This window comes from Phaethon aethereus (genome assembly GCF_964289735.1).
Source record: "Phaethon aethereus genome assembly, chromosome: 17".
Taxonomy (NCBI): domain Eukaryota; kingdom Metazoa; phylum Chordata; class Aves; order Phaethontiformes; family Phaethontidae; genus Phaethon; species Phaethon aethereus.
In genome coordinates this window covers 3,622,709-3,738,271 of record NC_138593.1, presented here as the reverse complement: position 1 = coordinate 3,738,271, position 115,563 = coordinate 3,622,709, and the positions used below count along the sequence as shown (strand labels likewise).

Sequence of the window (115,563 nt, the reverse complement as noted above, 5' to 3'; positions counted from 1 at the left end):
AAACTGTATACTAAAACCCCACGGTGTGCCTACGGTCATATTACACAGAATTGTATTTTTTGTTTTCAAGTTTCAAAACACAACCTTAAAGACTGACCAGCTAGTTTGCATTCATTGAAGTTATTTTAAACAAAGGGGGGCCTTTTTATTCATGAATGAAGAGATATCCAACTGAGAAAGAAATATGACAAAGACAGTACAATCAAAGGAATATGAATACACATAAGTGCACTTACAGAGGAATTAGTATCTTAAAAAAAAGTGGGTTCTAATCCATCTGGAAAATGTTGGCTCATTTATTTTCAAATTGATGCTGTTTCAGTCCAAAAATTGCTAGCAAAAGCTAGAAAGATGTTGAAGTCCCTGAACAACATAGTGCTAAGGTTCTGATCCTACACAGCAGAAACGGTCATTCTTACCTTTACACCAACATACAAAAAGAATCAGAGCTTTCTTGTCTTTGAAAATATTTTGGAGGTGTGAAACTTTGCAGTGGCCAGAATACCTTCTACTTCACAAGGTCTGTCTCTTAACAGGCTGTAACTTCTGGAATTAAGAATTAGTATTTAAAACAGCACAGGTTACATGGTAATACAGTGATTTGTTACTTAAAGGGCTGTGTAGAAAACATATGATTTAAATATTTACCCCTTAAGAAACTAGTAGCACTGCATACAGTTCTCGTGTCATATCCAACAAAGTGCCATCAATTTCTCACATATATTCCATTTAATGGAATTACTGGAGGAGGTAACGATGTATTTACATAATGTTGTTACACAGCTAACTTTAATTTTTTCTTCTTTGCTTTCATGACAGGTGGCAACGATATTTTGAAAGCAGTCCTGAAACAACATAAAAAAGGAACTGTCAGATACACTGAACATATTTCCACACCCACCCCTGAAACAAGAAGAAACACTTACTCGCATGTGCTACAAATAGGACTGAAGTTGCAGAATACTGCAAAATAAAAGAATTGGCTTTTACTAAAACAGTTCATTTGAACGTAAGAACTTAAACTTTTAAAAATCTATAAGCTTACTTGACAAGCACACAGAGCACACGTAACCAATTTCAATAAGATTTCGATGACAGAAGCATGCAGCTCTGTAGTCAACATGAATAGGAGGTGGAAGGACAAGCTGTGATCTTTGCTCTTGATCAGGGAGAAATACCCACTGCATGAATACAGAAAAAGTATTTTGCAAATTGGAACGGTACTGCTGTATTACTTTACCAATGAAATCAATAAGATTTCGCATATGAGACAGGAAAAACACTAAAGTGTTTTTTAAATGACTTACCAACAAATACTGCAGAAGGGACGGCATGTGGGGCACTTTCAAATATATGCCACCCGTAATATCACAAGCCTGAAGAGCGGAGAGCATGATCAGATTGTTATGTTTTATGAAATTAACAGGATATTTAAAATATACACATACTGCACAAGGCCTGCATGTTGGAACCGTCAGATCCACTGAACATATTTCCACACCCACTCTTGAAACAAAGGAAAGAAGAGAGCTTAAGAACATGTCAAACTATCTAGCAGCAAGTATCTATGAATTAATATAAACAGCAAGTAAGAATGGGAAGTCTGTACCTGTTGTAGAAGACCTGAATCAGAGTCCAAGACACAGGCATCAATCAAAATACTCTGCAAGAAAAGAGGTGGAAAACATAAAGAAGAAATTCAGCTGGACCAGTGCAGCCTCATCAGCATTACTGTCATGACTCATTTCCACTATAAATACACTCCACGTATAAATGCACGTGCTTTTACAGATGCAGGACCACCACGGCCATAGGGAAGCTCTTGATCAGAACATAATCATAGGAGAAATGAACTATTTTGTTATCTTTGCACATTAATAAAAGATAATATATATGAAAAAAATTGCCAGCTTCACCTGTTTCTGTGCTGCAAAGATCACATTCATGAAATTCATATATTGCAATGCACTGTCTTCTGCTGCTTTTATGACCTAAATAAAACAAGTCAAACTTGTTAGCCTACATAATATCACCAGATTTCAAGACTAAAAGAAAACTGACAGCAAAAGGTCTTACCAAAATCCTCGATTTCATTTCTTGATTGGCTAAGTATTAAAAAGAAAAAGAAATACATGAGCACATTGTTTCTATCACCTGTAGTTCGCCCTTTTAATTGTGTAGCATCTAACATCTCAGTTATTTAATATCCGAGATGTTAGATCTAACATCTCAGTTAAAATACATCTATGAAACTCTTTTAGTGTCCCTGTGTATCTGTGGACTAATTCAAACTTGTTATGAAAGTAGACACATTTCATGTATTGTCCAAAAGCAATTAGATGTTGATCAGGAAAGAAATGTTCAAAGCTGTTCATTATCAACTCACTGGCTGAAACACATATCTCAAGTTATATAGTATTTCTCACTGATTAAAGTAATCTGAAATACATAGCTAATCCTAGTCCAATCTGCTCCTTGCAAAACTATTTGCACAAATAGCACTTTTCATGATTATAGACATGACAAGAGTAAGACCCAAACTGAATAAGAAATTCAACTATAACCACAGCTCAGCAGGTGGTCCCTTTGCAAGAGGATTTGTGCATTTTGTGACTTTCAAAAAATTCCTCTCAACCTCCAGTTGTTCTAAAAATGAATAAAACTGTAACTGGAATCTCTTATCTGCATACAACAGAAAAATCAGAATAAGACTAGTGATCAAGTCCATTACTCCTAATCATCACCCAGACCTAGTTTAAACTGGGAAACATCAAATCATCAGGATAAACCTGCACCTATTATTGACAATTTTGGAAATGAGGGTGTGTCAAAACATATGCATATTTGTTTGTATGCATTTATAGCTGCTACTCTGATTCAAATATTTATGTAAGTATTCAAAACAGGAGAAGGGACATTACCTTTTACTTCTTTGCTCATCTTGTTGATATCTACATTAGCTGACATTAAGGAATCTACATTCTGTTATTGGAAATAACTCCAGTATCCATACCACGTATTCACCGTCTTAGCCAACACACATTTTAATAAGCATGACCCACAGTTACTAGGCAAACATTTCAGTTTTGAGTATTAGAACAGGAGTAGTAAAACTTAATTAATTACTATGAGAAACAGTCTTAAAAATACATAAAGGCATTTAAGATCCTGTGATCAAAAGGATACAACAAAGTGCTTTAGCAAGTGATCCTGCTAACAGAGTTTCTGTTTGCTGGCCCCTCATGTCAGCTGCAATACAAGAAAAATTGCAAAAGTTACTTTTATATACAACACCAGTTGCTGAACCTCACCATACCAAAAATTCCAAGTTTTATCTTTGGCAAATAGTATTAATGCAGAGACCTGAAGCGTCAAGCATAATAAATTCATCTACTTTAAGCATATTAACAGTCACATGCTCAAAATAAAGGAAATGCCTACAACTCCTGGAGCGTCCAAGTGGTTTGCAATTCTGCATATTAAGCCTAGAATTTTCTTTTCCTTACTTTTTGTCATGAGGTCTTTAATCTCTTCTGCAATTGCATCATTTATTGCTGTTAACAATTCATATTTTCCATCCTTGCTGCCAGAGCAATTAGATTCCACAGAACTACCACCATCTCCAAAGAGATCTGCAAAAGCCCAACGCTTCCCAGGGTACAAGAAACGGCTGAAACAGAGGAAAAACAAAGTATTAATATTTTGCCTTTAAAAATGCAATAAACTAACCAGCAGAGTATTGATGTCTACTGAAGTACAATTTCAAACAGTTTTAATATTTTAGATGTGAAAGAAACTATATAAGGCAGGCAATCATCAAACTCAAAACGGAGTAAAACCCACATTCATCTCCCTCCTTTCAAGACATCTCTTAAAGGGAACTGGCAAATAGATACCAGGCCTGCACTCAGGGGTAGATCCTGAGACTCACAAATATCTGGGGGAAAAACATCCACTAAACAGCAAACTTCTGCCACTTGCATTGTCCTGCTACATACCTACCATCCTTTCCATATATTTTTAAGTAAAAGTCTGTTTAAACCTCCTTTCTGTCTTATAAGCCTTTTTGTTGCTTTGTGTAAGGCACTAAGCTTATTTCTTTCCTACACTGTTTTAGTTAATTGCTTCTTTTAAGACAATGATATATTACGCATTTTAAATCAAGTTTCAATTATATACTTCAATCCAACAAGAAAATCAGAAGACAGACACCTTAAACCTTTACACTGTTAAGAAGCAACTCTACCTTTCTTGCGTGTGACTCGCTATTACAGCGAGTCTGTTGGTGCGATTCATAAATAAGTGCGAATTTCCCAGTACCATCACCGCATCAATGCATTTTGATAGGGTGAACTGCCGAAAAAAAGAAGAAATTAGATACAGCACAACAGCATTTAGTTAAGTAGTTTAAAAGAAGTCTCTCAAGCAACTGCAGTTAAAACATCTTGAAGACACAGAAGGATCCTCCCTTCTTAATAGGAAGCATTTAGAAAAAAAGCTTTGACAAATACGCAACACCAGGTACCTATTTTTAAAAGACCGTTCAAACATCCATTACATCCGTTTTAGCAGACAACGTTAGCACAGTTCAGAAATCAAACACTAACCCCATTTGTTGGCTACTTACTAACATTTAAAAAAAAAAAATTCCCTCAGAAATCACCCTCAGCAGTATCAACACCCAGAAGACGCACCTCAGCTTCTCCCAGGACCTTCTTTCCCCACCAGATCGGGTTGGTGTCAATGACGATGACCAGCAGGCTCAGCTCATCATCTGAAAAAGTGACAACACAGCAGCGTCACTCCAAGCTCCGTGCGAACGCCGAGCAGCAGCGACCGAAGGCCCCCAAGCAGGAGGGCTCGCCTGGCGTCGCTGGGCGCTCAGGGAAACCGGGCCGGGCCCGCGGCGGGAACACGGGGCGGCGTCCCGGGCCCGGCGGAGCTGCCGTTAGGAGGCGGGGGGATAAAGCCGTGCCCGGAGCCCGGGCCCGCCCGAGGACTGAGGCACCCGCCGGCTGCTCCTCGAGACCCCGCCGCCTCACCCGCACTCATAGCTCCGACTGCAGCTGCCCGTGGCTGCTGGCGCCTGGAGATGACGCTAAAGGACGGAGCTACGTCATCCAGACGAGTCGCGTCGCTCCGACGGCTCCACGCCCAAGCGAGGCGGGCGGTGTGGCGGCCGGGCGGGGAGCGGAGTGGAGCGGCCGCAGCCATGAGCACGGACGGTAACGGTCGCGGGGGGCGGGCGGCGGGCGGCCGGCGGCAGCCGAGCCGGGCTGGGCCTGATCCGCGCCGTTCCCTTGCAGACTTGATCGAGACCTTCAGGGCGCAGCTGAGGGACGACCCCGACGTCGCCTCGGCCGTGGCCGCCATCCGCGCGCTGCTGGGCTTCCTCAAGCGGGACCGAGGTGGGCCCGGGGCCCCCCCTCAGCCCCAGGCGGGACGGGGTCTCCCCTCTGCCGCGGGTCTCCCCACGGCGAGGCCGTGTGGGTGAGGCCCTGACCATGCACCTCTGCCTCTCCCCAGGGGAAACCATCCAGGGCCTGAGGAGCAGCCTGCTGGCCGCCATCGACACTCTGTCTCGGGTGGACTCTTCGGTGGCCGTCTCCTCCGGTGGGGAACTCTTCCTGCGCTTCATCAGCCTCACCTCTCTAGAGTACTCGGTAAGGATGGCAGCCCCCAGGTCAGCCGTGGTGCCTGCTGGGGAACCCTCCAGCCTCACAGCAAACATCGCTGTGTTTTCCAGGACTACTCCAAATGCAAAGAAATCATGATCGAGCGTGGGGAGATCTTCCTCAGGAAAGTCTCTCTCTCGAGGAACAAAATCGCCAAACTGTGTCATCCTTTCATCAGAGATGGCGCGGTAAGTAGGCCGAGGCAGGGTCACTATTGTTCTGTTGCCCTGCTGCTTGCAGTAATGGAAAAACAGAAGGGGGAGGGAGTGACTTTTATTAACATTCACAACAGCATTGTCTGATGATGGCTTCTGCAAGTACACGAGCATGACATCACCCATCGCTCTGTTAGGACCCATCTCTGCCACCTGGTTCAGTTTCTATGCAATCCAAATTTAACTTATGATGTACTTCTAAGAGGTGCTGAGGAGTCGCAGCCTCAAGTTTGCATTTAAAGTACTAGATCATCACCCCTTGGCCACATCGGGGCTGGCCACATAAAGCCCAGCTCACAGAGTGGTTTGCTGTCCTACAACATGTAGAATACAAGCAGCGTACATTATTATTTAACATTGATAGACAAAAGCTATGACACAATTAACAGGGTAAAGGTTGCCCAAAGCTCAGCAAAAAGTAACATCTGATTATTTCTTTCTGACAGCGAATATTGACACATGCCTACTCAAGGGTGGTCCTCAGAGTGTTAGAAGCAGCTGTTGAGTCAAAGAAGCGATTCAGTGTTTATGTTACCGAATCACAGCCAGATCAAGCAGGGTAAGTACTCATTAATTTGTGTTTTATCTTGGTTAACAGGGTAAGTTACAGCTAGTGTAAAATCTGTCATGCTTTAAGAAAAGCTGCTAGGCTTGTTTAGAGCCTTTTAAATGGTAACCATCACTAATAACATAATATTATTCTGAACAAGTAAAAAAAAATTGGCAAGTAATCTCCCATATTAAATACTCTAATTACAGTGTTATTTAGGTTTTCCTCAAAGGTTTACAAACTTTCAGTCAGTGCCAGGCAACCTACGGGGGAGACAGCCGATTTCTAGTTGTCTGTTTCAAAAGTAGGCTAAAATAATCAGTATTATCTTAAGCATAGCAAAGTAAACCATTTAGCTAACAATGTTGTTTGAAGATGTCAAATAAAGTATATTATTGAGAGCAAGAGAGCAAGCTTTCCCTCTTCAGACCATACACTGTTGTATAAGTGAAGTATCCTGCATACTGGGTAATACATGTTGCTAACAAGTCTTTCACTAATCAAGGATGTTCAGCCAGGTGAAGTTCCAGCTTTACTGAAATAACATCCAGCAATGTTCCCCATTCTTTATTACTCGTTTCTTACACCCTGTTGATGGAAAAGTTGAGACCTTTTAGGTAATCTGTCATCGTAATAATAGTTCACTGACTCATCTTTCTGTAGCTGTAATTCCTGACTGACTTGACTTTTGTTAGGTTTGTTGTAATCTGTTTCCATTTCTATACAATAACTTACTTTCTGCTAGAGGGTACATCATAAACCAAAACTACAGGCAAGGGAACATGGGCAGTCATGGTTTTCAGTCTTTCAGACAGTATCTTTCTAGCATTGTCTTTAAAGAAAAGAGTTTTAAGTTTTTCAAACATGGGGGTTTTTATAGGCAAAAAATGGCAAAAGCGTTGAGGAAACTGAACATTCCCGTGACTGTGATTCTGGATGCTGCTGTTGGGTAAGTCTGATCCTTAAATCTTAATATTTTTTCATCACAATTTTATTTTGACAGTGTTATATGTCAGTTTCCTAGAAGCTTGTTCTAACTACAGATGTTATTACTTAGTTTGTCATAGTCATCAAACACGCTAAACAAGTTAAGTTACACCTTTAGGTGCACGACTAGGAGAACGTGCCTGCTACAAAACAAGTGTTTGATGTTTGTATGTTACAATGAAAAAGTGAGTCAGGCCTAAGTGTAGAACTTGGGGATATCTGTAAAAAAAAAAAAAAAACAAAACTGAATTGCTATGCAAAAAAGGCTACTTTTTTCCTAATTTGTGTATTTGTTATCATTTTGGGGTTTCTTAAGCTATTTGCTAAATTACCACTGCTTAAGTCCAAAACATGAGAAAAGAAAGAACTATAATAAATCTGAATGTCAACTCTTGCATAAGTGCAAAACTCCCAAGAGACTGCCTCCAAGAGAATACATACTCTGCTTACCAAGGCACCTCTAATCTAGGGAAGATAGTGGCTTGAACTGGACAAGCCTACAAGTTCTGTTTAACACATTAAATCTATTCAAATCACCTAGGTGATGGTTTTCTTTTTAGATCTGTATTTTCAATTAACAGAATGCACTGGAGGGATGTAAAGAATGGGGGATTGCATGATGAGCATCCTGTGTATTTGGCCAAGGTTATCACGGTGCAGTTACACTTCATTTGTGTAGTCAGTACCTGATCACAGGTGCCCCTGTTACTGTAACTGAGTATCATTCCTAGTCAGATTTCAACTTCTTCCAGCATTTACACAATTGCCAAGGTCAGGTATGGCTAAGCACATATGGTCACTGAATATTTCTGCCCAGGAAGCAGATGAAAGCTCGCTCCAGGGATGTGTAACAGCACATGACTTACATAGGTAGTTGAAGCTAGTTCAGAAAAGTGAAAGACTGTTTGAATTAACTAATTTCTGTTATATTCAGTGAGTCATTTGTCATATTACCCAGTAAGACTTGGATTTTTTTCCCCCTTTGAACAGCTACATTATGGAGAAAGTGGACCTGGTGTTAGTTGGTGCTGAAGGTGTAGTTGAAAGCGGAGGCATTATTAACAAGGTAATAGGTAGTGAGTTTATTACATCATTCTGTAAACTCTAGACTTTTAAAGTTTGGTTTCTGTGAAGAATTCAAGGCTTTATGAAAAATTTTTCTATTTGGACGTTATCCAATAAATGTCTATTTATTGTTGGAAACTGGGCCATATTATGTCATGCTAGCACTGTGTCTGCATGTTGTTTTCCATCTGTCTCTACAGATTGGCACGAATCAAATTGCTGTGTGTGCCAAAGCTCAGAATAAACCATTTTATGTGGTAGCAGAAAGTTTCAAGTTTGTAAGACTTTTCCCTCTAAATCAACAGGATGTCCCAGATCGGTTTAAGGTAAGAGAAATTCAAATTACTTCTTAGCCAGCTAAGAGGCGCACATACGTGTCTATGAATAATTTTCATCTAAGCATGTCTCAGTTTACCTTTGCTTTGCTGTAGCTTACTTTATGTAATATGGAGTTGCTCCATGTTAGTCACATGTCAAACAGCCATAATTTGTTGTAATACTAACATTTAGTTCCTAAAGCGGTTCCTTTGAAGCACAGGAGCAGCTGAGGCAAGAAACAGTTAAATCAGTACAATCTGTAGTTCTGAAGTATATTTATACATAAGATAAAACAACTGAGACCAAGGTGGCACCAGCCTATGCCTCATTTTAAAGCAACCGATTTCCTTCAGTTTTACCACAAACATCTGCTCAAAAGTATAGTACTGCTCTTGCCCAAAAGAGTTTTTAACTTGCAGTTGTATAACTAATGGTCTCTGTTTCCTTCTAGTACAAAGCAGACACTCTGAAAACAAGTCAGAATCTAACAGAGGAGCATCCCTGGATTGACTACACATCACCATCACTAATTACATTACTGTTTACAGACCTTGGTGTGTTAACTCCATCAGCTGTCAGTGATGAACTTATTAAACTCTATCTGTAACAGAGGACTTGAGATACAGGATGTATCATCTTCTTCAATGACTATCACAGTTGAAAGAACTTGGAAGATGATACAAGTTACATGGACATGGTAAGGAGACAACATTGTAAGGGTTAACGTAATTATCAGCCTTTTTAAAGCAAAACATTACATGTGGATGGACCACTATTAAAAAAATCCAAAAGTTACTACAGCTTCTAAAGACCGAAAATAAATTATTTTAAAGATGGGTGGAGTATTTTGATACTGTAAAATAAAATACCTTATGGTGTATTCAAACTCACTCAGGGGTATGCTGTTACTTACTGATATGTGGTACGTATCTGAAAAAAACAAAATGAAAAAATGCACAAGGCTGCTAATGGAAATCTGCAGCTTCTGCCATACCTTATGAGCAGTGCTTTTAGCTTTGTTCTTAACTGCGGGCTTGTTTGTATGTCTTTATGGATGCCAGGTCTCTTTATGAAGGGGTTAGATCAATTCTGTTCTCTGCATCATTATTTTGTTATAAAAATACAGTTTTATTGAAATAGGCAGTATTTTAATGTAAAAGTGTGGTTAGAATAACAGTCAACCTTCAGACTCTAAGTCAGCAACAGCTTCTGCTTTGAGTCTACTCTGGCTGCCTGTTAGTCTCTTCTCAAACTCTTCTTCACTAATTTTTCCTTTTTTTAATCTTTTCAAGAGTCTTGTGTCATTCAGCAACTCTTCCATATCCTCATCTTCAATATCAGAGCCCTGTTGACAGTTGGAAAAATAACAAAATAAACATCGCCAAAAGGCTTTCATTCTATACAGCTGACCACAAGAGAAGTTTACAACTTGGATTTTGCCAGGATTTTCCAAGCAGGAAATAATACTCCATTTCTACCTAGGAAATTAACTCTCCAATACTTTTTGAGAATTGGAAAAAGCAAAGGAGGGGGGTGCGGGTCAAGTACTATCCATCATCATGCCATCCTGCTGCACCTCTGAGAAATCACAATCTATGCTGGCAGCATTGGAGTACTGAGAAGTTGTTTTAGTGTTTGGCTTAAAGAATCTTCTTTAAGACCTTGACAGGCAAAGCTTAAAAAATTACAAAGTTAAACTTACAGTCATTAATTCCATCAGACTAAAATCCCATAGCACTCTGCCATTTGAAGGTATGTACCTAAGCTACAGTAATCACATGCAGTTAATAGAACAGGCAGTTTACCTCTTCATGCTTCCTTTTAGCTGTTACTTTCTTTTTCTTCTCCCTCTTGGCTTTCTGCTTTGACCAGGCTTTGTTCTTTATGAATTTCTTTTTCCCTCCATTTTCCTGTCTTTCTTTTCTTTGTTGTTCTAATTGCTTTTGTCTCTGTTTTTCTCTGTTTTTATCCTTAAATGAAATGGAGTCCGTATTAACAGTGACTGGAGTAAAGTCTGGAAAACATTTTCCTCTTAGTTCAGGCATCTTTGGCATTTTTAACAATGCAAAACCTTTGGCAAGGCTAGCAAAATCCAGATCTGTTAAAATAAAGATTATAAAGTCAGCTTCCTGCTGGATAAAAAGAAAATTTCACTTTGCAAGTCACAGAAAACAATATCTTACTGTATTGTTTGTATTCTATACTTAATACTAGTAACAATACTAAGTGACTTTTATTTATGCTTATCTCAGGTTTGGTCAAACTTGATAATTAAACATTTTCTCTTGAGAAACATGTTGCTTAAAAAAATAGGAGTTTTGTCAGAATCTGATGCTGCAGAAAGTAACTCTGAGATCAGGAAACAGTAGTTGAAGCTTGTGGACAATAATGCTAGTTTTTTTGCCAAACCAAATACTGTCTTCTGAAAAGAATGGTAAAAGATACCAGATTCCTGCTGCGAATTACCTTTTATTCGGAAGATCAGATTACATTCATGCTTGGCATAAGCCTGGACATAAGACACAAATGCTTTCATCCCTTTCTCAAACACTGCCCTGTCAGCTAGGGCCATAGACTTCAGTTTTGGAAGAAGATCTAACACATTTGTCTGTGGTTTCATTTCCTGCATGGGACACTGAAAACCAGAAAAGAAACAGAAAACCAAAAGGAAAGGTTCAGCTCAACAATTTAAAATGCACTATGAAACTTCAAACACACACTTCTTCCCCAGTTTATCTTGAGTGAGCTTTGAGCCACTTTCCTGCTACTACTTGGTCATTTCAACACACTAGTTCACCATTCAGCCCCACACACTGTTGTCCTAGCCCAGAAGAGTTTGCACACTGCAGCTCAGGAGAGGCGACATCTTCATCATAGCTTGAGAAGGCATGAATTCTCATTAGCAGGCCTCTAGAGAACTTACACAAGTAATCCCACAAATGCAGGATCAGGCATAGGAAATTATCAGAGTTCAAAATAGCACAGAGGGTATAGCATATAAACTGGTCGTGGCAGGGTTGGGGGTAGGAATGTAAGCTAGCACTGCCTTTCAGTCTACATACCCTCAGAAATTAAAAGCCTTCCCTTACTTGATGCATCACATGTTCCTATTACAAAGTCAGTAGATAACACTGGGAGCAATCATGTTCTAACAGGTAGTTGCACTTGGTGATTAATTTTTTTTTTTGAAAGACAAGGTCTTGTCTTTTTCTTAATTGTGCATCGCTGCTAAAACATTAGCTACACATAAGACCTTAAAGTTCTACAAATTCTGATTTCAAAACTCCTACCAGTAAGCTTGTCCCCTTGCCCTTTCTTGCTTTGGAGTGGAATAAGAGTCTACTAACCTTTTGGTTGATTGAGAGAAAGGTAATGTAAGATTCTTCCATGGGAAGCAAAAATACAAGTGCACTGCCTACATTGCCGATCCGTGCTGTTCGACCACACCGATGCACAAAGGCACTGAAACAACACAACATAGAGCTAGCTTAGCAGGAGATGCTCAGTCTGACTTTAAAGTGTTAGACAGCAAAAGGGCAAATCTTGTGGAATGGAAAATGAAATACTATATACTTTTGAACTAAACCAACAGGAATCAGTAAATGAAATACAAGAGACATGTAGCAGTCCCTTCAATGTACCAATGTACCCTGAAAAGCTCTCCCCACTCTCATCTCTGTTCTCATTCACCCAGGCATCTCACCTCTTGTTATTTCTTTGATAGTCTCATACTAAGCCTTACACCAGAGTGCCTCTAAATATGTGGCAAACACGCATTTGACTTTCGCACATACAACACAAAGTCATTTCAATTCACAGCAGTTACAACAAAAAATGCAGTGTTTCAGCCTCCCTTGTTCATGCATTATTTCGTTTGTTCACTCAGACCAACTTCCAGGCAGGGATTACATGTGTTTTCCACAGTTGCGTGTTCCCAAATTGTATCTGAACAGTACAATAACATGACCACAAGTAGAGTAAAGGTTCTTAAGATCTGAAGCTGTACCTCGCACTGCTAGGTGGGTCATACTGTAAAACCCAGTGTACTTCTGGAATGTCTATGCCACGAGCCATCACATCAGTGCAAACTAAAATGCCACTAGGAAGAGAAAAAGCGTATTTTCATTAAACTGTAAATTGAGAAGAGCCAGTCTCCCCCGAGCTGTGTATTCTGCATCTACATTGGAGAACGAGGAACAAAACATTTTAAAACATTTGTTTTTTGAAGAGAGACCAAATATTGTAAGGTAGTTGCAGTTTTCACCAACTAAAATTCTACACAACATTATGCAAAGTAATGTCGTTTATATTACAGCAAACATATCACTAAGAAAAAAAATCAATTCCCTATTACAAATTCTATTTTTAAATCACCACTGCATTCACCACAGCAGAACGTAATACTATAAATGTTTTAATAAATGACGTAAGAGAATGACAGTTTTCGAATGCTATTTTAAACAGTTGTTCTTCCAGTTTGTTGGGAATTATTTTTCCTATAATATAAAATGCTAAAACTCTGGTTCCATGCAATACAAAATTACAGCTAGTGGGGCAAAAGTCTCTTACTAACATCCTGCAAAGCTGACAGAACTTTCCTGCAGGTAAATAACAGCATCATGTTGCCATATTCTTCTTCATATACTAACAAAATAGTATCCTGGATTTCCTATCTGGTTACCAATCAGGAGAAGGTTATTTTTGCTACCAGTTCCCTATTGACATGTTTATACAGCAAGGCTAATGTGTGGCTGTAGCATGTGACAGGACAGTGTGTCCAGTTAAAATAGCAGCACAGACAGCAGCAGTAATGATGGGCTTCATAGTGCGTGTGTTCGTCCAGCAAGCACTGCAAACATTAAAGGGTCCTGGGCTGCAGGATGTCCTAAATCCATGTCTCTGCACCTTCCCTGCTGCCACATGGATTATCTAAATTAGGCTGGACATGCTCCAGCCACATTTTCACTTTGTTTGTGATATAGTTTGAGTGCTTAAGCATAGTTTGTGTTGTTACAAATGCATTAATTTCTCTCTCATTTGATACAATAGCATGCTTAGGAGTCAGCGCTTCCGATTTGTATCGTGTGCTACCCTGGCTTTGTAAGCAGCTAGTAGCATGCTTCTCCTCAGCACACCACCACTCTTCTGCACTTAAGCAGCCAAATAAGATTGTCAGACAACACTACATATCCCCTACTATTTCTACTTAGCCTATTCATATGTTCTTACCCTGGGAGCTTCCGAAACTCAGTAAAAATCTTGTTACGCTTGTGTTTCATTTTCCCATGAATGCTCATTATTTTCACTTGTTTAATTAAGGATTCCAAAGCCTTCCCATAGTATTCCACGCAGGCACACGTGCTGTTGTGATAGACAGACATAAAAGCAAAAGATTATGCTGCATTTTTCATCTAGTTTAGAGAGTCAAACTAGAGTGGCCTGAGACCTTTCAAAAATATACACTGTTCCCTATTTTTATTTAAAATATGTACATAATTCTTACTTAATATATAATTAATATATAATCGCCTATAACGCCCTACTTTATTAAACAAAACAAACTTTATATGCATTTTTAAAGTTCAACACAATCCTGATATGAAGCAATGATCAATCACTTTTTAGGCACCATACTCTACAAGACAGCTATTAAAGTGAATCACTTTTAGAATAGTTGTGTGCTTGTCAACACGGGTCACAGTTTTGGAATTTAAGTAATAAAACACCGAACTGTTTTCACAATGAAACACAAACAGAATTACCTGAAAAAGACTAGATGTTTTTCCTGTTTGTGCTGACGAAGAAAATGCACCAACTGATTGAATTTTTCATCTGCTTTGCAGATCTATGTAAAGCAAAACAAAAAAAAAAAAAAAAAGGAAGAAAATGGACTTGATACTAAGTGACCTGCTCGTTTCCTCCATTCACTGGGCACTGCCAAATGCCTATGGACATAATTTCTTAATACTGATCATTTGCACCACAGTTCATCATGTGGAATATTACTCTTATGTATCTTGTTTCAAGTAAAAACAAATATTTAAGCTCCCAGTCTTCCCATCCCAGCCACAATCTCTCTCCTGAAGTGGTATCTCAAGTATCCCTCAGCCACTTCTCTGAAATTGCCAAAGTCTGTTCCTATACCCATTCACTAAAAGCAGGTCAAGGAGCCACAGCACTGCAGCTAGTTTGGGATTACAACAATTCCTGGGCAGCCAAACAAAACTCACAGAGCAGGAAACAGGGTTGCTAATTTAGATGTTTCTCCTTAGCTTGGTTACTGATGTTTGGAGAACCTGCAAGAGCTTTATGTCTTTGAGACTTCTGGTTCCCCTATTAATGTGACCCTAACTGGCCCAGATTTACAAGCTTACTGATGGCACCAGGGAAAAAGGATATGGAACAAGAAACTATCGCAAAGCACAGAGGTTCACACCATATAATAGTTCTCCAGGCGTGTTGGAGTTTTCTGTGTGTTGTTTGCTGCCACTCCCTTCTCTTTCACTGAGATGCGGACGGGATTCCTGAGACCTGCTCTCACCAGATTCTCCACCTCTTGAGTTTGAGTTGCTGAGAACAGACCTGTCCGTCTCTGCTTGGGCAAAAAGTCCAGAATGGTGTTTAAACTGCAAGTAAGCACACGTAAAACATAACTGTCCCAAGACTTCCCTCAGAAAGAAGCTTAATCATTGAAAGTAAGAGTTTGTAAACAAAGTAGCTTTTATTACAGAGTGCCAAGTATATAGCATCTTCTGTTGAGCTAATTATCTTAACTTTAAGAGAAAAGGGACATCAATGTTTATTTTTTGAAGTGTTTTAAGCCATTCTAGTGCATAAATGATATTTAATCAAGCATTAATACAACATGTGCTAATATACATTTAAAAACAGAAGTTGTAAACTCTGTATTCGTCAAGGATCCAGCTTTCCTGATTCTCTTCCCCTCTTAGCAACTGCTAATTTGCTTAGCAAATTCTACAGGGCAAAGAGAGGTAAAAGAACAAAACAGAACAAATCTAACTTTAGAGGTCATTGTAGGCCACGCTCATGCATATCAATCCTATACAAACTCATTTAAAACTTCACAAGCATTACTAGAAGTTATTACTTAAATACCTTGCTTCAAAGCCCATATCTAGAAGTCTGTCTGCTTCATCTAATACCAACACATCAAGAGACTTCACACAACTTGCTAGATCCAGCCCATCTGCTTTTCTTCTGAATAGATCCTCCAAGCGGCCTGGTGTAGCTACAATGATGTTTCCACTGTTTGTGAACAAGACACATGGCAATTTTGTTAACTGCAAAGCAAGGACTTCGGGGGAGCTGCTAACGTAATCATCACAGCACAAACCTGCGCTCAAGTTGACTACATTCATCAATAAAACAATTTCATTTTGTCACTTCTAACTGTATCCATACTTCAGTGCCTTTCAGACACTATGTTGATGGGAGAAAAAACTTATAAAGTTTAGAATATGATCAGCAACTATGGATAGCAACTATCGGCTAGAAGAAATACTTGGTAGCTCCATGCAAAAGCCAGTGGCAAATATGATGGCTTCCGAACTTCATCATTGGTATCAGCACCAAACAGTTCCAGCAAATTATTCACCAGCACGGTCTCAATCTCACTACAGCCTACTGCTAGTACAACATTTACAAGAAAGAAGAAACTGAAATATTCAGTGAAGACAGTTTTCAGCTCACCATGCTGTAACTGTTCTTCAAACAGCATGTAATTGTACCATTTCACATCATCCTTTCTTATCGTGTCATTATGGCGTATCTCACTCAAGGAAAAGTATCCACAATCTCCTCAGCATATACCCTAACATACACTCATGCAGTACCATCAAATTTTAGCATCAGCAAGACCAAAGCCCAAATTTGAAAATCCTAAGGACAAGGAGAAAACCACAGCTGTAAGGAATTAATAAAAATTATTGACAAACAGCTCACCCGTGTTCTTTAAACTTTTCAACATCTTCCATGGGATTCCTACCACCAATTAAAAGAATCTGACTAAAAGAATAAAACAGAAAGATTTAGGTCATTTTAAAGTTTTACTAGTTTACGAATGACAGAAGTCCAAAGCAAAAGGAACCATGGTAATGACAAGCCTGAAGTTCACTCACCTAAACTTGGGGAAGTGTTTTGTGAAATGCGATAGCACTTCGTCAATTTGAATAGCTAATTCTCTTGTTGGTGTGATAATTACAGCTCCAACCTGCACATGAAAAACAAAAGGAATTTATGGAAAATAACAGACTAGAAGAAAGATTTGGCAAAATTCTCCCTTACAAGCTAAACAAATATGAGCCATGTTTATGATCCTAGCTTTAGATAAAACATTTCCCTAGAAATACATTAAAGTATAAAAAATAACACAAAATATCTGTGAAAGAGGTATTATACCAATTTGCAAACTACCTCTGTTCAAAGAGCAGTACTTAATAATGATATATAATAGCAAATAACAGCACAAGTTCTCTGCACACTAAAATGTATTCAAAGTCAATAGATGCTAAAAAGCGTTCAAAGACTTTTGTTTGCAATATTGTATTTGACATTTTAAGACATTTTTCTAACAGCTCAGAAACCTGTTTTGGTCACGTCAAATAAGAAGCTGTACCTAAGTGCAAAGAAAGCACCCTGATATTTATTTTCAGGTTTTAAACCATTTGTTGCTACTGCTATAAAGAGCTGAGCACACAGTCACTTCATGTGTACGCAACTTTCCTTACTGGTACTTTTCCTGAAGCCCTCACCTCTTGTTGGCACATCATAAAAATATACTCAAGAACTGAGTAATTTAATCTTACCTGCATTTTCTTTAATTTTTCTTCCCGTCTGAGGAGAATTTCCAGGATGGGAATTACAAATGCTAAGGTTTTGCCACTGCCTGTTACCTGTGAGAAGGGAAAGAGAGTCAGCCCTCCCTCAGCTCCAGAGACAAACCAAGAAAACCTCGAGCAAGAAAAAGAACTCACTGCTTCTGCAGCAACATCTTTGTTGTTCATGAACAGTGGAATGGTCGCAGACTAAAAAAAGAGAAACATCACACGAACACTTGAATTAGCGATGGTGGAAGTAAATCTCACAGAGGCTAAATCCCCAACAAGAGACATCAAACCTCTCTGTCCACACTACCCAAGCTGCGCCAGTGCCGGGAAGGACATGGGCAGCGACTTCCCTCGCTGCTACAGAACCCAGTGACTGTTCTGACCTGCGGCCTCGGGACTGTGACCAAGCCCACTGACACCGACCGCACAGCTCGTCCCTAGACCAGCACGGGCCGGCCCAGGCGCTGCCGACAGCGCCCGCACCCTTCTTCCTCAGGCCCTGCCTCCGCGCCGCTGCCCGGTAGTCCCATCCCCGGGACTACCGCGGGCCTGGGGCTGGCGGGGAGCGCCCCCTCACCTGCACCGGGGTCATACGGGCGAAGCCGAGCTCCCGCAGCGCCTGCAGCACACCCGGACTCAGCGCCACAGGCAGCGACTCCCAGCTGCCCTCAGTCACCGCCTCCATCTTTGACGCGCGCCTCAGCCGTGTGCACCGCCCGGCCACGCCCCCTCCCCGCCCCGGCGTGAGGGCTCAGCAGGCCCGCGCGGAAACAGGCACCGCAGCATTTTGGTTCCGCCGCCGGCACCGCCGGCCGCTACCCCCGCCCTCCTCCGGCCAGACCCTGCGGGTTTTTGCCTCCTCTGTGAGGAAACTCGGCAGTAAACAGCATCCCTTGGCTATAGCAAAAAAATCGTATTTTTATGGCAAGAGGCCTATCATAGTAAGTACTTCTGCACGTCATACAGAAGCACTGTGACACCCAACTTGCCCAGCGCTGAGTAGCAAAGCTGTAGGTTTAGAATTACCTGCAATTTCTTCTACCTGCCCACAAAGTCGGATGGCGTTTGGATGAATTCCTGATATCCTAAGAAATACTTTATAAAAAAAGCTTCATGTTAAACTGTACTTCCTCAAAGTATCAAAGAAAAAAAAACAGGTTACTTTTTTTAAAGAATTTGTTTATTTATCGAACCTGGGTCATATTTAGATTCACAAGCAATTTTTAAATGTACATCTTAGAATTCAATTTTAAGTGTTTTACACAAAAATATTGGCACACAACAGTTGCAATAAGGTGTAACAGCCACCTTTCTGAAGAACTGCTGCAAGTGTTTGCCCAAGGTTGAAAAAACTTTACCTGGAACATGAAAACCTGTAACAAATTTTAAATTAATTGTACAAAACTGTTGTGTGTTACTTGTAGAGGCTCCACCCTGGAAAAGACCCCTCCCCACCCCCAAAAATGATTACAACTAATATACATCAGTCACAACATAATCCTGGCTCAGCACCCACATCAGACACTTCTTTAATTTTTAAACCAATCATCAGATACCGAGGAAAGTAACTTTATACAAAAACAAATCTACATGTGCCTGAAAAAGAAAACACACCAGTATTTAGCATTATGCTAATTATGATCAGAAAATGGCAGAGACCGCCACTTAACTTAAATACAAGGGCTGCATAGCATCGCAATAAACCCCCAGAATCATTAACCCTTTGGCATCAGGAATCCAGATTTCCTGAACACTAATGCATTCTGCAGTAGTGCCAACAGTCTGAGCTTTGGACCCGCAAAAACCAAAGGGTTAACTATTGTTTGCCAAGACACCGCACACAATTGGCTTCCATATAAAACCTGTGAAGACTAAAAACCATACAATGAACATTTGGTAACAAGAGGAGAAAATGTATTTTCATATCGACAATTTAATTTAAAAGAACTTTGGGAATAACTTGACGTAATTAGGATAATTACTGGAGAGTTTCTTTTAAATAGCAACTAGGTAGGAATACTAGATTGGAAGTGGTCAGCTGTCTTCTATTCATTATCAGAATAAAATTCCAATCGCTTCTCCTTGGCAGTTTATGTAAATGAAGAAGGGATTATTTCAATTTTGTGACGCCTACTGCAGGGTTAAAGATGTCAAGAATGCAAAGAGTCATGTTAGGGCCTTGTACCGTTTCCCTAGGTAGAACTGCAAGTATGAAAACAGGGAAAAAAGTTAGAAAAGACACCAACATTGCTTGTTACTACAGTTGATTTACAGCATTTGCAGCTTGCCTGGACCTCGCTCAGCATACAGACTAAGCAGATTTAGGTGAAAAAAATTATGCCAATTAAGTGACAAGATTTCAGCACAGCTTTTGCTACAGAAGATATATAAAAACAATTCATTTTTACCTAGGAAGGAACATAAGCAAATAAGTTTTACAGTTCAGTAAAGAGGGTTCAGAAACTAAATGACTTTTTTTGTGACCAGGATGTTTGGTAGACAGTGAACTGAAATCCGGGACAGAAAAGTACTCTTAAACAACCCTTCGGACTTCAAAAAACCTCTTCAGATAGTAGATTTGTCCCAGTGTCATGGCAACTAATACAAGAGCTTCAAAGAATGACCAAAGAACCACTCTGCTGTTTGTGTTGTCATTAACTGTTGGGAAAAAAAAAACAGAAGTAAGTAACAAAGCATTTAAAACAAACTTAAAACATATTTTGTCATTGGACCTGGAGTACTGCACATAAACCACTGATATCTGCATCATGTCATTACAAGTGTCCCAGAAGGACTCTGCAGTCTTAGAGGCAAGATCTGAGAGCTGACGGGGTATATTTTTCTGAACAGCTTGAACTCTGCTACGCAAGCAGATGTTTTAACCTCAACTTTGAACATACACTACAGCATCTTTCTCTATTCTGCCGACCATCAAAGAGGCCAAAAAGAAGCTTCTAACTGCCAAATAGAAGCCGCTTGCTTTTTCAAGTAACAGTTCCATATTAAAGTCTCAAAGACAAGTGGGGAATTTCTAATCTCTAAAGATTCATCATCCTGGGTTCTAAACAGTCAGCATTTTCTTAAATCAGACCATTACTAACAAAAGTCTTAAAACTGGAGATATCCATAGGTTCAAAAAATTGAGGGACCAGTATTTTAATACAACGTTGTATTTTCACATTAAAAATATTTGCCCTTTATTCTCACTGGGCTTCCCCCAATGCACCACTTAGCGTACTCAGTCATATTTTAAAGCTGTATTTCATAAAGTGAGGATATGACTGGAGCGCTAGCCATATTCTCTACTTGCAAATAACAGTAGTTCTGCTCTATTTCAGCAAAATATTTTAGAAAGACTTTGGTGCAATTATTAAGCCACACCCACTTTAAAGACGATTGCAAGCATCAACCACATTGATGATTATTGTATGGGCAGGTCCTTCAGAACTGTTACAAAAAAAATATAAATTTAGAACTTGGAATAGCTTTCATAGACTTGTATTTTAAATCATGTTTTGTAAGTTCATTTGAGAGGGGAGAGGCATTTAAGTCAAAGATACATACTTGCTCTATGTATTCTTTCACGAACTTCCATGTACTCCTGTTCATGCTTTACGGCTGTCATGGCCACTGCTAACTCGTTAATCATCTCTTCTAGCTTGTTCTGATGAGCTGCGGAATAATTTCAGAAGCATCAGAAAGTCTGTTATTGGCTCAAAAACCATTTTGTTAAAATTTATGAACAGTTATACTTAATTTCCTGTTGCAGAAGTTGTTCTGAAAATGCAGTCTGTACAGCTGAGAACTTCCTGTCCTTACAGCAAAGTTTAGGAAACGTGGCACTGTGAAAACTAACACATCTCTATGCCATTTAATAAGTGGGAAAACATCTTTCTCCACATCTGACTAGAAGGCAGAAGAAACGCAATTTGGAGTCAGTACAGACCTCTTATTTCCAATACGGGCATTCTTTTCCAAAAAAATAGAACGTAAGAACACACGAGATCAACATCACACACTAGTATCTATTTTGCCAATATACTCCAATATATTCCAAGCAAATTATCATAACATTACAGCTTTTCCTAGTTGTTAAGCTTGCAAAAATAGAACAACTGAGAATTTAGCTTAAGATCATGATGCTGGCAAAACGAGATCACTTTCTGAAGCAACATATCACATCTTGTGATCTTCTGGTTTAGCTGAAGCACAGCATTCAGCAGAAACAATGCCAAAGGGGCCTGGCAGAGGGCAGGAACTGGCTTCAGGTTCTGGTATGTTGTGAAAGCAGAAGAGGAAAATACAAAACCAACGATAACAGAAAACTAGCTTGAGATAGTTCAGCAAATGGAAGGTTCAGAGATCCAAGATTTAGGGATTTGATTGTCAATCACAGGATCTTTTAAATACATTCATGCTCAAAGAACTGTCCACTTACAAATTTATAAATTATGCAAGTTATTTTCAAAGTTTTCTAGCACCAAGTTCAAGATATCATTCCACAGACAGGCCCTGAGCAATCAGCTCTCTTAAAAATAAAACCCAACACATTTTCTATTGAGGGGACATATTTGACTTTGAAGGTACCTTATTACGTTTTTACTTATAAATTAAGTGTTTCAGATCATAATCTGAAAATAAAGCTATTCAAAATACACACCTTATGGGGAACAGTCAAAAAGAGGACCAGAGAATAACAGTCATACAAGTTACAATTAAAATCTTACATAGTTGTGTAAACCACACTCACTTTGCTAATATCGCAAATCCCTTATTTACACGGGCAACTGGTCATTGCAATAAGTGTAGTGTATCAGTAAGAGAAGAAATTACAGTTGCAGGGATTGTTTAAACCCACTCCAAAAAAATACACTCAAGGAAAAGTGTTTGCCTTAAAAATTTAAAGCTGCACTAATATTCTTTACAACCAATATATTCAGACTCAATAAAAGACTTAACTGAGTCTTTAAAAAAAAATTCAGGTTAGGAATTTGTTACTTTTCAAGCAGTATCAAGCACTCAATGCCACACAGTTATTTACTTAAATAGAAAACAAAAACGTATTGCCTTTCTAGCTACAGTTAATGATTTCTAAATAAAACTTTGTAACTTGTTACTCAATACGTTCATTTATTTCTTTTACAGCAAATGACAAATTTGAAAGTTTTTCCCCCATGTAACATTACTGGCAATTAATAACCGAAAAGAAGCTTATTGCTTCCAAAAGCCCTTTATAATTCAACACCCACTTCAGCAACAAAAAGCAAACACCGTCTAAAATATCCAGTGTTCTTGGATGTTCAGTGTTTTACTTTAAATTCACCTAAACCTCCTGATTAAGTCTTCTGCTAGCCATAAATAACTACCTGAAGACAAACTGTCACAGACAGTTCATGGACCTGATCCCAAGAGCTGCTAAGTATATAGACCTCTTGATGAAAGCTTGCAGGTGCCCAGCATTGCTCAGAATCAGACCTTTTATGTAGTTTATTAAAAAGACATTCTCATGCTACAAACAAACGTTACAGAGAAAAAGCAAACGTTAGCTGTTAGTGAATAAACATATGCAAGAGACAAGATGCTAATGAGCTTTCAAAAAGCAGTCCACATACCATCCCAGGTATCTCCACCACCTAAAGAAAAGTGTAAGAGATGATCACAAGTACAGGACAAAAGGCTGCAGATAAAACAGTAATTTACACCCCTAAGAGAAAATTTTTATATTAGCACATTTATCAAAGAGCTCAACTAATGCGTGTAGCCGTCTACACACTGCTGAACAAAAAAGAAATCAGAGAATGAAACTGATGAAAAGACTAAAGGATGAAGACATTAGTTTCTGTAGATAGCCAAGTGATTCTCGGGTCATTTTGCATTAAATCATGTAATGGGGTCTAAAAACATCCATATCCATTTTAGCTGTGCAAGAGAACAGCTAACTAGACAGCCTGAAGAAACAGGAATTCTGAGAATCCTCATCAAGTTCAGAAGTCATGCACATAGGGACAAGCTCCAGAGCTGGAGCTAATTTATTTCCAAGAGTCCTCCTCACCTTCTGTCTCCATGTCTTGCCCCTTTGGAGCTTCCCCGATATCAATAGTGAACATCACTATCTTGGGAGTCATGGTGGACATTCTGTTGCTAAAGCAAAACTTGTAAGTTCCATCCATGTGGGCAGCAAAAGTGTATTTTCCACTGGATTCTCGATCACCTTTATAAATTCCTTTATTATCGGGCCCTGTAATCTGGATGGGGAAAACAAAGTATCATACATTTTATTTAAAATACAGCACTTCTAAATACACCATTCCAGCACTGCATGCATATTCTGAACTTATCCAATCAGAATTACCAACACCATCTGTAACCTGACTGGTTCAGTGTTCTTTATACTTTCCCTCCCGCAACTCAAAAGAAGCGATACGTTTTTCTGCACAGAAATCTTTTTCAAAAAAACAAACCTATTGGTAAAGAAAAGCCTCTCTTGCTGGCCAGTATTACTGGCCTTCCATAGTCAAGATAAGAAGCATTCAAGAACAAGTAAACCATATGCTATCTACAGCCCTGGCTGTTAGCCAAATTAACAACGGCAGGGGAAACCTTATCTCTGACATTTGAAGGAAAACAAAAAAGAAAAAAAAGACATTCTCCCATATGTCAATAGTACTTCAGACACACAGTTGTGCGTTGTCGAAGTTACCATTTCAAATGGACTAAGAGCCTGAGTACTGAGCGCTCAGGGTCACTGTGATCTTAAGGCTTCCATCCTGCCAAGCCACCAAATTCTACTGCTGAACTTCCATCAGGGACATCTGACTGGGCTTTCACAGCTTCCCAACTCTGTCCTGTATTAGAGCGATGTGTAGTTCTAAGCAATTACATTCACTCTGAGCACAACTCTCTCATGTTTAAGTTATCCCAAACAAACAATTATCTGCTCTTCACCAAGACAAAAAGAATTCTTCTTTATTATTCTCCTACTGATCTGATGTTTTATTGAAGAAAAGGACTTACCTACAACTTTCAGGATGGCAATCAACCTCATTAAAGCCAACAGTTTTTGATTCAAGGGGACACACACTGCTCCGCGAATAAGCAACACGTTTTTATAAAAAGTAATTCTGTTCATTCCTCCTGCCAAACGCTTTATTATGACAAGACCGTCTCGAGCAGATTTAACGAAGAAAATCTCAAGACAACAGCTCTGAAAGCAGGAAGACGGCCTTCTGCAGCAACGGCAGAAATGACGAGCAACTTTAGGAAACGTAATCCCCAAGAGAGGCACCTCGTCCTCTCCGAGATCGCCCACGCCGCCACGCCAGGCCCGATCCAGCCGGGCAGGGAGCCCTTCTGCCCGCCGGCAAGCCCGCCGCACGGAGCCCCCGCAACGAGATGGGACAGTCCCAAACTTCAAGGACGGTTTAAACCACCTTCAAGTCGGTGTTTGCCGCCACGCCTCCACAAGGCACCGCCGCCCGCCCGAGCGCTGCCCCGAGCCTGCGCGGCCTCCCCACCCCAGCTGGCGGCGCGGGACGAGCGCGCAGGGCCCAGACCCGGGGCAGCCCTCTCCTCAGCACGGCACCCTCGGCCCAAGGTCAGCCCACCGCGGCGCCGTCCCCCCTCACCTCCACGTCGATGTCCAGGAAGCCCCCCTCCGCCACCTCGAAGATGAGCCCCATCTTCGTGCCGGACGGCACCCGCTCCAGGAAGCACTCCTCAGCGTGCGCGTCGATGCTGACGAAGTAGGCGGCAGCCGGGGCCGCCAGCGCGGCCAGCAGCGCCAGCACCGCCCGCACCGGCGACATGGCGGAGCCCAGCGGGAGGGGGCACCGAGCGGCGGGCCAGCAGGAAAAGGAGAGGGGGACTTCCGGCTTGCACCACGCCCCTTCCGGGGCACGGGGCCGCCGCTCATAGGCCGACACGGCCCCACTGCCACGTACGGCGTGTGCTACGGTGGCCATTAAGAGACAATTCGGAAAGGGCCCGCCTAAACTTTGCGGTAGGGACCGCGCGGTACAGGAGGCGGGGCCCGTACTCGGGAAAAACCAATGAGCATGGAGCAGGGGCAGAGCCGCGGCGAGGAGACAATCAGGACGAGGCGGGGAGAGCTGTCCTGTCAGAAAGAGCGGCGCGCGGAATGGCGTTGCTCGGCAACCGGGAGCGCGACGGCGGGAGCGCGGGAGGCTGGCGGCTCCTGAGGAGGCTTGGGCGGCCATCACCGCGGTGGTGCTGCTGCCGCCGCCGTCCGGGAAGCCCAAACTTGCTACAACAAGGTAGAGAGTTGGGGAGCCACTAACGATCAAGAAAGTAATGGGGAAGTCCAGCTTGTGGGCTACTCATTGCGCTCAAGAAAACACAGTCAAGATGTACAGCAGGCTTCTGCATCACCTAAGACTGTGCATAAAAAGGCATTCCTTGCACGGCCATGCTTAAAAGCTAACTTCCAATTAAAACTTCAGTCAGCAATACAGAAGGTCATGCTTGAGCTTAAGGAAGTCTGTTTTCATGAGTAGCTGTTTTAATTATCTGCAGAAATTTAAAGACGAAAGCACAATCTGGATTTCATAGCGAAAATATTTATGCATTTGGCTTTGCCAAGTAAGCGCTAGTTATTGTACTCCTGGTAATACTCAGACATTGCATTTGTCTTCAGTTGTGTGATAAATGTAATCCAAATACTTGATTTACGTAAGTAAATCCTGCTCCTCTCACTCAAGCTGCCAGCTTTGAGCTAGCAGAGCTGGCTGCGCTGGTGCAGGCTCAGGGTGAGGGCATGTGTGGAAGGGGAAGCTTTCGGCAAGCGAAGCGTGAGCTTGAGGAGTTGCAGGTCACGTACGTGACTGGATAAGAGACCTCTCCTGCCAAGTCACTTAAAACTTCCATTGTCTTCAATGAGTTTCGATCAAGCCAACCTTGAATCTACTGCTTTCCACAGCATAAACTGCTGTGCTGGTTTTTCATCTATCTCAAAGTAGTTTTAGTCTTGCCACTAACACGTTCTCTAATTACTTTTTTCCTCTACATGCATTTGTACATTACAGTGGGAACTTATTTAATACTAAACCCTCATGGCATGAACTCTTTTCTCATCTCTAACTTGGACAAAATGATGATTTGTACTGCAGAGTGTTCCCCAAATGTTCTGCTCATACTGCAATCCCTTTTCATACTTTCATAAGCAGTCTTTACCAGGGAAGGATGACTACGCCATTATTCATCTTCATGCTCCCTCTGGAACTTTGTGCAATATCCTGTGGTGTTCAATTTTGGCAATACATTTCACAAATGACACGTAGATATATTTTCACAGGATATCATCGATTATTGTTATAAGTTAGGGCATTCAATGTCAAACTCAGACGTCTGGAGACTGTTTTGTTATCCTTTCGGCCACCGAGGTCAATGAAGATGAGTGCCTACTGGCAGCACAGGAGGAAAATCGGAATTTTGTAACTTGTGACAGAATGAGATACTGACAGTTTGCGTTAAAAAAGTTTGTCTGAGCATCACAGTGTTGCGTTTCACGTCATTTGTACCTCCTGTTCACTTGCATTGGTGTTTTGCCTCTGCCAAAAATAGAGAATTAATGCTGTACTTACAACACGCAGCACCTATCAGTCATTCCAACCTTGGCTTTTGCAACTCCAGCTTTATTTCTCCTGACCAGTTCCAGTGTTTGACATTATTCATAGCATCTTGTCCAAAATATAATGTGTTATTCCTACATTGCATACAGCAAGTGGCAGGGCTGGGACCTAAAATTATTTCAGGGCACATTTAATTTAACTGTAAAGACTCATCCGGAGCACCCCTTACTAAACACTCTGAGGATAAGCACATTTAAAAGTGCACAGACACACCTGAAGGCAAAAATACTGAAAAACTTAACCAAAAAAATACATTTTCGTTTAAATTTCTCTGTAGGTGGATTCGTGCCAGCAAACTACCTGTACGTATAAAATCTCCATTGACACTCTAAACGTGTCCAGGCATAAAGACTCTCTGACTCTGCTCTTGCAGAGCAAGGCCCTAAAAGCCCTAAGAACACACGAGCTGCTGTGTGTGCGACCCTTGCCCTCCTGCAGAACGACTTGTTCACCCCGTTACGTTTGCCTGCAGCCGTCCATGAGCCTTCGTCCTCTTTTGGAGCAGGGGGCCATCTTTCCTCCTTCCGTCCCGGTGCCGTACAAATCAGCTTTGGACTCAGGTGCTGCGCTCGCTCTTGGGCACCATGGTGCTACCGACACACCGCTGCGGCCCTGCCACTGCTGCGAACCCACTTCGGTGCTGGCTTCCGTCAACGTGGGGTCCAGAATCCTCAACACGCGTGGGCGTGACTTCAGACCCCTCAAAGATGCGGTTATCATCCCCGGATGGGGCCTTGGGCAGAAGAGGTCGATACTCCCGACAATCCCGCTGCTGAAGCGACTCAACGCAAGCAGCAAGCGAAGAGCACCCGCCTTTGGTGAGGCTCCTCTCGCCCCGCGCAGGGAGAGCCGCCATCCGCACCCCGCCTCCTCCCGGCGGGATCCGCCCCGGGAACCGGCGAGCCCGCGGCCCCGCCGTACCGCCCGCAGCCCGGCGAGGCGCGGCGACCGCGCGCATGCGCGGGGCCTCCCCCGGCCCGCCCGGCGCCTGCCATTGGCCCCGAGCGGCGGGGCGAGAGCGGGGAAGCCGCGCCCGCCCTCCTGCCGCCGCTCCCCTCACGCCGCCCGGCCAAGTTTAAACACACCTCTCCCCCCGCCGGAGTTCGCGAGAGTTGCGGCCCGTGTGAGGGGGACGCCGGGTGAGCAGGGGTCGGCTGCCGGAGGGCGCGCCCCGCCAGGAGAGCGCTCCGCCGCCGCCTATGAGGGCGCCGCGGGGCCGGGCGAGCCATGGACGGCGGCGGGGCGCCGCCCGCCCTGGAGAAGAACGCGGCGGAGCTGACGGTCATGGACGTCTACGATATCGCCTCGGCCGTGGGGCAGGAGTTTGAGCGGGTGATTGACCAGCACGGCTGCGAGGCCATCGCCCGCCTCATGCCCAAGGTGGTGCGGGTGCTGGAGATCCTGGAGGTGCTGGTGAGCCGCAACCACATCAACCCCGAGATGGAGGAGCTGCGCCTGGAGCTCGACCGCCTGCGCCTGGAGAGGATGGACCGCATCGAGAAGGAGCGGAAGCACCAGAAGGTACGAGCAGGGGCCGGGGGCACGCGGCGGGGCAGGGCTGCCCCCGCCGGCCTGGGACAGAGCCGGGACCCGGCGTCTCCGTCGCCGCCGCCCCCCTCGGCGGCAGCTGGGTAAAACAAAGAGGGAGGCTGGGGTGCGGGCCGGGGCGCCGCGGAGCCGGTGGGGAGCGGGCGGGGCGGGCGTGTGGGGCGGCCGGGGACGGCGCACAGGCTCTGCGTGGATGTTGCCTCAGCGTCGCTGAGGGTTTGGGTGTGTTGTTGGCTTTTTTCCCTTCCCTCCTGGAAGTTTCCTCCCTCCTTCCCTTTCTCCACCCCCTCCCCAGTCACTACATTTCCTTCCTCTTGTGTCTCCCCGATTAGGACTCCTGCGCCATCCCCCCTCCCGATGAGAGGATAGTGCTGCTTCCTGCTAGGCCAGGAAAGGTCACTGACAATAATACACTTTTCTCTCCAGAGCTGTGAATGATTTAGCAGTCTGGTCTTCCTGGCACAGTCATCGGGTAGGCAAGTCATAGGAGAGAGATATGGAGGATCAAGTGATTTCAGGGCAGTGTTAGAGCTGAAGAGTAGGGAAGAGCGCTCTCCCAGATTCCTGCTCCGTCCTCTGATGGTAAGATGTTGTCCCTTGGCTTCATCTGGGGCGGTCATAGTGTCCCTGACCCCACTCCCATAAAAGCGCAAGGTAGAGATCATTTCCCATTTCCTGTTACTCATGTGGTGGGACAGCATGAGCTGCTCTGCTTACCGCAGTGGAAGCGGCAGATCTACTCTTTAAACCATCCAGATAACTGATTTAAAGAAATGTTTTTTCTAATAAGTGTCTCTGCTAAATCATGATGATTGCAGCCTCATGCCATTCCTACTTGCACACACAGATTCAGGATAAAGAGGAGACAGGGAATTTCTGGAAGAGAGATCTCAAACGTTAAAAGTTGGCTTTAATTCAACTAAATTCACGTTTTATCTTTTAAAAAGAGTCAGGTAGGGGACTTTTGCTTAGCATGTGAAAAATCCAGGATTTTTCCGGTCACAAGCGGTGTTCCCCAGGGCTCGGTTCTGGGGCCAGTCTTATTCAATATCTTTATTGACTATCTGGATGAGGGAATTGAGTGCTCCCTCAGTAAGTTTGCAGATGACACCAAGTTGAGTGGGAGTGTTGATCTGCTGGAGGGTAGGAGGGCTCTGCAGAGGGATCTGGACAGGCTGGATCGATGGGCAGAGGCCAACTGTATGAGGTTTAATAAGGCCAAGTGCAGGGTCCTGCACTTTGACCACAACAACCCCATGCAATGCTACAGGCTTGGGGAGGAGTGGCTGGAGAGCAGCCCGGTGGAAAGGGACCTGGGGGTGCTGGTTGACAGCCGGCTGAATATGAGCCGGCAGTGTGCCCAGGTGGCCAAGAAGGCCAACAGCGTCCTGGCCTGTATCAGGAATAGTGTGGCCAGCAGGAGTAGGGAAGTGATTGTGCCCCTGTACTCGGCACTGGTGAGGCTGCACCTTGAATCCTGTGTTCAGTTTTGGGCCCCTCACTACAAGAAGGATGTTGAGGTGCTGGAGCGTGTCCAGAGAAGGGCAACGAAGCTGGTGAGGGGGCTGGAGCACAAGTCTTATGAGGAGCGGCTGAGGGAACTGGGATTGTTTAGTCTGGAGAAGAGGAGGCTGAGGGGAGACCTCATCGCTCTCTACAACTACCTGAAAGGGGGTTGTGGCGATGAGGGTGTTGGTCTCTTCTCCCAAGTAACTAGTGATAGGACGAGAGGAAATGGCCTCAAGTTGCGCCAGGGGAGGTTTAGATTGGATATTAGGAAAAATTTCTTCACCGAGAGGGTGGTCAGGCATTGGAACAGGCTGCCCAGGGAGGTGGTGGAGTCGCCATCTCTGGAAGTGTTCAAAAAACGTGTGGATGTGGCGCTTCAAGACATGGTTTAGGGAACATGGTGGCACTGGATTAATGGTTGGACTTGATGATCTTGAAGGTCCTTTCCAACCTAGTGATTCTGTGATTCTGTGATAATTCCTGCAACATTTTGCAGCAGAAGTCTCAGGGCAGTATCTCTGAAAAGGATGGTAGAAGATCTTTAATGTATAAAACCCTGGTAAGTCTCCAGGAGTATGAAGTTAGATGGTCTAGAGAATAGATATAAGTACACGGACCAAACCTGTGCCTTTGTTCTTCTAACAGGTCTAACTTGGAGGCAAGTGGGTGGTCTGTTGTGCTGGTCCCATTCTGTGTCTGGGCCCTCTGCTAGAATCAAATTAGCTCTTCCTGAGCCCTAGCTGCCAGAAGGTTTTTTGAGGGCATGTCACCGCTGGGAAGAACTGCAATAAATCACATCTCCCCCTGGATTGCACAGAGACCACTGTATTGCCAGTCAACAGTAATTCTTTATCTCAGATATTTACAAAATGCTGTGTGGTGGATACTGACCTGGGCCCGGTAGCAACACCAGTATCATTGTACAAGTTGATGTTCTGTGTAGATGCTGCTGAAGTTCATATATGTGTTAAAAAGTTTCCTGAACATGTCGACTGCATAACACTGTACTTGCCAGATGTCAGGTCATCCCCTGCCAGTTAACTACTCTGCCAGCTTCTTGAATAGTCAGGAAATGGCTCACGGAGCGTTCAGACAATCCAGACAAAACTGTGGTGGAAATGTATTTTAACAGGGAAAATAAAATACATGAGAGAGACCTTTTTTTTAAATCGAGTTTATTCCTACTACATCAAGTCCCTATAGAACAGTAGTGTCGCATCCATCTGCGTTCCAGTGTGAGGGTTTGAAGACTAACTCTTTCACAGGACGGGTACTGCTAAGCAGAAAAAGCCAGAGACTGAGAAATAGTTGTGACCCAAAAGCCTCCACAAAACAATCCAGACAAGCTTTTAGTGGTCTTTGCAAGCATCAGTTTATGAGATTTTAGCACTTAAAATCTTTAGATGTTAATCTGTTTTGCCTATAAACCTGGCTTAGCGCTGCCTGGAGTTTCTTGAGCTGGCTGGCACCTACTGGCCCATAGATCTGCCTCCTCTGTCTGATATTTCTACTAATGAGTCTTCAGAAGTTAATTTCTGCTCCAATTCATTGGGCTTTTCAAAAGCAATAAATAAGAAAGTTTGCCTAGGCAAACCTTAATATAGTTGTGTGTTTACAGTGCAGCCACACCTAAATGATAACAGTTCAGATAGTTTGAGTTTTTGTGTGTTCTATTTTGTTTTTATCAGTATGCTTCTAACTGATGAATGTGCTGGTTTATTATCTAAACTAGGTCAGCGCATTATTTTAGCTAGAGTTGTAACATGCAGCATCACAGTAAATAGTCTAGGTATTTGGCAGTATAAAGTTTCTTTACAGATTTGGGTTTTTTTCTCAGGGTAAAGGGTTTCAAGTAAAATAGAGGTGATTGATGAAATTTTCTTTACTACTTAATTATTAAGTCTGCATAGCTTACAACACCTGTATGTTACTTATAATCTGTTTGTCATGTAGCATCTTCTGCAAAACTTTTAGCAAGAGTTACAAAATGACAGCAATGCAGTAATAAATGCTGGAATGAAATGGCATTTGGACCCAAAAGTCAACAGAAACATGATTTCCCATTATCAGAGCATACATTCAAAGCAGAAAGCTATCCTTTAATCTCTCAGCAGAGCTTATTTTAGCTTAGAGCTGTGCTTGGCGGGGTTGTTGTCTGAATGTGTTTTGTTGTTAGGTAGGAAAGGGCCATGCTGGATGAATGTAAAAGTCAGCAAGTGACTCAGCCTGGCTCCGGTGATTTGCATGCAGCTTTTTTTGTTTGAAGCACATACATGAAAATAGAGCAGAGAATGTCCCCCACTGCAGAAGTATGATTTATGGCAAAGGCTTTTGGAACAAATAAAGCTCTAAATACAACTCTTTTTCCTTGAGGACTTTATATTTTTTGTCCTAATTTGACCTTTACAGGGATTGGTGACAGCTGCTCTTGACACACAGTGTCCTGACAAATGAGAGCCGTTGTGTTGACTCGTCTCACTGCTGCTAACATAGATACCACTCAAGACATTCCATATAGAACAATTTACATAAGAAGCAGCATGGTTTTGTCTTGTGTTTACCATGTGGACTAGGAGCTCTGGGTTTGCGGCACTGTATCATGCCCTCACTATTTTACACTTGTGTTTCATAACAGAAATTTAGACTAGAGATGCTACTCTTTCAAAAATGAGCATGCCTAATCCTGGCTCCTCTGGCCCACACAGTGTGATGTTTCTGGGGCATTTATAACAGCCTTTGCAGCTGCTTCCTAGGATGCAGGAGGTAATTGTTGCTCATGTTTGGTTATCTTGCCTAACACAGCAGTTCCCTTAATCTGGTCCTCACAGCAAAATGGGGCATAAGGAGCCATCCTTTGGGTAACTTGCACATCAAAAATGTGTGGATCAGGAATTATCTCCTCGTGTATTTACATTCAGCATATAGCAAAAGGAGACTTTCATAGTTGGTTTCTTGATGCTGACATTAGAAAAGTAGATGTCTTCTAAGAAAGTCAAGGTAGTCTCATTTAATTGTTTTTTAGAAGAATTACAGTAGGATTGTTACTAGTTTGATCTGTAAATAGTCCAGTCAAAGACTTTTAACATGTTTAAAAATATAAATGTGTTGTCCCGGTCTACCCTTTAGGAATTAGAACTTGTGGAGGATGTCTGGAGAGGGGAAGCACAGGACCTTCTTACCCAAATTGCACAGCTGCAAGAGGAGAATAAACAACTGATGACAAACTTGTCTCACAAAGACATTAATTTCACTGAAGAGGAATTTCAGAAGCATGAAGGCAAGTTTGATACTTCAAATTCAGTACATGCTTTTATTATAAAAAGCAATACTTTATCAAAATACTTTGTCTGGATATTTTGGCTTTTTCCTATCGACTAATGCAGGTCTGGGGTTTGGTCTCTCTTTACCTGATTGGAAAATCTCTGCATACATGGTGACACCGAAGACATAAGAGGTGTGGGTAGGAGGGAAAGAAAAACCTGAACAGCTTTTTGTTTGTCAGAGAAGCACCTCTGACAGTAAAGTCTAGCTTCCTTTTTTTTTTTTTTTTGGTCTATCACTTTTTTCTTCTTTTTAGCTCGCATTTTGCAAAAAACATTCTTAAGCCCTCATGTTTTCTAGTACAAGCAGAATAATCCATTCAGCAATGTTTATTTCACACCATTATGCACAAAAGTGAAACAGTTGATCTGTTCGGGATAGCTGTTTGTAAAGCAGCAAATCAAGGCTTCTTTGTCTGAATATATCAGTCTACCATATGGAGATATTCTAGGAGAGCATCACAATATTCTCCTAGAATAGGAGAGACTGATTTTACTTGGTTTACCTGCCTTTAGGGTTCCCTCACTTGTTTGGGACTTGTAGCCAATTTAGAGTAAGTGAAGAGATTTATAATCCAGGGAGTGGGTGAATCCTAAAGAGTTGAAACAACCAACTTGTGGGCAACTTCTTTCTTGAGGCAGAATGAAGTTCAAGACGTAAGATTCCGACTTGCAGGTACAGGTAGATTTCACTGCAGCAACTGAAAAAATTGCCATCCTCAGCTCTCACCCACAGTTCAGCAAATAGCTCTTTCCCAAGGGCAGGGGCAGATGAACAGATGTCTATTTGCTCCACAGTTCCTAGCACATCATTTGAGGCCACTGGCTACTATGTCCATTTCCTGATACTTTGCTGGGGTTTAAGCTGGGCAGTTTAAAAAAGTGACTGTGCAGCTTTGGGGATGAGGCAGCCTTGAGCTGGGAGATGGGGTGGACAGCTGAGAATGGTAATAGCATCACTCCAGCAGCAAAACATGCCTGTGATGGTGAGTCAGTCTGGAAGTGGGTGGCTTCCTGAACTATTTGTATGTGGACAGGACTCTGGTCCACGGCTTCAAGCCACAGCTCCACTTTCACAGTAGGTTCTGATTGTCCATAAAGCCATGGCTCCCTCAGAAGGCTAGCTAGCATCCTGTGTGTAGTGTGTGAAGTCACTGGCCGATCTGAAAACCAGACCACACAGCTGAGCCATTGCAGCTCTCCAGTAAAGTATTAGGAACAAGGAGCTATCCTTTTCCAGACCTGGAGGTTGGATTAAGTGGAGGTTTGCTGTAGGTGGAAGAAACTGTCCAACACTGCCAAAGTTGGACTTGCTTTCTCCTAGAGGCTGAGTACTGCTCACTTGCCCTGCGGACAAGTATAATAAAATCTTCAAAAAGTAAAAATTGTTAAACCTCTCAAGATCATCACTTTTATAAAACAAATGCAATGCTTTCAGTTTAGGAGTTAATTAATGGCAAAGAAGTAGCTCAACATCAGCCTCACAAACTCCATGCAAAATTTCAGAATGGCAGTGATGAGTCACGGACCATGAAGACTATGACATTTCATTATAAAGAACCAGCTTCCCCTTTGTTTTCTTCCCTGCCCGCCCCCCCCCAGTGGATATCTAGCTCACTGCAGCTCATGCGCTTGTATTTAAATATAGCCATACTCTTCACATTCAGCTAGCCAAGCAAATGCCAGACATGCTTTTCATGTTATTTTTACTGTGGGTACCCAAGTATAATAACACAAACAAAACGCATAAAACCATTCCAGAGATCAGATTCTGGGATCACTGATATTTGGCTGAAATCATCAGTTTAAGTCAAATCACGTTAATTTATAGGAACCCCAGCTTATTATTGGGACCTATTATATCAAACACAACTGTTTCCCTTTTAGGAAATTTTGTCATTAATGAATGGGGATAGGTTTGTCTTAAATGACTTGTTTGGATAGTGTCAAAAAGCAGTCATACTACTTTTTTTCAATCTCCATCATTTATCTGAGGCATGTAGAGTCTACAGAAGCAGGTTTTTAAGCTAAATACTTTGTTAGCTGGACTAACTTTGAGTAGACTCCAGTCTTCGTATCTCAGCATGATTTAGTATTGTGATCATGTCTCCCCTTAGCGGCTAACCCGTGGGATTAACAGCTTGCCGCTTGCTCACCAGACAGAGTTATTTTTAGCACAGGCAACAGAGGCCAGTGATTGGGATGTGCAAGACTGAGGTTCAGTCCTTTGCCAATTAATGGTCACGTCAGAGTTTACAGGGCCTCACTTCAGTGTAATGAGGGTGTTTATGAGAGAAGCAGAGGCAATCCTATCTAAACAGGAGTGTTCTACACAGAGGGCATCTGCTGAGAGTCTGAGCAGAGCCGGGTTCATGTGAAAGGACATGTGGCAGAACACAAAACACACAGAGTTAGAGGTGAGCCTGCAACATCCTTTAATGCTGCTCCTCCCAGGTTCAAACTGAGCATTACTTGATGGTGCTGACTGATTGGAATATCCTAGTAAAATGCCACAAGCAAGCTTGACCCAACATGTGTCAAACAGGACAAGCAGGCTGCTGTTTCACAGCAACGAGGGGAGCTGCTGTCTCACACTGGCTGTGGTAATATAGACAAGCAGCAGGATGTCAACAGTTGTGTGAACCTCTTGTGCTAGGCTCCTGAGGAGCCTACAATTCCCTTTCAAAATTGGAGGCAAACTTCTATTCTGAATATGTAGGTAGTGGCATAGTGCCACAGGCCTTGACTGGCACTTTGTCCTGTTGTAGATGTTGTATAAACACAACAGTAAACATGTCCCTAAACATAAACCTAAAGAATGTTGCTTTTTTTCTTTCTTGTCCTTTTTTTTTTTCCCCAGCTGCTTTCCTTTCTCTTGCTCAAACAATGCTATGATCACAGCAATCCACAGGAAGCTGCTCGTAGGATGTGCCTAGGGAAGCCAGCTGGGTGTGTAATTTGAAATCTTGCAGTTATTAGAGTTTGAATCATTTGGAGATAGTTACTTTTAGGGCACTTAGTGATCTTCTTGTCTTCCCCAGTGCCTGCCTGAGGAAGTGGAAGAAGATGTGGCTGTTTCACAAACACTACCCACCTTTCCTTTCCCCTCCTCTTGAAATAAAAATGATAATGTAGTGATCTGTGCGCACAATTGAAGACTTTTATGTTCACTAAATGTTACGGAGAAAAATGAGCACAGTGGGAGGAAAAGCAGTCAGCACTGAAATGGTACTTAATGCTTTAAATATCTAGAGATCTCAAAGCATCTCAGAAGTACTAATGAATATAGCTACACTCACTATTCCTAGCTCCTACTGGGGTGAAACCACAGGCTAAAGTTTCACTTTAGAAAACGAAAGTTTCACTTTAAAAAGGAAGTGGCTTTCCAGCCACTCCAGAGGAGTGAGCGAATTATCACCACTCGCAGTTCATAAATGGAAGAAGCTGACGACCCACGTAACTAAGCACTTTGCCAAAGATACTAGAACGAGACAGCAGTAGACCCTGGATTTGAGCTTCTGCTTGGACTGGACTTCGGCCAGAGCAGCCACACACTGTCCTGATCACAGGCTTTCATCTTCAAGCTATCCTATGGGATGTTGTGCAATGTGATTTTATGTGGTAGTTTAGGACCATCAAACTGCATGTCTCTGTGCAGTTATCAGCAAAAGTTAGTGTGGTAGATTTATCATCTCATCAAGTTAAATCATCTGGTCTGTGTTTGCTCTGAAAAGTGCGTGACTGTAGTGCCAGTTCCTGATTATCTCCACAATGGCAAATAATGGAAGAATGCTTCCAGTTTTGTGATTTATGACATTTCCTAATGATTCAGAAAATGAATCCTAATGAAATTATCAGATTTCAGGTTAATCTAATCCTTTATTTATTTTCGAACAGGATCAATGTTGGATTCTTGGCAATGTTCCAAACATCTTTCACAAGTGAAATGCCATGTAGCATTTTTCTCTGAAGTACAGTTATTCTAAATAGAAATTATCACACAATAGGATGGAGAAAGGGTTGCAAAACATGAGGAGAAAATATGTAGCCATAATTCAGGCTAAATTTCCGTTCTAGATTTAGGGTGGGGGTACCCTCTGAAGGTTCTGCTTCATCTCCCTTTCACACAACACAAAACTGGGTTTTAACATAAAATCATTCTAGTCCAGTGCATCTCATCTGGTTTGGATTTAGATGCAATCCACAATAGTGATGTGTTGTTTAGACCTTGCTGAGGATCCAGACCGTCTTTTTTACAATTTTCATGAGGCATTGGCCAGCTGATTCTACAGATTAGCACAGATAACCAAGCTCCCTGGGGCACAGTGCATACTGAGACAGCAAGATGTAGCAGTGTCAGCCCACTGTTATAAATGTTTCTGAGGACTGTCAGTTCCTTTTTTTAAGGAGTTCCTGTGCAGTGGCTTTATGGAGTGGATTGTGTCATCTATTTTCTCTCTTACCCTTCAAGTAACCTTGAAAGCATCTTCCAACAGCTTCTCTGTAATTCTACCAGCAGGCAACTTCCAGAGTCTTTACCTAAATATTTCTCATTGTTATTGTTCTCAGTCTCAGCAGATCCTGATTGTCCTTAATTTGTTTTCTGTGTTCTTTTTTAACCAGGAATGTCAGAGAGGGAGCGGCAAGTCATGAAGAAGCTGAAAGAAGTGGTAGACAAACAGAGGGATGAAATCAGAGCAAAGGATCGGGAACTTGGACTTAAAAATGAGGATGTAGAGGCTGTAAGTGGTTCTTAGTCTTCCTATTTCTCTTCTTTCTCACCCATACTTCCATAGCCTGGTTTCAAGTTTTAAGTTAATGTAGCATTTGCAAGCAATGCCAGATTGTTAGTTCAGTAACTGAAGCGTCTGGCATAACTGTGGAGTGTCCAAAATGATTAGGCGGTCTTCAGTGCAGACACACACCCCCTTTGCTGCATTCAGGACCAGACACACCTGGAACATGACTGGAAACCAGCATAACGAGAGAGGAAGATGGGGGAAGGACAGGTTATTTCGTTTGTTTCCTTAAAGACCTGATACCTCTCCCCTTCTGTGGGAACAGGACACATAAGTTTCTCTGGTTCTTGAATCTCTCTCTCCTTTGGCAGTGCACCCCCATGCCTCGCCCCCCTCGAGAGACCCCTGCTGAGGGTGGGTGGGCTACTGTATATTTTACATATCCTCTCTGCGGAGTTTGTCATCGGGGACTCCACACACGCACTCTCACACCAGGGATGCAATGGGCATTACCTCTTTGCACAGGAAGGGGGTAGGAGGAAGGGGCCTGAGCCCAGCCCAGCTCATGTACTTTTGCCAGCAGTGAACAGAATGTCACTGAGAGGAGGGGTGGCCCGGGGGACCACAGCAGAAGAGATTTGGGTTTAGTCTTAGATGAATCAGAGACTCCACTGTGACTTTGGGAGTCACATGATATCTTGGTCCTTTCTGTGTCAGGAGGAATGACCTCCTTACCCACATTTTGCTTCCCATCCTCACGCTGCATCACCTCAGGCCATGGAACTTTTCTGGTGCCAGTGAGGGCCAGACCTAGGTGATCTCTGCTCTATCCAAGTCCCTCTGGAAGGTGCTGTGGCCTTTCAAATTGGTGCTGCCCACGCAATGCCCAGCAGGTCACATCCTGTCTTTTAAGAGAGCCCAAGAGCTCAAAGCAAAGTACTTATATTATAAATTTAATACTAAGGATTCCTCTGTCTTGTCTTTCTTCTACTCTGGGGTAAGATTTGATTTAGGATCCCATAAGCCACCCTATCTTTGAACTTAGCTTCTTTTGAAACATAATATCAGAAGTGATGGATTTGCATTTACCTGGAGAATTCCCGTGTGCTAAGGGGAAAACACCTCTTTACTCTAGAAACCAATTGAATTTTGGTGACTGCAACTGTAGTAGATAATTAGATATTAAAAAAAACCTAATCTGTATGTGAGGAGGGGGGAGAATTTTCCAGATTAAATTCAACAGGAACCCACTACTTTTCCTTTAACATGATGTTTGGCACTTGGGCATTATGGCTGATGGCTGAATGGATGCTGACCTATTGCATCAATATTTTACAGCTTCAGCAGCAACAGAACAGGCTAATGAAAATTAACCATGACCTGCGGCACCGGATCACTGTTGTTGAGGCTCAGGGGAAGGCGCTGATTGAGCAGAAGGTGGAGTTAGAAGCGTATCTGCAAACCAAGGAGCAGGAGATGGGCAACCTGCGAGCAGAGCTGGGGAAACTGAGAGAAAAGCTGCAGGGTGAGGACAGCCAAAATGGGGAGGAAGTAAAGGTAAGAGGCACTTTAAATCGCTTTTTAAGCAGCCTTTTAAAAAGCTTTGGACCAAGTACCTGTTTTCTGGATAAAAGTGATTGATACACATCAGAGGCAATGGTGGTACTTGAGGACAGCATCTTGTGTTCAGGTTTGACATAGAGAGAGCAACGTCACTCATTGCACTGTGACTGGAAAGGCTCCGTTAGGGTGGATGATGACCCAGTGGAACAGAACCTTCCTTCCTAAAGGAGGAAACCTTCTGTCTCACAGAAGGCAGAGTGGCAGCACAAGTTAGCAGTGGGATGTCTGCGTTAGAGAACAGCTCTCCCCTTAGACTTGGCTACCCATCACCTGTCCTAGGAAGTGTAACCTTTGGGTCATGCACTGGGCTGCAGAATTTGCCAGATATCAGAACAAATCATTGCCTCAAAAAAGTGTGTTCTATTAAAAACATCATGAAGCAATCCAAAACCTCTGGAGTATCAGCTGCTAGTTTGTACTGGAGGAAGGTAGTGTTTTGGTAGTGCTGTATTAGTATGTTTGGCTTCATTTTGTTTGTCCACATCAACCCCTTCCCTCAAAGGAAAACAAACTGATCCCTTAAACAGTCTGGGGTTTCCAAAAGGTAAACAGCTGGCGAGTAGCTTAAGCATTGCAGAGTATGCAAATATGCAAGCCCTAATAGGTCCCAAAGGTGCAATGCACTGGGATAGTGGTGGCACATGAACCATAGTAGAAAAGAAATTGTGTCAGAAGTGGTCCCAGAGGCAATGCAGAACTCTGCACACTTGGTCCTCGCGGTGCTTATGGCACTTTTGATCTGTCAGGACTAAGCTGGTCTATTGCTACCAAATCAACATATCATATTCAAAGGCACCTTTTAGAGGAACCAACTTTGGCCTTATTTCTGCTTTTGCTTCCTATTATAATTTGTGCAGTGAAGTGTTACTAGCACAAATGCTCATGAGAAGCAAATGTTACTGCTTGCATACTCAAGTACTTGCAAAGTGGCAATCTGCAAATTGAGTTGTTGCCAAGATCAGAGCGGAAGGAATGCAAACTTGAGGGGAGCTTCCTGAGAAAAAGATGCATCTCTGGTCTGTTGCATCCCTTAGTCCTCTTTAGGGTTCCTATTATTTTTCTTTGTGCATGTGACACTACTTCTGTCTTACTAAAGCAAATGTGCTGTATTTCCCTTTCCTAATGCTGCTCTTAGAAGAGCACAAAATAGGATAACAGCTGTCACGATATGAAAGAACTTAGAAGAGCACTGTCATGTAGAGCTCTTTGGCTGGATGCGCTGGTAAGAGCTCCAGTACCAAGAGGCATTGTAAATGCCTGATAGACTGCAGCAGAGAGCGAAACAGCCAATTCACTTGTTGTAGGCAGGAATATACATCAAGAAGCAGAAGCAAAGGCTTATGGGGTACCCTGGTCCTCCTGGAATGTTACAGCCAGTGTTGTGTTACCACGTCACTGCTGAATTGAGCAAACACTGTATTAATAATGAAGAGGATGATTTCATAGCTGTTAATTCAGCCAGGGCACCCAGCTTTGTAAATGGGGCTGTGGAGCCTAGGCGTGGAGCCAGCAGGAGTGAAAGTGTCTTCAGTCTCTGGAGAGAAAGGATGCATTCTTTACCTCTCTCTAACTCATCAGTTCCGTGGCAATGGTGCCTCTTCTAATTAGAGCCATTCTCCGCTCTCTCTGCCAGGATGATAGTTAGACAGGAATTGCAGTGGCACGCAGAAAGCTAGAATAGCTGCATGCTCTGGAATGGACGTTGCTTGTTGGCTTCAAGTATATTCACATTAGCTACCAGCTGCTCAGTCTTTGCTGATTTGAGCAAAACTTAGCAAAAATAGCTTATTTGGGCAAAGGTGTGGAGCAAATATACCAGCAAAAGAAGAGGCATCGTCTCAGACCCTAGTCCAGAGGGTTGAAGAAGAGGAAAAGTATTTGGGTAATTTCTTTTGAACTCCTTGTTAGGTTGCATCAATCTTTATTGTAGTCTGTGTAAAGAAATGCATTTGGCTGAATGGAGTGAATCAAACAAACGGACAAGTGGGCACTGCTCTGCTGCTTTGTCTTTGCAGGACAAGGACTGCAATTCCTGCTGTAGAAATTGATAATGCACCAACCTTAGCCCAGACAAGTTTAACCTAAAATCATGCATCAATAGATAGAAAAACTGTTTCACAAACACAAGCACAAAAGAGGGAGAGATCAGACTTACAAAAAATGGACATGGTTTAAGAATGTCAGTGCTTAGCTCCTCAAATGTCCAGCTTGTATCCCAGAGAGGCATCACTGCAACACAGGAGCTCTGAGACTCTGGTCTTGGCATCCTACTAAGAGGGCGGGTGGCTGACCTGGCTGCTGGCATCTCTGATTTCATCTCCTGGCCTCTAGTCAGTCCTTGCAAAAAGCATCCCATTTCAAATGTACTTTGCTGGACAGAGTGCCCTGTATTTATTTGTATTGTTGGAAATCCTGCAGACCTCTAAAGGCTTGTAGCTGCTTTTCAGCATCTTGATTCTGAGTATGCTTCCCAGAAGCTTGTGACTTCTTATTTACTGGTCCTCAGCTCTGTGCAGCCACTGAAGTGGCTACAACAGTAGAAGACCTAAATGGTGGTCGTCTGTGTTTATACAGATGACATCTTCACAAGGAGTTGGGGCCAAATAGTTCTGTACAAGTGCTAGAGTCTACCTGCGTGACAGGAAGCAGCCCCACAGGCCTGGGAACCCAACCATGTGCCTAGACTGCAAGTTCTGCCTTGTTGGGAGCCACCGAAACTGGGGGTGGAAGATAATATTCCTCCAAGCTTCCAGTGGACTCTTCTCAGAAGAAAAGAAGAGACAAGGGTACACGTGTATAAATGCCTCATGTAGCATCCATCTGCAATTTTCTTCCACTTTGTAGCAGATCCTGATGCTAACACCAATCCTGCTTTTTTAATAAAGGCATTAAGGGGATATAAACTTAAATCTCCACTTGACTTGTTTACATTTAAAGGAGCCATCTCTTTGTGGGAGGAGCTGGAAGGAACTATCATGACCTTTGCTATGCAGTTTTTTCAGTGTTTATATAAAAGGCTGATGTTTGATTTGTTAAAAATATGAATTCCTTAAACTGACTTATTTATCAGAAATTGAACTACACATTTTCAGTGGACTTTCTGGCAGTGTGGATTCCACAGGAATTTTCTCCACAAAAAAACTTATCACCTATAAGGTGGCTCAGGTTGGACCCTGTGTTCAGGCCTGCTAGAAACAATTGGTGTGTGTTTGTTTTCCCAATTATGTAACTCTATGACAGATTCCTGTAAGCACAGGGCTTTGGTTGTAGGTCAAGCTTCTCCTGAACACCAGGTGAAGAGAGGTAAAATAGAGCTCAGATCATCTTTCAGAGGGCTGCCATGGTCTCACCAGTTCTGTGTGTGTCATCGTTCAGGAAAGAACAAAGTGATCAGGTCACTGAGCTGTTCTTGCTGACATGAAAAACAAATTCCTTCTACATTTTTTTCCTCTTAAAATTGTTGTGTTTCTCTTAAAAGAGGATTTACTAGTGCTGAAAGGAAGAAGTTGGGAACTAGACTGATAAATACTTCAAACTCCTCAGACTTGCACTCACATGGTGAATTTAAAGCCCACGTTTCACTTCCTAGGCAGAACCAAACAATGATGACTGCCTCTCAGAGTCAGAAAAGATGGCAATGGACTTAAAAGATCCAAATCGTCCAAGATTCACCTTGCAGGAGCTCCGGGATGTCCTTCATGAGAGGAATGAATTGAAATCTAAAGTATTTCTACTTCAAGAGGAGCTTTTATATTACAAAAGGTAGGTTAGATATCCTCTCCTGTTGCATGCTATACACAGAGGAGCCATTGGGCAGGTCTAAAAATAATAAATGTGCTCTTAAATAGTGTCCAACAAGCTTATACTTCTGCAAACGCTTAAAGTAGAGTTTGCAAGCATACAGCTTTAGTTTGAATTTGGTTCCTCAAAACTGGGAAAAACTATGTCCTTCCCTAACTCCCAGGTTCCCCCTGAATCTTAGAAAGATTACAAACATTTAAGAGTTTTGAACTTCAAAAATAAGGATGAGTGGGTCTTCTAGACCTTTTCTAGAACTTTTATTCAATGCATTCCTCCCTCTCCTTGTCACAATGGGAAGAAAATATTGAAAGGAGACCCAGTTCTAGGTCCTGTTCCTTGGTTGACAGAAGAATCTCCCATTGATTTCAGTGAGCTTTGAACAGATCTTTTTGCATTCCTTTATCAACAGTACTACCTTAGCTTGAATTTTAGAACTTAAAGTGCTTCCATGGCTTGGGAGAAGAATGTTAATTATCTTTTTTTCTTTCAAGTGAGGAAACAGAAGAAGAAACTAGATCCCCTCAACCTACACCCATAATTCAGTCAAAACCTTCAACTCAGCCCGAATCTGGAATCAAACGACTGTAAGTAGCATATTTTCTAAGGATACTGGATATAGTCTGCAAATACTAAATGTTTCTTATGGGTAGGACAATTTTAAAGAATTTAAAAGTAAAGATAACCGCATCCCCAATGTATATGGGAGAGACACTGGAGGAGCACTTTACAGGTATCATGAAACAGCAGTTGGCTTTGGCCAAAACTTTTGCCTAGATCTGGGACAACTTTCAGTCTCAGATTATTTCCTGTGGTACGTTTTGCTCCCTACATGCAGACAGCAGTAGGGACTCCAACAGTACTCCATGTGCTTGTGTTTATGGGCCAGACTGGTGTGCCCAAGAAGCCCCCTCCAGTTCTAATGTTTCCTTCTGAAGTACGCTATTCAGGCTAACCCTAAAAGAGCCCGTGATGCAATGTTCTATTATAGCTGGTATGAGCTGATGAGCTCTTAAACACAGACACCTGATCTTTCTAGAGGATTTTCCTGTCTGGGCCACGTAGTCATACTCCAAAGGGAGATGCTACTAACTGTGGTCTTATCCAGAGCACCGCTCAGCCTGTCCTGTGTGCCCAAAACTGAAGTCAGTGCCAGATCTTGGTGTGCAAGGATTGTAGGAACAATGCTTCTGTTCAAGTGCAAGTCCTAGTTCCTTAACACACAGATCCTAAGGTGGTGGAGTGTCAGAAACCACTGGCCTCGAGGTCATGATCAGAAGATGCGTGAAGAGTGTTGTTCACAAGCAAAACCAGCTGCAGAGCTGTAGCAGTCGGCAGCGGAGAGCAAGGTGCCCGTTTCCCCCTTGACCTAAGCTTTTAGACCCTGACTTGCACTATGGGTACAGCACAAAAACCTTTTGGTTGCTAAACAAATTTGCTGCTGGAGAGGATGCTAGCTTTCTTGGCTGTAAAGAACCCCACCTTCTCCGGGTGAAGTATTTAATGTTGCTGTTTGAAAGCTAAGCTTACTGTCAGAGGTATGCGTTTACTAGTGTATCACTTAATTATAAAATCACAGTGTTAGCCAATCCATTTGTCTGTTGAAACTCCCTCCTTGTACATTTATTAATTCCAAATTAAGTCTTGCAATCTTACATCAAGTCTTTCGATTTTTGTGACACTGGAAGCTTAGCTTTTTTAACTGCATAAATTACTTTGGAACAGTCATTTGTATCCACATAAAAAGCTCTTCCATCCTGTCCCCATGTCCATAACCTTCAGTCCTTGTTTAATAATAGCAGCAGCCCTGTAAGTTCCATTGGAATATATGGACTGACCCAAAACACCATAAAGTCAGGAGAGCACTTCTGATTATTTTCAATAGACTCCAGCTTCTGTCTGTGCTGCTTTGTTTGCTGAGAGAACCCTCCTTCTCACATGACTAGGAAATACAATTTGAAAACTTAAGTTTTCATTCTGCAACTGGAATGATAATAATGATACTTTGTCTCACAAGACCTCAACTGTAAAGCTTCTCTTTTCTTTCAGATTTATTTTAGTACTTTTTAAAGCTTATCCCATTGCAGGGGGTGGCTGGTTTGGGTTGATTGCAGTTTCCATGCTCAATTTATGAAGCAAAGGCAGCATAAAAATGTAAACAGACATTGTAAGAGAGCACATGCTGACGAGCTACTAGTTTTGACTCTGCCTTCTGCATACATGCGGAAGCAACACAGGGAGCCATGGCAGGAGGCACATAAGTGTTTTCAACCAGTTATCTCAGTGCTTTCTTCCTCTCAGTTAATTTCTTAGTGAAAACCTGCTAAGCTTCAGACCATTCAGTCAATGCACATTTTCAGACACCTGTCTAACCTTTCTGTTTCTCAGATTCTATGTTAAATTCATATAACTAAAACCGCACGCAGTAAAGCATAACATCATGTTGTTTAGGCCCCTTTCAGCAAAGGCGAGAGTCCTCTTCTGCCAGACAGTGGAAGCATGTATTGGACCTGCTGTTAAGATGAAATGACTTTCTTTAGCTGCCATGCTCTGTCCCTAGGTTTCTTTCTGCTCTCTGTTCATTTAGCCATCACATTAAATAAGGGCAGATAAAACTGTCTACTTAAGTAACCTGAAGGATGGTAATAGTTTTCAGGTTTGTCTTATTCTTGCAGCCTGTCTGGATAGGATTTGTCTAGGGTGGGTTTCTTTTCTTTCCCCCCTCCTCTCTGTGTGTGTTGTCAACAGTGTACTTGTAGATGGGCTTTAAAAAGACAGGAAATTTCACTGCTGGGAGAAACAAAGAACCCAAGTGTAGCATCTCTTCTGCCCTGTTATAACACCCCTCCTGCCCCACCTGCAGTCCCTGCCTGCTGCGAGCTGTCTCCGGAGCTCCCTTCTCCCTCTCCCGGGCAGGGTGCTGTCAGCACCTTGCTGTATGGCTCTCTGGGTAACACACTGACACATAAACTCTCCGTACCTCAGGGTGTGATGAAAACTTGTAATGCTGGTACCTGCAGGCAGAGCGCCTTTACAAAGGAAAGCAGGGTTGCTTTTCCCGTCGTTTCAGACTTTTCCCCCTGATTAAACAAACAGCTGAAGTACAAAAATAGGAGATGCTGTTGCTGTCCTCTCAAGAGAAGTCTTGTGCTTGCCTGTGCATGCCCTTTCTTTTCTTGACCATGCCGTATCTCAGGGAATGAGACATACGTATATGTAGCCTGTGTCATCTAAGATGTGCTCAGGTGATTCTGTGCTGCATCCCCATAAAGAAAGGAAAACAGAAGTTACAGAAATCAACATTTTTTCACTCCCAGGGTTCGCACATTTCAGGCAAAGTCTGAGTTCTGATCGCAGACTGATTTCTACATTTGTCCCTACCACATCACATGTCAGAGTTTTGATGAAATAATGTAACCAGGAGGCTTTACTGAGGAGGAAAAGTACAAGGATTAAAAATGCTCCCTCTGTTTTGAGCAGAAAACGCCCTTTTGTTTTCTCTTTAAGGATATGTGCTTGTTTGTCACTGATGTAATGCCTGAAACAACCATAAGTTTTCTTCCTATTCTTGCAGTCTACAAAAGCTGATGTGTCTGTCTCATTTCTGCAGCTCACGGACCGTGCCACAATGCGTAAAAACAGAAGTCCTAGCTACTGCTAATGATACAACGTTTGCTTGTTTGTTTTCATTTTTAATCTAAGAATAGCAGTTAGAGTGGCTGTGTTGGGGAGAGCTGCATTTGGTCACAAGTGAAATGTCTCTCGTGATTTCAACTTAATCTTTAATTAACATTAGTCCACAGTTCAAAAAACTGTTTGGCACAAGGGAGAACCTCTGAGGAGAATCCTTAGAAAAACAGAGGGTGTTCCAGGTATGGATGAAGGTGTGTTAGCAGGTTTGCGTGGGGCTGGCTGGGCAGAGAGCACATAGCCAGTGTGCTCTCAACCTCTAAGTTGCATGAATTGTATAATGCGTAGTGAAAGTGCTGAACTTTTACAAAAAACAGTCTTGCTTCTAGCCAGCGAGAAAGCATTTCTGCTAGAGTAGCTGCAAGGTTTCAATAAGTATTTAGCTGCCTGCAGTTGGCATCTTTCTGCATGTGAAGCAATGCAGGTTCTTTTGGAACAGATACACAGGCCCTTTAACCAAGTAGCTTGCATAGGAGGTTATTTGAAGATTTCACCTGCAATACTGGTTTTTAACTTGAAACTATCAACTGTAGCATTTGTAAAATACTTTAACTGTAATGCTGGTCCTGTCTAACCCTGTTTTCTGTGCAAATATCCAGTAGTCACAGCAGAGTCCTGTTTTGTATTTCTTAACATACACCTTCATCCTTCATTTCATTATGTATGTCCTGTTTGTCTCTTGGGAAGAAAAATGTGCACTCTGCTCTGCATTGCTAGAGGTGGTAATACCTTGATGAAATCCAACCCAGATTGCAGCCTGCCTCACAACAGAAAAGTGGTATCTTTCAGAAATTCAAAAGCAATTTAAACTGTTACAATGACTGCTTTTTCTAAATTAAGAGTATTTCACTGAGGAGAGCTGTCTTGGGTGATGCAGATCCACCTCTCCCTGTAACATGTCCTGTGTTGGTAATTCAGAGTAACCCTGTGTATCATGTTTGCCTCTTTTCTTTTTAATGGAATGCTTTTTCTTTCCCTTGCTCCAGTCTTATCTCTTCTGTGTCTGTACTTTCCTGACCAGGATCTTTACAGCCATAATGCCCATGGTAGCAGCTGGATTGATTCCAGACGATCCCACATTGCAGCCAATAAGAAGACTTGTGTCCCTTGTAGGAATTTTGTTTTTTAAATGTTTGGTACTGTGGTTTCCTTTTGCATGACCCTGTGTTAACATGCACTGCTGGTTGCATTCTCATCGGCTGCCTGTGGGATCACAGAAGAACAAAGTGCCAATCAGAATGACCAGTCAGTACACGACTCATCGTAGTCCTCCATGCTCATCCTCAAGTACTGACATTTTATCATCTTCTGCCTTAATGTCACCATGCTAAACCAGTCGTTACTCCTTAGCAAATTGTTGCAATATGCAATTTTAACCAGCATCTGTTAATTTGGCTTACTAAGCGTGCCTATTCACAGTTCACACCAATGCTTTTTAAGAAACCCGTGTCATTTTAATGACTTGTTACAAAGCAGTTAGTTAGATTTACAGAATGTAATGGCTGATATCTACATTAGTTTCCAGTGTTAATTATAGGTTGTTGCTTCCATGTCTTTCTATCTACGCACTGTATATTTTGTCTTTAATTATGTATTTTACAATAGAGTATATGCTCTCCATAATCAATTCTATCATCCTATTCTTGGCTGTCCCTGGCTGCCGTACTGACAATTGTTACTGCAAAGTCTCTTTGCATTAGAACTGCTGCTTTAGCAATCTTTATATTTACAACAGCCACACAGTATTTAAATTCCCTTCCTCTCCACACAGACATGCTTTTTCCAAACATCCTCCATGACAGTCTTCTAGGCATAATAATAGTTTTCATTGTTATAGAAGGAATTTAAAAAGCCTAACCCTTCTGCTTCGTGTAGAGAATTTACGAACATATTTTTCTCTTACTTAATTTCATGATAAAGTGAAAAATTACTGAACTTTGACATTTGAAACTTACTGCATAAATACAGCAGTCCTTTGTGTGGACTTCAAGATATTAAGCCTGACCATGCAGAACCAAACATGCTCAGCAGAAAGCCTCAGTGACTAGACACTTCTTTGATCAGCTGGAATTGGATCTGGCCCTGAAAAGACATAGCATATGTGTGTGAATTTATGAGCTCCTGTGATGAAGGTGGTAGAAAAGTATGAAGCTAATTAAGTGCAAAAGACTCCTTTTGCTATTAAGGCTGCACATTTGAAGCCAGGAAATGCAAAAGTTCAGGTCCTGCTAGCAACGTTAGTTATCTGGCATCGCACTTGTGTAGCTTTTCATATCACTTTCTAGTCAAATAATTATTCTTAATATTCTTGATATTCTTAATTATCATCATGCTTACCTGCACGTATGATAGGATATTTTTTCAGGAAAGCTGCCTTAAACCTCATCTGACACTCAAATACAGCCTCCTATGTGACTAGAGACATCGAAGGCAGAACTCCCTGGTCTGCACAAGGCGGCTTGGACGGTTGGGATCATGGTACTGAGGGGAGACTTAAGGGAGTGTGGGTGGAGGAAGAATGCTGAGAACGGTGGGGCATGGACACAGGGTCAGGTTTATGCCCTGACAAAATATTCCATCACCTGTCAATGTTGAGTTTGTATTTGCATGGTCTCTGACTGTAAAAGCATCTAGCAGTTCCTGTCCTGGATCAGAACTGCATTATGCTCGGTACTGTGCAAGCAAAACAGTATTTCTCTCCCAAAGTGCACCATTGAAACCAAAAGGTTATGCAGCCAATTCCAACCTTTGGTAGCTGGAACCACAACTTTTGCATTTCTCAGCAGACCTAAACACTGCACTAACACCTCTTGTACTGAACTCATGACGAACATTGAATTTGCCTAATCCAGTAACTTCATCCTATACAAGTAAAATGATACTAAGGATTTTTCCAACTGTGTTTTTTTAGCTCTGTCGTCAGCCGGCAGTTTCTTGTTGTATTAAATGGCTGTTGGTTCATGTACGTCATTATCTTAGAGCACCCAAGCCGTGTGACAGGAAATGACGTCCACACTTGCGTGCATTTGTTTAGAGCCTTCATCCTGCAAACGCTTGTGCACATATGTGCATTTATGCATGTATTTTTGCAGGAATCAAGTCTATGTATCAAAATCTGTACACAGGATAAAAATGTGGAGGCTTATTTCTTATCTTACGAATTTCCCTGCTGACACCCTTAAAAACATTCTCTATTTCTGGTTTATGGTAAATTATACAGATTTAATGCCAAAGATACCACTTTACTTATGCCAAGGAACTAACCTGTATTGTGTTGCTGCTTTATCTCAGGGCTGGGGGAGGGGGAACATACATCTAAAATGATACCTGCACCTTGTAGAGTCAACAGCATTTAGAGCTTATTTGAAGCTTCCATAGCCAAACCGCTTGAGATCGCAATGACTTCATCTCTAATAACATTTTGACATGCACTCCCATCAGGCTTCACTGCCTTGATTTTTGCAGATGCAAACAGATTTTTTTGCTCTGTGTTTTGTTGTGCTGTGTATCGTGTCGGGTGTTTGAAGTGTTTTCAAACAGTAAACAGTCTTCTTTCTTTTCCCTCCCCTCCCTTACTCCTCCCTTCCCGGAAGGTTTAGTTTCTTCTCTCGTGATAAGAAACGTATGCAGGCATCACAGAAAAATGTCCACTTCCAGGATACTTTTGGAGAATGGTCAAATTCAAATAAAGATGACTCCTACACCGAACAAGGACAAGAAGCCCTGCAGCACCTGTGACTAAAACCTTGAGGTGTTCAGTTTACCACAGTAGATCTCGACAGTCTAGTAACAAGAAGCTTCTGTAAACAAACCCGGCAGCTCATCACTTTTATTTGCCTTGCACACCTCAGTGCTTGTGTTTGAGACGTACTCTTGAGAAGGGATCCCTCACTGTTTACTTGGTGACTGTTTGCTGAAAACAGAATCCAAGCTTTCTTGTAACAGTTGCTGATACCCTGGGACATTGAAGCTTCTAGATGACTTGTTTTGTGCCAAGTAACAAGTCTATGGTCTTGTTCATGCATTAACTACAGTAACACAAGCTTCTTTAAACCAAAAAAAGGACCTGTGCCATTATTAGAAGTTTGTTTGCAGTGTACAGTATGTAGTGGCAAAGACTCTTTCACCCTGTTTGTTAACACTATCAGTTGTTTGCTTTTTATTTCTGTAAGAATTTTTTCAAGAGGGATATGATAGCTGGCCACCCTCCATAGCAAGTCTTAGCACTGCTGTGTCCTGTCAAGTTCAGCTGGCATCTGCATTTTGCAGAGTAACCACTTGGAAATCCACCTGATACAAATTGATAAACTGGAGCCTTGAGAGGGATATTGAGTGTACATTTCCCTTGCTGCTTATAGTGCCTAAAGCATGAAGAAACTGATGTATGAGGTGAGCGTGCCTTGTATTTTGCCATGAGTTGTGCAGTATTAATGGAAAACAAATCACTTACAAGGAGGAATTCTAACACTTGAATTTCTTCCTTCTTACCAGGGACTTCCCCCTAGAGTAGCAGACAGCTGCTGTAAAGGAGTTAGGTCTGTTTCCCACAGACGGGTTTTTAATGAAGTCACACTCCACTTTTCTGGCTAGATAAGACTGCCAACTTCAGAGTCAAAGACATCTTCAACTAGCTGACATTAGCTATTTTAACTGACTTAGAGATGACCCCGACTCAAAATATTTTCTGTGACTAATCTAAACACTACTTGGGCAGAGTGGGTGAATCTGTGAATGCCGGCTGCTGCGCTGGTGTTGGCTGATGTTTGGGTAGCCTGCAGTTAGAGGGGCTTAACTTGCCAGCAACAGCCCAGCGCAGCTGAGCTGCGAGGAGCTGGGGTTTAGATCTGCTTTGCAGTCGAGCCTGTGAGACCTCGGTTGTACTTAACAAAAAACCATGACACTAAAGCCCCATGCAGCGTAACTTGTGCATACAGTCCAGTGCCAGCGCGCACCCTGCCCCTGCGCCACGCACTCCACAAAGGCACCTAACCAGGCAGGAGAGGGCCAGCACGTCGCGGCTCCTTGCGAGGGAGGTGCCGAGGTCATTCTGTGAGCTTGGCTGTGTGCTAGGAGAGCACAGTGCTGCTGGTGTAGTTACGACAGAAGCATGTAGTTACGACAAGGCCGAAGGCAACTTCTGCACATGTAGTGTAGTGCGGGGGGGCTGTGAGCTGCTGTTGGCACCTGACCCCCAGCAACTACATCTGCTCTGCAAAGAGCCTGTTCTCAGGAGTGGCACTGGGAAGAGGAGACAATGCTCAGGCTGGAGTAAAGCTTCAACTCCTCCAGGTACTGAATGTATGAGGAAATCTTGAAGAACTCCTGATGACAGCAAGCCAGAGGGTTTAGTGCAGGCCGGTTGTTTTTAATACAGGGTGATCCAAGACTATGGATTCTTTAATGTGTGTGGGCAGCAAATGGTTTTTAGCCTGTCTATAATGAAACTGCCAGGAAACGATTTTTGCAGTGGTGGGCTGAGTGCTGCTGTGTTCCTGACTGTAACTGTGCTGTTTTGAACACAGACCTTCCGTGTGTTCCAGGTAGAGAAAGTGTTTACTGTGCCTCCCTGGTGTTGCTGCAGTTCGGGCAGGGGGGATATGTGGCCTTACATGAAAGACATCTGCATCTGAAATAGTGATGGTAGCGTCTGATGGTAGCAGTAGGCAGATACGCTTTTGCCTGGCTACATTTTGGTAACATATCTTAAATTTTACGCTTACAGAAAGCTGTATCCATAAAACAGCAGCACTTCACCGTAAGAAAAGCAATTCTTAAATGGGGGGGGATGTCTTAATTTAATGATACTTACGTTGCTAAGATCTCAATTTCACTTCCATATTAGGAAAAAAAAAGTACACTACAGTGATATCAGGAAGTTAAAGTAAATTGTGAATGATGCCCGTCGAGTCTCTCCCTATCATAGTTTACAGTCGTTTGGCACATTTAGAAGAGATGCAGGGATCAGAAACAATGCAAGAATGCAGCGGCTGCGCGGCCTGAATAATCACATCACTTTTGAAATCAGCTGAGAGCAATGAACTGGGATAACAGAAATACACAGAGTGAACCGCTTTTCCATAGCACCTAAGCTGGTGTATGACAAAGGACGTCTCCCAGCCTAGTGCACGTAAAGCTCGTCCCTTACGCCAGAGCCCCGCGCACCATTGTCAGGTCAAATCTGCAGCCAGTTCAAACAATGGCGCTAAGCAGTACAACCTTGCCCCACTCATCTCTGTAGCCCATTACCTCAAAAATCTAATTAGTTACTTCTGACCTGCTAGCATTAACCACATCGCTCCTCGTTCTCTTGTTACAAATGCTGAGTTTATACGGTCCACGTGCCATCGGAAAGAATGGAGTGTAGGGAAGAGTATGTAAAGATTTGAAGATCTGTCATATATTGTTTCTCAATATTCAAGTGAAATCTGCTTTTAGAAAAGGGGCCAGGATGTTGTCAGGTAAGGGGTATAACAATCCTGTCTGCAAAGTGCAGGATCACTGAAGTTTGTTTGGTTGATTTCTTTTTTTTTTTGTTGGGCAGTAAATCATTTTAACAGTTTAATAAATATTTCTGAAAACCAAGTATTTCTGCAAGACTTCTGTCCTTTTTTTTGTGGAACGTTAATACCATCTCTTCTTGGGCATGCAGCATATGGGTCTGTCTTCCTTCCCCTGAAAAAGGCTCATACAACTCTTCATGGAAATAAAGCCTCAATCTGGGCAAGGTTTAGGATAGGGCCATTCAAAGGCTAACAAAAAAAAATACAGTTTGAAATACATTAGCAAATATTTAGGAATAACTGGTGATGACAAAGAATGTGACAGAGCCTTTTCTAGAAAGCACTGTAAGGTCCTCAGCGGAAGATGAGTGTCTGTATATCACATCCTGGCTCTGAAAAAGGAGATGCTTTGCCCTCTGTTTTCCCCATTCAGCTACGACCAGCAGCAAGCCCCGTTTCCAGAAGAAGAGCTAAACCCTGTACAGGCCAGACTTCCCTCGCAGAGGGGAGAGGACAGAGGGGATGCAGCTGCAACCACATTTATCCATGACACCGTCCTTCAGTGACTGTCCATGGACTGATCAGGAACATTAGGAGTTTTCTGACCTGCTTACTGCTTTGTCATACGCATTCCTCTCATAAAAGGGAATGAGATCCTCCCACGATGTAAAAAAACAGATTTCTTATTACATGCTTCTCTCTCACCTCACAGAACTAGTTAAGGACATAGTATTACTAAAGATCTCACCTGTCCCAGTGTCTTCAAGAAAATGCAGTCACTTCCCATCAGCTGGTGGTTTAGGACACATTTTTCAGCAGCTCAGTTTGTTGCTATTTCATTCCTATTTCTTCAACAAGTGACTTATTTCATAAAGGGCATCTGTCTCATGAAATGAGTGTGGACATCTGGCATGTAAATAATCAAATATGGAGCTCTCTCATGAACCCTAATCCAGGCAGCCAAATGGGTGTTTACAAGGTGTGTACTCGACTTCAGTGGGATACCTGTACATGGGGTGCATTTCTTACAGCATTCACCAGTTCAAAAAGATTAATAGAAAAGTTTATTTTCTCTGAAGAACAATTCAACATCTATCTTAACTGCAACCGAACTGCAGAGAGCTGCTAGCAGGTGAAAGTCCCATACCCCAATGACAGGGCACTGTAACCTATCTATGCTTATCATCGTCTCTTTGTTTCTTGGTATCTCTTTCCCTGCTCCGGTCTCTATCCCTGTCCTTCCTGTCTCTCTCCTTCCTCTCCCTCCCTCTGCTCCTCTCCTCTCTGGAGTCCCTCTCTCTCTCACTTTCACCCCAAGCCCATGACCGCTCCTTTTCCGGCCATCGCTTGTCTCTGCTCCTTTCATGGTCTCGGTCTCTTGTTCTCCAGTCTCTTGTTCCCTCACGAGACCAGTTTCTTTTCTCTCCTGATCCTTCTCCATAGAAGTCATTTTTCATGTTTGGCAAATTGATGGGCTTTCGGAAAGGTCTGTCCCGTCCTCCAAACCGTAGCTGCCCAGATTCTTTTTTGCCTCCAAAACCACCTCCAAGCCTCCGAGGAATCCACCCTTTCAGAGTTCTTTCCAGTTCAAAGTCTACGAAGATCTCATGTTGATCAATAACCAGCCTGTTGGCATCTCTGTGGGCCTTCAAGAGGGCACGCTCCTCTTTGTACTCAATAAATGCATAACCCTTGGAAAATCCCGTTACCAGGTCTCGAACCAGACGGATCTTTCTGATGTCTCCATACCGGGAAAAGACCTCCTTTAACTTTTCTTCCGTTGTCTGAAGATTGAGCCTTGCTATGAACAGGGTGAGGTGAGGGTCTCCTGTAACTCCCTTGTTGGGTACATAGCGTGCCAGCATAGCCCTCCATATGGCACGGTCGTGGGGCTCTTCATCCGTGCCGTCAATGCTCCCGGCTTTCAGGGGGTCATACTCCTTTGCTATGGGGGCCCAGTCGTTCATTGTCTAGTGGGAAAAACACATGCATTGCACAGACTCGCAGGCAGTTTAGGAAGAAGAGCAGGTAATGCAAGAAGTGCTTTCAGCGCTGCTGTACAGTAGTTTTCATCCAAAAATACCCAAAAGCATGACAAACTTAAACAAACCGGCAATATTGCTCTTGTTCGAGTTCACCTCCCCGGGTAGAGCCATGGCGGACAGCCTGGATCCGCCCCGTCCTTCCCCGCCTGAGGGAGGCCCGAGGCCTCGCCTCGGCCGCAGGGACCCCGCCGCCCCTGCCGCGCCGCTCGCCTCACCTCGCCTCTCCCCGGCGCGGCGGCTCGTCCCGTCGGCAGCGGCCGATTCGCCAGGCCCCGGCGGGACGGAGGAGCCGGCTCCCGCCGGTGTTTATTTTGTCGCCTTTCCCCGCTCCCCGTCAGGCGGAGGCGCCGCCAACGTGCCCCGGCCTCGCTCCCCGCAGCCGCCTGAGGCGCTTCGCCACGACGCCTGGCGAATGTGGCGCTGCGGAACAGCCGATGCGTTTACCTCCCGCCCCGCCCGGTTCGGTGCCAGTGCCCAGCCCGAGCTCTCGGCCCTTCCCCGCTGGGACCCCGCCCCGGCGGCGGGGGGCGGGTGGGTGGTGTCTCCTTAGGGGAAGGGGCAGGGCGGGAAGCGCCGCCGGGCCGCGGCCTCCTCCATGGGAACCGCCGGGGGCAGGAGGGGTCGCTCCGCCCGCGGGCCCCGCCGGCAGCGCCGCCCGGCCCGGCCTTCCCCGGGGAAGGAAGTTAGCGGCGGGCCGCGCCGGGCATGCTGCAGGGCCGGGAGGAGGAGGAGCAGGAGGAGGAAGATGGCGGCCCGGAGAGGGCTCTGGAGAAGAGCCCCTTCCAGCTGACAGCCGGCGACGTCTATGACATCTCCTCCGTGGTGGGCCGGGACCTGCTGCAGCTCAGCGCCGGGCCGCCGGTGCCCGCCGCCCTGGCCCGGCTGCAGTTCAGGATCGTCAGGGTGCTGGAAATGCTGGAAGCGCTGGTGAGCGAGAGCAGCCTCGCCGAGGAGCAGCTGCGGATGGAGCGGGACAGCCTGCGGCGGGAGGTGGAGGCGCTGCGGGGAGAGGGGTCCCGAGGGAGCGCCCAGCAGGTGGGTGCCAGGGCGGCTGGACCGTGGGGTTGGTGGCTGCAAGGTGGCACATGGGCCGGAGGCCCCTGCCCCAACATCAATCATGGCCTGTCCGCTTGGCCATGTGTGGGTTGTGAAACCCACCATAACACCGGATGGGTCAGAGGATCCTTCTGCTGCCATCACCCGTCTCTTTTGTCACACCAGAATGGGTCTCAGAAAGTTTGCTCCTCATCGTTGTAGAAGGCCCTGAAGCCATTTCCAGAGCGGAGATCTTCAGGGCTGCTACAAGTCACAGTGCTGTGGATCCCTCGTTCCTGTTTCACTGTAGCAGCTAAGCAGGCTTTCAGCTCAGCCACAGGCAGTGCTAACAGGAGTTCAGATGCACGCAGGCAGAGTTTCACAGAGTACAAATCCACCGCTGTACAGCTCTTACACAGCACCGGTCCCATAAAGACAACTCGCCATTTATGCAAGCACTGAAGCTTTGTTACTCTCTGCAAGGGAAACTGATGCCTGTGACTGAAAAAGCCGTTACCACAAAGGTCTTAAATTAGGAAAGGAAAATTCGGTTCTCATCTCTCTCTGCCACAGAGTTTTGGTGTGACGTTAGATTGCTCAGCCTTTCCCATCAACAGAACAGCAGATAAAAGCAGCTTCTTGGTAAAGTAGATTGCTAACTCTTTGGGACAGAGACTTTGCTTTTAGCTGTATTCAGAACCTGTCACAGTTGGGCCCTATACTTGGCTGTGAAACACAGACACTAAGGGAATTCAAAAATAATGCAAAAAACTGCTTGGAAAAAATCAGGATTGTGTTGAACTCATACTGGTTCTAAGAACTACTATATATTTACAAAATTCAGAGTTTTTACTCTAGGAGTGCCCTGTTTTTGACATGTTACGAGATCATGACCACCACCATTTATTTTACAGCTCAGCCTTGGACCAGATAAAATGATAATAGACCTCACAGATCCAAATCGTCCCCGGTTCACATTACAGGAGCTGCGAGATGTATTGCAAGAGCGTAACCAGCTGAAAGCTCAGCTTCTTGTGGTGCAAGAGGAGCTACAGTGCTATAAGAGGTATATCATGAAGTCATTAAAGAATAATAATTACTTCTTGTCTGAGCTTACCAGATCAGAGTATTGCAGGTTTGAGCACCTAGATTGGGCTAGGCACTGTCCAGACATAGAAGAGACATCTGTGCTCCCAAGAGCCTACAAATGAGCAAAAAAAGAATGGGGGAATGAAGTCTCTATGCGACGTAATTTTAAAACTAAAGTCCCTCTTATTCTGCACAGTTTGCAGCCTACTCCCATAAATGTACTGCTATAAACCTACATATGGTTACTCCCACTCCACATCCAAGCTGGATTCTCACACACATGAACTCATTCATGCAGCTGCAGCAGTTGCACGCATACTGTTCTTGTCTAAAGCCACACTACATACCAAAGAACACGGGGGTTTCCATCTCAGCCTTGGTCAAAATTTCCTTCCTCTTCCAGCTTGCCGTCGGGGACACTAGCTTATCTCCTGTTCCTTTGCTCCCATAGGGGGTATGGCATTAATCTAGAAAGGAGAATATTAAGCCCTTTCATCATCATTCAAGATAAGCTGTGCGGGTTTTTTTAAGACTGCCAACGGGGAGTTGCATAGGGCACTTGAACTGTGCAAAACAAGTGCTTTCAGAGAGGGATTTTGGTCTTTCTAAAAGGGACCAGCCTGGGAGAATTGGTGCGAGCCAAAGGGTGGGATGCGGGAAGGGCCTTGCTCTTGGTGCTACAAATTTCTTCAGCTCCAAGGCTGCTCTGCCCCAACCTCGGCCTCTCATCATCAGGTTGTATTATAAACTCTTTGGGGCAAGAAACTACTTCTTAATCTAGACACAAAACCTCTCAGCACATTAGATTTCAGTTGAGGTATCTCAGCAACAACCTCTTAGATACAGTAAGCCCACCCTTTGCCTGTCTGCAACAGCGAGGTTAAGCCAAGAAGTTAAAGTTAAACCAAGAAGTCAGTTTACAAACTGCTCGGCCCCACTTTCCCCAGCTCAGCTGCCTGTCTTTGCTGTTGGGCCAGTGGAATGGCTTCTTGCTTTGATTTCCCAGCTGTGTTACACAGGCCAAGTTAAAAATTAACAGTGAGAATGTTTTCAGTTTTTGAGTGATTTAAGTCATGGTGCTGTGTACCTAGAGAGTGTGGCACGGCTGCTTTTCAGTTCAAGTAATTCTATGTGGCTGTCGTCTCATACAGCGTTACAGCTTAAGCCAAAAACCATCTTCCCTTTAAACATTCACATAAAATCCTAATTATAATTGCACGGCCATAGAGAGTAGTTGTGCAGGGGAAGAGGATAGATCTGTGTTCTAAAATGTCTTGTGTATATTGGAAATAAGCTCTCTATAGCATAAGATAACTGACATCCTCACTGAGAATGGCTTAAAATGACTGATGATGTTTGGGGCTTGCATTTTTTATCATGATTTCCAAGTAGAAGTTATCATGCGGGTATTAGAGACCTGCAGTGTCACCAACCAGCTTATAGTCCCATTTCTCCAAGATGAGAATCTGCCTCAGAGTTATCCCATGCCTGATGTCACACCAGTTTCTGGAAACATCCTTGGGTAAAACTGAAGCTTTTGCCTAAAGTAGCCAGTTACAACCTTGCAGATTTTAGCAGCATCAAATTAGGATGACAAAATCTACAGCTCAGGCAAAGCCTGTTTTTTTTTTCCTCCTAGAAATGGAAAGAGGAACAGGCACCTGCCTCGCAGGGAAGCTGGGAATCTCCCATCTGTTCCCAGCTGCTGTTACGATTTGCTGTTCTTCCTCTGTGAAGAATTCAGCTCGTTAATTTTTTAGTGTTCTCATTAAAGCATAGCCTAAGCAAAACCACCCTGCAGTATTTAAGGAAAATAAGAGCAATTCATTACAAGGAATAGGCCAGGTTGCCATCCCTGTCCTGTGAACACCCATTCACTCCTGTCCTAGGCTGCCCAGTGAAGGGTTTGACATAGCAACACCACGCTATGCACAAACCCATGAAAAATGAACAAAGCCTCTTCTTTTCCCAGTGGGATCATCTCACAGAGAGGACACCAAACTGAAGAACTGGGAAAAGAAGCCAGTGGCAGCAACCCTGGCACCAGCAAGGACAGTGAAGAAAAGACAATCATCAAACGGCTGTAAGTTTGTCTGCATCTTTTTTGGCAGAACTGGGGAGAATAGGGCATGCTTCGTAACTCAGTGAATCCAGGGATGAATTCTGAACTTTGGCCGAGTTAGCTGGATATTGTTTTGTCCTCCTCTCCCTGTACAATTAAAACCCCATAGAGAAATACTTTCCTGCAGAAAAAGCACTCCACAGGAAGTCAACCTCCACTCAGACAAGCAGGGCACCACTTTTTTCGGGGGGGGGAAGGCATTTCAGAGCAAAACTACACGATACTTGCCTCCCCTGCATTAAGACTCTGCTGTGGGAACATGCCAGCTGTCCCTGGAGGTTTGCTTACAGCATATGAAGCAGCTGTATGCAGGACCCACAAGCTCAGGCTGCATCCCTAAAGTTCCCCAAAATTGCAGAACACATTGACACTGCTGTCTCATTGCATGTTTCTTCTCTTCCAGTTGTACATTGTTTCCTTTTTGTTGTCTTTTTTTAGGTTCTCTTTTAAACATGGAAAATGAGCATACTTCAGAACTTAACCACTTCAGAAATGGAACTGCGCGAGCCTCCAAGGCATTAGAGGAGTCAATGATTGGAAAAAAAAGCATCACTCCTACTGTAGAGAATAAGCAATCTCATAAAAATGGTGTTGTATAATATTCTTTCAGAATAGATTTTACTTTGCTCTTTTAGAAACTAAGACAGACACTTTTTATATTTCTTAGATTCCAGCCAGACCTTACCCACATGTAGAGAATGTTTATAATAAGTGATTTTTATTCTTAATAAAACAGTCTGTGATGATCTGTACTACCACTTATTCATCCTGTCCACCTATCAAAATGTTCAGCCCAAATGATTTTGCAAGATGAAGATATTTTCAAGAATTACATGCCATTCTTCACAGAGAAGCACTGGGAAGGAAGAACCCACTCAGACTGCAGTCCCTACTGCTCTTATGTGGAAAGTAGTTATCTGGGAGTAACACAGACCTGCTTGAAGAAAACCCCAGCACTGCTTTTTGTTCTGTGTCTTTCTTTGCATTCGATGTGCAGAGGCCTGTCACACCCCACCCCACCAAAGCAAGATGCAGTTGGGCTGTGAGAGCAGAGCCCCTGCACCCACAGGAGTGGCTGTTTGGGATGGAGAGAACAGATGGTGGAGAAGAGCACAGCAAGGGAAGAAGAGCTGCTGCATCGTGCTCTGCCCACTTGAAGGACTGATGTCTTTTCAGAGGTGCAGACATGCTCAGACTGGAAAAGATGCACCCAACATTTCATGTCTGACAGCTAAAGGTCTCCTGTGGTAGACAGTCACGTTTTCCATAAGCTCTGTTCTTTCTATCAACTGTCACAAGCTGCATATTAGCACAAGTAATGAGATTTATCATTAGTGGAAGCATATAGGGCAAACAGAGGAGTAGAAAATAGCCTGAAAGATGCCAATTAGGTTCCACATTTAGAAAAGTAGAATTTCCAGAGCAGAAAAGTCTGAACAGACATAAAAGGAGCAGTGACAGGTATCAAACTATGATCTTTCTTACTCTCTTCAGAAGTGGAAGCAGGCTCTGAAATCTTTTGATTCCCTCTCACACGCTAACAGCATGAAAAAAATAGAGGACAATTCACACATCTGCTCAGATGCACAATGCAAATGCAGCTTTGCAGAGCGTAGAACTGCAGTCTCCTTTCAGAGGGAATTTGTTAGCAACTGTACATTAGCAAGGCAACATCAAAGATGCCCAAACTAGGCAAGCTGGTTTAGCCAGGGCACAGAACCGCTAAAGTAATTTTGCCATCTTCAGAATATTAATAAGCCTTGGCCACGTCCCCACAAAGTATTTTCCAGAGTATGGTAGCAGGGAAGGAAGTTACTGCATTTCCTAAACACTGCAGGGGCTTTGTGTTTAGAGGAAAAAAAACCAAACACCCACAAAAACAAAACAAAAAAAAAAAACCCCAATCAATCATGCATCAGCAACAGGCAGGATACACCTCTGAGCTGAGATATTTACATGTGCTCTGAACTCCATCCTCTTCTGTGGCTTATCCAGGGATATATTTTCCAATCTCCTTTAAAAAGGGTGGGGGAGAGGATTATGCCCCAAAACACATTAATCACTCTACTAAGTCTTAATGAAACAACTTCAGGTAATAAACTACAGATTAAACAGCTGTGCAAAAGTAACAACCTGCCATGGAGGCACAAAAGACTTAACATAGCCCTAGGCCACTCTTTGCAGTTAGTTGAAGGAGACATAATGAAAGCTGCAATTATTCTTTTCAGTTTACATTTAAGAGGTTCTTTTTTAATAAAGTGGGAGTTCACCAGTTAGAGCAGACAGAAGAGCACCTCAACATCTTGGACTAGCCTTTTTCTGGCACCATCACAGTTGCATCCACTCTGGTGCCAAGTGAGCTGCACAGCTGCTCTCTCAAGAAGGGAACAAATTCCTTGGCTATGGCTACAACAGAAGAGGCTACAGTCCTGTCAGAGTAATCCTGCTGCCTGTGGCCAAGCCACACAAGCCTGACAAAAGCAGTTTAGCTCCCAACCCAAGGGCATCTTTCCCTGCTAAGTGCTTTACACCTTGTTAGAAGATTAAGCCTTCCTATAAGGCACAGGGATAAAAATACAAATGGCATGTTTCTGTGAAAAGCATTTTGAGATATATATATGTCAGTTCCTAGAAAAGTAAAGGATACATACTCAGTGCAACATCAGCTTTATTACCATCTTCCCATGCAGTGCTACTTGATTACCAGTTACGTGTTTCAGAGAAGACAATTATTTTTTCTAATGTAAAACAGGGAGAGATCTTCCCCCTTTCTGGTTTACAAAAGTGATGCTGAAGAACAGGTTTTAATCTGACCTGATAGAGAGCAAGCAAATGTTTAAATTAAAAAAAGAAGCATTTTATTCCAATTTTGACTTAAGGGAAGTGCTCTAGTAAAACAGGAAACTGTACACTGCTGTAGTCTCTGCTACTGAGACCAGAGAAAAATCAGTGCCAACTCAAATAAGTCAGTCAACGAAGCTTACCTGTAACTCAGTGCATGCAAGGTAACAGGTCTCCAGTTAATTCTTCAGAAATGGTGAAAATACACAGGCTGTCTCTGGTGAGCTTGCCTTGTGTTAAGTGGTAAATAATATAAAGCATTTAATGGCTAATGATTTTCACAGCTTTCTTTCAAAATGCTAACGATCTGCAATGGAGACAGGTACTATAGCAGCCACTTCATCAATAATAAATATATTCTTTATTTTACAGAGACATTGTCTTCAAGTTTTTAATTTAAAAAATACATCACTAAGCCACCTCTCTTGCTGCTGGAGCATAAAACCAGGATGTTGTTGCTATTTGACCTATCACATAGGCAAGCATATAAGATTGTCCTAGAGGGCATTAGCTGGAACAGCAGCAGCCTTCAAGACATGAGGAACAGAAGACATTAACTGACCCACAGACCCCTTGCTGACATCTTCCAGCAGCAAGCGTGGCTGATGGCTCACAGCCATTTTCATCTACACACATGCCAAGCCTGCCTTGGCAAAAATTCCAACTGGTAAGAATTCATCTTTAACATAAAGGACCTGCATTTATTGCCCGCCTATATCGCACATTTGGTTCTCCAACAGTAACGTTACAAACATCCGCAAGATGCTAAGCACTCAACTCCCATTTAAGACAGTGGGACCAGACCACGCTGGACAGACCTACAGGACCAGGCAATAAGGAATCTACTTTCTTCATTGCATGAACTCCATCATTACAGTTTGAAGCTGCATATGAAGATGACTCCTATTTTTGGAACCGCTATGCTCTACTTCAAGCATTCACAGTAAATAAATAGCTTCTGATGTGGCTAATTAGCATAGGAAGATAATAAATTTTTTTGGAAAGCGCTTTTTCTTTTACTTCTTTAAAATCCTCTGGGAGACACCTCCAAGAATCAGCCATCAGCTATAAAAAGGTACCATCTTAAATTTTAGGAAATAAGTAATGTCAAACACTGATTCTCACTGAAGTTTTATCTTCACATTTCTAATCAGTATTAACCCAGTCTATCAAAATCCATCCTCATTTGGCTTGGAGTCATTTCTCTGAAGAAACCAGCCAATTTGACCATCCAATTTGCTCAGCACCAGTGCATTTAAAGGTGATTTTCAACATGAGATACAACACTGGAAAAACTGAATCCCTACCACAAATTATTTGAGAATGATAGTAGCATCCTTCTCGGAGAAGCCTGTCAGCACTGTGTTGTAAAAAGTAGTCTGACAAGCAGTCAAGCCATTGGATGTATGACTCTGAGCACAGAAGCACATCTGCTGTCATAAAGCTAATGCCAAAGTTCATCACCCCACAAAGTGGAGCATGAGATTTCATTGCAAAAGCAGGCGCACAACCCAAGTGATTAAGTTTCTGTGCAAGTCTTTGCATGCTCAAGTGGCACTGGTCACTATGTAGAAATGTTCAAATTTTAGGGAGGGTTTCCTTATATGATATGAAAGTTTTGGCAATCTAAGATCAATTATTCAAGCCTGCCTGGAAAACTGTAATAGGTATTTAAATACTGCAAAGGAAAAAGGTAGTTTAAGGAGCTCAGAACACCATAAGCAGTCCACTAAAAGCCGAGGGAAGTGAGGACAGGGGAAAAAAAAAAAATAAAAATCCACTGACTCCTTGTAGACCACTCAGTCCAAAAAAAAAAAAACCCAACAAAACCCAAACAAAGAAGATTAATTAGTGTTTCAGCCATGGATGAGCTTCAATGGAAGCTTTGCTTCTGTCTCCATAGTCGTACAACAGTTCTTCACCTGCTTTAATGTCTCTGGAAGCGATCAGTATGAGATGAGGCACACCATCAATGTCATGAAGCTTTGTTTGACAATTGCCACATTTGCTGTGATTAATCAGTCTTCCCAGACGATTAGTTTCTTTTGTAGCATCAACACTGAAAGAACAAGAACAGAATGCAGGATGGCTGCATATCACACAAGCAGGTTTGTGGACAAAAACCAAGGTGCAAATCAGATAAAGGATGAGGAATCCACACAAGACGTGAAAAATGAAGGAAAAAGAACATTACAGAATATTCATCCAGTTAAACAGAGAGCATGTAATATGGTGATGTAGGTAAACTAAAGAAATTCTGGGAGATTAAGTTAGCACAAAACCCAGAAAACAGAAAACTTTGGACTATGTTTTTGACCTGCCTGTTTCCAAGCAGCTCTCAACTGTTCATGACGAATAGCAGAATCCAGCTGTAGAATGCAACCAAAAAGGCTTGATACCTTAAATACCCTTCTCTCAGGAAAGCTGTGTCCAAGCTAAGCAGTATCCACTGAGTAAGCCAGCAAGAGTCTCTACTCACACAGAAGGCTGAGAATGCCTAAACACTACATGGCCAGCTTCCAGAAACCTGGACACTAAAGCTCTGGTGCCCCTCATTGCACAAATTTGCACAAAGAATTGTTATGGCAGCTATCATTATGGCATCTAGACTGTAAGACAGACACTTAAAATATAGGGCACTTCAAGGTAATTAATATACAGGTTAAGTGACCCACACTTTAGTATCCAGTAATATTAGCCAAGGCGGAAAGAACATAGCCTGAGTAGCTGCTTTGAGAGAACTGGAGTTTGGGGCAAATGTAACAGCAGATAGAGTGATAAAGCATGCACACGGGGTGGGTGTCAGGTCCTAGAGAAAGGAGATCCAGTCAAAGACAGTTGAAGGAAACGTTTCTCTTCCACAGAGTTTGTCCATACTGCTTTTCAAAGAAAATCCTTGCAACTCAGGAAAAGCAGTTAATTTTACAAGAGAATAAATTTAGGCAGAAGTCCATGGCAGAGCTAGAAGTCTCATCTAAGCAGATACAAGTCTCCATATAGCTTGTGCTGTACTTCAGAGAACAGGGCTTTGAGTTGCTTACCTTTTCGTTTAGCCCAGAGGTACACAAGGCTCTTGGACCATGAAAGAGTGTTCCAAAAATATTTCCTAATTCATGGTTACCATTAATTCTTTTTTTTTGGCATGAAAACGAGAAAAGACTTAGCAGCATTCAAAGCCTCTACCACTCAACTATCATCCTTAAGGGAAGAGAAGCTTACCAGTACGTTTTGCTGAGGTACTGAAAATAGTACATATAGCAGCCTGTGGATGGATCTTGAGCATACACAGCTTCTCGCTTTTTAGCATCAGTGATCTCTATGAGATCCCCATGATATTCAACTACAAATTCTCCTCGATTAAAATGTTTAGTAGCAATTACTCCTCTCCCTTTGCCATCGATGTAATCAATCTGTTGAGTTGAAAAGAAAATCAGCTGGGAAATTAGAAAGTATTTACATGACTTGCAAATATGCTGCTTAACAGGGAATGAGTGATTTGTCATTAAAAAAAATGCTACAGCGGGGCATTTGTGTGTATTGCAGACAAAGCTGTGGAAGCATAATGCACAGAACTGTAGAAGAAATATAGAATGAGTTTGGAACACACCCAGAGTTACCAGATATTTTGATACAGAGTCTTCTAATCAAAGAACTAAGAATTTCTTTGAATAAACCATACACAGAGAAGAGTTATCTATTTTTTCTTTTAAGCTACCTATTAGCTGAGACAGTAAGCTTTTCCATTTCAGGTGCACCATCACCATTAGCATGCACAGGTTAAAAAGTTAGAGTAACAGAAAGATCAATTGCAGAAATTATATTTATCACCAACCAGTATACTTTATTATTCCTGCCCCCTCCCATAAATCGGATAACTCCAAGGAAGTTCTCCTATCACTGTCATAGATGTGACAGTGTTAACTGCAGGCTGCTGCTTTTCAAGAATCGCAGCTCTTCTGCACTTCCAGGAACCACTGCTGCTTTAAATTCTAAGAAGGGTGATCTGAGTAACCCAAATAGTAAGCACTTCATCTCAATAACTAGTACATGCTAGCTGTGGGAAGAAAACCAGTACAATCCATTATCACAAGTGCCATACTGAAGACTCACAGTGACTGGGTGTAAACAAGCTAAGAGAATTTGTTACCATAGAGACAGTATATCTGGGTGTCACCTTTAAAACATATGACAATTAAGATGCTATAGATATATCTAAATGCTATGATGATGCTAGATGTTACACTATACCTATATCTAAAACCCCATTTCTGGAAGCTAACCCAAGGAATGAGATACTAACGGAAGCAAGTGCATTCTCAGTAAAGACTATAAAGCCCTTCAATATTTATGACTAAGGCTGCACATACATATTCTTCAGAGACAAATACTGCCCATCCAAAAGGAAAGACTGTGTGCTCCAGTTTTTGCTGCACTTTCATCTTACCATGGAGGAACTGCAGCATTCCAAGACTGAGTTCTACTACATTCTGCTTAAAGAGATTAACAGCAAGATCCTGTATAAACAGCACATAGCTACGCAGGTTGGCACTGCAATTACCTTCATTCCTTCTTCTTTCCCACTTGTAATTAGCTGATCTATTTTCCTCCTCTCCTCAGTCTGCAGAAGAAACAAGAACAAATAAAACCACAGTATTATTGATAGTTTTTGTCGCTTATTCTACAGCTAAAAGGAAACTATTAACCAGTGACACTCATTTTTCCAAACCATCCCATATTTCTAGCAAAACTGAATGGTAAGGCAACAGATTTCTGCCCCTCAAAACATATAAGCAGACAGATCCTATCCTAGAAGAACTTGATCAGCACTTCCAAATTTTAAGAATGTTCTTAACAATACTTCCAGCATACAATGCTCTTCGTATTGGCCAATGGAAATAATTTACAGATAGTTACACACTTCCTCAAACGTTCAATTAACATTATAAGTAATGTTATTTTAACAAGAAGCACTACCTCCAATTCAGATTTGCTCTTCCTGGAACTTCTTCTAACTGGATAATAATCTGTCACTTTTCGATTTGGTGTTCTTCCTTGGGTTCTAAGGGATAGGAAAAAATAGAGAACATGTGTATTTCAGGCTATTTCTGAACTTAGACCTCTAGGACAGAGGTATCTAAGAAATTCTTATTTTCAGCTTGGTATGTTGAAAGGTGATCAATAGAAATCATTCTTCCCCACGCTATTTCCATTAGTGTAGTACTAATTCTTTAACAACAAGAATGAGATGCCATTGGAAACCAACTGAAGGTCACATTACAAGCCTGAAGCCCCCTGTGTGCCTTGCCAGAAGGCACTCTAAAATTTAGGTCATGAAAACTGCTTGGCAAGCGATTCATTAATGTTAGGTCACATTACTGCAATATCATGAGAAAGAGTACCAGCTCAGCCAAAAAGCCTCCAACTGTAATTAATCTAATATTCTGTTTCTGACAAGATACATTCCATTTGTTCACAGAAATGTAGGTCTTAATGGCTCATTAATTTCTTTTTCTATAGGTGATCAGCAAGTATTCCACTTGAGATAAAATAAACTAGCATTGCTTTCTAGAAAAACAGTGTCCTCTGCAAGGTAGGTATATACTTTGTGTGTTATTTTGTATTTTCAAACATATTATTTTTGAGAAAACACGGAAGTCTCCTTTAAGATTTGTTCCCCCCTACATAACCATCTGCTTAAAAAAGGCAACAAAACAGGAATAACATTAATTACAGGTCTGACTGTAGTTCCTGAAGGAAAAATGCAGCTCAAAACCTCCTGGTACAAAAGGACACACAGAAGAAAAAGCTTTTACAATTCCAGAAGTCACTTACTTTCTCCTTGGTCCACGTTTTGCTTTAACCATCTTTTTCTGAGCTGGCTTTGCATTGGCCTCTTCAGCACAGTCTGAAGGCAAGGGCGTCTTTTGAGTTTCTACAGTTTCTTGGTTTTGATCAGAGGAGGGCACCAAAGTATTGCACCCACCTTCTTTATCTTTCTGGTCTTCTGGTTTCATAGCACCTTCGATTATATTGCCACCATTCTTTTTTTCTGGTGACAGGAAAATAAAGTAAGGCTCTGAACTTAGGATCATCTATACCAGAGTGCTTTAAATGAATTCCAAGGGTTTCTAGTCCAAGTTTCTAGTTCTGTCAAACAGGAGAAAGAGGAAGGGAATGATACAATCTCTTTCTGCTAGAACTCACATAGGCTGTTACTCAACTTTTGACTAGGCATTGCTACAGTACACATAGTACAGAGGGAGGGGTGAGCAGAGAAACGGAAAGGGTAAACCAGAGCCCAAGTACTTTGTCACGTTAGGTTTGCGACTCAAGAGTTTTCCAAACCTGAAGATGCAGCACCTTCAGTGCAGTGTTTGAAACAACTGCACGGTTTGCATCTGGCATACTAAATTACCAAGTTGCTATAAACTAATCAACATCCTGTACTGACGAGGGAGAGGAAGCCTCTCTGGATCCCACACTGCTGCAATCAGTAGCTGCAGATGCTGGTACTAAGTGACCAACACCACTCAGACAAAACCCACAGGAGCTAAAGGGCTGGCACTTACAAGAAGTCTACCCCACACATAACCAACACTTTCTTGGTTGCATGCATCCTACCTTGATACGACCACATCCTCCTTCGCAGGCAAATGATTTAGAGGTAAGTGCGCACAGCTTAAAGCTAAATAAAGTTTTTATTTAAAGCAAATCACCAGGTTTAAACAGTCCCATCTGCTGAGACAGATGCTTCAACCTCACTGGAGCAATGAAGCACAGCTGCAAGGCCACAGCACTGGGCCAAGATAAAGTCAATCTTCACTTTCTTGTCAAAATTGGAGAGCTAAATTAGGAGTTAAAGGCCCCAAGTTTCCAGATAAGCTGACACTCCCTGTGTTGAGCGGGACTTAACATACCTGCTTGCTAAAAGTGTTTGCATCAAAATGTTCTGACAAATTACCAAGGTTATTAAATGCACCTTTAAACACAAGCCAGCTTTTTTTTCCCCCTCCATAAACTTATGGAACATTCCCACTCCTAGTCACTACAGCGAAGCATCTATGAAGCTTGGCACTCAGCATCCACTATCTATCCTCCTCCTTCTCCCTGCCTTCATTTCATCCCAAAAATTTAAGAATTGTTTCTTCTTCTACCAGTACCTCTACCTCATACCTGATTTGACTTTGAATTGCCTTTATATAATTAGTATGAAGTAGTCAAATAAAATTAAAACAGTTTAGGTAATAAAACAGACACCCCCCCAAATTACATAAACTGCCAAACACTGACCTGAAGCAGCAGAGTTGTAATAGAATTGTAGGGAGACTAAGGCATATTGACAAAGCAAGCATTAGCTTTTTATATCCAGAGAGATAGCACAAACATAGCCAGACAAAAAAACAGAGGAAAAATTGCCCAGTAAACCTGTGACCTAGGTTTTGAAAAGGATAAGGACACCCTCATCTTTGTAGAGTCCCAGTTAGCCGACAGAGTTGTAGCACTGGGAAAGCAACTGGGCCAGGAGAGCTGCTTAGCCTTCTTGATTGTTATTAAAGTTTTCAAATTGGGGGTGGGGGAGCACATTTAATGAGACAAGCAAGGCAAAGATCAATCTTATCACTCTTACCATCTGCTTTCCTGTAGGTTTCATTTAGTGTTTTGCCCTGACATTTCACCTCGTGATACATGACAGAGTTTTCTTCTTGAAGAGGGGGGCGAGCACCAGGAGTTTTGTTAGGATTCAGGTAGCTGTAGATTTTGGATTGACCAATAAACACATTCTCCTAAAACAGACCCAAACAAAAATCAGTACATCACAGAGATGCCAGGTGCATCAAGTTGGTGTCCACAACACGCTGCAAAGACCAGGACTGACAGCTGACTGTGCTAATGCAAATTACACTGCTTTAATGCATCATCCTTGCTGCTGTTGCTATTTCTAAGTGAAAACATAACAGTGGTAAGCACTCAGAGAGCTTTACTAATGCAAACTCTCAGTCCAAGTGGACTTCCATACGAAATGTGGCAGGATGGGGTAGTCATAAGTAACTCCATCTTCCACCCTGTGCTTCACAGTATGAACTCTGGCACTAAAAAAAAACCAAACAAAAAACTACCCTCCTGAGCTCCTCAGAAGGAAGGCAGCCTCAAAGAGTGCAAGCCAAAAAAAACAAAACAAAAATTGCCGAAGCCTAAAACACACCTCTCATAGCCACAGAGGTATGAGCTTACCCAAACACTCTCATGAGGTATCAAATGTTACTGCAGTTAATTACATGCTCTACTGAGCAATACAGAAGACAGGAATCAGTTTTGCAGAGTCCACCTTGACTGACACCTCTCAGCGAAGTCTGAGATAAACAATACTATCTTTTTATCCATTATATTTCACAAAATAAAGTGTAAAGTTGTTCACGGCAAGAGAAACATTAAAGAGTCTACACAAAGCACTTACGCCCAACAAGGAAAATGCTAAAACCCTCAGGGCAAGGTGAAACACCACAGAGACCAGAGTCTGCACACTGGCTCGGGCTCCAAGAAAACCAGCGGTAAGCAGGATGAAATTTAGCAAACTTCAGTGGAATCGCAGAACGTTTGCTTTCATCGTCTCCTGCCACCTCGCCAAGTTTGACTATGCAGTGCATGTAGGGCACAGATTTCAACTGCGAAATGCCAGTGTCTGGACAAGCAGATGCAATTTGGCCAGAGTAAGTTTGTCTTGGCTATATTTTGCTCAAATAAAAGCAATTTTCAGGCACTGCAAGCCAGTTAAAACGACAAAAACATGTATCCATTTTTTTAGAAAAGCACACAAAGGTTCCCATTAGTTAAAAAAATAGCTCAAATAGAGCTGACTGAACAAATACTCCAGTATATGTAGTCACACAAACAGTAAAAAAAAAAGTAAACAAAGCACACAATAGAATACATAGGATAATTTTAATAATTAGCATAATCATGAGTAACAAACTTAATGTGTACATAATTCACACACAAAATAAGACCAGTTAAAGGCTCAAATCTCAGTCCACAAATAAACTTTACTAAAGATTAAGACTATAGTAGAACAGCCTGGAAAAAAAGCAAGCCAGTTAGAGCCCAAATATTTCTGCAAGGCCTGTGAAAGACAAGACTTGCTTATTTAAAAAAATGGGGCTTTTAAGGATGAAATACTATGAAAGCACTCCATTTTAACAATTGCAAGCAGCAAATACTGCGCTGCCAAGTTCTCAAAATTTAGGGAAGAGTTTAAATACGGGCATTTCCAGAGAAAGCCAGCAGCAAACTGCAGCAGTCCACCTGCCAGCAGAGCCTTCTGGCTTTCAGAACACCATTAGCAGGAAACGAACGAGTATTTTTCCAGTACAGTTTCCTCCCCTCCCTCCCAGCTCCCTGTCTGCTGTCTCTTGGCGCTACCGAGATGCGGCTGCCACGTCTTTGTCTGTGCCAGGCTTGAGACCCTCGAGAGCAGAGATTTTCTCAGCACAGCAGAGCACATGAAGGGCTGCTGAGGAGCTCTGGGATTTGATGCAATAGCCACAATTATTTCCACGGGGGGGTTAAAGGCAAAGTGACGATCAACCTCCGGCCAGCTGCCTGCAGAGCTACAGAACTGCAGGACGGGGAAGATGGCACGGAGGGATTGCCAAGCCTGGGGCCTGGCTGCTGACTGACAGCCCCGGCAGCGCCCCGCGCTTGCAGGGCAGCTGCGGCAGGGCACGGGGAAAGACGGAAAGTGTCCCATTCCACTTAAAGTTAATCGATTTCGGAATGATTCGAGGAGCCCCAGCAGCCAGGCTCCCGGGGCCCGGCGCCCCGGGGCGGCCCACAGGCCGGCTCGCTCGCACCGCGGGGGAAGCGGAGGGCGCAGCAGACCCCAGGGAGCCGTCCGCCCCGCTCGGCCCCTCTCCGCCCGCCCAGGCCCGGGCAGTGCTTACCCCGCCGGCCCGGGGGCGGCCGGGGCCCTTCCTCTCGGCGCTCTCGGGGCTGGCCTCCTCCGCGCCGCCCGCCCTGGCCTTGGGCATATTCTTCCCTAGGAGCAAGGGGGGAAGATCGGCGCCTGAGCCATGTCCGGCGCGGCCGCCCGCGGTCATCGCCCGGCCGCCGCGGCCTGCGCCATGTTTAAAGGGCTGGATGCAGCAGGGCGAGCTGCGGCGGCCCAGCCCCTTCCCGGCGAGCTGCGCACACCGCGCGGGGGAGGAGTCCCGCCGGCCCCGGCGCCCCGCGCCTCCCGGGAGGAGCGTCCGCGCCGCGGGGAAGCTCCGCGCCGCCCGGCCCCCGCCCTACGCCCGGAGCGACGGCCCGTCGCGCCCCCGACCCCGCCGCGCCCCCGGCTCCGCTCCTCCCCGCCACCGCGCCCGCGCACCTTTAGCCATGACGGCAGCGGCGCGGGCCGGCGCCCAGCAGCCCCCCGCGGCCGGGCTGCCCCGACAGTCCCCGAGGAGCTCCCCCGCCGAAACCAACCGCTCCGCAGGGAGACGCCGCGCTCCCCTCCGCAACCCCATTGGTTTAACCGCGTGCCGATAACTGTTTCCGCGCCCCTGATTGGCGCGCAGAGCCGCACCCGGCCCTCTCCCTGTCACACGGAGATGGTCGCAGCTCCCGGGAACAGGGTTTAAATGTGAGTCCCTTGGGCGCTGATTGGCCCGCGCGAAGGGCAACCGGCGCTCTGATTGGTGGCCTGCGAGGGAACGCCCTTCCGCGGCAGGCCCCCGCCACGTGGGTAGGACGCCCCGCGGCGAGCGGGCCCTCGCTGTCCCCTCCATGCCCCGCGCAGCGGCGGCAGGCGCTGGGGGGGGGGCGGTGAGACGTACCCCCGTCCCGTCTGGTCTAGCGGTGCAGCGGCATCGCCCAGTGCGGCCCCGTCAATCCCTCCTCCCCCCGCACCTCTTCGCGGAGCACGTGGCTCTCCGGTTCTGCCGCCGCCGCCGCCGCCGCGCGCAGCCCCCGCCCCCTCCCCTCATTCTAGCGGGACTGTGAAGCTCCGCTCTGCGAAACCGTCCGACTGTCTTATGCAACGTCTGCCTTAAATCTCCCTGGCTGAAATGTAAGAGTCTCTTAATTCCATCCTCAAAGCTTCCCTGGGGAACAGATAACGCTCAAGTCTTGCACTTGATCGTCAAAGTGCATCAGGCTTCTTGTGTGATCCCCTGCTCCCTAACAAGGGCAGCCAAACCACAGAGCTGTCAGCAGAAAAGCTTGCGCAGCCTTCAGCATCGATGCCCTGCCCAGAAGCTCACAACAGGTCTCATACATGTATTTCAAAATCAGGAAAGTACGACTGCAAAGGTGAAAGCAGCAACAAGGCGGGAGGGCACGCAGATCTGGGGGATACTGCGTGTTTCTTCTTTGCCAGTGCATGTCATCATGGAAGTTAGGAAATAACCACACAGGACCTCTTTGGTGCTCCGCATTAAGTAGAACAATTACATTGAGCAACAACATATGACTAGTCTTTCTTCTTATCTGTGCTAGCCCTTTCAAGACCTAACAACAGCTACCTGTGTGTGCTCAGGATATGGGTCTCCAGCACATGAGCTGACCCAAAGCACTCTCGTCACTGGGGCTGGCTTCCCACTGAAGGCTTATCTGCAGCCACAGGCCACTGCTTGTCCCCTGGCCATTCCAACAGTGCCACAATCAGCCAGCTCAGGATGGCGATACAACTGAAAATGATGCCTTTCCTTAAGAACAACAAGGGAAAAAAAACCCACAAACCACTGTCAACTTCAGCAAGAAATGCCCAGAAGGGATGGCCTCATCCTTCCTGGGCTGTCCCTCGGCAGCTGGGGAGCAGACAAGAGGCGAACACGGTGTGACTACAGCGGAGATACCAGAAGGCAGCTCGGTGTTTCGGTCTACCGTCTCCTCATTTTGTGACAACTCCCTGCATAAAGCAGCACTTTGAGAAAAGGCAAAAGAAAACACAGCTCTGCTTCGTCACCATCGTTTCTCATGTCTGCGTCTTCACTGACAAGGCATACCCAATGTGTCTCACAGAAAGGTGGCCACAATGCCCTCAAGTGTTTTCCTGTAAACCCCAGCAGACACAAGGCTGCAGCCAGCTGTCATCAGCTGGGCATCATGTCGATGAACTCCTCTCTCAAGGCAGACACTGGTCTGATTTTTCCACCCCAATTCACACTGTTCTCTTCATACAGCTAGGATGTGACTGGAAAAAATTCTTCATAAATTACTAATGAAGATTTCCTTCTTGCAATAATTGAGGAACACTGTTCCTAATGTCTTAGGAAGGTTCTAGAAACACCTTAACTGTGGTTTTGCTCAGCTTTTGGGGGTTGGATTTTTTATTATTAATTTTATATATGTATATTAAACAAAGCAACCGAGTTGGCGTTGAAGCTGTGCGGGCCGCCACTAGAGGGCAAAGCAAACCAAATCATTCGTTTCCCTAGGGCAACAAAGAAAACAACGTCACCTCCAGCCGGCCGCTGCTACCAGCACGGCGGGATCACACCGCGTCTTAAAAAAAACGGGAGTTTTCTTCGCTTTCCTCGACTTTCCTCAGGGCGTCATGGCCGAGAAGCCGGCACTGAGGGGGGGTCCGAATGCTACCGCACGTAAGGCTAGAGCCCAAACGAGGAGGCGTCTGTCTGCAGCCGCCAGACTCGGGGCAGGCAGCGCAAGGGAAAGCGCCGGCCGAGCACCGCGACTTCCTGCAGCACCGCCTTTAAAACCCGGTGACCTAAATATATTATCTCCTGTGGTGCTGCACGGGCAGCTCCGAGAGCGCTGCTGTAATGGGGAATTGTGTTTGGGGGAAGAAAACTTAACGAGCAAGGCGTTGGATTTGCTCAGAAAGAAAAGAAAATCTTCAGAGGAATACCTCGTCTAAATTCACCCAGTTAAAAAAAAAAAAAAATCTTATTTTTTATGACTGGTTACCTTTGAATTCAAAATTTCAGTATCTTTCAGATACACTAACAAGACATGCTTGTTAAATATTTCCACCTGGGAGCAAGTTTTTGCTGTAGTTCTCACACAGTGCCTGCCATACTTGCAATGAAATAAATATCATAACATTTACACAAACAAGATGAAATCCCAACAGTCTGCATTTCAGCCACTGTACCTCATTACAAAGCAAGTAAAGCAAAGCAAGTACCACATTACAAAGCAAGTAAAAACAATGCCCTAAGGGTAACCGTTAAGCGTTACGTTAGGCAACATTATTTTATAAAGTCATATAGCAAAATGCCAGGAGGTGCTAACTACATTTCATAGATTATAAAATATACTTACATTCAGAGTAGTATCTACCAATAATAAAAAAGGCCATCGCTGACCAAAACGTGCATTCAGTGAGATCCTTAAGTTTCGTGCAACATCCTAGGGAAACAGTGTCCTGCAGGTAATTCTGCATGTGCTAACTGCCGCCAGTAGGAAACATCATTTCCACCAGTGGGATTACTCACCTCTCCCAGTTGAGGATGATCATAAATTCTGCTCACAGGCCTGACAGGAACTATCTTTTCAACTCAAGGCGTCAAAAACATCACTTTCTTGTCACAGTCGTAGGGAGCTGCTTAGATGCATTTAACATGAGCTGTACTTCATTGGGCCTTTATTTGAAGTGCATAGAGGGCAATAATCAATATATTAAATGCTGTTTAAATTGTTCTTCTCTATTCAGACTTCTGTCAGCTTTTTCTCCATTTACTGTCTGAAGCATCACTGATTAATCTGAATTACTTAAATCGGTTTAATTAACATTGCTTTGTCTTTACATAGCTTAGCCTACATCTGTCTAATCCTTCATTGGTTATTTTAATCCTTGTTGAGTTTGCCTAATGATAAAGTAAACAAACTTGTATAAAATTGAATGACCAGTACTGAACATTTTAAGCAGATTTCATGACTGCCCACACTTCATGTCTGCTTCAATTTTCTGTTAAAGTTCTTAAAAATTTTCCTATTCTTATGCAACTGGGAAAATGTTCTAATGGAAGACTGTTTCTTTTTGAAAAAAAATTCAGTCTGAGGGCCTTAAGTGCTGAAAAGACCTCTCCAAATGTAAAACTAGTGTAAGTAGTCATCAGAGGCCTAACTAGCTCTTTGCAGCAAAAGTTTCACATTAGCAGCTTGTAGAACACTCGCAAGGGAAAACTCGTGCCAGCACGTCCCCACAGGTGTGGCCTTCCCAGGCTGGTCAGCTGGTCAGCAGGCCTTCTGCACAGCACTGCTCTGTCACCCATCATTCTCCTAAGAGTCCAGGAAGCTCCTGTGAAGGGAACATTGGAGTCATGGGACTATGAGGGCATGGATGGGGGGCCCTGTAAATATCCCCAAGACAGGGTAGCCCCACCAAAGCCCTACAAAGCCGCCTCAGTGTGCTTTCACAGGGAGGTGCCCAGACCCAGCTCCACAGTAACACCAATGCCAACCGCAGCGGGATGAAATCGAGGGGCCGCCTGATGGGAGACGCGTTCACCAGCAGGAGCATGGGCGGGGGGAGGCTGAGGTAACATCATTTCTTCTCAGGCCGGCAGCCCCAGGAGGCCGAGCATCGCACCCAGCCCGCATCAGCCGCGCCCAACTGCCGCCAACGCTGCGCGCCGCCTCAGACGGACGCGAGCACGTCGTCGTCGTCGTCGTCGTCGTCGTCGTCGTCGTCGTCGTCGTCGTCCTCCGCGCAGACCCAAGACGCGCCTGCGCACTGCTCGCGCTTCGCATCATCGCCGCGGCGTCCCCGCCTCAGGCCCCCTCTTTTTTCCCATGATTCCTCGAGAAGAGGCCGATCTCGCGAGAGCTGCCTATCTCGTCCGCGCGATAGTCGCCATCTTAGAGAAGCCGGGATCACGTGATCGCTTGCAGCCGTTCGCCTGCGCCTTCCCCTCCCCCACCACCGGGAACCGGACCCAGACCGCCAGTCTCGACTCCGGCCGCCGCCCCAGGGCCGGGCTCGCCCGCGGGGATGTCGCTTTTCGAGGACGCTGGAGACGCAAGGGTTTTTTTTGTGGGCGAGCTTGCTGGTTTCCCCTGTTGCTGGGGCAGGGAGAAACGAAGCGCGCTATATCACGTGACAGGGGAGCGCGCGCCAAAGCCCGGCGGCGGCAGCGGCGTTGGGGGGATGGGCGCGAGACAGCGGCGGCAGCCAGCCATGTGACTGGAGGCCAGGGTGGAGCGGGCTGGGTCACGTGGCGTGGAGCGCGCGCCAGCGGCGGGCGGTGGCTGGTATCACGTGGGGAGGGTGCGCCGCGTCGGGCGCGGGGGAGGTGCGGCTGTGGTCACGTGGTGCGGCGCGGCGGGCGGCCCCAGCCCCCCTCCCCTCCCCCTCCCCTGTGAGAGGGGAGGGAGGGCAAAGATGGCGGCGGTGAGTTAGAAAGCGGCGGGCGGCGGGGCCAGCGGCGGAGACTTCCAGGACCGGCCGCGGGAGGACCGAGAGCGAGAGAGAGTGAGTCCCGCTCCGCCCTTTCGCCTGGCGGCGGGCCTGCTCGGCCGCCTCTGGGCGCTCCCTGCGCGGCGGGGTCGTCGCGGCGCCCTCGGGGGTCCCCTCCCTTCGGTCCCCCGCCGCCGCGCACGGGGCCCGCGGCGGCGGGCGGGTTGTCCGGGAGTGAGGCCGCCTTGCCGGCAACGAGCTCCGCCTCTCCCTTGGCCTCTCAGCCTGGGGCGGGTTGCGCGGCCGCCCCCGCCAGGGGTCCCGGTGGGCCCGGGGCGGCGCGGCGTGCGGGGGAGGGCGCCGCTGTCTCAGCGGAGCCGCCGCTTCCCTGGCAGTCGGGCAAACTTTGTGCCCGAGGGCGTGTGGGGGCGGAGGGGCCGCCTGGACGGGCGGCGAAACCCCCTGGCTCTGGGGAAGCGTTTCGGTAGCGGTTGGCGGAGCTGGCGACGCGGGGGTGGGGGGCGGCGGTGGGGCTGGCCTCCCCTCTGCTCACACACACCTCCGCCCTGCTCGGGCAAAATGGCATCGGGACCGCAGCGTCTCCCCGCCGGGTCCGCGCCGCTCGCCTTTGTGCGCTCTTTCCGCGGCTGGGTTAATTGTTCGGGGTTGAAATGGAGCCGCTGTGGTGAAACGAGGCGGGGGGGTGGTAGTGTTGATTTATGGTGCTTGAGTGGCTCTAAAGGCTGCCGTGAGACGCAACCCTTTCGCCCTTCTCCGAGTTCCTAATGCTATTAAAGGGATCTTTAAAGAGATGCGGGTCTGAAAACAAAAAGTCGTGCATGGGACACAATTACGCAGCCAATTCTGGCCCAACCCGGAAGTTTATGTCGGGAACACGTGTTGGTGGGGAAGGTGGCGAGGCTGGGAGCCGGGTACCCTCCCGCCCCGCCGAGCCCTCCCGGGGCCCCGCAGCTCCCCGGGAGCCAGCGGTGGGGCTGAACGCCGCAGCGACAGACCCGGCCTCAAAGTCCAGTGACTTAACGAGCGCACCTCAAACAGAGGTTGCTAGGGTGAGTAATTGTTTAACATAAAAATGCCCTTACTGTGTGAAGGAGAAGAGGCCTTGCGGGTTTTTCTTCTTTTTTTGTTGTTGTTTTATTAGTTTTAGCTGACTAGGTTCCACGCTGTGTTTGAGGGTGTAAATTAGCGCTCTTGTACTTTCTTCCAGGTATTCGTAGGCTGGTTTTTAGATGTTTGGTACCTTTTAAAGATGAGGCCAGTCGTTTAAAAGTTTAGGAAAAAAAAAGGTTGAGTTGATGTATTAGATAACTCTAACTTTAGATTGTGTCGTTTGTTCACGCTAATAATTTCCTTTTTTTTTTAACTTGTTCTAGAGTTAATTCTTAACTAGAGTACATAGGTTGTGTCCAGATTAAAATTATTTAAATACATACATGACTGTTTTGCAAGCGCCCTCCCCCCCCCTCCGCTCCCCCCCCCCCCAAAAAAAACCGTAGTTGATGGTACAAAGCAGAGAATTTAGTATGGCAGAAATTGTGTAGCAGCATGACATTTGGATTGTGTTTCTGTATCTTCCTTACTGGCAAGATATGTTATATTTGAACGCAATCTTAGTCTTTAAAAATAAAATACTGGCAGTTTGTCTTGTCCAGGCAAGGTCTTTGCTGTCAAAACTGGCTGATAGCTACTTTGAAAGCTATTGAAGTAGGTAGCAGATATGGTTAATGCATTTCTTCTGGCTTGAGATACAAGTAGAACTGACTCTCAGGCCAGAACTAAGGAAAGACTCTAGTGCTCAGATACTGCTCTTATCTCTTCTGAGTTTTTACTTCTTAAAAACTTTCACTACTGGCTAAATTACCACCCCCAATCATTTAGTCTGAAAGCTGATTTCGTGCCAAATCGTTGCATTGTTTAGTCTCTTAACACTTTAAAAACTTCGGAATTTTACATTTTCAGACCATGTATCCTGGCTGCTGTAAATTTCATAAGAGTTGTAAGAGAACTTTGGGGCAGAGTTGAATCCCACAGTATCCTGAACTGTACCTCATGTCCTTGCAAGTTTTGACTTTAGAGAGCTAAACAGCATTTGAAAAATCAGTATGTTTTTTACAGAATTGGAATAGTTTTCACAAAAATCCAAAGTTAACTCTGTACATCTAAATGCAATGTTAACTACTAGTCTTGAGGTTGAAGCATGTAAGGATGGGCGAGTTCAGTAATTAGCGTTTTACTCTTTGATTTGATGGTAACTTGGAAAGGACCAGAAGGTATTGGGTGGTTGGGTTTTTTCTTTCGTTGTTGCCCAGGTTGCCTTCTGGAGCCAAAAGCTGCAAGATGAGCAGAACCCATCTGGAGATCCAGAGAATCTTGTTGTGTGGGATTGGGGGTTAGCAGCCCTTACACCTCTGTTGTGAGAGGCTGCAAATGGAGATGTGAAATTTTTAGGTTGTTAATAGCGCACAGTTTAGACATCCAGAGAATCTGGGGGGATGTATCTGGTTTTTTTTTTTCTACAACTTCAGAATTTGTGTGATATTTAATGGCTTCCAGTATAGTTCAAGTGACATGTATTCCTCAGAAAGCCAGTGGGGAAAAAACTTCCAATAAAAGGAGAACAAGAGTTGCTTAACTATGTTAGTGTCCCAGACCAAGCATTAAAACCTAAGTTTGCAGGTTAGGTACGCCACAGAGGCCAGATGTCTGAGGGGTTTGGAAATAGCTGTGCCTAGCTGATTGTGATGTTTGATTTGGGCTAAGTTCTGATACTGTAGTTCATTATGATTTTTAAGTAAGTTCTTTAGGTATACAGTGTTACAACATGTAACTCTCAGACTTAAAAATCAAAAGCCTTTTCATTGTTTAGGATTCTATCATCTTTCTTAGGAGAAATGGAGAACAGGTTGCTTGACATGTGTTTTAGAATCTTTGTTTTGTTTTGCTTCTTTGTACCAAAGCTAAAATGGAGGGAGAGAGCCAGGTTGGCATGGATACATGACATAATATTAAACATGGCATTCAGGTTTTTTATCTTTAAATCGGAAGTTATTTACATAATGTGCCGTGGTAGCAAAAGTGTCTTTTTATCAAAGTTTCAGGCTATATTCTTCTGCAGAAGAGCACCTTACAAAAATACATGGTCTGTTTTGATAGCCCGTCTTGAAATGGCAGCAGTTTATATTTTTTCTTAATACAAAGAAAATAATTGAGATACTACTACTGTTGAAATTTTATAAATAATTCTTTTAGTTTTATCTCACAGGTTGATTCTTGCTCAGTGACATTGGACAGCCTGACTAAACATAGACAACGTTATCTGCAAGATTCTGCATGCTCAGGACAGTTCTTCGACTGGGGAAATGCTCAGGGAACAGCTTGTAATATTTGCAACTTTTTTATAAGTATTTTCTTTTGGAGATTTTTAAGATGTGGCAAACAGGTCCTTATATAGTATTGCCAAAGCTGAGCTGCAGAGCTTGATAAAGTCACTTTCACTTATGTTAACTAAGGAGCCTCCTACCTTGTAAGATTATGGAGCTGCTTCAGCTTGATAATGTTTTAGGCTTGACTAGCGTATGTCACAAAAAATAAACTAAGCTACCACAATGCAGGTTCTCCTGTTTTTAATTTTCTCATTTAATTTCCTTACTAAAGTAAAACTATATGGGTGGGGAAAGGGCAGCAGTGGTGCTTGGAAGTTTTACAAAGCCCAAAATTGGTGCTAAGTATTCAGTGATTTTTTTTTTTTTTAATGTAAAAATTCTAGAAGTTCAGAATTCCTTTTGTTCCACTTTCAAACAATGCAGCTTTGTTCCTAGTGTATAGAAACAAATTAAGTGAAACTAGTCAAACTTCCATTGTCCAAACTGTCTGACAGACAACTAAACAATTGCTGTTGTTTTACTTAGCTTTTTGCTGGATTGTTAGCAACCACTAATTTTTAAGACCGTTAAAATTGGGGTTAGCATGAGAGTGCTGTAGCTGCGGGATTTCTTATGTGAAAGCAGCCCTGCTCAGAAAGGGGTGCTTCTTATTCTGGAATTGTAGGAATTTGCTATAGTGTTTTCTATCACTAGTCATCTAGTGAGAACTTTGAAGTAAGCAATTACTTCTATGAATTCATAATATTACTGCTATGAATGTTTTTTTCCTGAACTTGGTGAGATTGCCTTAAGAAATTCAAGCCATCATGTTTTTAAAGGTTAAAAATGTAGAGTTCAGTGTCATTGTGGGTATCTTACACTTGACTTGAAACAGACTTGATAGGTTGTGGCACTGTCTTAGAGTGGCTGAGGAAGAAGATGTGTGTTTGTGTGGTGTTGGCATGGGGTTTTTTTCTAGCCTTGGTTTTGCTTTGAGTCTCAACTTCATAGAAAGGCCTTTCCTTATTCCTATATTGCAAGAGTAGACTAGAAGTTATCTTGAGTAATTTTTTTTGTCCCAGTTCTCTTCTAAGCAAACAGCCCCAAGCTTCTGACTTTCCATGCCTGTATTCAGTATAGCCACTTATCTCTCAACCAAGTTTTAGTCGTGTCTTTTAGAGATGGCATGATCAAAACTACATGCAGACTAAATAATGACCTAACAGACCTTTTTTCCTTTGTACATGTAGATGTGTTTATTTGACTGTATTGAGCAAAGGTGTTGCACTATGTGGAAGAATGCTCATGCCTCTTTCCCAAATTGATACTGTAAAGTTACAATTATAAAGAGTTTCGGAGCTGCTGGCTTGAGGGGGTAACCTGTGTTAATTCCCCTTCTGTGGAGGAATTCACCTTCAATGGCTGCTCTGAGATTCCTAACAGCAAAAGTACTGATAAGCTAAAACTTCATCTGCAGACTTAATCTTTCTCCTCTCACCTGTTTCTAATTAGTAAACAATGCTGTAACTTCTAAACTTAGATATGATGATCATTGTTAGTATTTTAGTCTGATGAAAATTAAGGATTTCTCCTACTCAATTAATATATATGTGTGGTCCTCTTTTTTTTTTTTTTGAGACGGGAGGGTTAATCCTTCTGAAAGGTAAAGCTAACAGTCTGTTCTTACTCATTTTTCTCGACCCATTCAGGATTCTAGGAGACAGACTAGTGGGAGGTGATGTCCTTTGAAGGAGCTGCCATGTTAATTAAATCTGCTAGATGTCTTAAATATTTCTAAATCTCTTCTGTACCTGATAACTACAAACCAGGCCATTCTGCCAATTTATCTGATCACCTCAAATGCCTTTAAAAAAAAAAAACAGAGTCTAGTTCTGACACAGCAAGTGATGCTTAATAGCATTGTATGTGGTCAGTAGCAGTCCCACCAATTATTGTTTGTTGCTTTAGTATTCTGTTGGGTAGCATAGTCTTTAATGTGTAGAAGTATGTCTTCCTCTTGGCCCAGTACCTTACATCCACTGCTTCAATTGTGCCACCATCTCAGTGTCAGTCCACCAAAAGAGGGTCTCTCCCTACTATTGGACAGACTGAAACTAGGAAGAATAAGAATTAAGCGCCTGAGGCTTTATTTGTTACAGGAATTACCTGTTCTGCTGAACGTGCTACATAATGTGTGTGACCAACTAGCTGGATGTGGCTTAGCTGTACATGCAGGGAAGGATAAGCAAGTGAATGCTGTTTCGGAGTTTGTGAATGAGTGTATCTAAAATGCCAGCAAATATTTTTGTCCTCTTACCTGCTGTAGAGTAGGTGTTCAGCTTTGTTAGTTTTTGATGCTTGTTACCAGTGGGTGTTACAGGGGAGTGTGTGGAGAGTATGTGAAATGAATTGCTGCCTGAGGTATATCTTAGAATGTATAAACAACAGCTCAAGTTATGTGGACTTTTAATTTTTGACTGAGTACTAGGGCAAGTGGGCTTCCTTCTTCAGGAAGCAAAACACATTATCTTCCATCTTCATCTTAAAACATAGAGTATTTGGCTTTTTTAATAACTTTTTAAACTGTCTAGAATAGCTTTTTGAAATTAATTTTGCTCGTCCTACACATAAAGGAGTCTGTGACCTGATGTTAGTGTCCTATTTAATATGTATTTAACATACTGTGACAGTGGAGCATTTGTTACTTCCACTATGCAAAACAAAATTTTTCCAATGAATGAATTACTACCTAATGTAATAGCAAGCAAGAAAGAAAAGCTTTCCTTAGAAGTTTATTACTAACTTGTTGTTACAAGATAAACTAAATGAGTTTTAATTGTGTTTCCCTCATGCAGTGGACTTCACTGACAAAGATGTATCGTTAGCATAATACAGTCTCACTATTTCTGCCTCTTGGTATTTCTTGTAATGCTTAAAAATATAGTGTGGTGAAGACTAGAAAAGGCATCTTTTTTCCTTCCTCCTTAAGTTTATGGGTATGATAGCATTTTGTATAGTAAACTATTTCATTCTTCCTGCTTCTAAATATGGTGGGTATATTGAAAAGATATTAAAAAACAAAATAGAGGAAAAAACTACAAATGAACAAAAGAGCCAGAGCAAAACTAGAAAGTGAAACTGTGTGTATATAAGAGACTGCATTGCATATGCCCTTAAATCCAGGAAAGGGAACTTTAAATGTGAGTGTGTACTTGTGCACAAAATAAATCAAAATTAAATGTAACTTTTATGGTTCTAATTTTTTAGAGATGGTGGAGCCAGGACAAGATCTGTTGCTTGCTGCTTTGAGTGAGAGTGGAATCAGTCCAAATGATCTATTTGATATTGACTCTCCGGATGTGATTCTTGCAAATCCAGCACCAACTCCAGCTGTTCAGCAGGTTAAAACAAGAACATAGTTGCTTGCTAGAGGATATAAGAGCTTGTACTTGATGTATTGTGGAGGGGGGGCATGGTGGCCATAGCAAATGGTTAAAGAAGGTGAGCTTTTCATAAATTTCTTCCCTCACAGTAGTGAGATTAGAACATGACTTGCTAATTCATTTTAAACTCCTGTACAAAAAAGCAATCTGAAATACACTGTTGAGGTCAGTATAATCATAAATATACTTAACATCTGGACATTAAATGGGGGCATGCTGTCATGTATCCATGGAGAACTCTTAATATCACTGGAGTCTATCTGCTCTCCTATAAAATGTGCAAAAAGTGTAATATAATACAGTGTTTAAGCTCCATGACAGCATTCAGTCTGCAGGAACATAACCATTTCAGATATAGACTGGGAACATTAGTATGTTGAACAGTGATGTCGTGAAACTAATTACATTTTCACCACAGTTAACTAACAAGGTGTTGTATGTTTAACTTCTTTGCATGTGAAATCAACCACTTGATGATCTTTATTTTCAGTGAAACCTTTGTTAATAAGCACAGTTAAGGATGTCCCCATTAACTTCCATTTTGTGGGTGGATATTTAGTCTTTACGGTTTTTTTCCCTGATAACGTGAGTGTTTTCTGATGCTTGCTTTCTTTCCTCTGCAGTCAGTGCCACTTAGTGCGTTAGAACTAGGCTTGGAGACTGAGGCCACAGCTGCTGTGAAACAAGAACCAGAGACTGTATCAACTCCAGCCTTATTGAATGTTCGGGTAAGAACTAGTACTTCATGATTTTGTATGTGTGTATGTGGTGGGTTAATCTTGGCTGGACACCAGGTGCCCACTAAGCTGCTCTGTCACTCCCTGTCCTCAACTGGGTGGGGAGAGGAAAAAAATAGGATGAAAGGGTCGTGGGGTCGAGATAAGGACAGGGAGATCAGCAATTATTGTCACCAGCAAAACAGGCTCAACTTGGGGAAATTAATTTATTGCTAGTTAACAGTGGAGTAGCATAATGAGAAATAAGAAAAAAAACTGAAAACACCTTCCCCCCATGCCTCCCTCTTCCTGGGCTCAACTTCACTCCTTGCATCATCACACATTGTCTCTGCCACCCTTTCTTCCTCATGCTCTTCACCTGCTCCAGCAGCTCCTTCACAAACTTTTCTAAACTGTGTCCTTCCTACAGGCTGTAGTTCTTCACGAACTGCGCCAGCGTGGGCCCTTTCCATGGGACACAGTCCTTCAGGAACAGACTGCTCCAGCGTAGGTCCTCTGCATGGCCACAGGTCCTGCCAGCAAACCTGTTCCAGCGTGAGCTCCTCTCTACAGGGTCACAGTGTCCTTAGGGCACATCCCCCTCTTCTGCCCAGGGTCCTCCCTGGGCTTCATGTGGAGATGTGCTCCACTGTGGAGCTCTCTGCCTCACCACAGGCTGCAGAGGAGTCTTTGCTCTGGCACATGTAGCACATCCTCCCCCTCCTTCACTGACCTTGGTGTCTGCAGAGTTTTTTTTCTCGCGTATTCTCGGTCCTTTCTCCCAGTTGCTGATTGCACAGCAGTTTTTCCCCCCCTCTTAATTATGTTGCTACAGAGGCACTACCAACATGACTGATGGGCTCAGCCTTGGCCGGTGGTGGGCCCATCTTGTAGCTGACTGGAATTGGTGTATCAGATGTGGGGGAAGCTGCTGGCATCTTCTCTACATCTGCTGTAGCCCCACCGTTACCAAAACCTCGCCACGTAAACTCAATACGGTATATTAGTAAAATGTAACAAAAGAGATGGGACTGTAAAATGCCAGTTGGCCATCATCTCAGTTCTACTTGTACTGAGACTGTGAAAGCTTAGCGTACCCATGGGTTGATATGATTTCTATGACAAGAAACACAAAGGAGGACAAAGCAGTATGCAGAAAAACATTTTGAAGTGTCCTCTGTGCCTTTTACTTCCCCTGCATGCAAATTCTGGGGATAGGGAGGTTGTGTAAACTTGTCTCCCATACCCGAAGTGTGTACCGCCTTTTCTAGCTGCAGATAATTCTGAGCGCCATAGTCTGGTGGTTGCACCTGAAATAAGAATACAAAAAGCAGATCTGTAGGAAGGTGGATGTAGTGCAGTGTGTCTGAAAAAGGCTGTACATATACTTTAAGTAATCCATGTTATTTACTCTGATAATTCTGCGGCTAGCGTATGTATTGGAAATTCTCTTCAGCTCAGGGTTCCTGTAGTAGTCATGTTTTGTGCGTAGGTGATGAATCCTTCACCCTATTTTTTAATTTCCTTTTCCTTATCTTAAAATAGAATTTAAAAACACTATTCAAAAACATTGATACAGACACCTCTTGCTCAGGCTGTTGCACCACAACATAATTATTCTAGCGTCTTCAGCATGTTATGTGAAGACATTTCTTACTACAAGAGTCTTTTAAAAACTGGTCACTCCTCTACTCTAGATGAAAGGTTAATTTCATCTTAATGTCATCTGCTTTTTTTCACTGTCTTCTAAGAATTTCCCTGGTTCTTTATTGCTAGCAACCACCATCCACCACAACCTTTGTGCTGAATCAAATAAATCAGCTTCCAACTTTGGGGACTACAATAGTGATGACAAAAACAACACCTGTTACAACTACGAGGCAGACTATCACTGTAGCAAAAATCATTCAGACCAGCACAACTACTCGACCCTCGGTTGCAGCACCAGCAGTACGCAATGCCTTGACCACTACACCTTCAAAGGACCAGATTCAGCTGAAAGATCTGCTGAAGAATAATAGTCTTAATGAACTCATGAAATTGAAGCCACCTCCTAATATTGCCCAGCCAGTAGCAACAGCAGCAAGTGAGTTTTCTTCTTTCTTCGTAATAACAATATTTTAGACAAATAGTGAAATAATATAATGTTAATATCTTGGCACATTTTGTGTTTTCATTGATTAGTAGAATATCCCAGTAAAATGAGATGGTCCAGAAAACCTCATAAATTCTAGTGTAACTTTAATAGTGTTAGAATTTGGTGGAAATAATTCAGTAGAGTTCAGAAGTCATATGAAATAACAGGCTTTTAAAAAAAATTTAAGCTCTTGATTTACTGCAGGGAATGAGGAAAATGATATTTCAGATGCAGCTGGCAAATTGCTAAAATCAATTCATGAACGTTACTGAAGTTGATTTGGCTATCTTACTTGAGTCTACATCAGTTTCTCTTCTACTGTATACTTGCTGTGGAACTGTGACAAATTAGTACTTTTTTTTTTTTTGGCATCTTCCAAACTAGATTTATAGTACACGCTGGTACTCCTATATTAGGGTGTTTCTCTAATGAATCTCCTGGGAAAGAAAATCTCTATCCTTGTGTTTCATGGGAGGTGTCAGATCTATTGTTTAACAACTTAAGTCCTAAAACCTTGCTGTTTGTTTCCATGTTACTTCTTAAATGTGTTAATTTACATGCCACAAGTATTTTGTTACTATGCTCCAAATCTTCACTTCTGCAATTCCTTTCATAATCTTTCCTTGGATGTTATTTCTAATATGTGGACAGCTTATATACGGCCAGCTTAATATGAGGGAAAAGCTGTATGTGTGTGTATTTTATGATTTCATTTTTTCAAGTTACTCTAGTTTTAGCACGCAGTTAAGATCAGACTAGTTGAGTTTGAAAATATCTCTATTGCTGCTTTTTCTGAAAGGTATACAGGCTTTTTCTGGATTGCTGTATTTTCATTGTCTCTGAAGTAAGATTTACTGATTTTTATAGGCGGGTCTAGAAGTAACCTATTTTTTCATATGCAGATAGAGTGTGCAGTAAACGAAGATGGCTGTTAGGGCATAAACAAAAAAGAATGCCTCCTTGTTTCATTGCTTTCTGTTATGGAATGGCTGAAAAAAATTGAAATTGAGACACCAGCTGAAGTTGAGGCAAGGGGTAAAGGAAGGAGGGAACGTTTGATAGGAATGACTTATCCTCTTTGTGCTAAATGAAAACTCACAGAAGCACATAAGTAGCAGGTAACATCAATACATGATAGCCATTGTAGTGGCACGACAGCAGAAAATAGTTGAATCTGTAACTTCTGTATCCAGTGAAAAGGTGACATGCAACTTCTAGAACTGCATTTCTAACCATGTTTGTGTGCTTGTGTTTCTGGATCTTTGTGCTTTAAAAAAAAAAATTGACAAATACTTGTAGAAAATTCAAGGGCAGAGAAGCTCTTGGAAGAAAACACGGTCTTTTAATATAATTCAGACAGGAGTTCTAGATTGGAAAATACAAAAAGTTAAATTATGCAAACTCTGAGGAAAACTTTATTTGTGCAATTGTCTTAATTGGTTTTTAGGGGAATTTATGCTAAATTTATTACATGAATTGTCTGTTAACATGATGGAAGCTTAATAGCTTGCTTTCAATGTTTTACGTCTATCCTTCTGTAAATTTTCTTTAGTTCTGTACTGAGTCCTATTGCCAGTTGCTTCCAAATGTGGCTGAGGACAGGAAAGTTAATAAATCATCCTCTTGAAGGATCTTGTTATTAACTTCAAACAATTGAGTCCAAAATGTTGACTTATTGTTTTACAGAATTAATTGTAGTTTCTTCTAAGGTGGCAAATGCCACCAGACCGGGTAAGTTCATTTCTGTTAAAACACTGGGCTTTTTGGTTTGTTAAACTTCAACGGCTCACAAGGTGGAGTATTTCTAAATACTATGCATAGATTTGGTGAAGGTCCAGGATATTTTTTTTAAACACTGAAACTAATACACAGCTGTGTCAGATGTGGTGGTATTGCATGGGAAGTTTCTTCAGTCAAAGAAGTAACAGGTATTTAACTCTTTGCTCAGAGACTTTTTAATTTGGACAAAAATATCAATTGTGTTCTTGAAGCATCAGTGTGCTACTGCACACTTTAAACTTCTCTTTCACTTTAAACTTTCTCTCTCGTTAATAGAGAAGGTTGTTAATTTGGGTCCGTTTTGGAGGGAATTCCTGTAAAACACAGCTTTTCTTTTGTAGCTGATCTAAGCAATGGTGCAGTGAAGAAGGAGGCTTCCACAAAAGAGGTAGCAAGAATATGGATAAATGATATTAAAATGAGAAGTTTTTCACCTACTATGGTAAGTAGTATAAATGGTTAATTTGCCAAATGAATGTATATTTTATTGGCCACAACCACCTGTGACTAGTTTCAGTAGTTACTCATATATGCCTTTTGTGTGGTAGAATTATTGAGTGCATCTGTTTGTTCAAAAGGTTAGTTTCTCAGTAGATGAATACTTGGTCAGATGACTAAAACTAACCGCTGTGTAGAGCAGGCCACCTATATAGTAAATGACAATTTCAAGAAATTACTGTCCTTAACAGAACTTCATTGTGTGGATGAAGAAGGGTGTGCTCCCATTAAAGCTGATAAGCACATCAATTGCTCTGCGTTTGAAGACCTTTTCTTTTAAAATATCCCCATTCATATAACTAGCAATGAGGAAACTAGAAGACTTTCTCTCTAGCATGGCTGACCTTTTGGGCAGTTTGATTTAAGATATAAATTGAGTATCATTCAATTTTCTAAATGTAATAAGAATACATTCTGATGCTGTAAACACTTGGGTTTCAATGTCTTCACTGATAGCTTGTGGTGAGCAGGGTTCCTTAGTGTCTGGCATACAGAAGGATTTTCAGATTAGTTTTTTATATTAAACATTAAGTAATTGTGGAAGATTTTTGATTTGTCATCTAGCAAGTACTTTAAAAATACTCACATGTAGATTGATCCAAGATCACAGTGAAAAATGTATAACTGTCAGGTTTCAGAGAATATTGGATAGAACTGTGACTATTGTAACTATTCTCCGAAGCTGTGAAATTACGAAATGAATGTGAAACTGCAGGAGACTTCATGGGAGTACTTGAAAGTTAGGTTTTGGCTGTTAACTAGCTTTTGCATTTTCAAGGCAGTTTTCTTTAAGTCGTAGTTTGGATTTAGTATGCTGTAAGAAGTGTTTCTCTTTTAATTCTGCTTATGTGAGTTTGGAGCACTTGAATCTCCTTGTAAAGGTGTTGTGGTTTAACCCCAGCCAGCAACTAAGCATGTCAGCTGCTTGCTGTTGCCCCCCTGGTAGGGTGGGGGAGAGAATCAGAAGGATAAAAGTGAGAAAACTTGTGGGTTGAGATAAAGACAATTAAATATGCAAAGCAAAACAAGGAATTCATTCACCACTTCCCATTGACAGGCAGGTGTTCAGCCATCTCCAGGAAAGCAGGGCTCCTTCACATGTAACGATTACTTGGGAAGACAAAATGCCGTAACTCCAAAGGTCCCCCCTTCCTCTTCCTTTCCCCAGCTTTATATGCTAAGCATGATGTCATGCAGTCTGGAATATCCCTTTGGTCATCTGAGGTCAGCTGTCCTGGCTGTGTCTCCTCACAACATTGTGCCCCCCCAGCCTACTCGCTGGTGGGGTTGTGAGAAGCAGAAAAGGTCTTGACTCTGTGTGAGCACTGCTCAGCAGTAATGAAAACATACCTGTATTATCAACACTGTTTCCAGCACAAATCCAAAACACAGCCTCATACTACCTTCTGTGAAAAAAAATTAGCTCTATCCCAGCCAAAACCAGCACAAAAGGAGAAGTTCCCTGACTTCGTGTCTTTGAAGGGTTGTTCAGAGTGTAAGGAATCTACATTTCCATCTGTAGCTTTCCCAGCTGCTCACTGGTCCATCTAGTACATATGTTAAAACATTCAAGTGCAAGCTTGTGCTCATTTAATTTCTCACATTAATTTCCAGGACATAGAGTATTAACAATGTGCTGTTTGACTAATGCAGGTACTTTTCTATTCTAGAAAGTGCCAGCAGTAAAAGAGGAGGAGGAACCTGAGGAAGAAGATGAAGAAGAAATGGGCCATGCAGAAACATATGCTGAGTATATGCCAATAAAATGTATGACCTAATGTTTCCTTCCATCAGAAGTCTGAAATGTTTCTAGAGCCAATTTATTTACTCTTCTGTACTTAGGAACACTAAGAAACAGATAGGTTACTATCTGAATCTAGTAAAAAGGACCTGAATTTGTGGTGGTTCCTCCTAGGAAATTTTTCTCTTCTATAGTGCTTAGTTTTGGAAGGTATGCAGATTTTTTTTAATAGAAGAGGAATTCTTTAGTGTATCTTTGAGCAGTACTTGTTTCAGAAATATGATTGATTGAACCAAGATCAGGCTTTTTTTACCTATGTTAAGACACTTCGTGCCTCAGCAGAGGAAATTTTGTAAAGGGATTAAGTGGTGACTGCTACACTTCTGAATCTAGTTTTGAGTCTTTTGGTGTGAAATTACCCAAAGCATGTTCTTCCTGCATTGTTCCTGACTGACTTCTTACACTTTTAAAAAACACAAACAGGTCTATCTTTTACTGCTGTTAATTGCCATCTTCTCTTTTTCCCCCTCCTTTCTCTTCTTTATTGTAATCAGTGACAAAAAGCTGTTATCTTGTTTTCTAGGTACATTGCTGACTGGCTGTAAAAGCGAGGCAAAAAATTTTGCATGGAGTTTGTAGCTAAATGGCTAATTTTTAATGTCACCGATGAGATCTGTCAGCAATTAAACCATGTCTGTTCTACATCTTTTCTCCTCTCATACTGTTTAAAAACAGCACTATATAAATAGTGAGAAGAATGTTGCTTTTGTGATTCTGGCATCTTGAGGCCCCCTCTGGCCTTTTGGGAAGGCAAGGTTCAGACCAGTTTTTCTCAAACATGTCAAGTACACAAATATTTTTTATGAACTGACTTTTATCTAATTTTCATAAAAATTGGGGGAAGGCGGTGAGAAGAGAAACAAAGTTAAGATTGCAGTTATATAAATTCAGGTTAATGTATTCTTTTGTGTGTGATGCAGTTTAACACTTGACGTACTGTTGGAATGAAACATAGTTGTTGTTGAGTTCAGCCTTTGCAATGGACAACTGTAACTTGTTTTGGTAAATATAATAACCTGTGCTGCAGCAACAGAACTCTCTATTTTTCTTCTCCCTTCCTCCCCCTCCCTTTTCAACCAGTAAAAATTGGTCTGCGTCATCCTGACCCAGTAGTGGAAACCAGCTCATTATCCAGTGTAACTCCTCCTGATGTGTGGTACCAGACATCAATATCAGAAGAAACAATTGATAGTGGCTGGTTGTCAGCTTTGCAACTTGAAGCAATCACTTATGCAGCCCAGGTATGCTAGACATTAGTACAGCTTAAAAGCTAACATAGAATTTAAGAAGAAAAACTACTATCTGACAAGCGCAGCTATGTCAGTTTTACAAGGAGATAAAATAATAAGTGCTTAAAGGTTTGGATTGCATTAGAAGGTGGCAGGTGAGCTTCGGTTCAGGTAAGTGTGATGTAATACACCTAGGAACGCTTTGTCTAAACCACTTCCATGATGCTGATCTAAAACTCTTAAAACTCGGGAAGGACACCTCAGTCATTTTTATTTCTCTGAAAGAAATTAATGGCTGTAGTAGCAGCAGGTTAAGAAAGCCAGTGCTGTTTGGCACCATTGGGAAGGGTATAGAAAGCAAGACTGGGAGTTATTTTGCTGCTTTATTAAACTTTAGTGGGCCCACATCAGACATTGTGTGTGCAGCTCTGCATGTCAGGGAGGAAGGTAGTGACATTAGAAGACAACTAAAATGGTCACATGAGGGAAGAAGTTGCCTCATGAAAAGCGACTAACAAGGCTGGGATGCCTTGGGCTGGAGAAGAGAAAAATGAAGGGGAATGAAATCAAGGTTTACACAATCAAGAAGGCAGTGGAATCTCACAAAACAAGAACAAAGCAGGATGTGGTGAAACTAATAGGAGATTAGTTTAAAACGGATGGAAAAATACTTCATTGCACAGACAGTGGATGCCTGGGTCTCGCTGCCACAAAAGGCTGTGGAGGTGCAGATCAGTGAGTTAACAAAAGCAGCCAGTTCTGGTAGTAGGCACTAAAAGACAGATATGTACAGCAATTTTAGGTGCTGAGGGAAGAAGGGGGATAATGGCTCACATAATGCAGGAGACTTATATGCTTTCCCTAAGTAAAATCCCCTCTTCCTGCTTTCAGGAGGCTGCTTGGCTGCGTGGACCACTGGTCTCATCCAGTAGGATGTTTCTTATGTTTGCTCATTTCTGACAATCCACAGTGATGTGTTCTGGAGAATGGGTACAAGTTTTTTGTTCTTTCTCCTACAGCAACACGAAACATTCCTGCCCAATGGAGACAGAGCTGGATTCTTGATAGGTGATGGTGCTGGTGTAGGAAAAGGAAGGACCATAGCTGGCATAATCTATGAAAATTACTTGTTAGGCAGAAAAAGAGCAGTCTGGTAAGTGTGTCAGGGTTTGTTAGAGCAGACACTGTAGTGATTATGGTACTTAAATTCAGTGTAACCTGTCTTTCAACAAATGTTCTAGCAACTGCTTTTTGAAATTTTGCTGTAACTTACAGAATATATGCTTTGTTTTATATCTCAGGTTTAGCGTGTCAAATGATCTGAAATATGATGCTGAAAGAGATTTGAGAGATATCGGAGCAAAAAGCATACTGGTTCATTCATTAAACAAGGTGTGGAAACTTTTTACTATGTACAGTTGAGGCAAAACTTTAGGTACGCTTGTGTGACAAGTTGTGCATGTTGACTGTTTTAAGAGCAAGAATGTACTAATTTCAGTAAATTTCCTGTCTAGGTCTTGTGTGGCAGGCCTTAATCTTACGAAGAACCACACAGTGCTTTAAGTTAATCACGTAAATAGGCCCCCTGTAGGATTAAGTCTTAGCGTGTGGTATTTTCTTTAAAACCATTACTCTTCAAGTCACTACTGACACTACTAGTATTTTCTAGAAGTTGAAATAGTCTTTAAATCTTTCAGACTTCGTAGCATTTGAATTTTTTCCTTTCTATCTCCCAGTGCACATTTTATATGTAAAACATTTTGTATGTAATACCTGAATAATGGGCTTCCTCAGTAATTTATTAAAGCTGCAGTACGATGTGCAGTTATTTTTGGAGACTCTGCCTCTGCTCAGGATTATCCACTTAAAAAGTTGTGAAGTGTGATTACTGGTTGAATTCACTGAAATTAAAGTTTGTTTTAAGTTAGTCTTAATTTCTAAAATACAGCAAAGCTTTAGAAATTGTCATTTCTGGTAGAAGCTGTAAATACACTTGACCTATTAGCTCTAAGGGATGCATTGAAACTAATACCGTAATTGTTTTTAAGGAAACCATGTAGCCAAAGAATGTGTTTGCTAATCTTTTGAGACCTCAGACCTAGTCTTCCTTAAGTATATAGTTAAGTAAGGCCCTTAACCACATTACCATATGCCAGCTTTGCCCCAGTCATGATGTAGGGATACAGATGGTTCAAAGTGTACACACCTTATGGTTAAGACCGCCAGCATCCCTTAATCATATAATAGATGGCTTTGAGGAGGATCTCTTTTGCATAATTTCAGTAAGTTCTTATCTTATTGCAGTTCAAGTATGGGAAAATTTCTTCCAAACATAATGGAAGTGTGAAGAAAGGTGTCATCTTTGCTACCTATTCTTCTCTTATTGGTGAAAGTCAGTCTGGTGGTAAATACAAAACCAGATTAAAGCAGCTTCTTCATTGGTGTGGTGAAGACTTTGATGGAGTTGTATCCTTTATCTGGAGTTCAGTTGATTGTAACCTAATTGCTATTTAAGCTTACATCGTTAAAGACAATGTTGTATTTTTATTTGCTGGTATTTTTAGGTGTTTTTCTTTATTCGGTACAGTACATGATTTGTGTGCATGCTTTGACATTAGACTTGAAGTTTTACAAACTGTGCCAAATCTATTACCATTATATTGTTGCCACACAACTCTTGTACCAGAGTGAAGCTTCTGCTTTTTCTATAACGAACACAAAATTAAAATGCAATGTTTAAGAACCTGAAGTTTACACAGACATTTTCTCCAGTGAATTCTTAAAAAATTTTGAGTATAAACAGCAATTTAAAGAACTCAAGTGTTGATATTTGTGCCCTTAAATACTTACTAGCTGAATATATTTCCCGAAGTTTTTAGTGAAAAATATGACTAGTGTCTTTTTGAGTTTACAATTTACTGCTGCCACCTATTGTAATTAGTAGATGTTCTTGTCTTCTGTTTTAGCTTCCCGTGCTAAAAATAAGTGGGACAAAGTTTTTCCTTAATTACAGTTCAGATTGTATTTGATGAGTGTCATAAAGCTAAGAATCTGTGTCCTGTTGGTTCATCAAAACCAACAAAAACAGGTCTGGCTGTATTGGAACTTCAGAATAAACTTCCAAAAGCCAGGGTTGTTTATGCTAGTGCCACAGGTATGTACTACTTAGTTTGCATTAAATGTCTCTGTGTGTTTTTACTGGCACCGGTACAGAGTCTGTTCTTCTCCTAGGTGCATCTGAACCAAGAAATATGGCATATATGAACCGTCTTGGAATATGGGGTGAAGGAACTCCATTTAGGGAATTCAGTGATTTTATTCAGGCTGTTGAAAGAAGGTAATATTTCGAAGAGCTATAGCAAGAATGCATATGGTTGTGGTTGACTGTGCTTTCCAGTTCCTTTGTCATAGTCATCTGCAAACTTGTCCTGTTACACTAAAAACTTTCTGACTGTAGCTTCTAAATCTACTGGAAATGTCATTTACCTTACGTGGTGAAAAATGGGACATTTCCCTCGCTCACAGAAAATTCTGAGAGCTTTAGAAGCTTGCTGGGAAAATAGCCCTCTTAAAATGTGAGTGTTATGAAATGCAAATATTTTGCTGCTCATTGTGAAAAGACACTGTATGTACTGCATATGCTTGGTATAGTTGATGTCTCACTATATGCAGAAGCCCTCTAACGTTCATGCATTCAGCTTAGGCAGTTAACAGGAAAAAGTCTTGTTATGCCAGAAAGCATAAGAACCCAGTTCAGAAAAATTGTATCTGCTGTTGCAACGTGTTTCATATTCCAGAACTTACTAGAAAAGCTGAATGAGAGGTCAGTAGAAAATGCAACTGCTACATTCTTTGGTAGGTGAGCATCTTAACGTATTAAGTTTTGCCTACTTAAAAAATTTTGAACGCTTCAGAATGCTACAGTAGGGTTTGGTGTGCATCTTCTTGCATACCATCTACATGATGCATGATTTTTCTAGACTGTGCAAGTGTAGTCTCCACTTCATTACTGAGTAGGTATCAAACGAGCAATAATGAAATTGCAGGTCCAAGCTTGTGAGTAGGTTAGCTTTGCAGGTGACTTCTGCGCTCTCAAGGTATTGCTAAAGGTGTGTTGCTGTTGAAGAGAACTTAAGTTACCTACTAGTTTAATTATTTTCATACCAGCATAAATCTGAATAGCTTAATACAGTTTGTGTTCATTATTTTAAAACTTCAGTGGAGTTTATAAAATGGCAGTGCAAGATTTTGTTAAATATTTGGACCATTTGGACCAACTGGTCATTATCCAGTTACAGTTTGTAAGGTACTGTCTCCTAATGCATGCTAGGCCATTTGGGAAAAAGTAACTACTTGAGTGTTTGTACCTCTTGGGATACACTTAATACTCATGAGGCACGGATATAGTTTTATGTGAAGGCTAAATTTCAAGGCCCCCTTGATTGGATGTGTTTATCAAAACAGTACTAAGGATTTTGAAAACATTCCTTTGCATTTGTAAGCATGCTATTTTCTTCTAAAGCACTTGGGTGTTTTTTTCATATCCTTGCTCTTGAAAATTCTAATATTGACTTAATTTGTTCCTTTATTTTAGAGGTGTTGGTGCCATGGAAATAGTTGCTATGGATATGAAGCTGAGAGGAATGTACATAGCAAGACAGTTGAGTTTTTCAGGTGTAACTTTCAAAATTGATGAAGTTCTACTTTCACAGGACTATGTTAAAATGTACAATAAATCTGTGAAACTGGTAAGACTGCCTTTTTAACTTTGCTTTCTGTATTGAGTTCTGAGAGGTTGAAGTTACTGCGTTTAAACTTGAATACTCCTGAAATAGCCTGTTGAGAGACAGGAATGGCATCTTCTTGTCCCATCTCAGTGTAAAGATTTCTCCATTTAAGACTTGGCAAAAAAGCTGTTAATTCCTGTTCTGAGTCATAAAAGCTGCAGTTTTGAGTGCATCTTCCAGTGTCTGCCAGATCCGCTGCCTTCTACAGGTACTTCAGAGACCTTGGTCTTTGTTGCTTAAGATAAAGCTGTTCACCTGTTGGTCATATTTTTGTGCTCCAGACCTCTCCCCCTTTAGGCAATTGAGCTGAGAACAAGCTTGAAAAAATATTAGACAGGCTGCATGCACTTCTTTGTTGAAGTGGTATGGTGGAGTGGCGCTTGTAGTTAAACAGCACGGGGTGTTAGTTTTCATCACGTGACAGATCAAATCTAAAGCATTGAAGCTGTGGTTCCCTTTAATGTTTTCATTTATTCACCTGCTAGTTATCTTTTTCATGTTGTTCTTAATTGTTTTGTCAATATGCTAAGCTGAGTGTCTTTTTCCGGAGTGCACATTCTGCTTGTACATGACCACTGCTGCATTAGATAAAAATAATTACTCCTTGGGTGTAGATTAAAATGAGCAGGGTCTTTACCTGCTGAAGAGGTGCTTAAGCATGACTCTGTATTCATATTGTATAGCTACAATAATTAAAATTTATATTTGACAGGTGTATGACATCAACTTTAAAACAGCCCTTTACTTTAAACAGTATTCATAAAAGTTGTAATCATAAAAGTCCAAAGCTTACTTTACCTAATCTGGAAACAATTGGTATAATAAAATGCTGTAGAAATGGAGGCAGTGGGGAGTTTTTCCTCTTGGGATCCTGCTTTATACTTAATTATGGGCAGTGTTCTTTGCTTTCTTAACCTGAGTGTATTAATAAAGTAAGTAGATAATTAGAAAATACTGTGTATGTTTGCATTGGCAGTAAGGTAAATGTATCTGCTTTTCATTATTAGAGTAATTGTCTTATGAATTTATTAAGCCATAGCTATTTTCTCTTTTGCGAGCTTTGTTTGATGTATGATGAGTCTTCTTGACTTGCAGTCCCATAGTACTGTAACTTTAAACTTCTCTTCTGTCTTTATTTGGATATTAAACAATACCTGTGTAGCCTTGAAATGTGACATATAAAGCAATTAACATTTTCTTCTTCAGTGGGTCAGTGCTAGAGAGAGGTTTCAACAAGCAGCTGACCTTATTGATGCAGAACAACGAATGAAAAAGTCCATGTGGGGTCAGTTTTGGTCAGCTCATCAGAGGTTTTTCAAGTACCTCTGCATAGCATCTAAAGTGAAGAGGGTGGTGCAGCTAGCTCGTGAAGAAATCAAGAATGGGAAAGTAAGTTGATCAAGACCTATTTTTAAATATCTTCGTTAAATGTAAAGCTGTTGGGGTTTTTTTGTTTGTCTCGAACACAAATATTTGCAGGCATAGTAGTATGCTTTTACACTTTATGGTATTGAAGCTATTTAATGAGCAGAAATTCATGCAAAAATAAACTTACAAATTCAGTTGTTTCAGTGACAATGCCTTGTATTCTTTTGTCCTTTAGTGTGTTGTTATTGGCCTGCAGTCAACAGGAGAAGCAAGAACATTAGAAGCTTTGGAGGAGGGTGGCGGTGAACTGAATGACTTTGTTTCTACAGCAAAGTAAGACTGAAATTCATTAGAACTGTTACAAAACTAACCTTAAACCAGCTTAGGAATTTGTCCTTTAATGTGTAAAACATGCATCAGTGCACAGGAAGTTGGGTATCCTTTAGTACCAACGTTCTTAAGCTGTCTGTACACAAAATCTAACCATATTGCTCAAATGAACCATTGGTTAGTTCTTAGTTCTGCTGGCACTCTGAAAGGATGTTTTCAGGTGTGAACAACTGGTACTGTTTTACTCAAACTGGGAGGAGGGGAAGAAGAAAAATGTGTACACTGCATTTATTTATACCAAAGGAAGTTACAATCATGACTTCCCTGTCTCTTGTGAGATGAGCCAGATCAAATCCTGAGACTACTTTGCTGAAGATCTTAATTTATTAAGTTAATCTGTCATGTAAACTCTGAGCAGTAGGAAGATGGCAGTAGCAATACTGCTTGATACCAAAACCAAATTTAACAAGTTATAAGTAACAGTGCTGTAAAGCAAATGTCTCCTACTTTTAAGAAGGTGACAAATACAGTAATATGGGTGATAATTATACAGAGTTCTCATGTAATAGCATTCACAAGGAATGCTGTTCTTCAGAGAAGTTAAGCAAGCTGTTAAAATGTTACAGGTTGCTACTTTAAATGCAAATTTTGACTGAAGAACCCTTTTTTCTTAAACAGAGGAGTATTCCAGTCTCTTATTGAAAAGCACTTTCCAGCTCCTGACAGGAAGAAGCTGTTTAGCTTGTTGGGAATTGACTTGACTGCTCAAAGTAATAACAATTCACCCAGAGACAGCCCTTGCAAGGAGAACAAAATAAAGAAACGGAAAGGTAATGCCTAAGCTCTTACACTAACGCTGTAGTGAAAATAGCAATTTTAGAGCTGCCTAAGAGTGAATTCTGGAAAAAATACGGGAATGTAAATATAAGTACAATCATTCGTGAAAGAGCATGTATTAAAAGTCTCTAAGACCTCTGTTAGAAACTTCCATTAATGTATTTTAAAACTGCTGCTAACGCAATATGACCTGTAATTTCTGGTTACTACTTTGCTCAAAATTGGATTGATCTAGTACTGGACTATGTCCCAAAAGGCCTTGCATGTGTCAGACCACTTCCTGATGCAGTCACACAAATAACTGCTTTCTTTTTCTTGAGGCTTTGTAAAGAGAAGCCTAATACCAACCCCCTTCCCAAACTGATTATATTCTTGCCAAAAAGTAGCTGATCATAAAAAGAACTTGGGAGAAAGGTCTTACTAAAACTTAGATTAGATTCTTTTAAACAGCTCTATTTAGGAGTTGAGTATTTTTTAGTTTGTATGCCGTGGTGGTAAAACAAACCTCCAATACAGATTACAAGGTCTAAGCTAGCTTTTTTCTTCTGGGGTGATGGAATTAGGTGAAGAAATAAGCAGAGAAGCCAAAAAAGCTCGCAAAACAGGTGGCCTTGCAGGCAGCAGCTCTGATGAGAGTGAAAGTGAGTCTGATGCTTCAGACAATGAAGAAAGTGACAATGAGAGCTCCAGATTTTTGAGTTCTGGAGATGATGATGACTTCAACCCATTCAGAGATGAATCCAGTGAAGATGATGAAGATGGTAAGACAGTTTAAGTGTTTCATCAAGCAGGTAGCTGTACTTGCAGATAGTAAGCATAAAGTGTTTCCTAACTGTTTCAATAAGCCAAAAATAAGAGTGTTTGATAAGCACATTGTTTAATTTTAATGAGACTGGGATTAGTACTAGAATGTTGATTTGCATCTTTAAGTAGATTTTACATACTGGAGTTCAGACTTTCCTAGGTCATCTTTTGTAATGAGAATGTAGTTTTTTCAAAGGAAAGGATGGCTTTTTAGCAAATGCTTGAAACTTTTTGCAAATAACTTCCTTTAATTCTAGATCCCTGGTTAATTAGAAAAGAGCATAAAAAAAATAAAGACAAGAAAAAGAAGAAAAGTATAGACCCAGATTCTATTCAAAGTGCCTTACTAGCTTCTGGTCTTGGATCAAAACGACCTAGCTGTTTTACTTCTACTGCTGGTACCACCACTTCTAGTACCAACACGTCAGGTAAGAATAAGTTTCTTTGATGTTGATTCACTTTCTTAGCAATTAAGCAGTGAAATTCTAAATCTTAAGAGTGTCTCTTAAATTTCAGCAAACAGTAACACAAACAGCAGCTTTGTAACAAGTCAGGATGCTGTTGAAAGGGCCCAACAAATGAAAAAAGAACTGCTTGATAAACTGGAAAAGCTGGCTGAAGATCTTCCACCTAATACACTGGATGAGCTTATAGATGAACTGGGTGGTCCTGAAAATGTTGCAGAGGTAGGCTGGTGTTCACATTTAGGAAAAAAAAGATGTTTTCTGCTGCAACCATACATTAGCTGGCTGCAGTAAATCAGTGTTGTCATTCTTCAAGGTTGCATGTGACCTACGTATCTATTAAAGAGAACTTTGTTTATCAGTTTTAGACAGTAATCTCACAGGGATAAGATTATAGGTTACTTTGCTGAATGCCTCTGAATTAAAGAGAAACTTGAAGATTGTGTCAGAATACAGACAAGAGCTCTGAAGGGGTAAATAGCTTGTTTCCAAGACTGATAGTTTCTTGTTGGGTAAATCATACTAGTTTCTCTTTTGCTTTATAGTGGTATCTTTAACTAGGTGTAGTCAGTTTGAAGGTGGTGTATATAAAAGAGAAAGCAGCTTTAGTTCACCTTCCTAGGCAATGAAGATTAAGAACGTGCATAATGAAACTGCCTTAGTGAAAAGCCTTGATAAATTATCTGCGTTTTTTTCTGTCACTTTAGAAACATGTCTTTAGTAAGCTACCTCTCTATCGAGTAGAAACAACATTGAGATCTAAAGACCCTGTTAAAGTCAGTGACAATCTCAGCTGTCAGTTTAATTTATTTTCTTAGTAATATTGATAATGGACAGTAGTATGTTACTACATCATTGCTACATAGGTATGCTTTGTTATGGTTTTCATTCCCTGAGTTACATCTAAATAAGTGTTCCACATAGCAGATAATGGCATCAACCAAAAAATAATCCAGGTTCTTTAGTGTAGTTTTGCATTTGGAGTAAATTACCAAATCTATTTTAAGGTTGGTATATGAATGGATAGCATCACTACTTGAAGTTTTTGGTCACATAATAATTTTGGTATTGTCATAATGAGCTTGTATTCTCTTTTATTTTCAAAGATGACAGGCCGCAAAGGGAGAGTTGTAAGCAATGATGATGGCAGCATATCTTATGAGTCGAGATCTGAACTTGATGTGCCTGTTGAAATTCTGAACATCACGGAAAAGCAGAGGTTCATGGATGGAGATAAGGTAGTCCTTAGAGATACAATTTTGAAAAACTTGCCAGATGCCATAGTAACACTAAGTTATTCAACTTGTGGCTCTACCATTATCCCACAGTGAGGTTTTAGGTACTGTAAGTACTAGTTAGTGTTTTCATTCACTGCTATTTTGTTTTTCAAACCAGTATGTTCAGTAGTCCTGTCGAATATGTGGCTGCAGTGTGCTTTAAAGGTCAAGCTGTAGTTTGGGTGGGCACAGAGACCCACCATTGCACGCATGCCACACCTAAAGCTAGCATCTCTAAGCTGGTCTTGTGAAACAGCTTATGTTTAAAAGGCAGATAAACCTTCCACTTCTTTGATTCCTTTACCTGGATTACTGTGTGCCTCTGTTTCCAAGAGAAAATAATGAAATTGAGAAATGGGGAAAAACACTGACAGACCTGGTAGGAGATGGAGAAAAAAAACTGAGTGAGGGGCTGAAGGGAAAGGTGGAGGTTGTTTACCATAACAAGGATTGAGAAATAATGCTGGGAAGAGTGATAGCTTTTGTCCTTTACATTGCACTCTGAAAGGAAGTACTGACTGGAATAATGGTAGAATTGAAGTGGATAAAAGGAGAAAGAAAAACTTCCCTGTGGTTCATTTGGGATGTGCTACCACAAGAGGGCAAATCAAGTAAATGTAGCTGTTGCGTGGAACTTCTATGGTCTCTTGTTACACTTGAGGGTAAATACTCGTGTTCCTGTGAGTGATTTGCGCACAGTCCAAACATTACATTCTTTCAAGGCAAATTCATTCAGATACTAGAATGGCCCTGTCCTCTTCCTTATACAGTATTTGCAGCAACTTTTTGTCTTCTCCGTGTTGCTTGCTATCAGAGCAAGTCTCCTTGTGTCCCTCCGCTTTTCTTCCTGAAGTGCAGGCAACATCACAGAAACCTGCCCTTTGGAATGGCAAGTCTGCAACATATACTGCCTTTCTTCATTTGCACAGAAAGGCGTTGCTGAAAAGTAAAGCGAAAACCACTCTTTTCACTTAAAAAAAAAAAAAAGTTAGCCTTTCTAACTCTGATGGAGAACAATACTTCCCCCTTCCCCGCCCCCCGCCATTGCAATAGGAAGACCAAATAACAATGAAACTATGCCAGACCCATGTTAGTGGTAATTGTAAAATTAATTTTTTTGGGAAACTGAAAACTGAAGCTTGATCTTAGATTTATCGCTAACTAACAACTCCTTTCTTAATAAAAGAACATTGCCATAATCTCGGAGGCTGCAAGCTCTGGTATATCATTGCAAGCAGACCGTAGAGCTAAGAATCAGAGACGGAGAGTTCACATGACTTTGGAGTTGCCGTGGAGTGCGGATAGAGCAATACAGCAGTTTGGTAAATAACTTTTTTTGTATCCTTCCCCTAGCAAACTCAGTAGTACTAACTGAACTTACTGCTAATTCATGAAGAGTAAGGTTGACTAAGCAACCTGTTAAGGACCCTTCCAATATTCCTTACCCCTGAAGAGAATCAGCTTTATCTATAGCCATAGCTAATAGTCTTGCAAGTTTTGAAAGAAACCTAGGAAACAAACTTAACACTGCAGCTTAGGGGTTTTTTTCATGTATCCAGTGTCTTTATGAAACTTGCCACAACTCTAAAGCATTTGTGTACTACCTTCTATCAGCTTTATTACAACAGAAACTAATTTTCAGCAGGATTAAGTTCTAGCTTTTTTCTTTACTATTCACAATTCATAGTTTATTAGAAACGTTCAATGAAGTGGAATTTAACATATGTGCTTGTACCTAATTATCCAGGAAGAACTCATAGATCCAACCAAGTGACTGCTCCAGAGTACGTGTTCCTAATTTCTGAATTGGCAGGAGAGCAAAGATTTGCATCTATAGTTGCAAAAAGACTGGAGAGCTTGGTAAGATTGTTTCAAGAAGTCTGATCCTTCATTTGAGAAAATACAACTTAGATTTCTTCTTAAAATTTGATTTAATTACAAAAGTGTGTTTTAACAGGGAGCTCTCACCCATGGTGACAGACGGGCTACAGAAACTCGAGACCTCAGCAGATTCAATTTTGACAACAAGGTGATGGTTCTATTTCTGTTGAAAGCTCATGCTGTGGTGCTTATTCCATAAATGACCTGTTGAGGAAGAATTTCTTCCATCTCCTGTGAAGTGTTTTTCTTATAACCGTATTACTTTGTGATAGGAGGCCTCTTTCTGAGCTAGGCAGTAAACTTTCTTAATTCTGTTTGCAAAGCCACATGGAACACAAATATGTGTGTAAGATACTTGTCTGCATTTCCTAACAATCCAAGTCTTAAGTAAATGGTATGTGTCCTTTCAGTTACAACTGAAAGATTAATTTAGCAGTTGTCATTAGAAATTACGACGGGGCTGTTTATATAGTGTCGTTTATAATTGAAAAGCTAAGAACCAGTTCCCTTTAGTATTGCAGAGAAAAAAGTTTTACTGTGAATTACAAATGCTTGTTAAACCATGTGTGCTTGGGGCTGAGGCACAAACACTGGATCACATTATTAGAGCAACTTTCTCTTTCTTACGCAGTATGGCAGAAATGCTTTAGAGATTGTTATGAAATCCATTGTGAACTTAGACTCGCCAATGGTCTCACCACCTCCTGATTTTCCTGGAGACTTCTTCAAGGGTAAGTATAATTCACTGGATATAGTAGCTATCTTCTGATCATTCTCCAGTGTGCAAAAAAACATGGTTACCATTTAAACTGATCAGCTGGCCCAGATAAGCTCTCACTGGATGTTATTGCTATGCACATTGCTTGAATGTTGAAGTTCGTGTATGAAACAAGATATAAGAACTCTCTCAATATAAGACATATTCTATATCCGTTTGGCCAAAGTATTACATACAGTTCTTTAACTTAATTTTCCGTTACCTGTTACAATATTTTGTTCTCTTCTGGTCTCATGTATAGTGCCATTAGTAGTTTTCCCTGCCTGTGTGTCCTGGAAGGACAGAAGGCAAAGTTCTGTCTTGCTTATTGATGTATTAAAAATTGCAAGTAATGTGTTTGAGGGGTGTCAGAAGTTTTGGAACTGGATCCTGAAACAAGATTGGTAAACAATCTGTTACTTCATTGGTTTATTTTTAGATAGCAAAGCAGCTATGATTTAACTTCTTTCTTTTTCCTAGATGTTCGTCAGGGATTGATTGGCGTAGGCTTGATAAATGTAGAAGACAGATCTGGAATACTAACGCTTGATAAAGGTATTTGTGTGTTTACTGTATTTTTAGAATGTCGCTAGGGATGTCATATATTATGATAGTGGATTCCTAGCAACAGAACTGAAGTGTAACCATCTAAAAAGTGGCTTCAGAATGTCTTTCTCCTTTCTGAAAGAATGGATTTAAGTAGTCTTTTTGAGACTCTGAATACTGATTGAGAGCTTGTCGTCATCAAGCTTAATGTCTGTTGACCTAATATGTGTATTTCTTACTCTTTTTTTTTTTAAGATTATAACAATATAGGGAAATTTCTGAATCGAATTCTTGGTATGGAAGTACATCAGCAGAATGCTTTATTCCAGTACTTTTCTGATACGTTAAATGCAGTTATTCAAAATGCTAAAAAGAATGGAAGATATGATATGGGCATCTTAGGTGAGTAAATAAATTTCTCAGTACTCTTGTACTTAAGTAAGAACAGACAAGCAGAATAACTTTACCCTTTCCTTTAAGATTTGGGCTCTGGGGATGAGAAAGTAAGGAAGGCAGACGTTAAGAAGTTTTTAACTCCCGGGTATTCTACCTCTGGACATGTAGAATTATACACAGTAAGTTAATTCCGTATCTTCTTTGTATGAACTAATGAAACTTGCTTGCCAGTATTTAAAACACGGCAATTGGCTAAGTGTGTGCTGAGTGAGGGGAGGTTCCAGGCCTTTCACTGGGCAATATTTGGTTCTTTAGTTCCTATGTCTGTAACCGTTCTAAAGCCTGTTCTCATTCAAATACTCCTGCATGGTTCTCTTCTAGATCAGTGTAGAGAGAGGAATGTCTTGGGATGAAGCAACTAAGATCTGGGCAGAACAGACAGGTCCAGATGATGGATTTTATTTGTCACTACAGGTAAGACTCTTTGTCTCTTGGATTATGTTCAGCGAAGTTTTTGGGGGGCTAACCAAATATACTGTCTCCTCTGAGAAATGTACTGATCGAATTAATTACTACTCAGCTTTGCAAAATGCTTTCAATCTTACATTAAACTTCATGCTAAGTTTGTTTCCAACTCTAATTATGAAGCACTCCTTTTTAGCTGTTCAGGATATTTTCTGATAGGAATGTGAGCCCAAATTAATAGCTCTTATTTAAACTTGCATCAAGAAACCCAATGCTTTCCCTGTAAGGAAAAGTTCTGAGGTTAATGTAGATTAGTGGTACTGTCTTCTAAAAGTGTCATTACTGGTTGTCCTGTTGTGTGCACACACGCACCGTTACTCTGTAAAGAACACAGTTACGGAATCGCTTAAGGTAGATACTGTCCACATGCTTCCATGTACAAAGTTTTTTGTTTGTTTGTCTTTTCCAGATAAGAAATAACAAGAAAACTGCTATTCTAGTAAAAGAAGTGAATCCTAAAAAGAAGCTTTTTTTAGTGTACAGACCAAATACTGGGAAACAACTCAAACTAGAAACATGTGCAGACCTGAAAAAGAAATATAAAAAGGTAACCATCAAAATTATGCTAGTTTTAAACTTAGAAAAATTTTTAAAGAAATACAAGAACTTTTTCAGGTATTTCTGTATAATTCTAGCAAGTAAAAAAACTAGGCTTATTTTTCTAGAGCAGAACTTGTATTTGGGTCTTTTTAAGTGGGTCTATATGGTTTCTGCATTCCTACATGCAAAGCTTTCTGAATATACATGATCTGTGGTGTGGTAATATAAAATGAGGTTTTTTAGGATCTAGGAAGGAAAAGTCTTGCTTCTATGTGACGTGTACAAACATGCTTTTAAATAAGCAGCTATGCACAGTGTAATCCAAGCAATGGTTCTGAAGATTCAGCTGTTTGCTGATGACGTTTTAAATACTGTAATAGTTTATTTTGTTTAGAGGCTGGTAAGATGTCTAACACTTAAACAGTCTTATGGTGTTGAATTTGTAAAAACTTGAGGAAACAGAGATTAGGTTGGTTATTGGAAAAGCTCTGAGATTCTGCTACGTTAAAGCATTTTGCTCATCCTTTGAGATGGCATTTAGATTGAATAGCCCGAAACTATAGGATAATGTACCCCTCTATCACCGTCAGAATGTTGGTGCTTTCTCTCTTCTCACAGCAGTGACCAAATTGCTTTTGTTCTATGCAAGTCTTGATGTGTTTTACTTCATTATTCCCACTTTGAATGACTTTTCCAGGTACCTTCTGAAGATGCTCTGCCACACTGGTTAGAGCAGTACAATTCTTCTGCAGATACCTGCACCCATGCTTATTGGTTAGTATTTGTGTGCATGTAGATGTTTTAACTTAAACTGTTTACCTTAAATGGTTTATTGCTACTTCTGTTCTTCTGTTACTCATGTGAAATCTTGTGTTTCTTGCTCAAGTTATATTGTCCCATGACCAGTCAAATGACCCAACCTTTGAGTGGAAACACGAAGCTTTGCACTTGCCCTTAATATCCTGACATGTTAGATGAATGCTAATGTATAAATTGCACTCAAGTAGAAGTATAATCACCCAGGAGCAGCTTGTGCTTTAAGTGTCTTGATCTGATCTATTATTGTGGTAGGATAGTTCAAATGTTGGGGGGTGGGGGCGCGGCAATATTTGTACTTCACATAGAGATGAGAGAGGGGTCAGAAACAGCTGTTCGTGTGCTGCCTCCTCTAACGATGTGTCTGAACTCAGCAGTTGTTGTCAAATTCCTGAGGAACAGCATAACTGGTAGAAGCTTCAGGTTAATATTGGAGCTTCTCAAATATACTTACCAGATACCAGTTTCCTGTGTAACAGATTCAGGTTCTCAGGTGATCCAAATGAGTGGTATCTTTGGCTTAAAGCTCTGTCTGTACATTTTGAAGATCTGGTCCTAAATAGGCCAACACTTCTCAAAGCCTTACTGTTAAGAGGCATGCTGTGGCTAAAGTAGCCTACTCTTACTGTGTACTGACAGCCCTCGCTCAACGCTGAATACAGGTTAGATAAAGTCTCATTTTTAATTGAATTGGATACATGGATACATTTTGTTTGCAGAATTCTTTTGAAAGCTTTTTTTCTCTGCTGCAGGAGAGGCAATTGCAAGAAGGCAGGCTTGGGATTAGTTTGTGAAGTGGGGCTCCGCTGTCGAACTTACTATGTCTTGTGTGGTTCAGTATTGAGCGTCTGGACAAAAGTAGAAGGCGTTCTAGCCTCTGTGAGTGGTACAAATGTGAAAATGCAAATAGTTCGTCTAAGAACAGAAGATGGGCAGAGGATCGTAGGTAAGTGGCTTGTCTGCTCCTTTTTCCATCTTGGAGTAGAAGGTAGTTGTAACTTAGTCACTCAGTCACATAGGAGACTCTACAAAGATGCTCACAAGAGAAAAGCTCATCAGTATGCATGTTGGGGAGAGGCAGAAGTGCAACAGTTGAAATCTGTATTTGTAGTACAAACACTGTTTTGAGTCAAATTAAAGAAGGAAGAAAGGGTTTTCTGTCAGGCTTTGGGACACTTATTCTCTCCGTTCTTTTGACTTACTAGAATTTAAAAAGTCATACTCAGCCTGTTCCAGCCAAGCTACCTTTGGAAGCCATAAGGGCTCCACTTTTTTCCTCACTTCTGGTAAAGAAGAGTAAGCCCTTGAAATGGTTGTTTTCATGGTTTTTGAGCTAGTGAAAGTAATGTGTAATCAATAGTTTAGAAAGACTTCAAGATGAGGTCATTTCTTGTCCCTAAACCTCTTAGCAAAGCCCACATAGGAGGTACCTCAGAGGCTAAAATCTCCATTTATTTTTTTAAATGTGGGCTTCCTGTGGATGTGCAGTATCGTGGCAGCTCCTGCTCCAGTAACTGTTTTCTAAGATGTTGAAACCAACTTTTTCGTCTTTAAACTTTCATGGTGTTGTAACTTCTGTGAGACGCAAAAACAGCTGACTTCTGGGTTTATGTGGCAGTGGGTAACATAAGAGTAAAATTGTCTTCAGGGACAAAACGGCAACTTTTTTCTACTGCTTCATGACCTAAAGGATCTAGTGACCTCTGAAGATAAACCTCTTGCTAAGAAGCAGAACCTGTAGCTGTGCTTGATTAGACTTGACACTGGAAACAGTCACTGCTGATTGTTGCATAAATTAAATGGTGGAATCAGTGGCCTGCGGTTTTAACGAACAAATCGTTTGCATGCTTATGAAACAATTGATTTGTTCCTGTTTTCAGGTTTGATCATTCCTGCAAATTGTGTATCGCCCCTTGTAAACCTCCTGTCAACATCAGACCAGTCGCAACAGCTTGCAGTACAACAGCAGCAGATCTGGCAGCAGCATCACCCGCAAAGCATCACCAATTTCAACAACGCATAAGAGGACAAACTACAGGTGTTGACTTTGGTGTTTGAGGAAAAGGCTGTAAAAGCATATCACTTGCATAAAAATCAGGGACAGATTCCAAAGAAATATAACTTTTTCAGTTCAGTTGTGTGCTCTCCAATACTTTGGGAATAGAGAGATCTAAAAAGGTTGGTAGAACTGAAAGCCAGCAGTTGTTTATGGTGGTGCATCTGTCTTTCCTTATGCTCTCTGTAGTGCTTCCTGTTTGCTTTTACTTTTGGCCTTTTAAGCTAAAAACCACAATTTGTTTGAAAATGCTTGAAAATCCCCAAGCAGGCTTTATTTTTATCTTGTCATACAGTGCTCAGGGTTTAACGCAGTGCATCAATGCCATTGCTGTGGGAGATATCCTTGAATGCATGTATTGAGTATATATATAGAAAATATATATTGGGTTTTTCTCTTCAATTTATGAGTTCATAAAAGCATGAAACCTAGAGGTTGCACATCATGCATTCGGGTTCCTTCCCAGTTTCTGTTTGACAGTGCATGTCTTTGGAAACGGGCATGGACAGGATAAACACACGAGACAGGAATTCAGAGAGAAACACAATCTTAGTTGTACAGCATTGGTTATTGCATTTTTATAGTGTTTATACCCAGGTGTTGCATTTTTTTCTGGTCCTCTCCTGGGGGTTATATATTTGAGTCTACAACATGTTCTTTTTGTGATAAACATCTTAAATTAAAATTAGTTCTTTTTTAATGTATTAATGGTATTCCTAATGTGTACTGCAAAGATGGCTGGATGCCTGTTTTCCTTAAATTGAAGCATTTCCTTAATCTGAGGTGGTTATGGAAACTTAAGTGCAAATTCACTTCCATCTCACATACAATCTTATATTTTTTACTTCATTAATGTAATTTAATTTGTCAATTGTAAGATGAAACCTTACTTGAGCTGTAAATTAGAGAATGGGAAACACTTGAGGGTTCCGCTGTATGTGCTGTTTCTGTTACCCAGTAACTTGAATACTGTTTAATATGTTGTAAGACATTGTAGAGTTTATCTGGAGCTGTTTAAAAGAAATTGTAATGTACAAATGTGAATAGTCACTTATCTATAATATGGGTAAGTTTTGTTTTGCCTATAATAGTAGATGTTTATAAGAAAGTGAAGGACAATGTTTGTCATTTCTTGCTTGCACAGGTTGCACTATTGAAAAACTGAGATTGTATAAACCTGTCAAAAAAAAACAACCTACAAGATAATGATCTTGTAGATGTCAAATAAAAGTTATTGTACTAACAAGAAGTGGAGTCTTGTTTAGGCAATCACTGTATTCCAAAAAAAACTAACAAGTCTGTACAATTGGAATTCGACAGGACTTGGCATGTTCCAGTCTGCTTTAACCAGGCTTCTGTCTTGCAGTCCAAATATCTCCCTTGAACTCATTAATGAGGCAAGAAGTAAGCTGTGTTTAAACCTTGATGCGTATTTTAAGTAAGGTTCACCTGACAGACTTAGAGCGGCAATCCACTGTAGCGTCTGTCACTTCTGCAAACACTCAGTGAGCCAGATTCAAGTGTCATGGAGAGTTGTTTTCCATGAGTAACGGGGCCAGAAGTTCCACACCTTCAGGCTGAAGTGAGCTCCCTTACAGGAATTATTTCGCTTGTGATTCTGTTAACGCTGCCTGCGCTGGTAACAGGGCACCTGCTTGTTGGGGTAGGAAGCTGCTTTCCTCAGCTCCCAATCTGAAATGGTCAAGGGGATGAATCCCCCGAACATGCTTGTGACTAACTGGATAATACAAAGCCTGAATAAATAGGCATGCTCCCTATTGCCCTAGCGCCCGCCACATCTCTCTAAAGTACGTGGAACGCAGGTGGTAGGTGTGGTGGAGTTCTTTAATCCTCGGGTAGTAAGGGGAAACTTGCCTGAGTGCTGTAACCCCAGTAGGAGCTGATTATGCCCTGGAACACTGTAGACCACAGACAGGGTGCAGGGGATGATGTTCATGGGGTTCGTACCCACCACTGGATGTGTTTGGCATCCCTTCCAGGAAAAGTACGGGATTTTGAGAAGTATGTTGACAGATTACTAGTGCAACAGATAGTGTACCGAATAGCTAGAAACAGCAAGCTGTGCCTGGACTTTGCACTGTCTTTTTTAAAGTATTATTTGGTGTAGAAACTTCCACCATCTGAGATGGTAACTTTAGAATATTTTAGATCTTCATCCTCAGTAAGATGGTTCTAGAAGTGGTAGGTTCACAAACGGTGATTTTTGTTGTTGTTAACAAGTCATTATTTAAATACCCTTCAGTTCCTAAGTGCTCTTCTCAGCATGTTGTTCTAACTCTGGTTCTTGGGATGAGCAAATATTGGGTATTCTCTGTGTTGATAACCAAACTGTACTACTTTATTTCAGGAGTTTATAGCATATGCTGTTCACTCACACCCTCCTAAGCTTCCCATGGATTTGTGTCCCCTGGAGGGGAAAAAACCCCAACAGCTCTTACGCTTAAAAATCCATAAGAACTGTTCCTATTCCAGAAATGCATTCCCCGACTTGCTTTCCTTTGCCTGTTCTTTGCTACTTGTCACCATCAATGCCTTGGCTTTGTCATTCTGTTACTAACACATCTGCATCCACAGCTCTGGAGTGTTAAAATGTCTTAGAGGTTAACATGAAAAAAAATTCAGCCTTTGAGCTACAGAAACATTTTCTCTTGAAGCGTGGTGGTTGGGGTGTGGTTTTTTGGTAGCAGTTTGTTCCTTGCATGAGCTGCTGATAAAGCTTGGGGGAGAAAAGGAGTATAAATAGCGCTGTGGATGGGATAAGGAACAGCTATGCGGTATCCTCTGGCAGCACTGCCTGTAAGACAAACATCCTCACAGGGAGGAAAAAGGAGAGACCAATTGTCAGTCCTATAAATTACCAGGCTAGGCAAGAATGGTTTCCCTGTTTTTCCTACTTGTGGGGCATTGATCTGCTTTGTACAAATCACCATCTGAAGAGGAGATACAATTTGTAAAGGATAAATGTCTCAGATATACAAGGGCAAAGCTATGTGTGAAGTAGTAATTTCTGTACTGCGTGAGTTTTGGAAGCATGCTGTAGAAGGGGAAAATACGTATTTAAGTTGACTTGGGAATTGAAGGGATAAAATTCTGGGCTTTCCTTTTTAAACTGTCCCTTGACAGCAACTAAATTTTGACTTGTTAACTAGTTTCATACTTAAGATACGTCTGACACAGTAAATGCAATTATAATCCACTAAAAACCCCCTCTGCACAGCAAGTTTTCAATTTTTTTTTTCCAGTCGCTGTATGGTCCATTGGGAACACACACCTCTTGTAAGGACTTAAAGTTCCCCAAAGATGCTAGTTGTCTAGTCTGTGTAGTATTCTCTTTGTAACTGAAGAAAGCTCTGCAACCTGTAAACATTTGTCAAGTGAACTATCAAGGGGGTTTTGTATTTTTAAGTTTGGAATAAGCTTCGTTCAGATCCCATCGCAGTCTGTACATATATAGAAAAAGTATGTATGTATATAGAGATGTTAAAGGCTACTGAATTATTGAATGTAAATAAGTCTTGTTTTTCTTTGTGTTTTTTTCTTCATGACCTTCCCAAGATGTATTCCTATTTTCTCAACCTGCCAAACAGGCAGTTTGTGTGTACTTTGAAATATATATAGCATATATAAAACTTCCAAGGGATGTGTGCATACATTGTAGATGTTCTATGTTGTCATCATTTTTTTCCAAAACTATCAGTGGTCTGTCTTCCATGATCCTTTTGATGCTATGTGGTTTTATTCTATATTTTTAGTGTATAAGGCATTTTCTTGAGAGAAATGGATTCCCAATGTCTTTCAGTGACTGGTACTATTCGCTTCTTAGTGCCTGTATCAGAGAGAAACAAGAATTTGAATTTTCATGTAGTTTGTTTTCTTTAGTTTTTCCAGTGCGTTTCAGATCTTGAGCTGCTTTAATCCTCGATACGTTTCCATTTTCTTCCACTTACTGCTGTCTCCAGTTGTACATTCAGTGCGCACCTACAATACAAGTTCTAGAATTAAATGCATCAGCAATAGGACCTGCCCACTGGCCTAACATGTAAAAGTATGATTACTGCAGTCATAGTAAATGTTAACTGTCTTAAAAGCACTCTTTCTAGAGTCACTTGAGAGTAGAAAGGAGGCATCTGTTGAGTATTCCCCCGGAAAGTTTTGAGCTTCATGTAATGTCTAAATGTACAAAACTGAGATAATGGAACTTTCTTACCTTTGAAAAAAATGGTGCATACTTTTAACTACCAGATAAAAATACATATATTTATGTCAAAGGTAGAGATAAATGAGAAATCCTTTGAATTGTCTGTCTCTTATTTAGCCCTTAAGCTTCCAGCATTTGTCACACAGGCTTTACCCTCTTCCTCTTGCTGGGGAGAACTGTGTCCATACAGTTGTTTCTTGAATTAAGTGGTTTGCCAAGTCCGTTGACTGGAGAGTCTTGCAAGAAGCATCCAGCTGCAAATAGCAACAAAATACTTCTGGTAATTTCTGTGGTCAATACAAGCTTTAACAATGAATGTGGAGAAAGAACGGAGGCGTTTTTGTCGTGTACTGGCAGCTGCAGTGTATGGTTCTGTGTCACAGACTCTCATGGTAAAGACTGACAAAGTTGGCAGAAGCAATAAAGTAATGCAACCGCAAACATGCCCGAGTGCAGAATGAGACATGGGAAA

General features: G+C 42.2%; 9 protein-coding genes across 12 annotated transcripts; 4 read left to right on the top strand and 5 right to left on the bottom strand.

The window, feature by feature from the left end:
- Positions 1-775: 775 nt before the first annotated feature.
- GTF2H3 (general transcription factor IIH subunit 3) lies at positions 776-4,775 on the bottom strand (the record flags this gene model as incomplete). The annotated part of the gene is made up of 12 exons (XM_082007892.1): positions 4,695-4,775; positions 4,247-4,353; positions 3,507-3,670; positions 3,187-3,249; positions 2,922-2,951; positions 2,077-2,105; positions 1,917-1,991; positions 1,610-1,663; positions 1,308-1,376; positions 1,046-1,181; positions 927-963; positions 776-845 (listed from the first exon to the last, which is right to left on the bottom strand). Exons 2-12 carry the CDS (start codon positions 4,321-4,323, stop codon positions 776-778), a joined length of 804 nt encoding a protein of 267 aa, XP_081864018.1. The 5' UTR covers positions 4,324-4,353; positions 4,695-4,775.
- Positions 4,776-5,212: 437 nt separating this feature from the next.
- Positions 5,213-9,417, top strand: EIF2B1 (eukaryotic translation initiation factor 2B subunit alpha; the record flags this gene model as incomplete). The annotated part of the gene is made up of 8 exons (XM_082007730.1): positions 5,213-5,408; positions 5,527-5,663; positions 5,747-5,863; positions 6,337-6,449; positions 7,321-7,389; positions 8,418-8,493; positions 8,693-8,818; positions 9,262-9,417. The coding sequence occupies 8 exons, from the start codon at positions 5,213-5,215 to the stop codon at positions 9,415-9,417; spliced, it is 990 nt and encodes a 329-aa protein (XP_081863856.1).
- Positions 9,418-9,987: 570 nt separating this feature from the next.
- Positions 9,988-18,356, bottom strand: DDX55 (DEAD-box helicase 55; the record flags this gene model as incomplete). Its single annotated transcript, XM_082007859.1, has 14 exons — positions 18,234-18,356; positions 17,804-17,854; positions 17,636-17,722; positions 16,949-17,040; positions 16,773-16,835; positions 15,927-16,076; positions 15,247-15,436; positions 14,573-14,655; positions 14,040-14,171; positions 12,817-12,909; positions 12,158-12,272; positions 11,277-11,445; positions 10,616-10,908; positions 9,988-10,155 (listed from the first exon to the last, which is right to left on the bottom strand). Exons 1-14 carry the CDS (start codon positions 18,339-18,341, stop codon positions 9,988-9,990), a joined length of 1,794 nt encoding a protein of 597 aa, XP_081863985.1. The 5' UTR covers positions 18,342-18,356.
- Positions 18,357-20,189: 1,833 nt separating this feature from the next.
- TMED2 (transmembrane p24 trafficking protein 2) lies at positions 20,190-25,461 on the bottom strand (the record flags this gene model as incomplete). 3 transcript variants are annotated; one of them, XM_082007816.1, is made up of 5 exons in its annotated part: positions 20,190-20,314; positions 21,221-21,328; positions 23,269-23,289; positions 23,709-23,901; positions 25,282-25,461. In XM_082007816.1, the coding sequence occupies 5 exons, from the start codon at positions 25,459-25,461 to the stop codon at positions 20,190-20,192; spliced, it is 627 nt and encodes a 208-aa protein (XP_081863942.1). The 3 variants fall into 3 exon arrangements, with proteins under 3 accessions (XP_081863942.1, XP_081863943.1, XP_081863944.1); XM_082007817.1 differs by lacking the exon at positions 23,269-23,289; XM_082007818.1 differs by lacking the exon at positions 23,269-23,289 and having other exon boundaries at positions 25,288-25,461.
- Positions 25,462-28,530: 3,069 nt separating this feature from the next.
- On the top strand, positions 28,531-51,268 carry RILPL1 (Rab interacting lysosomal protein like 1; the record flags this gene model as incomplete). Its single annotated transcript, XM_082007779.1, has 7 exons — positions 28,531-28,824; positions 33,487-33,637; positions 38,304-38,422; positions 39,758-39,976; positions 43,632-43,804; positions 44,335-44,427; positions 51,124-51,268. 7 exons carry the CDS (start codon positions 28,531-28,533, stop codon positions 51,266-51,268), a joined length of 1,194 nt encoding a protein of 397 aa, XP_081863905.1.
- A 3,931-nt stretch (positions 51,269-55,199) lies between these two features.
- On the bottom strand, positions 55,200-58,284 carry SNRNP35 (small nuclear ribonucleoprotein U11/U12 subunit 35; the record flags this gene model as incomplete). The annotated part of the gene is made up of 2 exons (XM_082007496.1): positions 55,200-56,000; positions 58,228-58,284. 2 exons carry the CDS (start codon positions 58,282-58,284, stop codon positions 55,200-55,202), a joined length of 858 nt encoding a protein of 285 aa, XP_081863622.1.
- RILPL2 (Rab interacting lysosomal protein like 2) lies at positions 56,781-60,784 on the top strand (the record flags this gene model as incomplete). Its single annotated transcript, XM_082007497.1, has 4 exons — positions 56,781-57,110; positions 58,025-58,176; positions 60,172-60,282; positions 60,760-60,784. The coding sequence occupies 4 exons, from the start codon at positions 56,781-56,783 to the stop codon at positions 60,782-60,784; spliced, it is 618 nt and encodes a 205-aa protein (XP_081863623.1).
- A 3,688-nt stretch (positions 60,785-64,472) lies between these two features.
- Positions 64,473-73,256, bottom strand: KMT5A (lysine methyltransferase 5A; the record flags this gene model as incomplete). The annotated part of the gene is made up of 7 exons (XM_082007891.1): positions 64,473-65,221; positions 66,382-66,572; positions 67,721-67,780; positions 68,137-68,221; positions 68,995-69,211; positions 70,790-70,946; positions 73,101-73,256. 7 exons carry the CDS (start codon positions 73,254-73,256, stop codon positions 65,011-65,013), a joined length of 1,077 nt encoding a protein of 358 aa, XP_081864017.1. The 3' UTR covers positions 64,473-65,010.
- Positions 73,257-85,154: 11,898 nt separating this feature from the next.
- Positions 85,155-110,839, top strand: SBNO1 (strawberry notch homolog 1; the record flags this gene model as incomplete). Of its 2 annotated transcripts, XM_082007625.1 has the most annotated exons (31): positions 85,155-85,286; positions 85,952-86,056; positions 87,821-88,130; positions 90,302-90,402; positions 92,129-92,225; positions 93,340-93,500; positions 94,508-94,641; positions 94,790-94,880; positions 95,793-95,954; positions 96,507-96,642; positions 96,720-96,825; positions 98,083-98,236; positions 99,482-99,664; positions 99,879-99,976; positions 100,652-100,803; positions 101,374-101,571; positions 101,872-102,042; positions 102,131-102,300; positions 103,185-103,316; positions 104,542-104,677; positions 105,103-105,215; positions 105,313-105,384; positions 105,868-105,967; positions 106,474-106,548; positions 106,795-106,941; positions 107,020-107,114; positions 107,317-107,409; positions 107,870-108,007; positions 108,698-108,774; positions 109,569-109,762; positions 110,697-110,839. In XM_082007625.1, 31 exons carry the CDS (start codon positions 85,155-85,157, stop codon positions 110,837-110,839), a joined length of 4,176 nt encoding a protein of 1,391 aa, XP_081863751.1. The 2 variants fall into 2 exon arrangements, with proteins under 2 accessions (XP_081863751.1, XP_081863752.1); XM_082007626.1 differs by lacking the exon at positions 85,952-86,056.
- Positions 110,840-115,563: the final 4,724 nt, after the last annotated feature.